This window comes from Oncorhynchus kisutch, linkage group LG28 (assembly GCF_002021735.2).
Source record: "Oncorhynchus kisutch isolate 150728-3 linkage group LG28, Okis_V2, whole genome shotgun sequence".
NCBI lineage: Eukaryota > Metazoa > Chordata > Actinopteri > Salmoniformes > Salmonidae > Oncorhynchus > Oncorhynchus kisutch.
The window spans coordinates 16,653,035-16,786,486 of NC_034201.2; the positions used below are offsets into that span (position 1 = coordinate 16,653,035).

General features: G+C 41.9%; 5 protein-coding genes across 8 annotated transcripts; 3 read left to right on the forward strand and 2 right to left on the reverse strand.

The window, feature by feature from the left end:
• Positions 1-17,994: 17,994 nt before the first annotated feature.
• On the reverse strand, positions 17,995-36,961 carry LOC109884589 (rho GTPase-activating protein 35-like). Its single transcript, XM_020476550.2, has 7 exons — positions 36,349-36,961; positions 26,679-30,596; positions 26,060-26,201; positions 25,179-25,256; positions 24,653-24,784; positions 21,499-21,604; positions 17,995-21,307 (listed from the first exon to the last, which is right to left on the reverse strand). Exons 2-7 carry the CDS (start codon positions 30,405-30,407, stop codon positions 20,902-20,904), a joined length of 4,593 nt encoding a protein of 1,530 aa, XP_020332139.2. The 5' UTR covers positions 30,408-30,596; positions 36,349-36,961; the 3' UTR covers positions 17,995-20,901.
• A 7,638-nt stretch (positions 36,962-44,599) lies between these two features.
• LOC109884586 (unconventional myosin-Ic) lies at positions 44,600-80,080 on the forward strand. Of its 4 annotated transcripts, XM_020476544.2 has the most exons (32): positions 44,600-44,955; positions 55,073-55,113; positions 65,377-65,535; positions 65,955-66,070; positions 66,662-66,860; positions 67,230-67,310; positions 67,996-68,175; positions 68,276-68,374; positions 68,667-68,780; positions 68,884-68,955; positions 69,216-69,335; positions 69,480-69,565; positions 69,888-69,993; positions 70,087-70,167; positions 70,309-70,400; positions 70,548-70,642; positions 72,131-72,177; positions 72,367-72,447; positions 72,726-72,831; positions 72,912-73,029; positions 75,444-75,557; positions 75,699-75,775; positions 76,008-76,076; positions 76,267-76,511; positions 76,649-76,732; positions 76,927-77,020; positions 77,286-77,341; positions 77,618-77,753; positions 77,953-78,023; positions 78,136-78,233; positions 78,489-78,588; positions 78,823-80,080. In XM_020476544.2, exons 2-32 carry the CDS (start codon positions 55,090-55,092, stop codon positions 78,847-78,849), a joined length of 3,147 nt encoding a protein of 1,048 aa, XP_020332133.2. In that variant the 5' UTR covers positions 44,600-44,955; positions 55,073-55,089; the 3' UTR covers positions 78,850-80,080. The 4 variants fall into 4 exon arrangements, with proteins under 4 accessions (XP_020332133.2, XP_020332135.2, XP_020332134.2 ...); XM_020476546.2 differs by lacking the exon at positions 55,073-55,113 and having other exon boundaries at positions 44,814-44,955; XM_020476545.2 differs by lacking the exons at positions 44,600-44,955; positions 55,073-55,113 and adding an exon at positions 58,725-59,446.
• LOC109884588 (uncharacterized) lies at positions 79,267-81,445 on the reverse strand. The gene is made up of 4 exons (XM_020476548.2): positions 81,206-81,445; positions 80,974-81,075; positions 80,650-80,859; positions 79,267-80,479 (listed from the first exon to the last, which is right to left on the reverse strand). The coding sequence occupies exons 1-4, from the start codon at positions 81,413-81,415 to the stop codon at positions 80,261-80,263; spliced, it is 741 nt and encodes a 246-aa protein (XP_020332137.1). The 5' UTR covers positions 81,416-81,445; the 3' UTR covers positions 79,267-80,260.
• Positions 81,446-88,181: 6,736 nt separating this feature from the next.
• epd (ependymin) lies at positions 88,182-90,460 on the forward strand. The gene is made up of 6 exons (XM_020476551.2): positions 88,182-88,432; positions 88,623-88,654; positions 88,887-89,027; positions 89,206-89,392; positions 89,540-89,624; positions 89,958-90,460. Exons 1-6 carry the CDS (start codon positions 88,345-88,347, stop codon positions 90,088-90,090), a joined length of 666 nt encoding a protein of 221 aa, XP_020332140.1. The 5' UTR covers positions 88,182-88,344; the 3' UTR covers positions 90,091-90,460.
• A 3,631-nt stretch (positions 90,461-94,091) lies between these two features.
• Positions 94,092-106,312, forward strand: LOC109884592 (pannexin-1). The gene is made up of 6 exons (XM_020476552.2): positions 94,092-94,543; positions 98,715-98,854; positions 99,588-99,790; positions 102,628-103,123; positions 103,383-103,557; positions 104,023-106,312. The coding sequence occupies exons 1-6, from the start codon at positions 94,363-94,365 to the stop codon at positions 104,115-104,117; spliced, it is 1,290 nt and encodes a 429-aa protein (XP_020332141.1). The 5' UTR covers positions 94,092-94,362; the 3' UTR covers positions 104,118-106,312.
• Positions 106,313-133,452: the final 27,140 nt, after the last annotated feature.

The window sequence follows — 133,452 nt, forward strand, 5'->3', positions numbered from 1 at the left end:
TGTTTGTGGGTAATGGGATGGTTTGTTTGTGGGTAATGGGATGGTTTGTTTGTGGGTAATGGGATGGTTTGTTTATGGTTAATCGGATGGTTTGTTTATGGTTAATGGGATGGTTTGTTTGTGGTTAATGGGATGGTTTGTTTGTGGGTAATGGGATGGTTTGTTTATGGGTAATGGGATGGTTTGTTTATGGGTAATGGGATGGTTTGTTTATGGTTAATGGGATGATTTGTTTATGGTTAATGGGATGGTTTGTTTGTTTATGGTTAATGGGATGGTTTGTTTGTTTATGGTTAATGGGATGGTTTGTTTGTGGGTAATGGGATGGTTGGTTGGTTGGTTTGTGGTTAATGGGATGGTTGGTTTATGGTTAATGGGATGGTTGGTTTATGGTTAATGGGATGGTTGGTTGGTTTGTGGTTAATGGGATGGTTGGTTGGTTTGTGGTTAATGGGATGGTTTGTTTATGGTTAATGGGATGGTTGGTTTATGGTTAATGGGATGGTTGGTTTGTGGTTAATGGGATGGTTTGTTGGTGGTTAATGGGATGGTTTGTTTGTGGTTAAAAGGATGGTTTGGTTGTGGTTAAAAGGATGGTTGTTTGTGGTTAAAGGGATGGTTTCTTTGTGGTTAAAGGGATGGTTTGTTTATGGTTAATGGGATGGTTGGTTTGTGGTAAAAAGGATGCTTTGTTTGTTTGTGGTTAATGGGATGGTTTGTTTGTGGTTAATGGGATGGTTTGTTTGTGGTTAATGGGATGGTTTGTTTGTGGGTAATGGGATGGTTTGTTTGTGGGTAATGGGATGGTTTGTTTATGGGTAATGGGATGGTTTGTTTATGGTTAATGGGATGGTTTGTTTATGGTTAATGGGATGGTTTGTTTGTTTATGGTTAATGGGATGGTTTGTTTGTTTATGGTTAATGGGATGGTTTGTTTGTGGGTAATGGGATGGTTGGTTTATGGTTAATGGGATGGTTGGTTGGTTGGTTTGTGGTTAATGGGATGGTTGGTTTATGGTTAATGGGATGGTTGGTTGGTTTGTGGTTAATGGGATGGTTTGTTTATGGTTAATGGGATGGTTTGTTTGTGGGTAATGGGATGGTTTGTTTGTGGTTAATGGGATGGTTTGTTTATGGTTAATGGGATGGTTTGTTTGTGGGTAATGGGATGGTTTGTTTGTGGTTAATGGGATGGTTTGTTTGTGGGTAATGGGATGGTTTGTTTGTGGGTAATGGGATGGTTTGTTTGTGGGTAATGGGATGGTTTGTTTGTGGGTAATGGGATGGTTTGTTTGTGGGTAATGGGATGGTTTGTTTATGGTTAATCGGATGGTTTGTTTATGGTTAATGGGATGGTTTGTTTGTGGTTAATGGGATGGTTTGTTTGTGGGTAATGGGATGGTTTGTTTATGGGTAATGGGATGGTTTGTTTATGGGTAATGGGATGGTTTGTTTATGGTTAATGGGATGATTTGTTTATGGTTAATGGGATGGTTTGTTTGTTTATGGTTAATGGGATGGTTTGTTTGTTTATGGTTAATGGGATGGTTTGTTTGTGGGTAATGGGATGGTTGGTTGGTTGGTTTGTGGTTAATGGGATGGTTGGTTTATGGTTAATGGGATGGTTGGTTTATGGTTAATGGGATGGTTGGTTGGTTTGTGGTTAATGGGATGGTTGGTTGGTTTGTGGTTAATGGGATGGTTTGTTTATGGTTAATGGGATGGTTGGTTTATGGTTAATGGGATGGTTGGTTTGTGGTTAATGGGATGGTTTGTTGGTGGTTAATGGGATGGTTTGTTTGTGGTTAAAAGGATGGTTTGGTTGTGGTTAAAAGGATGGTTTGTTTGTGGTTAAAGGGATGGTTTCTTTGTGGTTAAAGGGATGGTTTGTTTATGGTTAATGGGATGGTTGGTTTGTGGTAAAAAGGATGCTTTGTTTGTTTGTGGTTAATGGGATGGTTTGTTTGTGGTTAATGGGATGGTTTGTTTGTGGTTAATGGGATGGTTTGTTTGTGGGTAATGGGATGGTTTGTTTGTGGGTAATGGGATGGTTGTTTATGGGTAATGGGATGGTTTGTTTATGGTTAATGGGATGGTTTGTTTATGGTTAATGGGATGGTTTGTTTGTTTATGGTTAATGGGATGGTTTGTTTGTTTATGGTTAATGGGATGGTTTGTTTGTGGGTAATGGGATGGTTGGTTTATGGTTAATGGGATGGTTGGTTGGTTGGTTTGTGGTTAATGGGATGGTTGGTTTATGGTTAATGGGATGGTTGGTTGGTTTGTGGTTAATGGGATGGTTTGTTTATGGTTAATGGGAGGGTTGGTTGGTTTGTGGTTAATGGGATGGTTTGTTTATGGTTAATGGGATGGTTGGTTTATGGTTAATGGGATGGTTGGTTTGTGGTTAATGGGATGGTTGGTTTGTGGTTAATGGGATGGTTTGTTGGTGGTTAATGGGATGGTTTGTTTGTGGTTAAAAGGATGGTTTGGTTGTGGTTAAAAGGATGGTTTGTTTGTGGTTAAAGGGATGGTTTCTTTGTGGTTAAAGGGATGGTTTGTTTATGGTTAATGGGATGGTTGGTTTGTGGTAAAAAGGATGCTTTGTTTGTTTGTGGTTAATGGGATGGTTTGTTTGTGGTTAATGGGATGGTTTGTTTATGGTTAATGGGATGGTTTGTTTATGGTTAATGGGATGGTTTGTTTGTTTGTGGTTAATGGGATGGTTTGTTTATGGTTAATGGGATGGTTTGTTTGTGGGTAATGGGATGGTTTGTTTGTGGTTAATGGGATGGTTTGTTTATGTTTAATGGGATGGTTTGTTTGTGGGTAATGGGATGGTTTGTTTGTGGTTAATGGGATGGTTTGTTTGTGGGTAATGGGATGGTTTGTTTGTGGGTAATGGGATGGTTTGTTTGTGGGTAATGGGATGGTTTGTTTATGGTTAATGGGATGGTTTGTTTATGGTTAATGGGATGGTTTGTTTGTGGGTAATGGGATGGTTTGTTTGTGGGTAATGGGATGGTTTGTTTGTGGGTAATGGGATGGTTTGTTTATGGTTAATCGGATGGTTTGTTTATGGTTAATGGGATGGTTTGTTTGTGGTTAATGGGATGGTTTGTTTGTGGGTAATGGGATGGTTTGTTTATGGGTAATGGGATGGTTTGTTTATGGTTAATGGGATGGTTTGTTTATGGTTAATGGGATGGTTTGTTTGCTTATGGTTAATGGGATGGTTTGTTTGTTTATGGTTAATGGGATGGTTTGTTTGTGGGTAATGGGATGGTTTGTTTATGGTCAATGGGATGGTTTGTTTATGGTTAATGGGATGGTTTGTTTGTTTGTGGTTAATGGGATGGTTTGTTTGTGGTTAATGGGATGGTTTGTTTATGGTTAATGGGATGGTTTGTTTGTGGGTAATGGGATGGTTTGTTTGTGGTTAATGGGATGGTTTGTTTGTGGGTAATGGGATGGTTTGTTTGTGGGTAATGGGATGGTTTGTTTGTGGGTAATGGGATGGTTTGTTTATGGTTAATGGGATGGTTTGTTTATGGTTAATGGGATGGTTTGTTTATGGTTAATGGGATGGTTTGTTTGTGGGTAATGGGATGGTTTGTTTGTGGGTAATGGGATGGTTTGTTTGTGGGTAATGGGATGGTTTGTTTATGGTTAATCGGATGGTTTGTTTATGGTTAATGGGATGGTTTGTTTGTGGTTAATGGGATGGTTTGTTTGTGGGTAATGGGATGGTTTGTTTATGGGTAATGGGATGGTTTGTTTATGGTTAATGGGATGGTTTGTTTATGGTTAATGGGATGGTTTGTTTATGGTTAATGGGATGGTTTGTTTGTGGGTAATGGGATGGTTGGTTTATGGTTAATGGGATCGTTGGTTGGTTGGTTTGTGGTTAATGGGATGGTTGGTTTATGGTTAATGGGATGTTTGGTTGGTTTGTGGTTAATGGGATGGTTGGTTGGTTTGTGGTTAATGGGATGGTTTGTTTATGGTTAATGGGATGGTTGGTTTATGGTTAATGGGATGGTTGGTTTGTGGTTAATGGGATGGTTTGTTGGTGGTTAATGGGATGGTTTGTTTGTGGTTAAAAGGATGGTTTGGTTGTGGTTAAAAGGATGGTTTGTTTGTGGTGAAAGGGATGGTTTCTTTGTGGTTAAAGGGATGGTTTGTTTATGGTTAATGGGATGGTTGGTTTGTGGTAAAAAGGATGCTTTGTTTGTTTGTGGTTAATGGGATGGTTTGTTTGTGGTTAATGGGATGGTTTGTTTGTGGTTAATGGGATGGTTTGTTGGTGATTAATGGGATGGTTTGTTTATGGTTAAAGGGATGGTTTGTTTTGCTGTGTCAGAGAATGGTAGATACAGAGGTGCATTCTTCTTAATGAACTATCTACAGTCCTCTCCAAGCAAAAACAAATCCACAGAATCCTTACATTCTAACCTGCTATCATTTAATGCATGACATGACGCGTTTATGCCTGTCATGTAGTAAGCATGTGCTCAGAAGCAAGATTTCAAGTAGCTGCATGTCTTACCATTAGTTATTTTGATAACAGAGAAAATACATTGAATACATCAATCAAATCCATGCATCGTAAGTTAGAAAACATTTGAAAATGAGAAGTTGAGTCTATTAGACCTCGGTAGTAGTTTCATTCATCTCTTTCAATGCATTTCTCTGCAAACCCGAAAATGTTGTGCGCTAAGGATGTCATTGTAGCCACACAAATACATTAGAAGATCATTGTCAACCAGATCAGAAACACTATGCTCACAACCTGTTTCTCCTAAAATGGTGTCGCTGGCGTATTTTGTTAGAATTTTGTAATATGTTATGCAATAGGCTTTAATGTTTTTACAAGGTGTGTGTCCATCCATCCTGTTCGGGAATCACAAGTGAGAAATGTATATTGCAAACTTTCACCCATTTTTTAGATAACCAAATATTGGGCTACCTTCATGTTGTGTCAACCATCCATCCAAATAATGTAATTCATGTCTACCTTTGTCTTTATAAACGTTCACATGTATTCCATAATATGGGCTAATCCAGAAGGCAACATTGCAGCTGGTGATTGCCAGCAATCGTTATTCGTCACGTAATGTAGGCATATGATATAATCAACACACGTGTAGGACAATTGATGCAAGCATATAAGTATACATTTTCTGTTGTTTAAAATGGCATTATCACATTCCGCTGTCTTGTTTCATGGTATCACATGTAGAAATGTTGCATCCCCATGGTGTCACATTTATTTCACATTAGATCATGTTTTAACATGTCTAGTTTGATGTTGTCATGTTATCACGTTGCTTTTACATGTTGTCATGTTATTACTTTGCTTTTACATGTTGTCATGTTATCACATTGCTTTGACATGTTGTCACGTTATCACGTTGATTTTGCATGTTGTCATGTTATCACTTTGCTTTTACATGTTGTCATGTTATCACGTTGCTTTGACAAGTTGTCACATGTTATCACGTTGCCTTTACATGTTGTCACATGTTATCACGTTGCTTTTACATGTTGTCATGTTATCACATTGGTTTAACATGTTGTCATGTTATCACGTTTCTTTTACATGTTGTCATGTTATCACGTTGCTTTAACATGTTGTCATGTTATCACGTTGCTTTAACATGTTGTCATGTTATCACGTTGCTTTAACATGTTGTCACATGTTATCACGTTTATTTTACATGTTGTCATGTTATCACGTTGCTTTTACATGTTGTCACATGTTATCACATTGCTTTTACATGTTGTCATGTTATCACATTGCTTTTACATGTTGTCATGTTATTACTTTGCTTTTACATGTTGTCATGTTATCACATTGCTTTGACATGTTGTCACGTTATCACGTTGATTTTGCATGTTGTCATGTTATCACTTTGCTTTTACATGTTGTCATGTTACCACGTTGCTTTGACATGTTGTCACATGTTATCACGTTGCTTTTACATGTTGTCACATGTTATCACGTTGCTTTTACATGTTGTCACATGTTATCACGTTGCTTTAACATGTTGTCATGTTATCACGTTGCTTTAACATGTTGTCACATGTTATCACGTTTATTTTACATGTTGTCATGTTATCACGTTGTTTTTACATGTTGTCACATGTTATCACGTTGCTTTTACATGTTGTCATGTTATCACGCTTCTTTTACATGTTGTCACATGTTATCACGTTGCTTTAACATGTTGTCATGTTATCACGTTTCTTTTACATGTCATGTTATCACGTTGCTTTAACATGTTGTCATATTATCACGTTGCTTTAACATGTTGTCACATGTTATCACGTTTATTTTACATGTTGTCATCTTATCACGTTGCTTTTACATGTTGTCACATGTTATCACGTTGCTTTTACATGTTGTCACATGTTATCACATTGCTTTAACATGGTGTCATGTTATCACGTTGCTTTAACATGTTGTCACATGTTATCACGTTTATTTTACATGTTGTCATGTTATCACGTTGCTTTTACATGTTGTCACATGTTATCACGTTGGTTTTACATGTTGTCATGTTATCACGTTGCTTTGACATGTTGTCATGTTATCACGTTGCCTTTACATGTTGTCACATGTTATCACGTTGCTTTTACATGTTGTCATGTTATCACGTTGGTTTAACATGTTGTCATGTTATCACGTTGCTTTAACATGTTGTCATGTTATCACGTTTCTTTTACATGTCATGTTATCACATTGCTTTTACATGTTGTCATGTTATCACATTGCTTTTACATGTTGTCATGTTATTACTTAGCTTTTACATGTTGTCATGTTATCACATTGCTTTGACATGTTGTCACGTTATCACGTTGATTTTGCATGTTGTCATGTTATCACTTTGCTTTTACATGTTGTCATGTTACCATGTTGCTTTGACATGTTGTCATGTTATCACATTGGTTTAACATGTTGTCATGTTATCACGTTTCTTTTACATGTTGTCATGTTATCACGTTGCTTTAACATGTTGTCATGTTATCACGTTGCTTTAACATGTTGTCATGTTATCACGTTGCTTTAACATGTTGTCACATGTTATCACGTTTATTTTACATGTTGTCATGTTATCACGTTGCTTTTACATGTTGTCACATGTTATCACGTTGCTTTTACATGTTGTCACATGTTATCACGTTGCTTTAACATGTTGTCATGTTATCACGTTGCTTTAACATGTTGTCATGTTATCACGTTGCTTTAACATGTTGTCATGTTATCACGTTGCTTTAACATGTCACATGTTATCACGTTTATTTTACATGTTGTCATGTTATCACGTTGCTTTTACATGTTGTCACATGTTATCACGTTGGTTTTACATGTTGTCATGTTATCACGTTGCTTTGACATGTTGTCATGTTATCACGTTGCCTTTACATGTTGTCACATGTTATCACGTTGCTTTTACATGTTGTCATGTTATCACATTGGTTTAACATGTTGTCATGTTATCACGTTGCTTTAACATGTTGTCATGTTATCACGTTTCTTTTACATGTCATGTTATCACGTTGCTTTAACATGTTGTCATGTTATCACGTTGCTTTAACATGTTGTCATGTTATCACGTTTATTTTACATGTTGTCATGTTATCACGTTGCTTTTACATGTTGTCACATGTTATCACGTTGCTTTTACATGTTGTCATGTTATCACGTTGCTTTTACATGTTGTCATGTTATTACTTTGCTTTTACATGTTGTCATGTTATCACATTGCTTTGACATGTTGTCACGTTATCACGTTGATTTTGCATGTTGTCATGTTATCACTTTGCTTTTACATGTTGTCATGTTATCACGTTGCTTTGACATGTTGTCATGTTATCACGTTGCCTTTACATGTTGTCACATGTTATCACGTTGCTTTTACATGTTGTCATGTTATCACATTGGTTTAACATGTTGTCATGTTATCACGTTGCTTTTACATGTTGTCACATGTTATCACGTTGCTTTTACATGTTGTCACATGTTATCACGTTGCTTTTACATGTTGTCACATGTTATCACGTTGCTTTTACATGTTGTCACATGTTATCACGTTGCTTTTACATGTTGTCACATGTTATCACGTTGCTTTTACATGTTGTCACATGTAATCACGTTGCTTTTACATGTTGTCACATGTAATCACGTTGCTTTTACATGTTGTCATGTTATCACGTTGGTTTAACATGTTGTCATGTTATCACGTTGCTTTTACATGTTGTCACATGTTATCACGTTGCTTTTACATGTTGTCACATGTTATCACGTTGCTTTTACATGTTGTCACATGTTATCACGTTGCTTTAACATGTTGTCACATGTTATCACGTTTATTTTACATGTTGTCATGTTATCACGTTGCTTTTACATGTTGTCACATGTTATCACGTTGCTTTTACATGTTGTCACATGTTATCACGTTGCTTTAACATGTTGTCATGTTATCACGTTGCTTTAACATGTTGTCATGTTATCACGTTGCTTTAACATGTTGTCATGTTATCACGTTGCTTTAACATGTTGTCACATGTTATCACGTTTATTTTACATGTTGTCATGTTATCACGTTGCTTTTACATGTTGTCATGTTATCACGTTGCTTTTACATGTTGTCATGTTATCACGTTGCTTTGACATGTTGTCATGTTATCACGTTGCCTTTACATGTTGTCACATGTTATCACGTTGCTTTTACATGTTGTCATGTTATCACGTTGGTTTAACATGTTGTCATGTTATCACGTTGCTTTAACATGTTGTCATGTTATCACGTTTCTTTTACATGTCATGTTATCACGTTGCTTTAACATGTTGTCATGTTATCACGTTGCTTTAACATGTTGTCATGTTATCACGTTTATTTTACATGTTGTCATGTTATCACGTTGCTTTTACATGTTGTCACATGTTATCACGTTGCTTTTACATGTTGTCATGTTATCACGTTGCTTTTACATGTTGTCATGTTATTACTTTGCTTTTACATGTTGTCATGTTATCACATTGCTTTGACATGTTGTCACGTTATCACGTTGATTTTGCATGTTGTCATGTTATCACTTTGCTTTTACATGTTGTCATGTTATCACGTTGCTTTGACATGTTGTCATGTTATCACGTTGCCTTTACATGTTGTCACATGTTATCACGTTGCTTTTACATGTTGTCATGTTATCACATTGGTTTAACATGTTGTCATGTTATCACGTTGCTTTTACATGTTGTCACATGTTATCACGTTGCTTTTACATGTTGTCACATGTTATCACGTTGCTTTTACATGTTGTCACATGTTATCACGTTGCTTTTACATGTTGTCACATGTTATCACGTTGCTTTTACATGTTGTCACATGTTATCACGTTGCTTTTACATGTTGTCACATGTTATCACGTTGCTTTTACATGTTGTCACATGTTATCACATTGCTTTTACATGTTGTCACATGTAATCACGTTGCTTTTACATTTTGTCATGTTATCACGTTGGTTTAACATGTTGTCATGTTATCACGTTGCTTTTACATGTTGTCACATGTTATCACGTTGCTTTTACATGTTGTCACATGTTATCACGTTGCTTTTACATGTTGTCACATGTTATCACGTTGCTTTTACATGTTGTCACATGTAATCACATTGCTTTTACATGTTGTCATGTTATCACGTTGCTTTTACATGTTGTCATGTTATCACGTTGGTTTAACATGTTGTCATGTTATCACGTTGCTTTTACATGTTGTCATGTTATCACGTTGCTTTTACATGTTGTCACATGTTATCACGTTGGTTTTACATGTTGTCATGTTATCACGTTGCTTTTACATGTTGTCACATGTTATCACGTTGCTTTTACATGTTGTCACATGTTATCACGTTGCTTTTACATGTTGTCACATGTTATCACGTTGCTTTAACATGTTGTCACATGTTATCACGTTTATTTTACATGTTGTCATGTTATCACGTTGCTTTTACATGTTGTCACATGTTATCACGTTGCTTTTACATGTTGTCACATGTTATCACGTTGCTTTAACATGTTGTCATGTTATCACGTTGCTTTAACATGTTGTCATGTTATCACATTGCTTTTACATGTTGTCACATGTAATCACGTGGTTTTTCAGTGAGGGATATGATACAAATCCTTTATAAAGCATATTTAACCCAATAGAGAGAAGGACAACAGTGAGAAACTGTGGGGAGTTGTGGGGAGTTTCCTATATTCTCTTAGTTCAAACAGGTCAAATGTGTCTTCAGCAGATGGTGTACCTTGTGTGAATTGAGGGAGTGAATGTGAATGTGCTGGGTGTGTACGTGTGTATGTACACATATGTGTGTTTGAAGAGAGAGAACACTGATGAGGTTAGACAGAGAGAGCGGTAAGGGGAGGGCACACAGTTCACCCACTCACACAGAGACACCCACTCACACAGAGACACCCACTTACACAGAGACACCCACTCACACAGACACCCACTCACACAGAGAACCCTCTCACACAGAGACACCCACTCACACAGACAACCCTCTCACACAGAGACACCCACTCACACTGAGAAACCCACTTACACAGAGACACCCACTTACACAGAGACACCCACTCACACAGAGACACCCACTTACACAGAGACACCCACTTACACAGAGACACCCACTTACACAGAGACACCAACTCACACATAGACACCCACTTACACAGAGACACCAACTGAGAGTGGAAGGAGGCAGCTATACCACCTATATAATCCCAGATCATCAACCTGAAATGCCAGAAGTTCTGTTGGGTGTTTGATTGGACACAGCTGTTGCTCTACCTGGGATAATCAAAAGGAATTCATTATTTACCATGTTACAGAGAAAGGCATTTGACCATACTGGTCAAACAGTTGACCATTTGACTACCTGACATGATGACTCCTTGCTGTCCCCAGTCCACCTGGCCATGCTGCTGCTCCAGTTTCAACTTCCACCTGACTGTGCTGCTGCTCTAGTTTCAACTGTTCTGCCTTATTATTATTCGACCATGCTGGTCATTTATGAACATTTGAACATCTTGGCCATGTTCTGTTATAATCTCCACCCGGCACAGCCAGAAGAGGACTGGCCACCCCACATAGCCTGGTTCCTCTCTAGGTTTCTTCCTAGGTATTGGCCTTTCTAGGGAGTTTTTCCTAGCCACCGTGCTTCTACACCTGCATTGCTTGCTGTTTGGGGTTTTAGGCTGGGTTTCTGTACAGCACTTTGAGATATCAGCTGATGTACGAAGGGCTATATAAATAAATTTGATTTGATTTGATTTGTAATGGAACTGCGTACAATATTGAACGTTTTTATTCTGTATTTAAGGGTTTCATTCGATATTGCTGTGTAGCTTTTTCTAGGGAATTATAAAATGCATTTAGTAGGCTTTGCATAAACAAAAACCTAACAGTTACTATAGTCTCATCGGGGAAAATATGTACATTCTGTTCTTTTCTCTTTTTTTGAACATGCATCATTTCAGTTCAGTTTATATTTTCAGAAAGCTGTACCAATGTCAGGAATAATTGATTTGCTCAAGGTGTGGAAAATGCGGAACCCAAAGATAAGGAGAACAACTTCTATATTTAAAGCTTTAATAGACAGACAATAGACAGATGCATATGGGGAGATAGGCATGTTCCTCTGAGAGGTTTGTAGCAATCTGTCAATCTCCTCAAGGGCAGGCAGGCATAAATACCCTTTTTAAGTGTTCCGGGCCCCTGGTCAAAACATGAATCAAGGTTGTCGACACCACTTAGGTCAGAGTGAGCCGTATATTAGATTTCTCTATCATTTAAAACCTTTACAGCCATTGGCCCTTGGTCTCAGAGCACCTAGAGGTCATGTAGGATACCAGGTTCTGCTTCATGGTGACTCCTAACCTCTTGGAATTCACTCGGGCTGAGTTCAGATTTAAGGGGGGCCAAGAATGTAGATCTTAACACCCACCTAGTTGTCTATTAATGTACTGCATCAAAAACAAAGCTCTATCAAATTGTAGATCAGTGATTGGCTTAAAAATGTGATTTTGGTTGGAATAATACTGTGAAATTGTGAAAAAATAATGTCCTTTTAGTATAAGTGCTGTTTGAAAAGTCCGCCTGAAATTTCAGCCTGTTTTGGTGGGATGGAGTTGGTGACATCACAATGTGGTAAATTAGTTATAGACCAATAAGAAAGAGAGTTCCAAACCTCTCTTCAAATAACAGCTAATTTTCAGTTTTCCTTTACCCACTCAGACCACTCTCAGACAGTCCTATCAAAATTCTTGCTTGAGAAATTGCCATTATTGTTTATTTTGACCATTTTAATTGAAAACAATCACAGTAAGGTACTTAATTGTTACCGAGGAATGATTTTATATTGAGATAAGAAACGACTGCATTGGATCTTTAAAACACTCAAACGCCTTGTGTATTTCCATTCTCTTTACAGTCCACCAATTCTGGTTAGAGATGGACCCAGTGTTTGAGAGATCTGTGGGTGGCTCCTTCAAAGCCAGCCTTGCCGTACCTCCTCAGAACCACAGTGACCCAGTAGCGCTGTTCTGAGATCTGCAGTTGCTGCTGAGCTGCCGCCCTCTGTTCATCCCTCTCTACTGCCACCTGGTGGCAGTGGCCTGCGTGGGCAGCACCCTCCAGCTAGCGTTCATCTTGACAGACAGACAGACAGGAAGCTCCACAACGCCATCATTAGCAATTAGGTAGAGTTTTTACTACTTGTTTGTATAGTGAATAAGTAGTCAAAACACTACAGGTAGACTACACCGGCTTTTCAGTAGTGATCAGTAGAGTTTTGCAGCTCGTGGCTGCACTTCCTGTGCTCTTGACCTCAGAAGAAGATATAAAAGGTTGCTGGCATCATTGATAAGTTCATATCTGTCACACTCTCTTTATAACTCTCAAATGATGTACTGTACATCACTGATATTCTGCCTCGTCTATGAATGTGTGTTTGCCAATTATCTAGATTGTCACTGTGCATGTGTGTCATTATCTTCCACAGCATACATCCGTTTTTATTATCTTTCCACAGGCTGTTACAAGTGATTATGTAAAGTAACATTTAATGTTTGAGGCAGCGTTTCCCAGCTCCAGTCCTCCAGTACCCCCAACAGCACACATATTTGTTGTAGCCCCAGACAAACTCACCTCATTCAACTCATTGAGGGCTTGATGATTCGTTGACAAGTTGAATCAGGTCTTGCTTGTCCAGGGCTAAAAGAAAATGTGTACTGTTGTGTATTGGAGGACTGGAGTCGGGAAACACTGGTTTAAAGGCAGGGATGGTCTCCAGTCCTTGGGGCCTGATTGGTGTCACACTTTTCCCCCAGCAAACACACCTGACTCCAATAATCAATTAATCATGATAGTCAGTTTAGAATGCAATTAGTTTAATCCACTGTGTTTGCTAGGGATGGGGAAAAAGTGACTCCACTTCAGCCCCCGAGGACTGGAGTTGCCCATCCCTGGTGACATATCTCTAAGCAGACATATCTTTTCATTATGTTTGCACCATAGATGTACCAAACAGTGAACAAACAGGTTTCCTCCCAATGATGTTGACTCTGCATTGGAACTTTAAGTTCAACCATGTGAACTCTGTGACATTCTACATTCTACATTCTCCCCTTACTTCTCTCTGCATAAAGCCCGACAGGGCTGCCTAATGCAGCAGTCCCACACAGGGGAGAGAAAAGGCTCTCAAAAGAGCATTCTCAGGTCATGAACGGTGAAAAATGCTCAAATACTCCAAAGGTCATGCAGGCTGATGTAAGCTCCACTGAAGGTACAATGTAGATCTGCAGTGTTCTCTGTTCCCTCTGCTGACTATCAGTCCTGCTAGCAGGGATGTATAGTAAGTGTGAGCCTCCTAACATGCCAATCACCAGAAGAACTTAAGCCTTGTTCACACTGCAGGCCTAAATGCTCAAATCAGTTTTATTTTGTTTTGGAATATTGTCTGTCCAAACAGCAAGTTGCAAGTGACCAAATCAGATTTGAGTGTGTGTTCAGACAGCAGTCATTTGCTTACATGGCTACGGTAGTTGACATAGTAACAACGGGTGTGTTGCAGTGGTGTAGACTGATTGGTGGTGGTGCTCCTGCTTCCAATCACTCAGAAGTTGTGTAGCAAGCTAAAGTGACAACAATGGCTGCCATGGATGTTTCCCAGTTGCTTTGAATGTTCAACATCATAGTGTAAGACCACTTTTAAAGCCTCAAAGGATAAAATGATCCAACTTTCAAAACAAGTCATTTTTGGCAACCAGTCAACTAGCTAGCTAGGTAGCTTCTAGCGTTTTAGCGTTCTAGCACTTTCACTCATTTGTTTGTAAACTATTAACAAGCTAGTTGGCTACCACATGTTCTTGTTAAACTGTCAACAGAGTAGCTAGCAAGCAACAAGATATGCCAAATAACAGTCTAGAAACTACTAGAGGGCAAATAAATCAGATTTGACTGCTCAGACACAAGTCACATGGCCAGGAATCAGATTTGTATCTGACTTCAAACCACCTACAAAGGAAATATCTGATTCCTTGTAGGATTCAAGTAGGATTAGCAAAAGAATTGCGTAATATGATACATCCAATGTGATTTGGAAAAGACTTAGGTAGGGGTTCCCAATAACTTACAGTAGCAGTGGTTTGACTGTGTACATCTTTCCATTGTAAGGGATGATCATGTGGTATAGTAATGGACAGTGATCATGAGTGAAACATCTGATCTGAAGTCAGCCCTGGCCTTTCCGCAAGCAAACTGAAAAGGCAACCTCATCTGCTGACAGCATAAAACGCTGATAGAATCAAATCCAGGAGGCATATACTGTATTGTGTACACACAGCATAAGGAACAGTACAACAATTCAGTGCATACGCTTTCCTTACAATTTCATAATAACGCAGATTCAATCTCATGCCAAGCGCCATAGCAGGCGTTTCTGTATTTAATCTGATAAACGAGGCATGGGTGCATCTGTATTAGTAATTAGCAGGGAAGGAAACAGCGGGGAGAGGAGGTGCAGGCAGACAGAGCTCCTTCACATCACTTCAGCCTCAGTTTAACATAGAGGAGGACCATACTTACCAGCCCTGAAGGGCCCTCAAGATCCTGATCAATGGTAAATACACATACATGCACATTGCACAAAGGCATAATTACACACATATTGCTGCTACAGACACACACAGTGTGTGCATGACATTCTAATCAGAGCCATTTTAGTTGATAATGTACGTGGTTCACTTTCCCTTCTGTCAACCATCATCACACAGGCATGCTAATTAGAGAGACTGGATCTATGCTACTATCGTATCAATATACTGGTATGTCTGGAACTCAACTGTCTCCCCTTTAAACTCATGGTTGAACTTCATACACCTGACATCTTTTGTGGAAGACATTTCCAAGTCATTTAATCCATAGGAGCCTAAGGATGTCCCAGTCAAGCACTGTGAGCAATCATGAAGAATCAGTCAACAAGGTTACCTCAAATCAAATTTAATTTGTCACATACACGTGTTTAGCAGATGTTATTGCGGGTGTAGCGAAATGCTTGTGTTTCCAACAGGGCAGTAATATCTAACAATACACACAATCTAAAGAAAAGGAATGGAATTAAGAATATATAAATATATGGACGAGCAATGTCAGAGCAGCATAGACTAAGATACAGTAGGATAGAATACAGTATATACATATGAGATGAGTAATGCAAAATATGTCAACATTATTAAAGTGACTAGTGTTCCATTATTAAAATGGCCATTGATTTCAAGTCTATGCAGCAGCCTCTAATGTGCTAGTGATGACTATCTAACAATCTGATGGCCTTGAGATAGAAGCTGTTTTTCAGTCTCTCGGTCCCAGCTTTGATGCACCTGTACTGACCTCGCCTTCTGGATGATTGCGGGGCGAACAGGCAGTGGCTCAGGTGGTTGTTGCCCTTGATTATCTTTTTGGCCTTCCTGTGACATCGGTATATAGGTGTCCTGGAGGGCAGGTAGCTTGGGCAGACCGCACCACCCTCTGGAGAGTCCTGCGTTTTCGGGCAGTGCAGTTGCCATACCAGGCAGTGATACAGCCAGACAGGATTCTCTCAATTGTGCATCTGTAAAAGTTTGTGATGGTTGTAGGTGCCAAGACAAATTTCTGCGCTGTTGTACCTTCTTCATCACACTGTCTGTGTGGGTGGACCATTTCAGTTTGTCAGTGATGTGTGCACAGAGGAACTTGAAGCTTTCCACCTTCTCCACTGTGGTCCCGTCGATGTGGATAGGGGGGTGCTCCCTCTGCTGTTTCCTGAAGTCCACAATCAGCTCCTTAGTTTTGTTGATGTTGGGTGAGAGGTTATATTCCTGGCGCCACACTCCCAGGGCCCTCCTCACCTCTCTGTAGGCTGTCTCGTCATTGTTGTTGGTAATGCTACTGTTGTGTCGTCTGCAAACTTGATGATTGAGTTGGAGGCGTGCGTGGCCCCGCAGTCATGGGTGAACAGGGCGTACAGGGGGGGGGGGGCTGAGCACACATCCTTGTGGAGGTGTTGTTTCCTATCTTCAACACCTGGGGGCGGCCTGTCAGGAAGTCCAGGACCCAGTTGCACAGGGTGAGGTTCAGATGAGCAGTATAGTCAATGAGCAGCATTCTTACATAGGTATTCCTCTTGTCCAGATAGGATAGGGCAGTTGTGATGGCGATTGCATCGTCTGTGGATCTTTTGGGGCAGTAAGCAAATTGAAGTGGGTCTAGGGTGTCAGGTAAGGTAGAGGTGATATGACCCTTGCCTAGTCTCTCAAAGCATTTTTGATGACAGAAGTGAGTGCTACAGAGCGATAGTAATTTAGTTCAGTTACCTTTGCTTTCTTGGGTACAGGGTCAGTGGTGGACATCTTGAAACCGTGGGGACAACAGACTGGGATAGGGAGAGATTGAGTGAATATGTGAGCACTCCACCTCAGTATGATTCAGTGACATCATAGCCAGGTTAAATATATATATATATATATATATATATATATATATATATATATTTTTTTTAAGTATGACGGTGGTGCGGCACTATAGTTATAAAACCACCAGGTGGCATCAGATGATTCAGATAGTAAACAGTGAAACCTGATGAGACAGAGTAGTAGTTACCCAGAGCAGTCACGCTTGACAAGCTGTAGATGTCGACAGTGAATTATTGATGTGTTTCAATGGCACCTTCAATGGTCCCCAATTATTTAACCCACACGAGCAGAGTTTCACCTCTTTACCTCGATGGGGTTCTCGCTCTCTCTGAAATAACCATACCTAAAGGTTAGAAATATGGGTTTGAGATTGAGAAGCAATACCTTATAGTGAAATAACGTTCACGTATGGAGTGTGTACAAATATACTTTGTTTTAATATCACAAATAAATCTCCTGTCACAGAATGACAGCTAAAGAGGCAATACAATTATAATAGAACAAACACGCAGTGAGATCTTCCTGTACATTTTGCTCCTGTCACACCCTGACCATAGTTTACTTTGTATGTTTCTATGTTTTGGTTGGTCAGGGTGTGATCTGAGTGGGCATTCTATGTTGGATGTCTTGTTTGTCTATTTCTATGTCTGGCCTGATATGGTTCTCAATCAGAGGCAGGTGTTAGTCATTGTCTCTGATTGGGAACCATATTTAGGTAGCCTGGGTTTCACTGTGTGTTTGTGGGTGATTGTTCCTGTCTCTGTGTTTGCACCAGATAGGACTGTTTCAGTTTTCACATTTCATTATTTTGGTAGTTTCTTCATGTATAGTTTTATCCTTTATTAAAATAACATGAATCATCACAACGCTGCATTTTGGTCCGACTCTCCTTCACCACAAGAGAACCGTTACAGCTCCATGATTAGGGAAGTGGTGTGTTCATGCACACAGAGAATCACAGGAGGTCTGGACAATTTTACGATATTTAATTTATTAACTATGATACAGATCACATAAGGCCTTCATCTTCATTACACCATTCTCAGTCAGACAAATTACATGGTTTGCTGTAGATGCACAGTACTTCATCTTTCACTTGTTTTAAGCTACTGTATTTCACTTTCATTGTTCTCACACTAATTTCCTGTTTTAAAATAATGAAAATGGTTGAACCTTCTCCCTTGGTGTGTTCTTAAATCATGCACTAAACTGAAGTGGCCTTAAACCATTCACAAAATTGTAAAAATTGACTTTCAATCATTGAAATACACACAAAAAATGTTTCCTACCATTGACTAAAGGGCAAAGTGTTAGACCCCCTAACATACAAATAAACAACCATTTTACTATAGTAGAATCTCTTCTTCTTCTCTCCCATTTCCCAGCAGATCTGTCAGAGTTGTGTAGAAAATGAAGTGATGCAGCCACGTAGGTCCTCTGAGCCAAAGACACATTCTATTGGGACAGTTTGTTTCCCTATCCATCTCACCATCTGATCTTTTGTGCGTCTGGTAATACTGTACTGCACTGCCCTGGACTGGGTGAGGAGTCACTGCAGCGTTAGTCCATCAGAGATAACTGCCTCCCACAGCAGGAAAACCCCAAAGATAAGTACCAGAGAGTGATCCCAAGTATTAATTAGTTGACCCTCATTACAACCAATAGCTTTGACTGATCTGTTCTGAACTGGCAGCATGAGCAACATCCAAGATGGCTGACATCGAGTACAGCCATGCCTCCTGGCCAATCCTCCATCATCCCCAGAAGATGCCAGTGGCACTCCTCTCATGGGGCAACATTCATCTGATAGAAGAATCCAGAATATAGTAGGAGTATTCATTCAACTACTTTACATTGACTGCATGTTTGTTTTCTACAAGAGAGAGGACAGTTAAACACCAACATAAACCCCATAGTATACTGGAGCTACAGTAGTTACTCTTGCTTGGTTGACATTCCTGAGCATGAGTCCAGACACACGTGCTCCATCTCTATAGGATATACTATACTGTTATTACTGTACTGTAGTTAATTGCAGTGGCAGTGTTTTCTGTATGCACACCTTGCCTCAGTTTAAGGTCCTTAATATTAGATGAGTACAAAGAGCTCAATTGGCTAGATACCCACAGCAACATATCCAGCAACCTATCATTTTGCAATAGGGCAGTGGTTTCCATGGCCACCAGATAGCACAGTGGGACAGACACAGTACGTGTAGAGGCCTGGCCTGGTATTTTGATTTATTTTACCTTCATTTATTTAAGAACAAATTCTTATTTTCAATGACAGCCTAGGAACAGTGGGTTAACTGCCTTGTTCATGGGCAGAACGACAGATTTTTACCTTGTCAGCTCGAGGCTACCTGCCACCCCCAGTATGACTAACCTCGCCCTTGTCATGCTACTGTCTGATGTTACTGTCAATCATTCCCCATAATCAATCATCAATGTGGCCAATTTAATCATGAACCCCTAACTTATGGAGTGGATCTGACATCTCAACCAAGAGCATTCCTCTCCTGGATCCTAAAGGGTCTGATTAACTGACCCTGGCTCAAACTCACTTTCCTAAACACTACCACTCAAACCAGGTGACTTCCTTAGTCAAAACATCAGTAAAGCAACATCAGTCCTAAAAAGAGGGGAAACTCCAGGCTATTGAAACCTGCATGCTCAGAACTATTTATAGCATGGCTAAAAGGAATATGAAACCAATATTAATGGTTGGGTTTTCCATGGGGTTATAAAGTGAGCCCTGAATCCTCGAAAATAACACATATAATAACAGGATTGTGTTAACGAGTCTCTTTACTACTGCCACGCCCACGCGGACATTAAAACAAACTAGTCAATTGATCAAGGTTGCATTTCATGGAACTTAACACTACAATTTAAAAGTGCTTCAGATAAGTATGAGGATACAAAAACAAGGGTTTGGATGTAAACAACGTTTTGATCTGCAAAGGACCCTTATGAGAGGCAATGGGTATGGTTCCTTGAGCTGTGAACTCAGCACACTAAAACATTCTGACCTAACAAACCCCTTTTAAAAACAAAACCTCTACAACATTCTGACCATTAAAGTGCATCCCTGGATGTCCCCACCTCAACCCCCTAGCAGGGGCCCTACAGGCAGACAGGGAGGCTCCCCTCACGGCTGTGTGTACGTTACCAACTACAGCCCTGAGAGAGGCACAGTCCATACATCCAGTGGCTACTTTCATTAACAAACAGAACATTTTAAAAACTATTATTCACAAATAAAAACATGGTGATGGGCACAAATCATATCTTCCAGCTTGACATGGAGGCTTGGACTTAAAAAAAAATCATAGTGTTAGGGTAAGAACGGTTGGTTGGCAGAGAGATGCTTACTGTAACAATGAACCCACTTTGTTCTGCCCCCAGCCCCCCTGTGAGTGAGTCGTAGGTTATCAGGGGCTATAGGGGGTGGAGTGGACGGGTCAGCATGGTGATCTGCATTGGCACACAGGTGACAGGGACGGGTCAGCATGGTGATCTGCATTGGCACACAGGTGACAGGGACGGGTCAGCATGGTGATCTGCATTGGCACACAGGTGACAGGGACGGGTCAGCATGGTGATCTGCATTGGCACACAGGTGACAGGGACGGGGCAGCAGGATGCTGTTCACAAGTGGCAAGTTTATTTGTCAAACACTAATCGTCTCCTCTCTCTGTTAACATGTTATTATCGACGACCGAACAATGTACTATCAAGTATGTATGTTTTGGTGTGTGTGTGTGTGTGTAAGTGACTAAGGTCCAGCATCATCAGATCAGGGGTGCAGCAGCATCAGATCAGGGGTGCAGCAGCATCAGATCAGGGGTGCAGCATCTGTTCCCTTCTCAGTGTCTCTCACAGTGTCTCTTGCTCGGTGGGGGTATGGTGGGGGTGTTGGTGGAGGGGGGTCAGGAGGGACTGCAGGGGAGACTGGGGGGTGGTGGGGGGCGACTGCTGCAGGGGGCTGAAGTGCGTGGCGGTGGAGGGAGGGGAGGAGTGGTAGCAGGAATAGGCAGAGCCCCCGGTGAGGGTGGTGGTGGGGGAGGCACGGAGGCCAGCCAGGCCAGTGGGGGAGTCCAGGAGGGGCTGGTTGTAGAAGAAGAAAGCACACTGGTGGATGAAGGTCTCGATGATTGTCTGGTAGGTCCGCGTGGCCGTCAGGGCGTCCATGGTGGTAAAGTCTGGCCGCATCAGAGTGGGCCAGAAACAGATGGACAGATTCTCACTGGTCATCAGGTTCTGTCTGCTCAGCTGGCTCACCCTGGGAGAGACAACACAATACATCTCCATCAACAACAGCATGACAACAGCTACTAGTGTAATAACATTATTACACAGGTGTAAGAGCTACTTGATGATACATGTTACAAAAAATGCAAATGGTTTCAGTCACAATGCAGTCAGGGCCAAGGTCATAGAATGGAACAGTTAGCCAGTCTGATCTGCACTCACTTGTGTAAGTGGCTCATGACAAATCTGAAGACGTCATAGTTCTCCCTGGGGAACCTCCTCAGTACATCCTTCATGGTGTACAGCCTCTGTTCCCTGTCGTTGATCTCTGCGCACACACACACACACAGGAGGGAGGGAAGGGGTCAACGCTATGACTCATATGTTATCAACACTGTTACTCCATCTGTTACTCCATATGCAGCACTACATACACACGCTATATATACACACACACGAGTATGTGGCCACCCATTCAAATGATTGGATTCGGCTATTTCAGCCACACAGCCAGGCAGTCTCCATAGACAAATGTTTGGCAGTAGAATAGCCTTACTGAAGAGCTCAGTGACTTAGCACCGTCATACGTCATTTCCAACAAGTCAGTTCATCAAATTTCTGCCCTGCTAGAGAGCTGCCCCGGTCAACTGTAAGTGCTGCTATTGTGAAGTGGAAATGTCTAGGAGCAGCAACTGTTTAGCCGCAAAATGGTAGGCCACACAAGCTCACAGAACGGGACCTTAGAGTGCTGAAGCGCCTAGCATGTAAAAATAATCTGTCCTCGGTTGCAACACTCACTACGGAGTTCCAAACTGACCCTGGAAGCAACATCTGCACAAGAACGGTTCGTTGGGAGCTTCATGAAATGGGTTTCCATGGCCGAGCAGCCGCACACAAGTACGATCTTTGTCCCCATGTGCAGTTACAAACCGAATGCCAAGTGTCGGCTGGAGTGGTGTAAAGCTCGACGCCATTATACACCGGAGCAGTAGAAACGCGTTCTCTGGAGTGATGAATCATGCGTCGCCATCTGACAGTCCGACCGACTAATCTGGGTTTGGCGGATGCCAGGAGAACACTTCCTGCCCCAATATATAGTGCCAACTGTACACTTTGGTGGAGGAAGAATAATGGTCTGGGGCTGTTTATCATGGTTCAGGATAAGCCCCTTAGTTCTACTGAAGGGAAATATAATGACATTCTGGTTTGTCGAGATCGGTGTGGAACAACTTGACTGGTTTGCACAGAGCCCTGATATCAACCCCATCGAACACCTTTGGGATGAATTGGAACGCAGACTGTGAGCCAGGCCTAATCGCCCAACATCAGTGCCGACCTCACTAATGCTCTTGTGGCTGAATGGAATCATGTCCCCACAGCAATGTTCCAACATGACCAACTCCATATTATTGCCCATGATTTTCAACAAGCAGATGTTCAACAAGCAGGTGTCCACATACTTTTGGTCATGTAGTGTACATACCTACATACATATTAGTATACAAACAGTTGAAGTCGGAAGTTTACATACACTTAGGTTGGAGTCATTAAAACTCCTTTTTTAACCACTCCACAAATGTCCTGTTAACAAACTATAGTTTTGGCACATCGGTTAGGACATCTACTTTGTGCATGACACAAGTAATCTTTCCAACAATTGTTTACAGACAGATTATTTCACTGTATCACAATTTCAGTGGGCCAGAAGTTTACATACACTAAGTTGACTGTGCCTTTAAACAGCTTGGAAAATTCCATAAAATGATGTCATGGCTTTAGAAGCTTCTGATATGCTAATTGATGAAGGAAGGAGACGCATTCTGTCTCCTAGAGATGAACATACTGTGGTGTGAAAAGAGCAAATCAATTCCAGAACAACAGCAAAAGACCTTGTGAAGATGCTGGAGGAAACAGGTACAAAAGTATCTATATCCACAGTAAAACGAGTCCTATAGCGACATAACCTGAAAGGCCGCTCAGCAAGGAAGAAGCCACTGCTCCAAACCCGCCATAAAAAAGCCAGACTTCGGTTTGTAACTGCACATGGGTACAAAGATCGTACTTTTGGGAGAAATTTCCTCTGGTCAGATGAAACAGAAAATATAACTGTTTGGTCATAATGACCATCGTTATGTTTGGAGTAAAAGAACACCATCCCAACCGTGAAGCACGGGGGTGGCAGCATCATGTTGTGGCTGTGCTTTGCTGCAGGAGGGGCTGGTCCACTTCACAAAATAGATGGCTTCATGAGGAAGGAAAATTATGTGGATATATTGAAGCAACATCTCAAGACATCAGTCAGGAAGAAAAAGCTTGGTCGCAAATGGGTCTTCCAAGTGGACAATGAACCCAAGCACACTTCCAAAGTTGTGGCAAAATGGCTTAAGGGCAACAAGGTATTGGGAGTGGCCATCACAAAGCCCTGACCTCAATCCTATAGAACATTTGTGGGCAGAACTGAAAAAGCGTGTGTGAGCAAGGAGGCCTACAAACCTGACTCAGTTACACCAGCTGTCAGGAGGAATGGGCCATAATTCACCCAGCTTATTGTGGGAAGCTTGTGGAAGGCTACCCGAAACATTTGACCCAAGTTAAACAATTTAAAGGCAATGCTACCAAATACTAATTGAGAGTATGTAAACTTCTGACCCATTGGGAATGTGATGAAAGAAATAAAAGCTGAAATAAAATCACTCTACTATTAATCTGACATTTCACATTCTTAAAATAAAGTGGTGATCCTAACTGACCTAAGACAGGGAATTCTTACTAGGATTAAATGTCAGGAATTGTATAAAACTGAGTTTAAATGTATTTGGCTAAGGTGTATGTAAACTTCCGCGACTTCAACTGTATATCCTCATCCACCCCTCTATGAGAGGTCCTCCCCAAACCCTTAGCCTGTAATAACCTGATACTTTCACAAGCACAAGAATCTTACCATGCTCCATGTCTTTCTGAACCCTCCAGAACCCCAGTACCCCCATCCCTAACCCCAGCCAGCTCCATGTCTTTCTGAACCCCCCAGAACCCCTGTACCCCCACCCAGAACCCCAGTAGCCCCATCCCTAACCCCAACCAGCTCCATGTCTTTCTGAACCCTTCAGAACCCCAGTACCTCATCCCTAACCCCAGCTAGCTCCATGTCTTACTGAACCCTCCAGACCCCCAAAACCACTCCTTAAGCCCAACCAGCTGTGTCTTACTGAACCCTCCAGAACCCCAAAACCACTCCTTAACCCCCAGCCAGCTCTGTGTCTTACTGAACCCTTCAGAACCCCAGTACCTCATCCCTAACCCCAGCTAGCTACACGTCTTACTGAACCCTCCAGAACCCCAAAACCACTCCTTAACCCCAGCCAGCTCCGTGTCTTACTGAAGGCCTCAAGCAGCTCCACCTGCAGGATGCAGGGCACCAGGGGCTCTGGCAGCTCAGAGAAAAAGGCCTTCAGAGCCCCAGCCACCGTGTTGATGGCAAAGTCCTTCTCCACCAGGTCCAGCCCATGGTCTACAGGGGGAGAGAGGTAGAGAGGGAGATAAAGAGGGAAGAAGAGACGTAAAGGAAAGTGAGATGTAGAAGAAGAAATTAAAGAGGAGAGAGAAGAAGAGGGAGGTGAGGGGAAGGGAAGGGAGAGAAAAATAGATAAGAGGGAGGAGAAGGAGGGAAAGAGAAAATAATAGGGATAGTGTGTCAGAGGTAGTCATTTTGTCACTGTTCTAAATATATTTAGTTTACGTCATCATTTCCTCTGCAGCTCATGTGTCTATATATTGATTAGCCACATAACTAATCAGGGTTAGTCCAGGTACTGGGGACAGACAGTGTGGCAAGTAGTCGATCCCTCTGTGGGTCTGGTACATTGTTTTAGACCAGACAGACATGACTGGGTACAGCAACTCACCCTGGTCAAACTGCCTCTGCATACTCTCCATCTCACACTTGTTCCCGCTCACCCTGTAGAGCCCCTCTGTGTTGAGACCTGCAGAGAGACAGAGATGGAAACCACCATCTGCATTATGCATCAACCATTTCCAGTAAAGTCAATGAGGACACTGCTGCAGCACAGCACAGGACACTGCTGCAGCACAGCACAGGACACTGCTGCAGCACAGCACAGCACACTGCTGCAGCACAGCACACTGCTGCAGCACAGTACACTGCTGCAGCACAGTACACTGCTGCAGCACAGTACACTGCTGCAGCACAGTACACTGCTGCAGCACAGTACAGAACACTGCTGCAGCACAGTACAGGACACTGCTGCAGCACAGTACAGGACACTGCTGCAGCACAGTACAGGACACTGGTGCAGTACAGTACAGGACACTGGTGCAGTACAGTACAGGACACTGCTGCAGTACAGTACAGGACACTGCTGCAGTACAGTACAGGACACTGCTGCAGTACAGTACAGGACACTGCTGCAGTACAGCAGTTGATCATTGGCTGCATTTGCTGTAGTGTAGTTATTTTTCTTCTATTTACATTTAATAAGCCAAGAAGAACTAACGCCCTCACCCAGAACGACTTAAAGTATATCATATTGAAATTACACAACCACATAATGTGAGTATTGTAAGGAAAAACAATCACAGTGCAACAAGAAGACATTACAGTTTAATCCTTCAGCAACACAGATTTACCTCAGAATAAACGTATTATCAATGAATAATATTCTTTGTATGTTTTGCACAGCATCCAAGTCAAATAACATAATGAATCAGACAAATATACACATGAACAAACACAGGGGAGAAGAGGAGAAAGAAAATAGTGACCCACCTGTGGTCTCAATAAAGCGGACACACTTGTCAATGAAGAGTGGGATAGGTCTGTCTGGGGACACCACGTTGACCAGGGGCACCCCGAAGTAGCTGCTCTCCAGGGGCTTGGGAATAGAGGACCGAGGCTTTGGTCTGGTTTTCTGCAGAGAAACACAGGAATGTTGACATTGTTAATGACCACAGACGTCTACATTAGATTTCTGTACATTATCTCAACACTATGTTTATTCAGCTTGTCAGCTGCAAGATTTGCCTTTATGTATTCAGCATCAGAATCAACAGCTGTCGTTTCAAGTGTCTCAGTAACTCTGAAATAGAGGCTGCTTTCTTCTTAAAATTCCAACATGAATAACGTACTTTCTATGAATAGCATATTAACATTTTGAGTAAAACAATTGAGTAAAACAATCAAGCAATTACCCACTAAAAAAGGTTTTTAAAAGTAAAGAGATTACATGAAAAATCAAATGAACCATGTTGTCTTTACTTAACCACGTTAATCGTATCAAAGCTGGCCAATTACCTACAATTGAAAGAGAATAGTCTTTCAAGCCTGAAAAGAATAGTGTTTACGCATTAGCAGTTAAGGGGAGACTACTAACTGAAGTAACACATACCTTGGCAGTTCGCCGCAGGCTCTTCAGAATGTTCCTCTTCTTGGGGTCCTCTCCCTCCTCATTGATGATGTCTCCTTTCAGGGTTCCGAAATCATCCTCCTTGGTTTTTGGCAGAGCCCCCATCTCGTCTTCGCTGCCAATGAAGCTGGTGCGGAAGCTGCTGAACTTGCCCAGGCGTTTAGAGCGGTCGCGGTAGAGCCGTGGCTTCACCCCCGCCGCTGAGAACTTCCTGCGGCGCTCCAAGGAGCTGCTGTCCGCCTCACTGTCTGAGCCGTTCCCGTTGGCGTGCATCCTGTTGGCGTTGCGGATGGTGATTATCTTGCCCTGCGTGCTGTCATGGGGCACAGAGTAGATGATCTCCTCGTTGCTGGGCCGGGGCTTGGACACAGCATCCATGGGCTCTGCATAGTCCGAGGGGTCGTAACCTCCGTCCCCACCTGGCACCCATGTCACAGCGGAGGGCAGGGAGCGACGGTGACCCATGGTGTCTGTGTTGTAGGGGTTTCTGCCCACCTTCCGGAAGTCAAAGGTCACAGAGGGCTTGGGTCTCACCTGGGGCGGGGCTTTGCTATTGAGCTTGTTCTCAAAGGAGCTGATGTCAGAGATGACAGAGACATCGCTGGAGTCCAGGTCAGGCAGGTTGAGGCTCCCACCATGGGAGGTGAGTGTGCCGTCGTAGTAAGGTGGGGAGGGCTCCACGTCATCCATGTCAGAATCTAGGAACATAGTGCCAGTGCTGGGTGAGCTACAGCGAGGGGAGTAGGCAGTCTCGTTAATGCAGGCCTCAGCCACGTTATCATACATGTGAGTGGCCTCCACGATGTTGCGTTTCTCCACCACCTCCATCAGGAAGGGATGAAACATCTCCATCCTGTGCAAGCCACCCACCACCCCTCCTGATCCACACACCACACTGTTGAACCTGCCTTCTATCTCTTGGGCCAGCTCCTCTCCCTGGACCAGCTGCTCTCTGGCAGACTCACTTTCTGTGAGCTCCACCTGGCTCTCCCCCACAGCCAGCAGCTGAACAGGAATGATGTCCTGGACCTCACATAGAAAGGCACACAGGGTCTCCAGAGAGGCCTTGCGGCGGGCTGAGTACACAGCGATGTAGCCATGCACTAATCTGCTCTTCCTCAGGGAGAAGGAGGCGTGGTAGGAAAGGAGAGAGAGCTCAATCACCTGTTTGTGAGGTCCCACTGTCTGCTCCAGTATCACCGAGGTGCCACTGTTGGATGTTGGCCTGCAGTGCTGAGGCAGTAGGAAGGGAGAGAGGAGCTGTTCCACGTCATAGTTGTCTCCACACATCAAGCACATGACGATGCGGATGTCTGCCTCTGGGCTGGGCTGGTGGGGAGAGTCTCTGGGACCTGGAGTTTGAGGGGGCAGAGGTGGGGAGCTGCTACTGAAAGATGAGCTCCTTCTAGAGTCCAGAAGACCTCTCAATACTTGGTTGATCTGACTCTCATTCACATTGTGCCCATAGCCCACACCAGGTGAAGCTGGGTCGAGGAAGCTACACTGCAATCTCCTTGCTACCTGCTGTCCCTGTGTTATCAGACCTAAAGCAGTTTCTCCCCCAATATCGGCATAGGTCCCTACACCCCTTTTAGTAACCAAGAGCAGAGATGTTAAAAGCTGAGCTATATGGCTGTCCCTTCTACCGATTGTTGACTCCCGCAACCTTTCAATGCTTTCTACGACGTAGGTTAGGGACTCTTTTGAGTTGTACAGACACAGGCACCCATGGGGTGTGAAGGTGGGAGTGTGGAAGGAGTTAACAGGAAGTCGTACATTGCCCTCGATAGGTCGCAGGGTGAGCTCATACATCTTCCCATCCAACACATACCGGTCGTCATTGGTACAGAGAGCTCTGATCTCATTGGCAAACTCCCTAGCCAGTCCGTCTTTGCCCAATATCACAAGGTTGATGCGGTCCGCTTTAATATCTCCAAAATAAGACTTCACGTTGAAGAATGGGTAGCATGTTGGGAAGCGTGAGGCCAGGAGCTGCTCTATCCTGAAGTCTCCACACTGTGGGCTGCTGGGACAGGTCTCCTTGGTGGGGTGGTAGACAAAGTGAATATGCTTCAATACCAGAGCATCTCTCTCAGCTGGAAGCTTCTGCAGGGCTTTGAACCGCTGCTCCTCCCCTAAAACATCCTGGATGGCCCCCATCTTCTCCTTGCTGGGCTTTGCGTCCACCTCCAGCTCATAGAAGAGCTCGGAATACTCCAGCAGAAGCTCCTGGAAGTCCTCTTTAGCGTGGCCGATGATCTCTTTCTGGTGGCGGTTGTAGAGGTCCAGGTACTCTGATTCCTCCAACCATTGGTAGAAGTCTTCATTCATGATGAAGCTGCGGGCCTCTTCCCAGGGCTTGCCAGGCGTGACAAAGGGAGAACAGGCCAACTTGTGCTTGAACTCCTGCCTCATCTCAGCCCGCTTGCACTCATTCCTCAGGTGCTCCAGGTGGGCGTCGAAAATGTCCTCGGCTGGTAACGTTTCCAGCAGGTCTGAGGGGATGCGCTCATCCTCCATGTTGTCTATGTGAGACGTGTCCTCCCATGGAGAGTCCTCCAGAACTACAAACCAGTGGGCAAAGTGCTGCTTGGACTCCAGGACCTTCTGAACCCCAGACCAGCTCAGCTGGTCGATCTCATCCAGGTCAGGCACCAGGGAGCTAAGTGCTAGAGGAAGAGTGCTCAGATAGATTTTCCGACGTCTCTCAATGTGCTCCTGTTTCAGACGGTACACCAGCTGCTGGAAGAGCTTCTTGCATTTTGCTGTACCCTCCAGAAAGACGTATTCATTGAACTCTGAAGAGGTGTGCATGCGTCTGCTGGTGTTAAGCCAGGTCTCATTGTGGTTCTTCACTATGCGGTTGACTAGCCATTCGTATCGGTCTTTAGCCAAGGCTATCTGTTGACTCTGAAGCTTGAGGGCCTCAAAGTAAGGAATGATCTTGGGTTTGCCCCTGCTCTTATCAATGAGTTGCACCAAAGTAAGGAAGGCTAGGTCAACATTGATGTTAGAGCGTGCAGATGTCTCCACTACTGGAAGACTCTTTTTAGTGATGGCAAAGGTGTGAGAATCTTTGATGTAGCGTTCAACCCCCTCATCACACTTGGTTAAGACCAGCACAATGGGCTTCTTTGTTTTGCTCAGATGACCGTAAAGGTTTGTGACAAACTTCAACTGGTCGTCAAAGTTGCGGTTCATCCCCCTACTGACGTCCATACAGAGCACAAACCCGTCAGCCTGTAACTTGCCCTCGGGCATCTGCTTCTGCTCAAAGTCCTGCTCCAGCCCCAGCTGGTCCGTGCAGAAGTACATCAGCTTCTCTGCAGAGGCCAGCTTGGTGGAGGCCGCCCTCTTGATGTAGGGCTGCATGGCAGTGCTGCGGTGTGGCTGGAACGTCTGGTCATCAATGAACTCTGTCTGCTCCACCACATGCATCCTGCACTCCGGCCCCTCCTCCACCACCCGCCCCACCTCCCCCCAGAACAGGAAATGGTCATTGTTAACCACTCTACCCCCAAAGTCACTGGTGCTCAGCACTGACGTGTGGTCCAGATAGAAGTCATCGGCGCTGGGGCGCACAAAGCGGTTGCACAGACAGGACTTACCCACGCCACACTGGCCCTTCTCTTTCTCAGTTCCTGACAAACCCACCACAATAAGGTTGTATGTGGGTGACTTAACATCTTGCTTTTTCGCCATCATTATCATCAGCTGACACTCATCCTGCCATAATCAGGCACTCGATCAGAGTACACTTGGACGTGTGTCCATAAAGTGGCACTGGGGATGAAGTTTAGTTGCCGTTTCCTCTAGTGTGCTACATGTTCTATCAACAACAGTGCAGGGGTGTAGCAAAGACAGAGGCTTCTCTCAGTCATTCCTAATGTAGCCATGACCCTGCCAGACAAAATAAAAGAGCACAAAAATAAGAATTAGCTAAACAAAATATTACATTTATGTTAAAAAAATAACAAACACTAGTTTGAGGAAAGTTAACCTAATTTCTGCTCTCATCAAAAAAAAAAAAAGAACAGTCAAACACCTTCACAAGAAAAACAGTGGTTAAAAGAAGACAACACTAAGAATAATTTCCCTTCAACTTAATAAGAGAACAGTGAGTAGGGACATTCATTTCTAATCTCATCTCAAGCTGGGCTGGCCTTTTAATAGAACAGCAAATGAGATACAAAGAAAAAAACTCAATATTCCCTGCAAATAAAGTGAGACCTAAAATACAGTGCCTTCAGAAAGTATTCATACCCCTTGACTTATTCCACATTGTTGTGTTAGACTGAATTTAAAATGTATTAAATATCTTTTCTTTCCCCCAAACTCATCTACATACAATACCCCATAATACCCCACAATACCCCACAATACCCCACAATACCCCATAATACCCCACAATACCCCACAATACCCCACAATACCCCACAATACCCCACAATACCCCACAATACCCCATAATACCCCACAATACCCCACAATACCCCATAATGACAAGTTTTTATACATTTGTGCAAATTGATTGAAAATGAAATACAGAAACATCTACTTTACGTATTCACACCCGCACTCATATTTGGCAGTGAATACAGCTGTGAGTCTTTCTGGATAAGTCTCTAAGAACTTTGCACACCTGGATTGTACAATATTAGCACATTCTTTTTGAGCTCTGTCAAGTTGGTTGTTGATCATTGCTAGACAGCCATCTTAACGTATATTTTCAAGACAATTTACAGTATCAGTCAAAAGTTTAGACATGCGTACTCATTCAAGAGTTTTTATTTTTACTATTTTCTACATTGTAGAATAATAGTGAAGACAAACTATGAAAAACACATGGAATCATGTAGTAGAAAGACAAAAGTGTTAATCAAGTCAAAATATATTTTATATTCTTCAAAGTAGCCACCCTTTGCCTTGATGACAGCTTTGCTCACTCTTGACAATCTCTCAACCAGCTTCACCTGAAAGGCTTTTCCAACAGTCTTGAAGGAGATCCCACATATGCTGGGCACTTGTTGGCTGCTTTTCCGTCACTCTGTGGTCCAACTCATCCCAAACCATCTCAATTGGGTTGAGGTCGGGTGACTTTGGAGGCCAGGTCATCTGATGCACCACTCCATCACTCTCCTTCTTGGTAAAATAGCCCTTACACAGCCTGAAGGTGTGTTGGGTCATTGTCCTGTTGAAAAACAAATGATAGTGGGACTAAGCGCAAACCAGATGGGATGGCGTATTGCTGCAGAAAGCTGTGGTAGCCATGCTGGTTAAGTGTGCCTTGAATTCTAAATAAATCAGTGTCACCAGAAAATAACCCCAACACATCACACCTCCTCCATGCTTCACGGTGGGAACCACATGTGGAGATCCGTTCACCTACTCTTGCTCTCACAAAGACATGGCGGGTTGGAACCAGAAATCTCAAGTTTGGACTACAGACCAAAGGACAGATTTCCATCGGTCTAATGTCCATTGCTCGTGTTTCTTGGCCCAAGCAAGTTTTATTCTTATTGGTGTCCTTTAGTAGTGAAGACCTGATTCACGCAGTCTCCTCTGAACAGTTGATGTTTAGATGTGTCTGTTACTTTAGATGTGTCTGTTACTTTAGATGTGTCTGTTACTACTGCATTTATTTGGGCTGCAATTTACGAGGCTGGTAACTCTAATGAACATATCCTCTACAGCAGAGGTAACTCTGGGTCTTCCTTTCCTGTGGCGGTCCTCGTGAAAGCCAGTTTCATCATAGCGCTTGATGGTTTTTGTGACTGCACTTGGAGAAACTTTCAAAGTTCTTGACAGTTTCCGGATTGATTGACCTTCATGTCTTAAAGTAATGATGGACTGTCGCTACTCTTTGCTTATTTGAGCTGTTCTTGCCATAATATGGACTTGGTCTTTTACCAAATAGGGCTCTCTTCTGTATGCCACCCCTACCTTGTCAAAACACAACTGATGGACTCAAATGCTTAAGAAGGAAAGACATTCCACAAATTAACAAAGCACAACTGTGAATTGAAATGCATTCCAGGTGACTACCTCATGAGAGAATGCCAACAGTGTGCAAAGCTGTTATCAAGGCAAAGGGTGGCTACTTTGAAGAATCTCAAAAATATTTGGATTTGCTTAACACTTTTTTGGTTACCTCATGATTCCATCTGTGTTATTTTATTCTGAAATATCAAATTTACATAAGTATTCTGACCCTTTACTCAGTAATTTGCTGAAGCACCTTTGGCAGCAATTACAGCATTGGGTCTACTTGGTTAGGATGCTACAACATTTGCACACCTGTATTTGGGGAGTTTCTCCCATTCTTCTCTGCAGATTCTCTTAAACTCTGTCAGGTTGAATGGACCTGAGTAAATTAAAGTAAATTAATTACAGATTTCTTGAGTTGTCTTAGATTAATTCTGACTATTTTGAGGAAGTGTACAGTCATGGACAAAAGTTGAGAATGACACAAATATTAATTTTCAAAGTCTGCTGCCTCAGTGTCTTTAGATATTTTTGTCAGATGTTACTATGGAATACTGAAGTATAATTACAAGCATTTCATAAGTGACAAAAGCATTTATTGACAATTACATTAAGTTGATGCAGAGAGTCAATATTTGCAGTGTTGACCCTTCTTTTTCAAGACCTCAGCAATCCACCCTGGCATGCTGTCAATTAAATTCTGGGCCACATCCTGACTGATGGCAGCCCATTCTTGCATAATCAATGCTTGGAGTTTGTCAAAATGTGTGGGTTTTTGTTTGTCCACCCACCTCTTCGGGATTGACCACAAATTCTCAATGGGATTAAGGTCTGGGGAGTTTCCTGGCCATGGACCCAAAATATTGATGTTTTGTTCCCCAAGCCACTTAGTTATCACTTTTGCCTTATGGCAAGGTGCTCCATCATGCTGGAAAAGGGATTGTTAGTCACCAAACTGTTCCTGGATGGTTGGGAGAGTTGCTCTCGGGGGATGTGTTGGTACCATTCTTTATTCATGGCTGTGTTCTTAGGCAAAATTGTGAGTGAGCCCACTCCCTTGGCTGAGAAGCAACCCCACACATGAATGGTCTCAGGATGCTTTACTGTTGACATGACACAGGACTGATGGTAGCGCTCACCTTGTCTTCTCCGGACAAGCTTTTTTCCGGATACCCCAAACAATCGGAAAGGGGATTCATCAAAGAAAATGACTTTACCCCAGTTCTCAGCAGTCCAATCCCTGTAACTTTTGCAGAATATCAGTATGTTCCTTATGTTTTTCCTGGAGAAAAATGGCTTCTTTGCTGCCCTTCTTGACACCAGGCCATCCTCCAAAAGTCTTTGCCTCACTGTGCGTGCAGATGCACTCACACCTGCCTGCTGCCATTCCTGAGCAAGCTCTGTACTAGTGGTGCCCCGATCCCACAGCTGAATCAACTTTAGGAGACAGTCCTGGCACTTGCTGGACTTTCTTGAGCGCCCTGAAACCTTCTTCACAACAATTGAACCGCTCTCCTTGAAGTTCTTGATGATCTGATAAATGGTTGATTTTGGTGAAATCTTACTGGCAGCAATATCCTTGCCTGTGAAGCCCTTTTTGTGCAAAGCAACGATGACGGCACGTGTTTCCTTGCAGGTAACCATGGTTGACAGAGGAAGAACAATGATTCCAAGCACCACCCTCCTTTTGAAGCTTCCAGTCTGTTATTCAAACTCAATCAGCATGACAGAATGATCTCCAGCCTTGTCCTCGTCAACACTCACACCTGTGTTAACGAGAGAATCACTGACATGATGTCAGCTGGTCCTTTTGTGGCAGGGCTGAAATGCAGTGGAAATGTTTTTGGGGGATTCAGTTCATTTGCATGGCAAAGAGGGACTTTGCAATTAAATACAATTAATCTGATCACTCCTCATAACATTCTGGAGTATATGCAAATTGCCATCATACAAACTGAGGCAGCAGACTTTGTGAAAATGTATATTTGTGTCATTCTCAAAACTTTTGGCCATGACTGTATACTGGCTATGGCATCTCAAAATGGACAAACAAGACAAAGACAAGCGAATATCTTTTAAGGGTGTATGCGAGCACACTCGTTCGGTTCGCGTAGCCGACAATGGCTAGCCGCCAGCTTAATATGAGGTTCTGAAGCATGCTGACGCCTTTAGAATCAGGTAAGTTGGGGTAATATGGTTTGTCAAGTTGCCAAGCAGTATATTTTATACACAGAGGATGGGACCATACTGGAGATGCTCCATAACTATAACCAATACCCAAACAGGAAAAGCAAAGTATGATGAGACATAGTCTCTTTTATAAATCGAGAGTGAAATACAACCTCATCTCTAACATGTAGGCTCAGCATTCCCTAACAGTCCCATTGCAAGTCAGAATGTTGAACAAAGTTCATTTCAACTTACTTTACCTGACAATTTTGCCCCCATGTCAAAGGTAATCTGAGACAAAATAGCCACAGGGAAGCGTTATCAACCCAACCTTCAGTACGCTGGTCTGTATAATGGTTTTTTTGCACCCTACAAACACTTGAGCAATATGGCTGAGCCTAACCGAACCACAGACCGAACGTTGTCCTACGTAATCATATGGCAAATTCCACAAACACTTCCAGCTGATTGAGAGGAAACGTGCTTTGGTCGACTATGTTTGATTATTGTTTGGATTATTGTGCATAATGTTCAATGCGTCAGGAGATTGAAAACACAAGCGAGAGAACCTCCGAGAGAAATGAGGGTAAACAACATTTTCCTGTGGATACCCCATCTCCACCTCCTACTGTCAAAAGGACCAACAGCACAGACAACCGATAAAGAGTAAATATCATTTTATTCAACATTATGGCTTGTAGACTCCTGTCTTTTTAGGCAGACTTCCTTCAGACTGAATATCCATGGGGTAACCATGGTAACATACTGATGTTTAGGCAAGAGGATGCTCAAAGTACATCCAGAAAACAACCATACTGTGTTATTGTGATACAATCACGCATGTAAATAGAAACATATACATACTGTGTGTGTGTGTACCGTTTCAATATTGAAATGAAATGTGTCAACGTAGGCTACTGCCATTCAATAAAACGTTATTGTTTATAAAATTTGGCATCTCATATTCTAAACCTATAGAAAATTCAAACCATGTCTACATTCCTCAGCAAAGGCACAGTAGGAAGTCAATTGCGCTTAGCTGAGCTAGGCCTGACAGACAACCAGATTGAACAGGCAAATTCTTTGGAAGTGAAAACAGGCAAGTCACTATCCTACCCTGTGATTGTAAAGATACATGGCTTTCTAAATTCAGAAGAACACATATACTTGCGTCATATTGTTCAAAGTCGTCAATATAGCGGGTTACAACTCCTTATGCATATTGTAATGGATTAGCAAAGGTTTTGGAATGAATGTTCATGGAAAGGACTGGCCACACCAGGCCTCTTGTCCACAGAATAAATTGCCGAATCGTAACTAAAACACATTTACCTCGTATTTCCGAATCCACTCGGACTTTTTTTAAATCAGCAGTTTCACTCAAATATACATTTGTAATAGACAATTGTTACAATTGTGCGTAAATTGATCATGAGAATGTCTCTCGAACACTTCAATCCGTGTTTCAGATTAAAATGGGGAGAAAGTGAATACATACCATCGCATTCTCCCTGCATCCGTCAGGCCAGCGCTTGCCGCAGCCCTGTCCGCATGATATGCATGTACATAAGAAACAAAAATAACGTGGCTCTTCTGATTCCCAGACAGAACTTAGTAGGTTATTATTGTTTGCTTACATATTAATTGTAAATCTACATCTCGATGGTTTTCTAATCCATTGATCTGTTTGTCTTTTTTGTGATAATAAAACTACAAAGGTAAAAACATGTTTCTTTTTCTCTCCTTGTTAAAAATGAAAGGCGTATAAAAGCTTGTTTCGCCGTCTTCTCCTTGCTTCACCACGTTGCTTTTGACGAATTATTATGCCCATTGTTGTGGCAACATCATACTGGATCGATCATGCACGGGACACCGGTCGAGTTTGCTGCACTTCCTGTACAATGTTTCTTTTAAACAGCCCTAATGCAACAAATTGGTAACGTCCTTATCAATTTAACAAGAGATTGCGTGTGTGAAAGTGTTTTTTTTCCAGCTTCCCAATAATGGCGACGGCCCTTCTCCTAGAGCTAATTCTCTTCTCCTTTTCTCTGAAAAAAAAGCAACTACGGAGACAGACGCGGAGGAGACTCGCCCAGCGGCACGCACACACAACTGCAGCACGTACAATATTTACAAAGGCGAGACGCTGCTGTCATGCCGACACGCGTAATCGCCATCACTGTTACAAATATGACTTTAGCCAACATATGTCAAGCTCCCATAAATTAAATTGGCTTTGGTATATCTCTGTGTCAAGACCACTTAGGCTGCATTCATGCTTTTCTCTATTGGCATCACCTGCTTTAGTAGGCCATATGTATTTGTCTTATTCTATTAACATTGTGTCCTACTCTAAATTCACCCAATGCATCACAGCAGGCGTAATATTTTTTCAAATTATTATTAGGCTAATCTATTAAAAGGCCATTCCACCACAATTTTTTGGTCGATACTTACTCCAAATGTTTAGATACTTAACTAAACATGTCGAGATACTATATAAACTACGAGACACTATCAAAGTGTTGAGATACTAAATCGAAATTTTGAGATATTTGTTATGGTCCGGTAATACAGGACAAGTAAAGGCCCAGTGCATTTTTTTGTGAGATAATTGTTATTATTATTATTTTTGTACAGCTTTAGGTAGGTTAGAGAAGCCTATGCACCCTGATCCTCTCTGGTCAGGGGAAGTGGTAAGGCATGTATTTATAGCCTAAATCAGGCATATTTATTTGTGTTAAGAGAAAATGTGAATGTGATCAAATTTATTTTATATTCAAACCTCGGGTGGCTAGGCTACCTAGACCTTATCAATCCAAAATGATTGACTGGAATTAATCAATCAACACAATAGTGATGAAATACTGATTGAATAACTTTAATTACAGATGCAAAAGGCCCACATGATGCAACCCTGCATGCTCAGCCCTATATTGTCTAATAGCAGTTGTTGTCTAGTTTTTATAGAAGCCCATTCCCACCACCCAAAACATTTTTTAACGTCAAATCAAATCATATTTTATTTGTCACATACACATGGTTAGCAGATGTTAATGCGAGTGTAGCGAAATGCTTGTGCTTCTAGTTCCGACAATGCAGTAATAACCAACAAGTAATCTAGCTAACAATTCCAAAACTACTACCTTATAGACACAAGTGTAAGGGGATAAAGACTATGTACATAAAGATATATGAATGAGTGATGGTACAGAGCGGCATAGGCAAGATACAGTAGATGGTATCGAGTACAGTATATACATATGAGATGAGTATGTAAACAAAGTGGCATAGTTAAAGTGGCTAGTGATACATGTATTACATAAGGATGCAGTCGATGATATAGAGTACAGTATATACGTATGCATATGAGATGAATAATGTAGGGTAAGTAACATTATATAAGGTAGCATTGTTTAAAGTGGCTAGTGATATATTTACATAATTTCCCATCAATTCCCATTATTAAAGTGGCTGGAGTTGAGTCAGTGTCAGTGTCAGTGTGTTGGCAGCAGCCACTCAATGTTAGTGGTGGCTGTTTAACAGTCTGATGGCCTTGAGATAGAAGCTGTTTTTCAGTCTCTCGGTCCCTGCTTTGATGCACCTGTACTGACCTCGCCTTCTGGATGATTGCGGGGTGAACAGGCAGTGGCTCAGGTGGTTGTTGCCCTTGATTATCTTTTTGGCCTTCCTGTGACATCGGGTGGTGTAGGTGTCCTGGAGGGCAGGTAGTTTGCCCCCGGTGATGCGTTGTGCAGACCTCACTACCCTCTGGAGAGCCTTACGGTTGTGGGCGGAGCAGTTGCCGTACCAGGCGGTGATACAGCCCGACAGGATGCTCTCGATTGTGCATCTGTAGAAGTTTGTGAGTGCTTTTGGTGACAAGCCGAATTTCTTCAGCCTCCTGAAGTTGAAGAGGCGCTGCTGCGCCTTCTTCACGATGCTGTCTGTGTGGGTGGACCAATTCAGTTTGTCTGTGATGTGTACGCTGAGGAACTTAAAACTTACTACCCTCTCCACTACTGTTCCATTGATGTGGATAGGGGGGTGTTCCCTCTGCTGTTTCCTGAAGTCCACAATCATCTCCTTAGTTTTGTTGACGTTGAGTGTGAGGTTATTTTCCTGACACCACACTCCGAGGGCCCTCACCTCCTCCCTGTAGGCCGTCTCGTCGTTGTTGGTAATCAAGCCTACCACTGTTGTGTCGTCCGCAAACTTGATGATTGAGTTGGAGGCGTGCGTGGCCACAAAGTCGTGGGTGAACAGGGAGTACAGGAGAGGGCTCAGAACGCACCCTTGTGGGGCCCCAGTGTTGAGGAAGTCCAGTGTTCAGGAAGTCCAGTACCCAGTTGCACAGGGCGGGGTCGAGACCCAGGGTCTCGATCTTGATGACGAGCTTGGAGGGCACTATGGTGTTAAATGCCGAGCTGTAGTCGATGAACAGCATTCTCACATAGGTATTCCTCTTGTCCAGATGGGTTAGGGCAGTGTGCAGTGTGGTTGAGATTGCATCGTCTGCGGACCTATTTGGGCGGTAAGCAAATTGGAGTGGGTCTAGGGTGTCAGGTAGGGTGGAGGTGATATGGTCCTTGACTAGTCTCTCAAAGCACTTCATGATGACGGAAGTGAGTGCTACGGGGCGGTAGTCGTTTAGCTCAGTTACCTTAGCTTTCTTGGGAACAGGAACAATGGTGGTCGATATTATCTCAAGATTTTTAGATATATCAAGTCAACATTTTGAAATACTAATTCAAAATATCGAGATACTACCTAAAAATGTCAAAATACTATCTAAACATTTCCAGATATAGGATATGTTTCTTCAATTATAGTGTGTGGTGATTTCCATCTATTCATGTTGCATAGATCAGCACAGCAATAACCTTCCAGGTAAAGACATTCCTGTGGTCCATTAAGCTACACATTGTGTGTGTGTGTCAATGTCCTGTTTAGGACAATAAATATAAAATGTATATGTTATCTGACAGAGTTGATAATATTGTGCTGCTTTTTATGATCATTTGGGTTATTATTTTCCGTGGCTTAGCTGATATTGTAATAATATGTGTAATTAGAGGGGCGGGGGGTTACCTACTTTGTCCATGTCTCAAGACTCCCCATCCAAAGACAATAACTAGTTGTGACACTCTAACACCCCCCCCCCCCCACCACCACCATTATCAAAATTGGTTCAAACATTGAATACCAAACATTGAACACAGGTGAACACATTATGTATCCAAAGGCAAGAACTAGGTGTGACACTCTCTCCCTACTACTCAATGTCCATGACCCACTATTTGCTCTCTAGAATCTTGTTCAACTCAGATCAATTGAGTTCACAGTATATTTAAGAAATAAGACCCAAGGGGGTGTGGTATATGGCCAATATACCACGACTAAGGGCTGTTCATAGGCATGACGCAACACCATATACCACAAACCCCTGACCTGGCTAATTGCTATTATAAACTGGTTACCAAAGTAATTAGAGTTTAAAAAAAATGTCAGCCAATCAGCATTCAGGGCTGAAACCACCCAGTTTATAATGACAACTTTGGAACAGAACTGCAGATATGCACTAGTGGTCTTTACTGGAAAGCTGACTGCGATTCTCTTCCCCAAAAAACAGATCAGATCCTGTGCAGAACTGGAGGAACTGACACAGCCGATGCGAATCTGCTTCTCTTAGATATGTCATCATACAGTGCATTCGGAATGTATTCAGACCCCTTGACATTTTCCCCATGTTATGTTACAGCCTTATTGTAAAATGGATGAAAGTGTTTTTTCCCCCTCATCAATCTACACACAATACACCATAATGACAGAGCAAAAACAGATTTTTTGATGTTTTCGTAAATTTATATAAATAAAAAAAAACTGAAATATCACATTTACATAAGTATTCAGACCCTTTACTCAGTACTTTGTTTAAGGACCTTTGGCAGCGATTACAGCCTCAAGTCTTCTTGGGTATAACGCTACAAGCTTGGCACACCTGTATTTTGGGAGTTTCTCACATTCTTTTCTGCAGATCCTCTCAAGCTCTGTCAGGTTGGATGGGGAGCATCACTGCACAGCTATTTCCAGGTCTGTATTAATGGCACCTGTTTGAACTTGTTATCAGTATAAAAGACACCTGTCCACAACCTCAAACAGTCACACTCCAAACTCCACTATGGCCAAGACCAATGAGCTGTCAAAGGACACCAGAAACAAAATTGTATACCTGCACCAGGCTGGGAAGACTGAATCTGCAATAGGTAAGCAGCTTGTTTTGAAGAAATCAACTGTGGGAGCAATTATTAGGAAATGGAAGACATACAAGACCACTGATAATCTCCCTCGATCTGGGGCTCCACGCAAGATCTCACCCCATGGGGTCAAAATGATCACAAGAACGGTGAGCAAAAATCCCAGAACCACACGGGGGGACCTAGTGAATGACCTGCAGAGAGCTGAGACCAAAGTAACAAAGCCTACCATCAGTAATACACTACGCCGCCAGGGACTCAAATCTTGCAGTGCCCTGCTTAAGCCAGTACAGGTCCAGGCCCGTCTGAAGTTTGCTAGAGAGCATTTGGATGATCCAGAAGAAGATTGGAAGAATGTCATATGGTCAGATGAAACCAAAATATAACTTTTTGGTAAAAAACTCGTCGTGTTTGGAGGACAAAGAATGCTGAGTTGCATCCAAAGAACACCATACCTACTGTGAAGCATGGGGGTGGAAATATCATGCTTTGGGGCTGTTTTTCTGCAAAGGGACCAGGACGACTGATCCGTGTAAAGGAAAGAATGAATGGGGCCATGTATAGTGAGATTTTGAGTGAAAACCTCCTTCCATTAGCAAGGGCATTGAAGATGAAACGTGGCTGGGTCTTTCAGCATGACAATGATCACAAACACACCGCCCAGGCAACGAAGGAGTGGCTTCGTAAGAAGCATTTCAAGGTTCTGGAGTGGCCTAGCCAGTCTCCAGATCTCAACCCCATAGAAAATCTTTGGAGGGAGTTGAAAATCCGTGTTGCCCAGCAACAGCCCCAAAACATCACTGCTCTAGAGGAGATCTGCATGGATGAATGGGCCAAAATACCAGCAACAGTGTGTGAAAACCTTGTGAAGACTTACAGAAAACGTTTGACCTCTGTCATTGCCAACAAAGGGTGTATAACAAAGTATTGAGATAAACTTTTGTTATTGACCAAATACTTATTTTCCACCATCATTTGCAAATAAATTCATTAAAAATCCTACAATGTGATTTTCTGGATTCTTTTCTCTCATTTTGTCTGTCATAGTTGAAGTGTACCTATGATGAAAATTACAGGCCTCTCATCTTTTTAAGTAGGAGAACTTGCACAATTGGTGGCTGACTAAATACTTTTTTGCCCCACTGTACCTGACCAAGGCCCTTCTCCCCCGATTGCTCAGTTTGGCCGGGCGAACAGCTCTAGGAAGGGTTTTGGTGGTTCCAAACTTCTTCCATCTAAAAAAAAAATTGGTACCCTTCCCCAGATCTGTGCCTCCACATAATCATGTCTCTGAGCTCTACGGACAATTCCTTCAACCTAATTTCTTGGTTTTTGCTCTGACATGCACTGTCAACTGTGGGACCTTATATAGACAGTTCTATACCTTTCCAAATCATGTCCAATCAATTGAATTTACCACAGGTAGACTCCAATTAAGTTGTAGAAACATCTCAAGGATGATCAACGGAAACAGGATGCACCTGAGCTTAATGTTGAGTCTCATAGCAAAGGGCCTGAATACCAATGTAAAAAAGGTATTTATGTTTTTTAATTTTAATAGACATTTCAAAAATGGTTTCCGCTTTGTCATTATGGGGTATTGTGTGTACATTGGGAAGGAAAATGTTTTATTTAATCCATAATCTGAATGAACTGTTTATCGCTGGATGCCCTTTCCTGTGTGTCATGGTAGTTGGAAAAACCATGGAATTCTGCACTTTTCTTCCCGTTGGCTGTAGGTCTTCCTAAGCACCAAAGATCTCTGTCATCTCCTGTTTCAGTGGATAGAGTGTAGTCGCCAACTGCTCTATGATGTATGCTGGCACTTGAATCAGAGTTTTGTTCAACAACTCCTCTTCCAGGTTGTCTGCTTTTGCCTTCTTTTGACAGCTGTGAATATCCAGGATTTCTGTCAACGCCTCTGGATCTACACTGCTGAAATCCGACTGACAGGCTATAAGGTCAAGTGCTCCTTTTCGGTTATGTACTTCAAGAAGTTATCCAAAAGCTGTTTGTTCCAATATTGCTGGTGCCATTTTCAAAAGTAGGCATCGCTCCTTTTTCCATCCTTCTGCAATAATGCGGCCTACACTTTGCCACTCCTTTCCCCCATAGTCGTATCGATGAAATGGCACCTTGAATGTACTACCCATGGTACACTGGTTGTAAAACTCCCAGAACTCAGATAAACAGTCCCTCAGAACTCCCCCCTCATCAGTGACCTGTTCGTACTTTCTGATCTTTTTGATCTGAACATCAGCTTCAAGTGGTGTCCTCACATAAATCGTGGATCAGTTCCTTAAGTACTTTGTTATCAATGGACAACTAGGGTTCTACTCTTTGCTGCATTGGTGGTAGGGTGTTTCATTGTCATCAGCAGCAACATTTGCTTCTTCTCTTTCATTAGTTTAATTTGCCTCTTCACAGACTTTTGTTGTCAGGTAGAACCTCATTATATTACCCTATGTGATTTAATATTTTTTGTACATTTGAATGCTCTTTGTATCAGTCAGATCCACATCAAAGTCTTAGATTGTTCTGTGATAATGTTCTCCATTTGGAAAATATAAATTCTCTGCCATTTCTTTTAATTATTTTAATTATTCTACAGTCCTTGGGGACATCACATTTGCGGGTCCCCCCACCTCACCTGGCAATGACTTGCACAAAAGTTTTCTTCTTCCTCTGATACATAATCCACCCCACTTACATGTTTCTGTTGTTCTGCAGAGCATTTCCTGATTTTGTCTCCCCACATGAGCCCTCTTCCTGTGGCGATTTGATCTGTTGACTGATCTGTTGACTGATAGCTCTGTTTGACTGATGGCTCTGTCAAACAGTTTTGCTTTTCATTTCAAAGGGCATTTTGTCTTCTGCCTGCAGTATGTGAGAATGGCAAGGCCATCCACATAGGATGGTAGGTAGGTGCGCAGCTGCTCATCACTCATGTGTGGAAGCACACTATCATCAATCTAATGCAGGAAATAAAATAACTCTTCCTGAACTCTTCATGTGATAAGGATCAGCACTGCTGCTCACAATAGCTTGATTACAAGTAAACAACACTATCTTGAAACCTACACTTTTGCACCTTCATCTTTCTTACATTATCCCCCGGAACATTCATGCCTCATTGGAAACTATAAAAGTCGTCCATCTTGCACACACACACATTTGACATGAACACTTCAACTGATGATTTCGTCAAAATGATACTATTACCTTAACAACCTTTCTCCATAGTGCAATACATTGAATCCAACACACAGCAAACCACTCCATACCAGAGTTATATCTAAAAGTGAAACAATAGGCCTACATTTTAACATTGTCTGAAAATAATATTTCCTATCCAAATAAATATGCTTTGTCATTAAGTTATTATTTTCTGCAATGAACGCCTATCTCTCAACAATGTACGCATCTTGGGGGTTTCTATTATTTTGATGACATTTTATAGGCTATTGCTGCCCCCTGGTGTAGCCTACTGTTGTGTACTTGTAGGCCTATTTGTAAATAAAGTTTATACAAGTCTATATGCATGGGGCCAGTACTACTACAATGCAAATAACAATTTAGTTCGAAGACAGGTCGAATATATGCAATGTATACATTTTAAATTCCGTAGCTGCACACACCACACCAAAATTATATATTTGATAATTGATGACGTGCTTCCAAAACTATTTGCGCACGGGGAGACAATAGAAGCATTGGAACGAGAGGACAGGACACCATGGTTACAGTTCGTCTGCCACTTTTCTAATGCGGTAGCTAGTTTGAGAGGATTACGGAGCTCGTGTGATTGAATAAATAACGGGAACATTAACTAAAGATACAACTTCAAGGTAAGATTTAATTCCAGCATTTTCTTCTTTTGCTAAAGCATTGCTTCAATTAGATGAAATATTACATTTATAGTGAAGGCAACAGGCAGACCTCGTCATAATCCAGCGGATAAAACCCCGATAGATACCGGATAAAAACCCGATAAATTCCACTTTATGATACAAGTATCAAACTTGGTACAATAATACTAGCCTGGGTACAAGTCTCTTTAGTTAGTCCACTCCCTGTACTCCATGTGCCAAAGAGATGGGCCTTTCTGCCATCTTCAAATATGAACATTCTATCATTAATGAGCTCTAGAAGAACATAATATTTGATCCTGATTTGATCACCTTCACAGATATCCTCCAATCACAACGATTATGCAAATATTTGAACTATCAGTTTTTTTCTCCACAGAACATGGCACAGATAGAACAATAAGACAGATATTTCACCGGTTGTATAAATGTGAAGCATCCGGTTGACGTTTTTACTCACTACCAAATGTGAGAGATGATGGAACAAAGTTGATTTTGGCCCACATGCTGCGAATTTACTCATCGATTAAACATTTGATCTTAATTCAGTTTTCTGTTCCCAAAACTATAATCTATTATGAACAGAGTGGGCAAAGTTATTTTGTATACTTTTTTTGTAAACTACCATTTGCCAAGGTTTTTAAAAATTGCGTTGTTTAGAAGGCGTACAAAGGAGCTATTGCACACCTCACTTTACAGAGTAGGCGTTCCCTAACGGAAATATGCAAATTAATGTTAGAATGCGCCAATAGGATCTCGTTAGCTTGTGCCCAAGCTTGTTTGTTCTTGCTTGTTCTGCCCACTATGGGTCATTTGTTCCCATTTGAAATGACAGGTTGTGGTCTATCTTGGTTTAGTTATAAAAATAAAAATCATCTTTGATGATGGTATCCGGTTACCAAGCAACTGTTTTTGTTTGACGAACTGTTTCAGTCTGGACAAACATTTTATTGATGGGGTTACCTGTTTAATAATGGGCTACCTGTTTCTCTGCTGGTATTGTATTTCTCCTAAAGTGACGTGTACAGGGCAGGTTTCCTGTCACGTTTCTTAAAATTGACACTAAACGGAATATGTAAGGGATAATCAACGAGGGACAATGGAAAATAATGAATGACACGGAGTTGCATTATTTCCCAGCGAACGCATATAGCTCCGAGTTGATTCTCTTTTATATTATCGCTATAATTTAACACATTTGACACAAAAAATGTGTTAATTTGCAGGTAAAAATGTGTTAAATATCCACTGAAGTAGGTAGCAAGTTAACTAGATAGGTACAGTAGTAGCCTTGGTAACCAAACAAACAGAATTGCTAGTTTAGCTATCCAAACCATCAGTCGTAGTGTGCTATTATGAAAATCGAATTCAACGATGCAATTAATGTTTTCAATTCGACTTTTGCTTTCAAAAGCAGATCAAACATAGAGCATGTAAGAATAAGAATGATGTTACGGTTTTCTAAGTGGGGTGAAGGAGAGTCGGACCAAACTGCAGCGTGTCGATTGCGATCCATGTTTATTAGACAAACGTAAAACACGAACTAAACACGAACACTACAAAAACAATAAACGAAACGAAAACCGAAAACAGCCTATACTTGTGTCAACTAACATAAACAAGGACATCAAGACAAATAGGACAATCACCCACGACAAACTCAAAGAATATGGCTGCCTAAATATGGTTCCCAATCAGAGACAACGATAAGCACCTGCCTCTGATTGAGAATCACTCCAGACAGCCATAGACTTTGCTAGAAAACCCCACTAGCTACAATCCCAAATACATACACACCAAAACCCCAAGACAAAACACACCACAATACAAAAACTCCATGCCACACCCTGGCCTGACCCAATACATGAAGAAAAACACAAAATACTTAGACCAGGGCGTGACAAATGAACTATACAGGGATGCAAACTAGTCACCTTTCGGCAAATTCACTGTTTTTAAACCAGAATAGGTCAGCTACGTGATTCGTATGCGTGATTCTAATATGCGCGTGATTCTAATATGCCCGTTTGGGTCAATAATGGCTGTAAGCGAACCAGTGATGCGCGTTTTGAGAAATACTGTCTGTATCCAAGGCTCGAGCCTGGGCTCAGCTAGTCGTTCACATAACAGAATGCAGCACGTGACTGAGAGAAGAGACAGCCAGCTTGCTTAATTACAGCATCAGAACGCGCTCTGGAAAGACAGCGGAGAGTGGAAAGGCAGTTTGCCAATTACAACACACTAGCGCTTCCCCTGATCAACAACGAAGAGGTAGGTGAGAAGCCTGGAGATGGAGGTGAGAAGGTGATGAAGCATACTTCATTAGCTGTAACTGAAAAACAACTGGCATTTGGAAAGTTTGAGGTTAGGGAGCAAGTGTGGTGGAACAATAATTGTTAGCATTGTTAAGTATCTTGCTACAGTACCTGGATCAAATTCTCCATTAGCTAGCAAATGTTGATCAACTTTAGCTAACTTAGCTGATCAAATAATTGAGTTTATGATGTGAAAATTTGATAAATTAACGTTTCAACATCAGATGAGGTAACGTTAACTCGAGGAACCAATTAGCTATAGTATTAACTGGTATACGACTTGTTGCCGTTCCTCAAGCTATAACGTTAGTTGCTCACTGGACCCTGGAAATCTGTGTGAAATGTTAACTAGTTAACCTTAGTAGTTAACGTAGTTAATTAGCTAGCTATCTATGAACTAATGTTTTCCATCTATGTGGTTCATTTCAGAATGAGAGAATTAGGTGAAAATTAGGATTTGCTTGTTTAACAAGTGGATTCAGGGATCAAGTGAAGCTGGAGCTGGGCCTGGCTTAAGCTGGATGCCAGTAGAGGTGAAAAGGAACAACACACACTTTCCGTCTTTTTCAATAAGGTGGATAAAAAGGGGTATGCCAGGTGTACTGCCAACAAAGGGTATCATTCTCTGCTGCTGGCACATTGTATAACAGATGTACACAAGCAGAAAGTGTGCAATGTCATAACATGCAGTGTAGCCCAACTGGCCTAAACAGGCCAGTTGAGAACAAGTTCTTATTTACAACTGTGACCTGGCCAAGATAAAGCAAAGCAGTGCGACAAAAACAACAACACATGGGATAAAGAAACATACAGTCAATAACACAATAGAAAAATATATATACAGTGTGTGCAAATGTAGTAAGATTAGGGAGGTAAGGCAATAAATAGGCCATCGTGGCTAAATAATTACAATTTAGCATTAACACTGGAGTGATAGATGTGCAGATGATGATGTGCAAGTAGAGATACTATAAAATATATTTTTTTACAGATGGGCTGTGATCAGTAAGCTGCTCTGACAGCTGATGCTGAAAGTTAGTGAGGGAGATATAAGTCTCGAGCTTCAGTGATTTTTTGCAATTCGTTCCAGTCATTGGCAGCAGACAACTGAAAAGAAAGGCAGCCAAAGGTGGAGTTGGCTTTGGGGCTGACCAATGAAATATACCTGCTGGAGTGCGTGCTACTGGTGGGTGTTGCTATGGTGACCAGTGAGCTGAGATAAGGCGGGGATTTATCTAGCAAAGACTTATAGATGACCTGGAGCCAGTGGGTTTGGCGACGAATATGTAGTGACGGCCAACCAACAAGAGCATACACATCGCAGTGGTGGGTAGTATATGGGGCTTTGGTGACAAAACAGATGGCACTGTGATAGACTACATCCAGTTTGCTGAGTAGAGTGTTGGAGGCTATTTTGTAAATGACATCGCCGAAGTCAAGGATCGGTAGGATAGTCAGTTTTACGATGGTATGTTTGGCAGCATGAGTGAAGGAGGCTTTGTTGCGAAATAGGAAGCCGATTCTAGATTTAATTTTGGATTAGAGATGCTTAAATGCTAGAAAAACGAAATGAATGATTTTGAACCTATCGCTGCCCGCACCTGCCCGGCCGACTAGCATCACTACTCTAGACGGTTCTGACTAAGAATATGTGGACAACTACAAATACCTAGGTGTCTGATTAGACTGTAAACTCTCCTTACATAGTCACATTAACTTCTCTCGGATAGGGGGCAGCATTCGGAAATTCAACTGCCTGCTACTCATCCCCAGAAGATAAGATAAGCATATTATTAGATTTGGATAGAAAACACTCTTAAGTTTCTAAAACTGTTTGAATCATGTCTGTGAGTATAACATAACTTATTTAGCAGGTGAAACCCTGAGGACAAACCATTCAGATTTGTTGTTGTTGTTGAGGTCACTCTCTTTTCAATGGGTTTTCATTGGGAATCCAGATTTCCAAGGGACCTTCTTCCAGTTCCTACCGCTTCCACTGGATGTCAACAGTCTTTAGAAATTGGTTGAGGTTTTTCCTTTGTGTCATGAAGAAGTACGGCTATCCAGAACGAGGGTAACTTGAAGTGTACTGTTAAATAGAGGCACGTGACCAGAAAGCTAGCTTGTTTTCCTTTGTTTTCCTCCTGTATTGAACACAGATCATCCCGTCTTCAATTTGATTGATTATTTACGTTAAAAAAACACCTAAAGTTGTATTACAAAAGTAGTTTGAAATGTTTTGGCAAAGTTTACAGGTAACTTTTTAGATATTTTGTAGTCACATTGCACAAGTTGGAACCTGTGTTTTTCTGGATCAAACGCGCCAAATAAATTGACATTTTGGATATATATCAACGGAATTAATCAAACTAAAGGACCATTTGTGATTATGGGACATATTGGAGTGCCAACAAAAGAAGCTCGTCAAAGTTAAGGCATGAATTATATTTTTGTTTCTGTGTTTTGTGTCGCGCCTGCAGGGTTGAAATATGCTTTTCTCTCTCTGTTTACTATGGTGCTATCCTCAGATAATAGCATTGTTTGCTTTCGGCGAAAAGCCTTTTTGAAATCTGACATGTTGGCTGGATTCGCAACAAGTGTAGCTTTAATTTGGTATCTTGCATGTGTGATTTCATGAAAGTTAGATTTTTATAGTAATTTATTTGAATTTGGCGCTCTGCATTTTCACTGGCTTTTGGCCAGGTGCGACGCTAGCATCCCACATATCCCAGAGAGGTTAAGAGCAGTTGGAAGACACTCCACGGAAGGAGTGTTGTATGACATTGAAGCTCGTCTGGAGGTTTGTCAACACAGTGTCCAAAGAAGGGCCAGAATTATACAGAATGGTGTCGTCTGCATAGAGGTGGATCAAAGAATCACCAGCAGCAAGAGTGAAATCATTGATATATACAGAGAAAAAAGTTGGCCCAAGAATTTAACCCTGTGGCACCCCCATAAAGACTGCCAGAGGTCCGGACAACAGGACCTCCGATTTGACACACTGAACTCTATCTGAGAAGTAGTTGGTGAACCAGGCGAGGCAGTCATTTTAGAAACCAAGGCTGTTGTACCCATGACCAGCTCGGAAACCATATTTCATAGTGGAGAAGTTACGGTGGGATTCGAAATGGTCGGTGATCTGTTTGTTAACTTGGCTTTAGAAATGCAGGACAGGATGGATATAGGTCTGTAAAAGTTGGTGTCTAGAGTGTCTCGGCAGCTACGGAAGCTTTCCAATCTTTAGGGATCTCCGACGATACAAAGAGAGGCTGAATAGGCTAGTAAGAGAAGGTGCAGATTGTCTAGCCCAGCTGATTTGTAGGGGTCCAGATTTTGCCGCTCTTTCAGGACATCAGCTGTCTGTATTTGGGTGAAGGAGAAGGGGGAGCTTGGGCAACTTGCTGCGTGGGGTGCAGAGCTGTTGGCCGGGGTAGGGGTAGCCCGGTGGAAAGGATGGCCAGCCGTAGAAAAATGCTTTTTGAAATTCTCGAATATCGTGGATTTATCAGTAGTGACAGTGTTTCCTAGCCTCAGTGCAGTGGGCAGATGGGAAGAGGTCCTCTTTTCTCCATGGACTTTACAGTGTCCCAAAACTTTTTGGAATTTGTACTGCAGGATGCAAATTTCTGTTCGAAAAAGCTAGCTTTAGCTTTCCTAACTGACTGTGTATATTGGTTCCTAACTTCCCTGTAAAGTTGCATATCGCAGGGGCTATTCGATGCTAAAGCAGGACACCACAGGATGTTTTTGTGCTGGTCAATGGCAGTCAAGTCTGGAGTGAACCAAGGGCTATATCTGTTCTTAGTTCTACATTTTTTAAATGGGGCATGATTATTTAAGATGGTGAGGAACGCACTTTTAAAGAATAACCAGGCATCCTCTATTGACGGGATGAGGTCAATATCCTTTCAGGATACCCAAGCCAGGTCGATTAGAAAGGCCTGCTCGCTGAAGTGTTTTAGGGAGGGTTTGACAGTGATGAGATGTGGTCGTTTGACCGCAGACCCATTACGGACGCAGACAATGAGGCAGTGATCGCTGAGATCCTGGTTGAAGACAGCAGAGGTGTATGTAGAGGGCAGGTTGGTCAGGATGATATCTATGAGGGTGCCCGTGTTTACAGATTTGGGGTTGTACCTGGTAGGTTCCTTGATAATTTGTGTGAGATTGAGGGCATCTACCTCAGAGTGGAGCAGCATACTACTGATATGAACTTTTTAAACCAAGTTGATTTCACCTGTTTACTCTCTCTCAATGCCACACATTTGTTACTAATGATCAAGACTGCCCTGATAACCTTTAGTTTGTATTTAAATCCTGCCAAGCCTTCCTCAGTTTCTTTCCAGTTGTGTGCATCACAGTTAAGAGTACATTTATTTCCTATTTTCCATGTATATTTTAGTTGTCATAACATTAAGATGTCATGTAATTTCCTTATTTTCATTACTTGAAATGTATTGGTTTAATAGATTCATCCTTATCACCTTTACATTGTATGTTATGTAACCTGATTACAATGTATGTCCTTTGTTGCAGAACCACACACAAATCCAACTTTACCATGTCCAACCACAAATCCTTAGTAAATATGTGAACTTTGGCACCATCTCTGTTCTCTGATTGCTCTCTGACCTGAGCCCCTAGTGACATCTATCCAACAAATTACCGATCTTGGGTCTCTTAGCCTATTTTCCAATGGCCATATTGGAAATCACTGCCAGGAGGGTAATGGACAAAATCTGCAAACGCACTATAGCAAAAATACTTATTTAGACATGCCCTTGCTGTGTGAATTGGGTGGCTCTATCACAAATTCCAAATAATTTTCACGTAGCCGTGATGACCTCTGAATTATTGTCTATATTATCTGTGGGGTTTATTTAGTGGGTAGATAACTAACAGGAAATTTGAATGGCAGCCATTTAATAAAAATGGCCTCCCTGGTTAACTGACAGTCTTCACAGGCTGCCTCCAATCTTTAAAATGTTCCTTAAGGTATTTATTATTAGTGTACCAGGTTTGATACTTGTATCATAAAATGGAACAATTATTTCACCTGCCCTCTGGACTATCAGGCCTAGCTGGCTATGGTGTTTTGTAGCTAGCTGAGTGCAACGTTGAATAGCTTTATAATAATGGTCAACACAATTACCCTTTATCGGTCCAAGCTTGTATTGCATAGGCTTCAGAATTGTTATATTGTGGAACATTTACAGTGTCTTCAGAAAGTATTCATACCCCTTATTGTACGTTTTGTGTTACAGCCTGAATTCAAAAAGGAATACATATAATTTTCTCACCCATCAACACACAATACCCCATAATCACAAAGTAAAAACATGTTTTTAGAAATGTTTGCAAATTTATTGAAAAATAAATTTACACTCATGTCAAAAATTTATAGAAAAACCTTTGGCAGAGATAACAGCTGTGAGTCTTTCTGGGTAAGTCTCTTTCCACCTGGATTATGCAACAATTCAAATAGTTTTAAAAATCATTTCTTGACAACCATTTTCAGGTCTTACCATAGTAGATTTAAGTCCGGAACATTTACTATCTTCTTGGTAAGCAACTCCAGTGTAGATTCTGCCTTGTGTTTTAGGTTATTGTCCTGCTGAAAGGGGAATTCATCTTCCAGTGTCTGGTGGAAAGCAGACGGAACCAGGTTTTCCTCTCGGATTTTGCCTGTGCTTAGCTCCATTCCGTTTATTTTTTATCCTGAAAAACTCCCCAGTCCTTAACAATTACAAGCATACCCATAACGTGATGCAGCCACCACTATGCTTCAAAATATGGAGAGTGGTACTCAGTAATGTGTTGTATTGTGTTACGGCTTTCTTCCGTCGAAGGAGAGTCGGACCAAAATGCAGCGTGGTTAGTTCGATACATCTTTAATGAAGACAAAAACACGAACAATACAAAAACAACAAACGGAAAATGTGAAAACCTATACAGCCTATCTGGTGAATACAAACACACTGAGACAGGAACAATCACCCACAAACACACAGTGAAACCCAGGCTACCTAAATATGATTCCCAATCAGACACAACGAGAATCACCTGACTCTGATTGAGAACCTCAGGCAGCCATAGACTATGCTAGACACCCCTACTCAGCCACAATCCCAATACCTACTAAAACCCCCAATACCACAACACAACACAAAATAACCCCATGTCACACCCTGGCCTGACCAAATAAATATATAAACACAAAATACTAAGACCAGGGCGTGACATATTGGATTTTCCCCAGACATTTTATTAAGGAAAAAAAGTGTATTGCTTTGCCACATGTTTTACATGAATACTTTAGTGCCTTGTTGCAAACAGTATGCATGTTTTGGAATATTTTTATTCTGTACAGGCTTCCTTCTTTTCACTCAGTCAATTAGGTTAATGTTGTGGAGTAACTACAATGTTGTTGATCCATTGTCAGTTTTCTCCTATCACAGCCATTAAACTCTGTAACTGTTTTAATGTCAACATTGGCCTCATGGTGAAATCCCTGAGCGGTTTCCTTCTTCTCCGACAACTGAGTTAGGAAGGACGCCTGTATCTTTATAGTGACTGGGTGTATTGATACACCATCCAAAGTGTAATTAATAACTTTACCATGCTAAAAGGGATTATTTTTACCCATCTACCAATCGGTATCCTTCTTTGCGAGGCATTGGAAAACCAGGTCTTTGTGGTTGAATCTGTGTTTGAAATTCACTGCTTGACTGAGGGACCTTACAGATAATTGTATGTGTGGGGTACAGAGATGAGGTAGTCATTCAAAAATCATGTTAAACACTATTATTGCACACAGCGAATCCTTGCAACTTGTTATGCAACTTAAGAACACAATTACTCCTGAACTTGTTTAGGTTTGCCATAACAAAGGGGTTGAATACTTAATGACTCAAGACATTACTGCTTTTCATTTTTTATACATTTGTATAAAATGTGAAAAACATAGTTCAACTTTGACATTATGGGGTATTGTGTGTAGACCAGTGACCAACAATCTACATTTTATTTTCAGGCTGCAACACAACAAAATGTGGAAAATGTCCAGGGGTGTGAATACTTTCTGAAGGCACTGTATTATTCATTATTCGTAGGCTAAATTCTTATCATTAAAATCACACTCAAAATGTATTGAAATAACCTAATAATTAAACATTGTAAAACAAACACACTTTTGCTCTTGTTTTTACTTTGCAACTTGTATAATTTTGCCAATAGGTTAAGCACTTTTGTCTTATGTATTGAATACAAGATTGTATTTATTTGCAAGAATAAAAATGTATCTAACCAAACTGCTATATTCTCCCGCTGGCCCAAAAATGTTTGGGTTATTTCAAGCAAATATTGAATTTATAGACAATTTCACAGTGTGTTACGTTTTGTAATCATGCCTAGGTTATAGTTTTGACAGGTGAGGAACAAGAGTTATGCAATGGAGCAGTATATTGCTAACATCATTGTTAGATGGTAGACTTGATTCTAAACTGTTGTCTCTGCTGTAAACTTTAGTTCTGTCCTCTGTCTTCAGCAGATGGTCAACTGTTTACACACAACATTGAAAGTATGTGATGACTTTGTAACTCTCCCACCCCCTTCCTATTAACTACTTATAACTTACCATAACCCCTTTCTCCTATTAACCACTTATAACTTGTTCATTCCAATGTCCCTTCAAGCCTTATGGACATGGAGGAGGTATGTGGTGGTCTGCGATCTATGTGTGTAACCAGCTGGGTGTGGACTGTGTTTGCCTCCTCTGTTAGATCAGCTTGACCTCGGAATGAGCCTCCCTCCTCACTGGAAGGTGATATGATGTTTTTTCTTTGTGTGGTGCATGAGGGAACATTATCTGATGTATTTCTGTCAGCTGCGGAATGTCCAAACATGCATCTGTATTGCCAAGATCAAGCTCCCTGCAAAATGATCCAGTTTCTTAATAGCTTATTAAATTTGACCATGCACTTTGTTGCTTAAACTAAAGTTGTTAAACTGCCGTTCAAATATACACGTGCATACAGTCACTCAGTTGCTTGTTTACTGTAGGCCTACAGTGCATCTGTTGTTGTTGTTTTGTTTGTTGCTTGTGTTTGCATGAGCCATGTCCTATTTTTAGACATACCGCACAGTGTCTTTAAAAAAAAAAACATTTAACCTTTACTTAACTATGCAAGTCAGTTAAGACGGCATACCCCAGCCAAACCCTCTCCTAACTCGGACGATGTTGGGCCAATTGTGCCCCACCCTATGGGGACAGCCGATCACAGACGGCTGTGATACAGCCCGGGATCGAATCAGGGTCTGTAGTGACGCCTTCTGCACTGAGATGCATTGCCTTAGACCGCTGCGCCACTCGGGAGTTTCTGTCTATGCACCGGTGCTCACTTCCTCCTCCCCTCTCTGCCACTTCCTGTTTTAAGGCAAACCATGTTAGTTTCCTGAAACCTCAACCTGACAATGCCTGTAGTCACTCACCTCCATATGAGTTTGCGTGGTTTAAGCTAAATCTCAACATAAGTCAGATGGAGGCACGCATAGCAAGTGTTGCACTGAGTGTCTCTGGAGGACAATCCCATGGACAGGGGGAGTGAATGACACTCCAGGAAATAGGGTTTTGTAGGGAGTGGGTGAGGCGTCAGAGGAAGAGCTCTATTGTTTTGTCAGGGAGATGGTGCCTTAGGCTGAGGGGAGGTAAAGAGGGGGATTAAAGGGAGAGGGAGCAGATGGGGGCTGTAGGAATCCAACACAGATGGACAGCGAGCAGTAGGTGTGTGATACTGTAGACTCATATACTAGACAGAGCCACGGACATAGTAGCAAAATTATATATTTTGCTGTTTACACAACCTCACAATGACCTCCTTTCTAATGCACCTATAACTTTTTTTCTGGACAAAGCACTTCTCTCACAGAACACTGTTTAAGCGTAAATGCTGTATAATACATTAACAAACTGGGTGAAGGGGAGTAGGAGTGGCAGAATAAAGGCTGAGAGAAAGGGAAAGATGTCTAGCAAGAGTTGGCATGTAGAGATAAAGATGAGCTTACTGCTCTATGCCAGGGATTATACCTGATACTCATTAGTCTACCTCTTTTACGCTGTCACCACTCACCACACATGCATTGTTTGTGTGTGTACTTGTGTTTGTGTCACTGATGTAGCACTGACGTCCGTCTGGTCTTCCTATTAATATTTTATGTATAAAGTGTGTGTGTGTGTGTGTGTGTGTGTGTGTGTGTGTGTGTGTGTGTGTGTGTGTGTGTGTGTGTGTGTGTGTGTGTGTGTGTGTGTGTGTGTGTGTGTGTGTGTGTGTGTGTGTGTGTGTGTGTGTGTGTGTGTGTGTGTGTGTGAGTGTGTGAGAGAGAGAGAATGGCATCCAGTGGGATAATCCCCTCTGGCCTTGCTCAGTCTTCCCCGCCCCAAATTATCATTATCATTCCTCCATGGTTCAGCATGCCAGTGATGGAAGACGGCAATAAAAACACAATGAGGGGAAAGAGAATGTCCTGCTGTTGTAGTGTAACAGACTATAGGCCTAAAGCCTATCAATGCTGTTTCATGTAGCTTTTTATCAACATGTGTATTTGTTGGATAGAGAGGCTACAGTATCATGCACAATGTTGCTGTTTTTGAGTTGGTCATGTAATTATCTGTCATTTCACGAGTTACAATCAGGCGGTTGGTGGACTATGCTACTAGGAGAAGGACTGAACATAAAGATCATGAAGTTAGTTAGGCACTATTCTGTTATGTTAAAAAGTGTTTAAAAGCATTGTTGTTTATTGTTATTGCGTGAAAAAGGGGGTGGAGAGATATCATGCACTGTGGGTCCCTTAGGATGGGGTGGAGAGATATCTCTCACAATTCTGCACACCACCCTTAAGTGACTCTGTTCAGAGGGGAACAGAGAGAGAGAGAGAGAGAGAGGCTCCATCTGGAATACATTATTCAAATTCCACAAGGCTGGATATCTGATGATGTTGGCAAGAGAGAGAGGGAAGTTGGGGTGTGTTGGCTAGAGAGAGAGGGAAGTTGGAGGGTGTTGGGTAGAGAGAGAGGGAAGTTGGAGGGTGTTGGGTAGAGAGAGAGAGAAGTTGGAGGGTGTTGGGTAGAGAGAGAGGGAAGTTGGGGGTGTTGGGTAGAGAGAGAGGGAAGTTGGAGGGTGTTGGGTAGAGAGAGAGAGAGGGAAGTTGGGGTGTGTTGGGTAGAGAGAGAGAGAGGGAAGTTGGGGTGTGTTGGGTAGAGAGAGAGGGAAGTTGGAGGGTGTTGGGTAGAGAGAGAGAGGGAAGTTGGGGTGTGTTGGGTAGAGAGAGAGGGAAGTTGGAGGGTGGAGAGAAAGGGAAGTTGGGGGGTGTTGGGTAGAGAGAGAGGGAAGTTGAGGGGTGTTGTGTAGAGCCTGACCGATTAGGCTATATCCGTTCACTGCTGATATAGGTCTTTTACCGATATATCGAATCGAACAATAATTCCATATTCCATCATTTATTCCCATGGCTAATCAAAACTAGTTTTCTCATGGCTCTCTCTTGTCCATCTGCAGCAGCAATACAAATAAAGCCTTTTGTATATTAACACTCACACTTGATTCTTTTCCCTCTTACTAGCTAGCTCTGATAGCTATTTTTTTTAATGTACTTACTATGACTGTGATCTTAAAATGAATGCACTAACTGTAAGTCGCTCTGGATAAGAGTTTCTGCTTAATGACTAATGACTAAAATGTAAATGTAAAAGATGGAGAACAAGCTATGAATTGAAAAATACTGACAAGTTTTTCCCCCATCACTACAATTTATGAGAACAGTGTGTGAAAATGTATCGGACCCCAAAAAAACATATCGGTTGGGCTCTAGTGTTGGGTTTTTAAATGATAGTATTAGTAACTGAAAATCATAACAGATATGGAGGCAGCAGTAGAGGGGCACTGTCCTCAAATGGTCCCTGCTATCCGGGATCTGACATCACCCCATTGAAGTTGACACTTAAAATAGTTAAGGTTATGGTTAAGTAAGGGTTATGATTAAGGTTAGGATAAGGGTAGGGGTTAGGTTAAGGATGTCCCAAGGATCCAGAATAGTACTAACCATCCTCAAACTGAAGTCAGGGGGTGAGGTCACTGTAGCGTGAAAGAGACTGTCAAATAATTACACTGCTGCTCCACTATGTGTATACTGTACATAGGGGGTTAGTGGATATATCACTAACACACTCACAAAACATGTGAACATATACCAGTACCCTACAAACATATTTCATATATATATAGATAGAGTGGCAGAGTAGTTGTGTATGCCTAAGTAATGAGACATTTCTGCGCTGCTGTTGTAAGAGAGTGATACATCTTGTGTTTGCACATTTTTTTTTTTTCCATGGACGGGAAGAGAGCCAATGAGAGGGTTAGGTATGAAATTCATCTTGTTGGTGTGACAGTTCTATCGCTATTATCGCCTATGAATCTGTTTCAGCTTGTAAGAGAAGAGAAGAAGGAGGGAGGGATAGAATGCACTCGGGCCACGTCATGTGATTTTTGTTTGTATCATTTTTTATAGAGTTTCAGAAACGTCCCATGGGCTGTTAGCAGATTTTTCCAAACCTTTTGAACTCTCTTTTCTTTGGCCAGGCTCAGCCAGCATTCTTTCCCTCGTCTTTTTCTCTCTCTCTCTCTTTTGGAAGGTGCTCCGGTCCAAGTGTGTGACGTGTTAGTGGAGTTACAGCCTGTGTTTCGCAGTGGTGATTTAAGTACTTGCGGACGAATGGAGGAGAGGATGTTTACTTGACCTGTCAATGGGACTACAGGGCTGAAGTTGTAAACAAGTTGAACTGCTGGTATTTATTTAGGCTTGACGCTGTGTGCTTTGTCCTCATAGGGTGGCACAACGGACAGAGAGAACAGCGGGAGAGCGTAGTGTGAGGGTGTGTATGTGTGTTTGGAAGAGAGAAACAGAGACAGCATGTAGTGTGTGTGAAGGAGAGAGTAACCGTAACCTGGATCTATTGCACATGGACAGAGGGAGGTAGATGAGCCACTAGAACACCTAGGGAGTCTTCCTGATGAGGAGGGAGGACCACTGACGCCAGAGAAGACCAGAGAGGGAGATCAACAACACTAAGCTAGGCCAGGATGAGGTACCGAGGCAGGGTAAGATCCTTATCCCTTCTCTACATGCTGCTCATAACATGTCATAGGTGTGTGTGTGTGTGTGTGCAGTAATTTGAACAGGGATGTCCTGTACCTCTTAGGGTTGCTGTCCCAGGGTGAGCTCAATCAATGGCGGACATTTCGTCAGTCCCCACAAGCAAAAAAGTGGGGACATTTCGTCAGTCCCCACAAGGAAAAAGGCTATTTTAGGGTTAAGTTTAGAATAAGGGTTAGGTTGGTGCTCCCGAGTGGCGCAGCGGTCTAAGGCACTGCATCTCAGTGCAGGCGTCACTACAGACACCCTGGTTTGAGTCCAGGCTGTATCACAATCGGACGCGATTGGGAGTCCCATAGGGCGGTGCACAATTGGCCCAGTGTCATCCGGGTTTGGTCGGTGTAGGCCGTCATTGTAAATAAGAATTTGTTCTTAACTGACTTGCCTAGTTAAATAAAATAAAACAAAACAATTAAATAGGCTTAAGGGTTAATGCTAGAGATCAAAACCAACTTTATTTGTCACATGCGCCGAATACAACAAGTGTAGAATTTACCGTGAAGTGCTTACTTACAAGCCCTTAACCAACAGTGCAGTTCAAGAAGAGTTAGGTTTAGGGAAAATAGCATTTTGAATGGGAATCATTTTTTTGGTCCCCACAAGGATTGTAAAACAAACATTTGGACTATAGTTCTCCCACCATTACTATGAGTCATTACATTGCCTGGGACTGGCACTAGGCTCTCCTGGGATATACTGTAGCTGGTGGCTGGTATTTTTCCACTCTGTCCAGTGCTAGCACATCCATGCTGGAGCGACAGCTGTGGAGCTGGTGTGTGTCCACCCATAGTAGGTATGTCTGGGGACGGAGCAGAGGGGCGCCTTATAAGGAAGAGACTGAGGGGAATCAGCCCAGCACCCCTGCCTTAAGGGGCCCAGAGCCAAGTCCTGCTGAAGCCTCCCTGCTGCCTCTCATAGATGCACCACTCACAACCCTCTTGGCTCCATAGGACTACATAACCCTCAACCCTCACCTAGTTGTTGTGTGTATGTACTGACAAGTACAGTATGTGTAACTGATAGATGCACACACACACACTACATGTTAATGTTTTTAAATGTATGTCAATTGTAAAGTATTTTCTCTGTAATGTATGTGCCGGACCCCAGTAAGACTAGCTGTCGCTGTTGGCGTCGGCTAATGTGGATACTAATAAATCAAATTAAAATAGGACTACAACACCCACCAGACTCTTTACTCCATAAGACTAAAACACTCACATCCCTCACTACTACGGGTGCGTTCGTACATTCTCGCTGGAGTGCCAGAGCGCCCTAAGAGTGTGCTCTGGGCATTCGTAAATTCAGAGCGTTGTCAGATTGTGCGTTCGTAAAAACAGACTGTTTCGCACTCTGAGCGTTCAGAGCGCACACTGGAAGCTCTGGCCAAGGAGTAGGGTTGATCTGAGCGTTCTGACCTCACAGTGGCAGTCAAGCACCCAAATTAACTGGCTAAAGTTAGCTAACTGGCTAGCTACTTCCAGACATAAATGACAGAACAACTCACTTTGTCCATTTTATTTGCCCTAGCAGAGCTATTTAGGCTGTTTTCATGTTATCCAGAGGGTTTGTGACTAACTGTGCTGCTGGAAACAATTTAATTACGCTTTTTTGTGAACGTTTAATGATACCGGCCATATTCAATGGGTGTTGAGCGTTCGAAATTCATCAGTTATACAAACGCACCCTCCATAGTACAGTATTGCAGCAACAACAGCCCTCACCGCTCTATTGGACTACAACTTCCACAATCCTCACTGCTTTTCAAGACGACTCCTTTCACAGCCCTCACTGCTCCATAGGATTGCAACACACAAAACTACAACACCAACAACTACAACACCTACAGTTGAAGTCAGAAGTTTACTTACACCTTAGCCAAATACATTTAAACTCAGTTTTTCACAATTCCTGACATTTAATCCTAGTAAAAATGTCCTGTTTAGGTCAGTTAGGATCACCACTTTATTTTAAGAATGTGAAACGTCAGAATAATAGTTGAGTTAATTATTTACGCTTTTATTTCTTTCATCACATTCCCAGTGGGTCAGAAGTTTACATACACTCAATTAGCATTTGGTAGCATTGCCTTTAAATTGTTTAACTTGGGTCAAACATTTCGTGTAGCCTTCCACAAGCATCCCACAATAAGTTGGGTGAATTTTGGCCCATTTCCTCCTGACAAAGCTGGTGTAAATGAGTCAGGTTTTGTAGGCCTCCTTGCTCGCACATGCTTTTTCAGTTCTGCCCACAAATATTCTATGGGCTTTGTGATGGCCACTCCAATACCCTGACTTTGTTGTCCTTAAGCCATTTTGCCACAACTTTGGAAGTGTGCTTGGGGTCATTGTCCATTTGGAAGAGCCATTTGTGACCAAGCTTTAACTTCCTAACTGATGTCTTGAGATATTGCTTCAATATATCCACATAATTTTCCTTCCTCATGTGGCCATCTATTTTGTGAAGTGCACCAATCCCTCCTGCAGCAAAGCTCCCCCACAATATGATGCTGCCACCCCCGTGCTTCAAGGTTGGGATGGTGTTCTTCGGCTTGCAAGCCTCCCCCTTTTTCCTCCAAACATAACGATGGTCATTATGGCCAAACAGTTTTTGTTTCTTTAGACCAGAGGACGTTTCTCCAAAAGGTACGATCTTTGTCCCCATGTGCAGTTGCAAACCGTAGTCTGGCTTTTTTTATGGTGGTTTTGGAGCAGTGGCTTCTTCCTTGCTGAGCAGCCTTTCAGGTTATGTCGATATAGGACTCGTTTTACTGTGGATATAGATGCTTTAGTACTAGTTTCCTCCAGCATCTTCACAAGAACCTTTGCTGTTGTACCAAAGTATGTTCATCTCTAGGAGACAGAATGCGTCTCCTTCCTGAGCGGTGTGACGGCTGCATGGTCCCATGGTGTTTATATTTGCGTACTATTGTTTGTACAGATGAACATGGTACCTTCAGGCGTTTGGAAATTGCTCCCAAGGATGAACCAGACTTGTGGAGGTCTACAATTTATTTTTCTGAGGTCTTGGCTGATTTCTTTTGATTTTCCCATGATGTCTAGCAAAGAGGCACTGAGTTTGAAGGTAGGCCTTGAAATACATCCGCATGTACACCTCCAATTGACTCAAATGATGTCAATTGGCCTAACAGACGCTTCTAAAGCCATGACGTCATTTTCGGGAATTTTCCAACTGTTTAAAGGCACAGTCGACTTAGTGTATGTAAACTTCTGACCCACTGGAATTGTGATACAGTGAATTATAAGTTAAATAATCTCTCTGTAAACAATTGTTGGAACAATTACTTAACAAAACTATAATTTGTTAACAAGAAATTTGTGGAGTCATTAAAAAATGAGTTTTAATGACTCCAACCTAAAGGTATGTAAACTTCCGACTTCAACTCTACATCCTCACAGGTCCATCCAACTTCATTACCCACAGGGCCGATGGATACTCTACACAGAGTCTTGTAATTTTCTTATATTATATAGAACACTCATCTCTTCTAAGGGCCACAGGACCCTATTCACGGGGCCACAGTAACTAGGCCTACACTACTTGAGAGTCCACTCACAACCCAACCTCTTAAGGATCGGACCCTTTTTTTCAGTTTTCGCCTAAAATGACGTACCCAACTCTAACTGCCTGTAGCTCAGGACCGGAAGCAAGGATATGCATATTATTGATGCCATTTGAAAGGGAACACTTTGAAGTTTGTGGAAATGTGAAATGAATGTAGGAGAATATAACACATTTAGATCTGGTAAAATATCATTTTTTTGTCCCATCATCTTTGAAATGCAAGAGAACGTAACGTAACTATTCCAGGTTAGCCACAATTTAGATTTTGGCCACTAGATGGCAGCAGTGTATGTGCAAAGTTTTAGACTGATTCAATGAACCATTGCATTTCTGTTCAAAATGTTCTATCAAGACTGCCTAAATGTGTCTAATTGGTTTATTAATACATTTTCGAGTTCATAGCTGTGCACTCTCCTCAAACAATAACATGGTATTCTTTCACTGTAATAGCTACTGTAAATTGGACAATTGGATAAATTAGATTTAACAAAAATGTAAGCTTTCTGCCCATTTCAGATATTTCTATGTCCTCAGAAATGTTCTTGTTACTTCAAACCTCATGCTAATCACATTAGCCTAAGTTAGCTTAACCGTCCCGTGGGGGGGGGGGTACCGATCTCGTAGAGGATGAGGCAGCAATTTAGAGAAACACACAAAAGACACATTCAGTGGAGATCCTTGAAGACCTGACCCTAAGCCTGACTCTAAAATACTTTCAGGAAAATCACTATACGTGCGTGTGTGTGTGTGTGTGTGTGTGCGTGAGGGGATTCCTCTGTGTGTTTTACATTCTGCAGGAAGGCCACCTGCAAGAACAATACTCTGAGGTAGAGGGGGGCTGGGTAGGAGTGCAGAGTGGAAGTGTCTCCTGGCTTTCCCCTGCTCATAGTTCTTGGCTTCACTCCACTGTTGTCCTTGTGTTGTTTCAAGGATTTTCCACCATTAAGCGTTCAGAGATAACGACCAGTCAGTGACATTAACCAACCCCTAACGACACCCCTGAGAGGACTGTGTGTTCCCAAAGCCCCTGGCCCCATTGTTCCTCTCCCAGTGTGCCTTTGTGTGTGTGTGTTAGGGGGCTTGCTTACGCACTTCAAATGATTACACCTGATACAGTGAGTGATCAAACAGACTAGAGGGTGATTGGTTGTAGTGGAACGGTCGTGGAATGCAGGATGTAACCTAGACATTTCTGTTCTGTGCTGGTGGATACTAGTAGTCGTAACTGGATAATGCACACACCAATTCACGGTAGGTATATTTTTTGTGTCTGTTCTCTTCTGATATTTTCAGATTAACATGTCGGTGAATTTCTCTGGGTATTATTTCCCTGTCTGTGCTCCGTTTGTCATCAGAATACCAGGGTTTACATGTACACACACCTTTTTAGCAGCATTGGTCTGTATTTACTGTATTTACATCTCACAATCACACAATAGAGGATCTTAGAGACACATCTTAGAGATCTTAGAGACACTGTTTATATGAAGGATTATTGAAATGGCTTCATTGTTTGATTTATGTTCTGCATGTCTGAACATCCTGTGTGTGCTTTCCTCTGGTTGATATGGTTGTTCCTGACAAGCTTCTTGTGGAGGTGTTTATTTGCAGTGCTGTGGTGTTGTCAGTATACGCCCAATCCCAACTCGACCCTCTGCCCTACCCTCCATGACAGGGAGCCCCAAAAGGCGGTGCACAATTGGCCAGCACCATCCAGGTTAGGGGAGGGTTTAGCCGGCAGGGCTTTTCATGGCTTATCTAACTCCTTCTGGCAGGCCGTGTGCCTGCAAGCTGACCTCTGTCGTCAGTCGGACGGTGGTTTCTCCGACACATTGGTTCTGCTGACATCTGGGTTAAAGCTGCAATATGTCACCAAATCTGACAGAATTCACATAGAAATGTGAGTTAGAGATATGCCATTCTCATTGAACGCAAGTCTAAGAAGCGGTAGATCTGTTCTATGTGCTTTATTTCTATGCTTCCCATGCTTAAGTCTCGTTTTTGCGTCTTTTACTTTTGGTTTTGTACACCAGCTTCAAACAGCTGAAAATACAATATTCTTGGTTATTGAAAATATATTTCACAGCGGTTTAGATGGTAAAAAAATAAATATATCAGGTCTAGTTGAAGTGCATAGTGGTGGGTTTCAATTTGGATAAAAGCGTCTGCTAAATTGCATTTATTATTATTATTATTATTATATTATTTGGGATTGTATGTATGTGGGAAAGAGTGGCAGGCAATGATGTCTCCCCCTTCTATCCCCCTCCCTTTCTCTCTCTCTCTATAGGAGGTGGGAGGTGAGGGCAGAGTTCATAGAGTTATGGAGAGTACTCTGACAGCCCGGGACAGGGTGGGGGTGCAGGACTTTGTGCTGTTGGAGAACTACACTAGCGAGGCGGCCTTCATTGAGAACCTGCGTCGACGCTTTGGAGAGAAACTCATCTATGTAAAGAATCATATCATATAGGCTATATGGAAATCTTATCATAAAAATGACTCTGCATACAGATGTAGGATCTCAATTGGATCACTCTTTTGTTGCTGAGAATTTTCCTGCACAGCAGGAATGCAAACTTGTAGTGGATTCGAGGTTTAAAAAGGCTTCTAAAGTTTGTATTGTCCACTTGATTTGCGTTGTACCCTAGGAAAAAATTTCCAATAATTATAATCCACAGAAAAATGCACATTTCCTGTTGCTGCATGATAATTTCCCTGCTGTAGCAATCCGTCTGGAATGAAGATCTTACATCTGTAGCTTTAACATAATGTTTGCTATTGGTAGATTTTTTTATATCAGTGTTTTTGTGGGTTTTGTATTAGAGGGGTTGGTGACTGCAGTGTGCGGGTCTTGTCTCTCCCTGTCAGACCTACATAGGGTCAGTGTTGGTATCAGTGAACCCATACAAGGACCTGGAGATCTACTCCAAGGCGCACATGGAGCGCTACCGAGGGGTCAGCTTCTACGAGATATCACCCCACATGTAAGTCACCCTCTGACCCCTGATTAGCCACAATTTAGATTTTGGCCACTAGATGGCAGCAGTGTATGTGCAAAGTTTTAGACTGATTCAATGAACCATTGCAATTCTGTTCAAAATGTTCTATCAAGACTGCCCAAATGTGCCTAATTTGTTTATTAATACATTTTCGAGTTCATAGCTGTGTACTCTCCTCAAACAATAACATGGTATTCTTTCACTGTAATAGCTACTGTAAATTGGACAGTGTAGTTAGATTTAACAAAAATGTAAGCTTTCTGCCCATTTCAGATACTTTTATGTCCTCAGAAATGTTTTTGTTACTTCCAACCTGCTAATCATATTAGCCTACATTAGCTTAACCATCCTGTGGGGTGGGGGACACCAATCCCATAGAGGTTAACCTTTCTCTGACCCAGCAGGACTAGAATGAGTGTGTGTATATCTGAATGTGCTCTGAAACATTACATTTACAATATGTAGTCTATGTTTACTATCAGATGGTGATCCACTGTATGTGAATACACCAGTATGAGCCCAATCACTAGCTGACATCATGTTTGTATCCCACCCCTCTGTTTCTCTGTCCTGTAGCTATGCGGTGTCAGACAACACGTACCGAGCCATGCGGACTGAGAGGAGGGACCAGTGTATCCTGATCTCTGGGGAGAGCGGAGCAGGGAAGACTGAGGCCTCTAAGAAGATCCTCCAGTACTATGCCACTACCTGCCCTGTCACTGACCACATGAGCACGATCCGGGACCGGCTGCTGCAGTCCAACCCTGTTCTTGAGGTACACACCCTGCCCACTCCCAAGGATCTCTTCCTAAGAGCACCTCTAAAGGCTCTGGAGGAGGAAGGACATTTATAGCAGGGGTACTGAGACTGGTGTAACATTAATGAGATAAATGAATGGCCCACTACAAAATGATGTTCCTTCAAAGAAGTAACTCTATTAGTAGATGAGGGAAAGCATGTTGATCCATTGCATATTTTGAACCAATCTCTGACAAAGCCATAACAATAGATAGGTGCTGCTGTGAACATGCTATTACTGTACTGTTAATGCTTCCTCTCTCTCAGCTGTGTTTGATCTTATCTCTGTTGTTTCCCACACTCACTTCCTCTCTCTCTCTCTCTTTTCCTGGCTCTCTCTCTGCAGGCCTTTGGTAATGCCAAAACATTGCGAAACGACAATTCCAGCCGCTTTGGAAAATACATGGATGTCCAGTTTGACTTCAGGGTAAGCCTGTTTTCCCTTCCTTTAGCTCCTGGATTGAGGGATTTCCCACATATAGGTCTACCATCGCTGACACTCATGCCATACTATCTATACAGCACCCCATTCCATCAAATCAAATCAAATCAAATGGATTTATATAGCCCTTTGTACATCAGCTGATATCTCAAAGTGCTGTACAGAAACCCAGCCTAAAACCCCAAACAGCAAGCAATGCAGGTGTAGAAGCACGGTGGCTAGGAAAAACTCCCTAGAAAGGCCAAAACCTAGGAAGAAACCTAGAGAGGAACCAGGGTATGTGGGGTGGCCAGTCCTCTTCTGGCTGTGCCGGGTGGAGATTATAACAGAACATGGCCAAGATGTTAAAATGTTCATAAATGACCAGTGTGGTCCAATAATAATAAGGCAGAACAGTTGAAACCAACCCAGACAGGATGATCACATCAGTGACTCAACCCACTCAGGTGACGCACCCCTCCCAGGGACGGTATGAGAGAGCACCAGTAAGCCAGTGACTCAGCCCCTGTAATAATCAATCAACTGATTGTGCGTGACTGATACATGTGACATTCATGGTATACCATACAGCATGCCTTACTATGAATCTAAAACATGATGCAGCTAAAGAAGCTCTAGTAGGACCACACTCAACAGTACCTTGACTGTCCCTGTGCCTAACCTCCCCTAGGGGGCACCCATAGGAGGCCACATCCTCAACTACCTACTGGAGAAGTCTCGTGTGGTGCACCAGAACCACGGAGAGAGGAACTTCCATATCTTCTACCAGCTGCTGGAGGGAGGAGAACAAGACCAGCTCAGCAAGCTGGGCCTGGAGAGAAACGCTCAGAAATACCACTACCTGGTCAAGGTGTGTGTGTGTGTGTGTGTGTGTGTGTGTGTGTGTGTGTGTGTGTGTGTGTGTGTGTGTGTGTGTGGTAATTTGAACAGGGATGTCCTGTACCTCTTAGGGTTGCTGTCCCAGGGTGAGCTCCATCAATGACAAGAGTGACTGGAAAACAGTGAGGAAAGCCCTGACCGTCATCGGCTTCCATGAAGAGGAGGTGGAGGTCAGAAACACTTTAGTGTACATCAGAGGAGGCTGGTGGGGGAAGCTATGGAAGAACGTGCTCATTATAATGGAATGAATGGAACGATATCAAACATATGGAAACCTCATGTTTGACTCTGTTCCAATTGTTCACACCCAGCTATTACAATGAGCCCGTTCTCCTATAGCTCCTCCCACCAGCCTCCACTGGTGTACATACTGTATGTCACTGCAAATACCCACCCAAAGTTTCACTCTGAAAACAGTGAGAATGTCATGGCTTAAATGTGTCTCTTCTCTCTCCCTGCTAGGATCTGTTGAATATAATTGCAAGTGTCCTTCATCTTGGGAACACTCAGTTTGGAGAAGGGGAGGATGGAGAAACCCAGATCACCACTGAGTCACACCTCACATATCTGTCCAAGGTTAGAACTTCTAACATGAACTCTACCTCCTCCCACAGACTGACACATTCCCTAATTCTCCATTTTAAAGGTAGATGTTGATGTTGTACTGCTTGTTCTGCAGCTGTTGGGTGTGGATGGACCAGCACTGAGAGAGGCTCTCACTCATAAGAAACTCACTGCCAAAGGGGAAGAGGTGAGTGTGTATGGTGGGATGTTTCACTTCATACAAAACTATGCCTGAAGCCTGCTAATATAATTTTATATAATCTAATTTAATATCCCACTTACCAAGAAGTAATACAGTATGCCACCGATGTGTATGGCATGAATATTTTGATTAATTTGTTTAAAAGAGAGGATACTGATAAAGTACAGCTGAGCCCAGAAATAACACATGAAAGTATTTTATTTCAATGTGTGTGTAATGCGTACTTATGTGTGTGTATGTTCCAGATGATAGGCCCGTTGAGTTTTGAACAGGCTGTGGCAGCCCGTGATGCCTTGGCCAAAGCGGTTTACGGCCGTGCCTTCACCTGGCTGGTGGCGAAGATCAACCAGTCTCTGGCTTTCAAGGTCTCTCACACACATCAATCATGATAGCTAGCTAGCAAAACAATTCACCAATTATTTCCTCTTAATTATTGCTCTCTCTCTTTGCCAGCTACCGTAATGCTGCTTGCTACCTCCAAAACTGAGTGGATTGTGTTCTATTTACAGGATGAAGTGTACAACAGCAGTAAGGGCTCATCATCAGTCATAGGACTGCTGGATATCTATGGCTTTGAGGTCTTCCAACACAATAGGTACCTGAAAACATTCTAGCTGTTAACTTAGTGTGTGTGTGTGTGTGTGTGTGTGTGTGTGTGTGTGTGTGTGTGTGTGTGTGTGTGTGTGTGTGTGTGTGTGTGTGTGTGTGCGAGCCATTTGTTTGTACAGTCAACCCAATTCTGATATTATTTCCTCTAATATTGGTCTTTTGACCAATCACATCAGATCTTTTCACATCAGATCTGGTTGGTCAAAAGACCAATTAGTGAAACAAAGATCCGAATTAGGCTGCCTAATTAACATATTGTAGCACAGTTGTTTTGTGCCATCTTTCTAAACCTAACCATCTCCCTGTAGTTTTGAGCAGTTCTGCATCAACTACTGCAATGAGAAGCTGCAGCAGCTGTTCATCAAGCTCACCCTCAAGTCTGAGCAGGAGGAATACGAAGCAGAGGGCATCACTGTGAGTCTGTGTACTCAGAGAAAAATACAAAACAAGAATAGAGGTATACTAGTGATGAGGTTGTAGTTCATTAAATGCAACTGTGTATTTCAGTGGGAGCCGGTGAAGTACTTTGACAACAAGATCATCTGTGACCTGGTGGAGGAGAAACACAAAGGCTTTATCTCCATCCTGGTGAGAATGACTGGCGTTCCCTTCGGTTTAGTAGTTTATCTGACTCTCTTTAGTCTTTCTCCTCTCTCTAGTATCTCTCTCCCTCTGTCCTCTCCCTCTCTCTATTTGAATGTTAACATATAAATGTGAAATGTGTTGTAGGATGAGGAGTGTTTGAGGCCAGGGGAGCCCAGTGATATCTCCTTCCTGGAGAAGCTTGAGGACACTTTGGGAGGCCATGCCCATTTTGTCACGTGAGTCCAATCTTTCTCTTACACACACACACACACACACACACACATGTCATATTTTGTTTGTGTATTTGCACCATCACCCCAAAATGTATTTGTGTGTATATTTGTGGCTCTGTATCTAAGATATGAATTGTCTCTGTCTGTCAGTCACAAATTGGCAAATGGGAAGACACGCAAGGCGGTGGGCAGGGAGGAGTTCAGACTGATTCATTATGCTGGAGAGGTCAACTACACTGTCAATGGTGAGCTAGCTAATCAATCAGTCAATAGTAGAACTGCTGGTTCCGTGTCGGAGGAACCAGTTCCGGTGGCATGCATTGAAACGCATCGCCTTATTGTGGCTTTCTTTTGCAAATGACTATAAATTGACTGACTTATTTCCTAAAACTTGTCAATACTAAACATCATATAAAGGTGTGGGACATTCATTGTGTGACCAGAAATAACTAACAGGTCTATTTCACTTCAGCAACTAGAATATGTCCATCCACAATTCAACTGTGGGAACGTGGCGGTTTTCAACACCAGACTACAGAAAGAGCTGGCCGCTACTATACGAGAGATTGTTTGTGTGGAAATTACCTCTGCCCTCGACTTACAATTAAAACCAGTAAATGAATCATTGGCAGTGCTCACTGCTGAAGTGGAGACCTTTTCAACTAAAGTCAAAAGTCTGGAGAAGACAGCCAATGCGACAGAGGTACGACTCATGACCTGCAAAAAGAGCGAGCTAAGTTGGAATGGATAATCAAACTCTTAAAAGAGAAAACGGAATCCCTCAAAAATGTACAGGTCACTGGACTTGTAACTGGTGTGGAAGCGGGCAACTTTCTTCATGAGCAGTCTTTCTATGAAGTGTTTGGGTAGGAGAAGCTGGGTCCCATGCCGCTAATAAACATTGCGCACGCACTGATAAACATTGCGCACGCACTGAACATTCACAAAGGTTCATTTGGAAGGGATGTGAATACAGCACTAGTTTTCCTTTTATAAAAAAAGGTACGGACTCCACTCAGTGTGCTCAATATCGCTCTCTAGCTTTGATAAACTATTTTCCAAACATTCTGTCGTCCTGTTTCAAAACTTACCCAAATTGGTACATCCAGACAAAAGCCAGTTTGTTAAAAAACAAGATAACCTACATGCTTCATCAGAAACCAAATGCAGTTCTATCTCTCAACGCAGTTCTATCTCTTAATCCAATTTCATTCGATTAAAATACTATATGCCAATTCCTCAGCCACAGCGATAACAGGCTATACCTGCTCTGCTCTGTTCAGAATATGTAGAAGTAGCAAGGAAGGTGACCCCATCTAACCTCTGTTATTTCTATTAACTGGAGTGGGAGACAGGGTTTCCGGGTGAGGAGGCAATATGTGGTTGGTGGATGGGGACTGAGGGGGGGAATGGGTTGGGAAGGGGAGACTTTTTTGTTTATTTTCCTTGCAGACAAAATTTGACCAAACTGTTGATACTGTTCTTTATCTTTATATTCATTTCTGATGTGTTGTTTTCTTCTTTCGAATGTCATGATAACTGAATATATGAATATATCTGAATGAATATGACTTTGAATGCTGTACCTGTACCTGTAAACCCCCCTTCTGAAAAAATGACTAACTAAATAAAAAGTTGGTCACAGAAATATTTGGAGTATAACTGCAATAAATAATTGATTGATTTCAACCACACACTCTCTCTGTATTGTTTTATGTTCCTCTGCATCACAGGGTTTCTGGACAAAAACACCGACCTGCTCTACAGAAACCTGAAAGAGGTGAGGCTGGAGTAACAATAGAGAAATGAGAACACAGACCACACTCTCACACTCACCACACTCATGAACTCTCTCAGAACTCCCTCACGCTGTTTATGTGTGTACACTACAGTAGGTATATGCAGTATAGTGTCCATAGGTGTGGTGTGGTGTGTTTATATGGTTCCGTGTTGTGCTTTCTCTGTTCAGGTCATATGCCAGTCAGATAACCAAATCCTGAGTCAGTGCTTCCACAGAGAGGAGGTGACGACCCAAAAACGCCCAGAGACGGTGAGATACACGCACACAGACATACACAGACAGATATACAACCACAGCCGACTAAACTCAACTCCATGATTTACATTGGAGTTGAGCAGCGACTAGTGTGGGCGGACTGGATTTCAGCACCCAAATAATTATTTTACACGACAAAGAATAGCACAAATTTACACGGGACAATGTCATGTGTAAATGCAGGCTTTTCTTTGGGTGCTGAAAGTTGAGTCAGCTAACACACACACAAATACACACAGTTTGATATCGCACCTCACTGCTGCCCTCTGCAGGCTGCCACTCAGTTTAAGAACAGCCTGGCCAAACTGATAGAGATCCTGATGTCTAAGGAGCCATCCTATGTGCGCTGTATCAAACCCAACGATGCCAAGCAGTCAGGTAATCGTACACAGTAAAATCAGTCAATCAGTCAATCAGTAAATCAGTCAATCAGACAATGTAATATTCTTTCTCAACAGGGAGGTTTGATGAGGCTCTGGTCAGACACCAGGTCAAATATCTGGGTCTGATGGAGAACCTGAGAGTCAGGAGAGCTGGCTTTGCCTACCGCCGGCGCTATGAAGCCTTCCTACAGAGGTATGTTTGTGTCACGCCCTGGTCTAAGTATTTTGTGTTTTTCTTCATTGTTGTCTCTGATTGGGAACCATATTTAGGCAGCCATATTCTTTGAGTTTGTCGTGGGTGATTGTCTTTAGTGTCCTTGTTCCTGTCTATGTGTTAGGTTACACAAGTATAGGCTGTTTCGGTTTATTGTTTTTGTAGTGTTTGTTATTGATTCGTGGTTTACGTTCGTTATTAAACATGGATCGCAATCTACATGCTGCAGTTTGGTCCGACTTTCCTTCACCACACTTAGAAAACCGTAACAGAATCACCCACCACCAACGGACCAAGCAGCGTGTTAACAGGCAGGAGCCACAGGAGAGACAAAGATAAGCACCTGCCTCTGATTGAGAACCACTCCAGACAGCCATAGACTTTGCTAGATAACCCCACTAGCTACAATCCCAAATACATACACACCAAAACCCCAAGACAAAACACACCACAATACAAAAACTCCATGCCACACCCTGGCCTGACCCAATACATGAAGAAAAACACAAAATACTTAGACCAGGGCGTGACAGTTTGTCTGTATACAGTGCATTCTGAATGTATTTAGACCCCTTTTTCCACATGTTGTTACGTTTCAGCCTAAATATAAAAAAATCCTCATCAATTTACACACAGTACCCCATAATGATTAAGCAAAAACATTATATTAGACTTAGAATTAGAATTTATATTAAAGAAATAACTGAAATATCACATTTACATAAGTATTCAGACCCTTTACTCAGTACTTTGTTGAAGCACCTTTGGCAGCGATTACAGCCTTGAGTCTTCTTGGGTATGACGCTACAAGCTTGATATTTGGGGAGTTCCTCTCATGCTCTGTCAGGTTGGATGGGGAGCGTCGCTGCACAGCTATTTTCAGGTCTCTCCAGAGATGTTCAATTGGGTTCAAGTCCCGGCTCTGGCTGGGCCACTCAAGGACATTCAGAGACTTGTTCCGAAGCCACTCATGCATTTTCTTGGCTGTGTGCTTAGGGTCGTTGTCCTGTTGGAACGGCCCCAGTCTGAGGTCCTGAGCACTCTGGAGCAGGTTTTCATCAAGGATCTCTCTGTACTTTGCTTTGTTCATCTTTCCCTTGATCTTGACTAGTCTCCCAGTCCTTGCTGCTGAAAAACATCCCAACAGCATGATGATGCTGCCACCACGTTGCTTCACCATAATGATGGTGCCAGGTTTCCTCCAGATGTGATGCTTGGCATTCAGGCCAAAGAGTTAAATCTTGGTTTCATCAGACCAGAGAATCTTAGTTGGCCACCTCCCTGACCAAGGCCCTTCTCCCCAGATTGCTCAGTTAGGCCCGAGCGGCCAGCTCTCGGAACAGTCTTGTGGTTCCGAAACTTCTTCCATTTAAGATTGATGGAGGCCACTGTGTTCTTGGGGACCTTCAATGCTGCGGAAATGTTTGGTACCTGTCACGCCTTGGTCTTAGTGTTTTGTGTTTTCGTTATATATTTGGTCAGGCCAGGGTGTGACAGGGGTTTACGTGTTGTATTCGTATTGGGTTTTGTAGGCATTGGGATTGTGGTTGATTAGGGGTGTGTCGAGTGTAGGCTTGGCTGCCTGAGGCGGTTCTCGATCAAAATCAGGTGCTTCTCATTGCCTCTGATTGGGAACCGTATTTAGGTAGCCTGAGTTTCGCTTTGTCTTTCGTGGGTGATTGTTCCTGTCTCTGTGTAGTGTTCACCAGATAGGCTGTAATAAGTTTCACGTTCCGTTTGTTGTTTTTGTATTTATTCGTTATTTCATGTACCGTCACTTTTTTCATTAAAGACATGAGTAACCACCACGCTGCATTTCGGTCCGACTCTCTTTCTACAAACGAAGAACGCCGTTACAGTACCCTTCCCCAGATCTGTGCCTCGACACAATCCTGTCTCAGAGCTCTACGGGAATTAATTCGACCTCATGGCTTGGTTTTTTTCTCTGACATGCACTGTCAACTGTGGGACCTTATATGGACAGATGTGTGCCTTTCCAAATCATGCCCAATAAATTGAATTTACTCCAATCAAGTTGTAGAAACATCTCAAGGATGATCAATGGAAACAGGATGCGCCTGAGCTCAATTTCGAGTCTCATGGCAAAAGGCCTCAATAGTTATGTAAATACGTTTTTTAAATGTTTTTATGGTTTTATAAATTTGCAAAAATGTCTAAAAAACTGTTTTCGCTTTGTCATTATGGGGTATTGTGTGTAGCTTGATGAGGAAAATAGTTTTTTAAATCAACTTTAGAATCAGGCTGTAACATAACAAAATGTGGAAAAAGGGAAGGGGTCTGAATACTTTCCGAATGCGCTGTATTATGTGACTATTTACACGTTTCTATAACCACAGTTTCTATATTAACCACATACATTTCTGTAACCACAGGTACAAGTCTCTGTGTCCCGGGACGTGGCCTAACTGGCAGGGCAGACTGGCTGATGGAGTTGCCACTCTGGTCCAACACCTGGGCTATAAAGCAGAGGAATACAAATTGGGAAAGTATGTACACACAGCGAGGGAGGGGGAGAGGGGGAGGGAGGGAGAACAGAAAGTAAGGGGACTTCCATTTGCCTTAGTCATGTTATGAGGAGAAACATGAGACGCTATGTTGTTGATGTGTAATTCCCTATATCTTTGCAGGACCAAGATCTTCATCCGTTTCCCAAAGACTCTGTTCACCACTGAAGATGCCTTGGAGGCCAGGAGGCCCGCCCTCGGTAAGACTATACAGCAGGGAGGACGATGACAAGGCTGTTTAGTTTGGGGGGAATTAATGTATTGAAGAAAATCACATGATTAACAGCAGAGCAGCAGTAGAAAACAGTGAACTGCCCTTGGCAGAAGTATGAGGATGTATAATACACTAAGCAAATGTAATAAGGATGTAATTGATATAGTCTGTTCTGTGGTCCACCATCTTGTCTCCTCTGTTCCTGTGCTCTGTTCTAGCTCTCACACTACAGACCTCCTGGAGGGGCTACAGAGAGAGGGCCAAGTACCACCGCATCAGAAACGCAGGTGAGGGATCAAACAGCTCACACTCTTCCTGCTTCTCAGTTACTGCTTCCTCAAGCAATTACTCTGCAGCCACTTTCTGCTGAATGAAGTAACGCCGAGAATATGATTTAGTTTGTTCTTCTGAGCTCTGCACAGTTGTAGCTTGTTGGGGTGTTTCTGGGATATGACTGATTGTTTTCTCTCTGTATAGTGCTAGTGATCCAGTCTGCCTGGAGAGGGATGAAATCCCGCCGTAAGGCAAGGCGCCGCAGACACGCTGCTGAAATCATACGCAAGTTCATCAAGGGCTTCATCTACCGCCACTATGAGCGCTGTCCAGAGAATGAGTACTTCCTGGACCATCAGCGTTTCTCTTTCCTGATGACGCTGGTTAGGAACCCGCCCAAGAGTGTCCTGGACAAGAGCTGGCCCGTCCCCCCACCTAGCCTCACTGAGGTACTGCAGCCCCACAGTACACATACACACACTGAAGGAAATGTAGCATAAGCTAAGGTGTGATGGTGCAATGCGTCTGACTGTTGTACATACAATGTGTCAATGTTTTATTTGTATCTGTCCCTATGTCTGTGTAGGCGTCAGAGCACCTGTGCAGGCTGTGTATGCAGAACATGATGCGGGCCTACTGCAGGAGGATCCAGCCAGAGTGGAAGAAACAGGTAGGCTTCTCTACTGTCTGTTACTGTCACTCACCTGACAGGAACACATAGAAAGGTTATTTCTGTCCACTTTCTATTCATTTTATTCTCTCTTACACACACACTCTCTCCCTCTCTGTCTCCCTACTCCATTCCTCCTCCCCTTTTCTCCTTCTTTCTCCAACTCCACATGTATCTCTTCTGTGTCTCTATAGATGGAGCAGAAGGTGGTAGCCAGTCAGATCTTCCAGGACCAGAAGGACAGCTATCCCCAGAGTGTCCCCAAGCTGTTTGTGGCCTCCAGACTAGGTAGGGCACACACACTCACTGACACACTTGGTACACACCTCAGGCGGCTGGTTGCACCTTAATTGGGGAGGACGGGTTCATAGTCAACGGAATAAATGGAATGGTATCCAGCACATCAAACACGTGTTTGATACCATTCCATTTGCTCCATTCCAGCCATTACCATGAGCCGTCCTCCCCTCAGCAGCCTCCTGTGGTACACAGATTTCAAAATTTCACAGACTTGACAAACACACCACTGACAGATGCTCTTTCCTGTACACAGACAGTGAGGAGTTCAACCTCAAAGTGATACAGACTCTGGGCAATGACAAAGTGAAGGTGAGTAACATGATGTTGTAGTACTATCCCCCTGTAGTGTTTGGACTGGAGTCTACCATGACCTGTCTCACCTCTGTCACTCTCTTGTTGTTGGTTGAGTACTTAAATCATGCTAATTGGCTGTTTCCTGTGTACTGTGTCTCTACAAAGTCGTATATTGCTTTGAATCTATATTGATACAGAAACGTTTGTTTTTTATGACAACCCCTCCCTCTCTCTCACTGTCACTCTTCTTTCATTTCTCTCTCCATTCCCCTCTTCTTCTGTCTGTGACAGTATGGAGTTGCGGTGACTAAGTATGATAGGAGGGGTTACAAGGCGCGGCCGCGCCAGCTGCTCCTCACCTCCTCCTTTGCTGTGCTGGTGGCTGAGGCCAAGCTGAAGCAGAGGATCGACTACACGGCCCTGAGGAGTGAGTCTCTGCTGGGAGTCATAGGGGATTGAGGGACCGGGGGTGGTGGGCCAGGGGTGAAGGCAGGCCTGGAGCGGGGGCAGGGGGGTTGAACTTAAATGGTTAGGCCTCAGGAGTTTTTAGTAACATTGCTTATAAGGTAGTGGTCATGTGTTTGTAATGTATAACAGGGGAGTGGGTGCCATTCCTCTCTTTCCAGGCATCTCTGTGAGTTCTCTGACTGATGGGTTCATGGTTCTTCACGTGCCCAGTGAGGATAACAAGCAGAAGGTAACAGGATGACCTCATTCTGGTTATTCTATCTAGCAGTTGTCATGGTGACTTACTGCCATGGTGCCATAAAGTACAGTACCTAACCTCTGACCCCTTGTCTGCCCTGTAGAGTGATGTGGTGCTCCAGTGTGATCATGTGATCGAGGTGGTGACCAAGCTGGCCACCATGGCGGACAAGAAGAACAAGGTCAACATCAGCCAGGACAGGTGGGTCTGGCTCATAGAATTAGGAATTAGAATAGGCTCTCTATGGTCGAGCTTCTCTGATCATCTGGACACTGGATAGCTTCATTACCTTTTTCAGAGAATTTTTGCCAATCCATTCCAACTGTCATCCACTGTTTGTGCTAATGACACTCTATTTTCACAATGACTTTCTATTTTATTCCCTCCTCTCTCTCATCCCATCTCACCCCATCACTCCTTTCCTCTCTCTGATCCTCTCCTCCTGTCTGTGTGCAGTATTAAGTTTGCGGTGGCTCGGGGGAAGGAGGCGGTCATTGATTTCACCAGTGGACCAGAACTGAAGGTAGCCAAAGGCAAGAAAGGACACCTGCTGGTGGTGAGTCAGGAGACGGGAGAGGAGGAAACGTATTATTATGAGGACAGTAAGGGCTTGAGGAAGGGAGGGTGAGGACTTCTAGATGGAGGACGAGGTGAGCTGGGATTGTCAAATGGAAAGCAGTAGATTATTAAAGATAGCTACCATTCATCTATATATTCTCACTGGAAGTTTTGACCAATAATCCACATTAGGGACTAACAATGGCCTCGTGTGAATTGACTTGTTTTGCAGACGGCCCCTCAACTCAACCCAAGATGACGACCTCGCTGTAATCCACAGAGAACCAATCATTCCACAGGATGATTTCCTGCTTTAGCCAATCAGATTATAGCCACACAGAAGTTATTTTTCTCCATTAAATGTGAGACCACAGCCATACACTGCCTACTACAAGATCATTATGTTCTCCGTTAGCACAATTGAACTTATAAATCTTAATTTAGATAGTTATTGATTTAAAATGACATATTATCATATATAAATGGATTGAGGTTTTGCCGGAATTCATAATACTGTTTATTAACAAAACTCGTATTAAATGAAACAACACATTTTCAATCTTATGCTTCATCTTTATTTTGTAGTCCTTTACAATATATTTGCTCTTGTATGTAAAAAAAATATATATATATATTTAGATTTCCATAATAACAAAAATAAACACCATTTTACAAATAAATAAGTAATAAATAAGTAAATAAATAGGCAAAAAGGCATCTTTGGAAAGTACAGTGAAGTGAAGTGAGGACTGTTGAGAAAGGGGATGTTGGGTAGTGTTTCTCAACACTCTTCCAGCTCTCAGCTGTTAGAGTCAGCGAGAGAGAGAGAAAGAAAAGAAGGAAACTCCGGGAGAAACCCAGAGTAGAGTAAGACATACAGTAACACTATGCGTAAACTTGGTTTCAGTCTAACAAAGTCAACCGAGCATCTCACAACAATGAGAAATCATGATCTTAAGGAATACTAGAAATTATAAACCAGGTAGTTTGGCTCCTGGATGCTGATTGGCGGAAAAGCCGTAGTATATCAGACAATATACCCTGGGTATGACGCAAAACTACTTGTTTTCTGTTATAAATACGTTGGTAACCAGTTTATAATAGCAATAAGGCACCTCTGGGGTTTGTGGTATATGGGCAATATACCACAGCTAAGGGCTGTATCCAGGCACTCTGGGATGCATCATGCCTAAGAACAGCCCTTATCCTTGGTATTTAGGGCCATATACCACACCCCCTCGGGCCTTATTGATTCATTGAACCCTATCATTAATGCAGTTGAAATAACAACAGCAGGTATTGACATCACTTGGCAATATTGAGTCACAGTACTGTATTTCTGTCATAGTAATACTGAATGAAATATATAATTATTATCAACTTATAATAACGCTGATTATTATCATCATAATGAATAATACTAATATCATTATTATTGGTGTTATTAGCTGCCTTGTTACTTCTGAAATAAACTGTGTGCATTGACTACATAAAATACTGTTGTGTTATAATTCATAATACTACAATTTGTAAATTCTCACATCCAACATTGTCCATAGTCCACAAAATAAGTTAAAAGCCACTCTAACCACAACCCGTCACAGGCTTGTGCAGTACTAGTTTGCATTATCAATATGAATCCATGCATACCATGTCTATCTGCCCCTGGGCTAGGTACCTGGAGGACCTCTGTGTTTGGTCTTCAGGAGGATGAAGTCTCTGGCCAGCTTGGTGAGGTAGCGCTCCAGGTCCCTGAGGATGACGTAGCCCTCCAGGCGGCTGGTCCACAGGGACTTTGATGGGGCCTGGTGGCTGGAGGGAGTGCTCACTGCACGGGTCAGGGCAGGGGGGGATGTGGGGATTACATTGGAGCTGTTCACACATCTCAACTGTAAAGACCACAGAGAGGTTTATCAGACTGAGCTCATAACATTTCTCCACAGTGTATATACAGTAGCTACTGAGTAGCCATAGTGGGTAGCTACATGAACACCTAATATAGTGCGCAGAGAGAATAAGTATACACTTCGTTCATGTATATGGCGCACATTGTCTGTACCTGAAAGTTGACTTTTGTCATGAGATCCCGCAGGTCTGTCAGAATGTGCTGTATTCTCTCAGGTATGCTGGGTTTTGGCTTGCCCCTGCTCCCCATCCTGTGGGCTGCCCCCTGTCCAACCTCCTCCCTCTCTATCTCCCTTCTCTTCATGTCCAGGTGAGCCCAGAAGGTGTGCAGGTCTCGAGAGGCAGCACTCAGACGCTCCCAGTCCTGTACAGGCCAGATCATAACATTATTCACAATATCACAATCTCCTATTCTATAGTAACTTTTTAAAGCATTAAACCACAGCAGGTTAACAGGTGGTACAGGTCACACACAAACCTTCATCTGAAGCCAGTGGTAGAAGTCTGTGGAGAGGGAGGGTAGGGTCTGCCACTCCAGACTTCTGTCCTCAAACTGCTTGTTATCCAACTGCTCCTCCTTCTGGCAAGACAAATGAAGGTACATTATGATAACAGCCTGTAGCAGGGGAGGATAGCTGTTGTCTCTGGGCACATAGAAGCTCTAGCAGACTAGCCACCAGTAATAGAGGCTAGCAGAGGAGTCAACTCACATATCTCCTGAGCAGCTGCTGTACCCGAGTGTGGGTGCATCTGATGGATTTGAGGGAGTATGAGTAGGACTTGAGTAGGCCTGGATGGGATGCACAACATGGGTTCACACAGCTCAGGGTAAGGAAAAACTGGAGAAACAGAACCTGCCACCAAACAGACATCTGGAAGAGACAGGGACAGGATGAGTGATTGCTAAATTGCAAAATCATGTCAACATTTGTCAATGAATGAAAGTCGGCATGCAGAACAAATATAGCCAGCCTTATCTGAATCAATTCTCAATATATGTTGGTAACTTGTGGAACTCTCTTATATGTATTACTTAACAACCACAATACAAATGTTAGATCCATGACAATTTAGCACCAGCCTTCAATCGAAAACTGGAGAATTTACCAAGCTCCATATTCATTGCTTTCTAACCGGGGCTCTATTTAATCCATGTCGCTGAAGTTTCAGTGTGATTGAAATGTAAAGGCAATGTTCCCGCGTTAGCAGACTGCATTCAAGGTAAAAGCTGCATATTTCGGCTCAATTGGAAATTGCTTTTACATTTCTATTGCATAATCTGTCATGCTTCAACTATACAGATTGACTAGAGCAGCTAGTATCATTATCTCATCACACTAACACAGACTTCTTAGTATCTAAACCAGCCCTGTAGAGATGAAGGAGTTTACCACCGACGGTCCAGCTATGGAACATCTGTACTGCTCAACACTAGCTAGAGTGAGATGGACAGAGACAGAGTAGACTTACCTTGTAGAGATAGCAATCTGTGATTGACACATCCTAGCTGCATCCTTTGATATTTATGTATGTCTTCAGTTTCTGTTGTGGTCTGGAGTTTTTCTCAGCAGCTCGTGTAGCGGTTTCAGCAAATGATTCACAAAACCTGCCCAATTGCCTAAGTGTAGAGGTTAGTTAGCACATAATTACATTTTTCGCTATCATTTTGAGGTAAATAGGGCCTAATATGATGATTGTTCATTGTTGTAGAATTACTCAATGTTATCATATTTTTATCAAACTCAAACTGTTCTGTAACTTTTTACAGTGTAAATGCAATCTAGCCAAATTAGTCATTATATATGATATTCTGCTGAGTTCAGTAATGAAACTAAATGTTTATTAGACATTTAACATTTTAGTAATTCAACAGATGCTCCTATCCAGAGCAACTCAAGGACACGTGAAGAGATGTTTCACCTCGGGGATTTGAACCAGCGACATTTTGCTTACTGGTCCAATGTTCCTAACAGCTAGGCTACCTGCCCTTCATCAGTTACTGGGATTCAAAAATCTATAATCACTTCTTTATACTTTACATGTGTAGCGTGTGAAATTATTTTCTAACGGGTTTCTATCGTAAGTATAAACTCCAAATGAATAGTTAACAGTTTATTTACAAATCCCTTCATACTTACAAACCCCTTTATAATAGTGTGTGTGTGTGTGTGTGTGTGTGTATGTACTATCATACCTTAATTTATATGGATGTATGTACTATTATACCTTAATTTATATGGATGCTATAGAAGAAGATTATGAAACAACATTATTATCTCAATTACAGTATTTTGTTCCAGAAATAGAGAACTAACCACTGCCTAAAATAGTCCCGGAAATGAAAATCCCTTTGCGCAATCTTTTTGGTTGTTTCTTTTCTCTACTCTCATCGACGACACTTTGTTATGTTTGTTTTTGTGTCTATGGGGAAGCACCCCAGTGTCTCAACTGTAAAATCAAAACGACACTATCCTTGTGACATTGTTAAATGAGTGGGTGGGTTGTACAAGCTGAGATACTACACACTTTCTATATTAATTTGTATTCCTTCAGGTTCTCTCTTTTTGATGTGATTATATTCAATAACACTTTAATGTATACTACACAACCCACCTAGGAGGATGTACAGTATGTGATTATATTCAATAACACTTGAATGTATACTACACAACCCACCTAGGAGGATGTACAGTATGTGATTATATTCAATAACACTTTAATGTATACTACACAACCCACCTAGGAGGATGTACAGTATGTGATTATATTCAATAACACTTTAATGTATACTACACAACCCACCTAGGAGGATGTACAGTATGTGATTATATTCAATAACACTTTAATGTATACTACACAACCCACCTAGGAGGATGTACAGTATGAAAAGCATTTCCCATACATGCAAAACGGAAAAACTCTAAATGCAATTATTAGTCGTTTTGAAAGTAAGTAATTGTGAAAGCACTGTTCTCATGCAGGATACAGTAAGTCACTACTTTGAGACTGACAGCACAGTTAATCAAATGGTACATCTGGCAAGTAACAGCAGTGTCCTCTAGCCTACTGCACAAGACATATCGAAGTCTGCCTGGCATAGTCAAATCAATGTGTAGAAAGCTGAATTTTTATGATTTCTAAACATTGATTTGCACATATTGAATCATTGGATTCATAAATTGAACTTCACTATCATGATTTGAATGAATATTGCATTTAGTTTGACATTTATATTTAATATTGAAATTAAATATGTATATATTCAGTTTCAATATGGAAGACATTGTATTCATTGTCTGTGTGTCAAGTTTACAATGTATCATTTGAAGTTTACAAAAGTTTCATATATTCAACTCCTCAGATGCATGAAGATTGTTTTCAAATTCAGTTCTCGAAATTCAGATTCGAAACCAGAGACAACATCCTGGTACTTTGCCAGCCAGGAATGGTAGAAGAGAACAGATTACAATCAACCCCTCTCGAAATGAGTGGTTTCTAGAGGTTAGTGCCATCTTGAGATTGCATTGCGTCACCTCTGTGTGTTATACATAGTCTGACTGAGTAATAGTTGTCTCTCTTCTCTCTCGATAGAGAGAGAGAGAATTAGGAAGACTGCAAAGCAATGGTCTTTCAGAAAAAGTCCAGATCTCATCCAACCCTGAAACACCACCAACTATGCTTACCTTGGTCTGACTAGAAGATCATCTGGCCAGTTTGACATGGCCATAAAGTCTCTAACAGATAAAGCACTCCCAGCATATTTTCCAATTAGAAAGACCCTATATAAATTTAACCCACCAATTAGAATTTGGGTTAAATTATTTGATGTATTATTTGTCATAACTCCAATCCTTCTATATGGCAGAGAAATTTGGGCCCCCCTTTACAATTTAAAATATACCTCATGGGATAAATGCCCCACCAAAGTTTTACACCTGGAATTTTGTTAAAATATTCTAGGTGTGCCCAGAAATGCCCCAAACCTAGCCTGTAGGGCAGATCTTGGGAGATTCCCCCTGGCATTCCAAATTGAGAAAAGAGACACACATTTCTGGACTCACCTAACACACTGTGATCCAGAATATTAGAATTACAAGGCTTATTTCTGCAAACACCGTAACCAGAGAGTGACCCTTCAGACTAGCAAAAGCACCAACTAAATTCAACCATTCAATCACAAATAACAACATTAGATCGAATAGAAATCTCAATTTAATCACAAACTTCAATGTTACCAAATTCTAAATAGAGATATCAGATTTTCACAAGACTTTGTCAAGATCAAAGAATTCAAAGGAAGACATTAGCAATGTACAGACTCAGTGACCATAGCCTGGACATAGAGACAGGACGCTAATATCACTCAAAAAAACAAACAAAAAAAACTCCTGAGAGAGAGATTTTTTTTTTTTACAATGAGTGGATTCGGCTATTTCAGTGAGGATGCCACCTTTCCAACAAGTCAGTTCGGCAAATTTCTGCCCTGCTAGAGCTGCCCCGGCAACTGTAAGTGCTGCTATTGTGAAGTGGAAATGTCTAGGAGCAGCAATGGCTCAGTCGCAAAGTAATAGGTCACACAAGCTCACAGAACGGGACCGCCGAGTGCTGAAGCACATAGCACGTTAAAATGGTCTGTTCTTGGTTGCAACACTGTTCGTAGCTTCATGAAATGCCAAGCGTCAGCTGGTGTGGTGTAAAGCTCGCTGCTATTGGACTCCGGAGCAGTGGAAACACTTTCTCTGGAGTGATTTAATCTAGTTTCGTCATCCGGCAATCCGGCCCAACATCAGTGCCTGACCTCGCTAATGCTCTTGTGGCTGAATGGAAGCAAGTCCCTGCAGCAATGTTCCAACATCTAGTGGAAAGCTTTACCAGAGAGAGGAGGCTGTTATAGCAGCAAAGGGAGGACCAAGTCCATATTAATGCCCATGATTTTGGAATGAGATGTTCAACAAGTAGGTGTCCACATACTTTTAGCCATGTAGTGTATATTCAGAGCATTTGGATAATGACTTTTCACTAGTTTTAATTTGTCAAATTGTGAATGACTGAACAGTTATTTTTTGGGGGCGAGTTTAGAGAGAGGAGGGGGGCAGAGGGCAAGTGATGATGAGAGAAAGAGCTTAGTAATTTTCTTGATTGCGGAAGCATGCCGTTTCATCACAGTTGTGCAGAGAGTGGCAGGTGGTTACTGGATGGCTTATTCACCATTATTTCACCATGACAGAAATAGCAGAGAGAGGAGTTTCTGTTTCCCCCGGGGGGGCAGCCCTGGGAATGTCTCAGAGAACTACATCGTCACTATTTTTACCATAATTACCACCACCATCATGACTATCCATCCCACTTTCTGTTATTTAGAGCCATTGTAGAGATGAAATGGCACTCTGCCATTACCCTAAGCCCATGGTCATAAATCACCATAATCAAATGAGAGATATACATTTACTATTGAGATTTTGGAATAGGAAAATAAACAGAAGCTGCTTAATCGACTTAGGGTTCAGTCAAAATCAGCCAAGTAGTTTTGTACACAGCCTTGGCACTATCTGAGTGTGTATCTGTGTAGTTACTGTTTATGCCCAACTGGCTCATGCACACAGGTCAGGTTCAGGCCTGGAGAGAGGAAGTCGGCAGTGAACTACAGGTCAGTGGTCTGGACAACAGTCCTGATGGACAGATACAGTACCTACTTCCTCTTTTTGTGAGCAGAGAACTCTAACAGGGATGTGGTCTCGGGATTATGTTGGTATGTTTGTGTGTTGTGGGGGAGAAGCTCTATATGCATCACATACTGTACATACTACCCATTTCAAATCATGACTCTCTAGAAGGGCTTCCCTCACTCTCGTGACTCCCCCCTCTGCTCTCACAGTTTGGAGGAACACAGATTCCCCCTCTCTTGGTCACTTTTTAGTTTCAATACCTTTTTTTAAATTTTCATTACCTTTCCTTCAAAATTTTTGCAATCAAGAGAGCACTCACGATACCCTGGAACACTGAAACTTTTGCTCTGCTCTGCTCTATTGCAGTACTTGACCACAGCAATCCATTTCTTTAAAGCTCTGAAAAAGAGCGCCACCATGTGGTGGTCTCCAGAAGAGGTGCCGGTTTAGATCCCGTGACTGTCACGGTTTACGTGTATAGATCTACACGTGTTTGTGGGTGGAGTCTGTTTTTAAGGGCTGCGGACTCTTTTCTTTGCATTCCACCCAGAGAGGAAGTTCGCCTTGTGTAGTGTACCACACAGCGCTTGGGGAGACTACCAAGCAAGAAGGGCTGAGGCATTCTTTTTGACTCTAGTTAGCGATGACATTTGAACTTTAGGCTGAGGTCAGGGTTTGGAAGCCTACCTCAGCTACAAGAAGTCCCAAAGTTCATCTCTAAAGGCTAGAGAGAGAGTTTGAGAGAGGGTTCTGAGAAGTACTCATGGCCAATTGTAAGGGTTTTCTACAATCTCAATCTCCCACTGTACATCGATACTCTGACATATTATTTGGAATAGAGAAGCCCTAAAGACCATAACAAGCAAAAACTGTCAACATTCATTTTGGATACTAATTTTGATCCCTCTCCGGGGGCTTTGTAACAGTGAGAAATGTATTGGGAAAATGTTTAGTACAAATCATTGTGGATTGATTGGTGGAGTTTCTGTCAGTTGACCCGAGCCTAGATGCACTAAGATAAACTCTTCTTGTCCGAGAGAGAACTTATTATTTGGACATGATCCGTTCTCTCTATATGCCAGGGGCGACTGAATTTTTGATTGGCGGTACTGTCTGATATTTATCATGTATAAACGTTGTACATGTACACATACTACTAACTATAACAGTATTTGGATTCCATCTATTACAATGTATCCAGAATTGAATCCAGAGTCATGTCAGATCATCTGTACGTAAAATTAAATCTCACCATTTTACCCACTTTTTCAACAAATCCTTTTAAGTTGAAGATTTAGTCGAACGTAACCCCTTCAGCGATGTGACCATAATCATCCTCTCAAAGGAAAAACAAATCTCTTGTCTTATATTGTTTAATATTGTTTGCTGAAGGGAAACAGAGGGCCGACCTCATTGGTGTTTGGAATGGACGCCCCCTAAAGTTCTTCAGAGGGCAGCTGGATCTTTCACAGCCATAGAGACAGAAACTGCACAGTAAGCACTATTAATATAAGGGCATGAAGAGGTTGTTATCAATAAACATCACATTGGTACGGTTTTAGAAGAACAAAGGGCATGTATTTTACACAGTTACACAGTTCTATTTTGAAAAGTGCACTATATTTTATGATACCACACAATGTATTGTTGAAAGGACATCAAAATATATTTAAGAGTGAGCAGTAAGCATTATTATAAATTGGTCTTTGTTGAACATGGCTTTCATTATGAGTTGAATATTGGCTCATGGCTTACAAACTAACTGGGTTGACTGTACCCAAGGAATCATAGCATAGGTTCTATAGCACAAGATGCTGACAGGACAGTGGATACACAAGGACAGAACAGGAGACACAATGAAAAAGCAAACCATTGCTCCACAGTGACTCCATGTGGCTTGTCCTTAAGTCCTTGTTTATGCAGATGTTGTTTGTCAGGGTCCAGGTGGAAGGGTCAGCCAGTTTAAACCACCCCCGTCTCTTTCCACAACATCCTTCCATTGAGACAGACACTATGGGGGTTGGACCCATGGAGGTGTTCTGTTTAATCCTGTGGTTGGACCTGATAAAAAGGACCAGTGTGTCCATCCATCCTGTCACAGTACCTGGAACCACTTGGAGTCGTGCTCGTCCTTTCTGAGTTGTGCAGTTTGAGTGTTAACCTCAGTCTCCCTCCAAGAGAAGATGCAGGCCTTTGCCGTCGCTGCCCTCTCCATCTGGCTGTGTCTGGGTGCCACCACCCTGGCAGAGTGCCACATCCCACAGCACTGCAGTAAGGATCATCTGCTTTATATCTTGTTGAGGCTCATGTTTGCTGTGCACTGTGTGGAAAACTGCTGTTACTTGTATGACTATTTTGGTAATATTGTCAAGGTTTATCAAATCAACAGTCTCTTCTAACTTAAAGTATACCTATATGTCTACACATGAAAATCTGTCTAACTGCCGACTTTGTCTTTTAGCATCACCTAATATGACTGGGGTCCTGACTGTGGTGAGTAGCCCTCTTGTCCATGAACCATTATCAATAATTCCAGGACACTGTGTGGCTATATTGCATTATTTCTAAACCAAACCAGACTCTCAGTTCAGGCAACCCTGTTTTTATCCACTGATGTTTTCTCCTAAAAACAACTATATTGGCACAATTGGCTTAGTTTTTGCAGGTACAGAATTGGGTCATATTAATCTCTCTATATATCGTTATCTCTCTCTGGATTAAACAGCTGGCCCTTACAGGAGGTGAAATCAAGGCAACTGGACATTACAGCTATGACTCGACGGACAAGAAGATACGTTTCACTGAAAGTGAGATGCACCTCAACAAGACTGAACATCTGGAGGACTACCTGATGCTATTTGAAGAGGTAACACTGACAACTGACAGAAACATATAAGGCAAGATTCCAACCCAATTGTAATTCAGAATAGCTGCTTTATAACATCACATGGCCTACATAACAGTTGCATAACCCACTTGTTACTATGGTTATGACACAGCATCATCATAACCGATGCTTCCTCCTTCTCATCCGTCTCTCTCAGGGGGTCTTCTATGACATTGACATGAAGAACCAGTCCTGTAAGAAGATGTCTCTGCACTCTCATGCTCACGCTCTGGAACTCCCCGCTGGTGCAGCCCATCAGGTTGAGCTGTTTTTGGGGAGTGACACTGTTCAGGAGGAGAACATCAATGTGAACATATGGACGGGATCCGTGCCAGAGACTAAGGGTGAGTATGATACACATTAGGAGTCAACCTGTCAATGTGATTTTTATTAATGAAGTATAATGTTGGATGGCAATGGTGTAAACATGGGTTTATATAGTGAAGCTATTAGGATGTATCAAAGCATCTGTCTGTCTGCCTGATCTCCAGGCCAGTATTTTTTGTCTACTACTGTGGGAGAATGTCTACCACTCAGCACTTTCTACTCAACTGATTCCATGACACTCCTCTTCAGGTGAGTGGCATACTTTTAATTTGTTTAATGCAGCTGTAGGGTCACTGAAACCTTCTTGTGCAATGGATAATAGCTGCTACTATCTGCCTATACTTTGGTATATCATAGTACTAGATGCATTTGAGAAATGTTTGAGATTTAGTTCTGTATGGTCTCCCACGGGAGAAACCAACGTCTTGATGTAGACCTAGAGAAAATGTCCTATTGGGCCGAAGATGACACTGATTTTGAAGTTGCAGGCAGGGCTACTATATCACGAGACAATGAGCCTGACTCATGTCCGCTACACTTGCATGCCCAAAAGTTCATGCTATTTTTCTCTTCTTCTCACAGCAATTCCGAAGTGGTCACTGAGGTGAAAGCCCCTGAAGTATTCAATCTGCCGTCTTTCTGTGAGGGTGTGGAGCTGGAGGAGGCTCCTGAGGGCCAGAAGAATGACTTCTTTAGTCTGTTCAACAGTGTCTAAGACAGTGGCACCAGGACCTCCAGCCCCAACCAACCAAGAGTGTGGCCAGCTAATCCTCCTAGTTGTTTCTCTCCCTCTCATAACTACATTTGAGTGTTTCATTGCAAATTCTTCTCTTCTGTTAGACCAGATATATATCATAATATACTTTCTTTGATTATTCCTCTTTGAAGACATTGCATAAAGATTAATCAGATGAAAAAAGGAAAGTTAATGTTAAGTTGTCATGTTAATGTAATCTCTACGTTTGAACGGGATATAAGGGGATATAACGTTTGTAATTGACACTATTAATCTGTCACTTAAAGTTGCTAATGTGTAGGAGGTCTGCATAGGCAAATGAGATAATAAAAACTCAACATCTTTTCGAGTCTCCAAATGTATTTGTTTTATTGAAAGGGGCGGCAGGTAGCCTAGTGGTTAGAGCGTTGGACTAGTAACTGAAAGGTTGCCATATTGAATCCTCGAGCTAACAAGGTAAAAATCTGTTGTTCTGCCCCTGAACAAGGCAGTTAACCCACTGTTCCTAGGCTGTCATTGTAAATTAGAATTTGTTCTTAACTGACTTGCCTAGTTCAATAAAGGTCAAATATATCTTCTTTTTTTTTTTACCAAAGTCTTCCTCAAAGACAAGAAAAGGCCATTTCAAAGAGAAAATGTGTGCTTGATATTTTATTAAGGTTTGAGAGAATTTGAAGTGAGGATAGTTTGAAAGTTTCAAAGGTTTGCAGCTTAAATGACCAAGGAGCTGGACCATTAGGGATAGCTACCACTCTACTCTTATGGTTCTCATGTTTATAGTTCACAAAGTATGAATAGTATAAAAAATCTTTGGCAAGCAATCTAAGTTGAGTCAGTCTGTATGTAGGTTTGGTGTTATTAGCTTAAACGGTTGAAGAGCCGTGCTAAATCAAAAATTTACAATTCTAGCCAATAGAGCTTCTATGCCCATTTTAAATGGTTATAGTTTAAAAAGTATAAATAGTATCAAAAAGCCTTTGACAAACAATATAAGTTGGGTCAGTCTGAACATGTCGATGTGGGTTTGTTGTTGATAGCTTAAATGGTGTGAGGAGATACATGCCCAAAGTTTCTCCAAGTAAGTCTATGGCACTTTTATTGCAATTGAAATACATTGGGAGCTCATTTAAATATTGTTGTAGTACAAAAAATGTCAATGCTATCAAAGATATTTTCTCAAGAAGTTTAAGTGAGGACTGTCTGCACATTTAAAAGTTGGTTTTGTTTTTACAGTTTAAATCGTTTGTACTAGAGTGGGCAGAATAATAATATGAGTATGTAAGAATTCTACAGTGGTCTTGCCTTCAGCAAGCACATTAAATAACTCAAGCTCTCTCTCTGAAACTCTTTTGTCTGTCAGTATTTTGGGAGGTAGGTTTACACAAATGTATTTCACATTTACACACAAGGTCACTCATGGCCCGCAGTAAATGGGATTTGAAAGAACTTTCAAACTATTTCTGGTTAATAGAGAGGGATGGATACTGGAAAAAGTGATGCAGTCACAAAACCCAAAACAAGCACGGAGACAGTAAACCTTATCTGGGGTGAGTTTCTGAGGGAGCCCAGCTACTGCCCGTGGTGCTGCACATGCCGTGCTGGGTCTAGGATATTCCAACACACTGGGGCCCTTCAAACATTCTGAAACGTGTACCTGCCCATCAACACCATCACACAAGTCGCTGCATGGCAACAGTTGCAGCAGTGGGAAAAACACTATTCTGTGTATCAAATAAAACTGTCAATGCAACACTAAGAATTGACCTACCTAATTTATTTCTGAAGAAAGATAACACTCAGTCAGTGCATGGCCTTGAGAGCATATAAGGCAGTGGCCCTAGGCGAGACACTAGCAGTCTGTCACTGCTATTCCATTGTTAAAAGATTGCCTATAGGCCCCTCAAATTCAACTCTGGGCATCGAAGCCAGTGCCACTGCTTTTTTTCATTGATCCCCTCTCAATCAGTGACTGCTTTAGACCTGGAACACCAGGTGTATGCAATTAATTATCAGTGTAACAGAAAACCAGCAGGCTCCAGACCTCGTAGGTTAGAATTGATTACCCCTGCTATAGGCTGTGCATGTTGAGACGGGTCACTTGTCGATGGCTCCTTTGCCGGTAGCCCATCCGTTCAAGTCTAGACCATGGCTGTGTTTGAATACCCATACTAACATACTGTATACTGCATACTTAATGAGTATATACCACATACTATTAGTTCATTTTAGTGTACTGTAAACTAACGGTATCCTTTCAGTTGAGCATACTAGTGCTACGCCTGTTGTTATGCCCGTCTACTGGAAGTTGATGCTGTTGCTATGCTACATCTTGCTAGATCGTTAGCATAAATAAAATATCGAAAATAGATTGTTAGCATAACAAATTACTAGCTAGACATTGGGTGGGTTCGTAAATTTAATCTGGAGTGCCAGAGTGCGCTCATATGTTCCGAGCGGGGTCATATTGTCCATTCTAAATTCTGAGGGTTGCCCACACTGGCTGATCCGAGCATTCTGACCATCACAATGGCAGTCAAGCACACAAGCTTATTGGCTATCTACTTCAGACACAGATGAGAGAACATCTCACTCTGACCATTATATTCGACCGAGCAGAGCTGGTTAGGCTGTTTTCATGTTATCCAGAGGGTTGGTGACTGTAACTGTGCTGCTGGCAACAATTTAATAATGTTTTTTTTGCCGACATTTACTGACACCGGCCATATGCCTAGTTAATTTAAAATATATATATATTCAATGGGTGTTGATCGTTCATAAATGCATCCGTTATTCTGCGCTGTGTGGCACACAGACGAGTATGCTCTGAAATTGGAGTAGATAGCCAGTGCGAATTTATGTCCATTGAGAACGCACCACTATACCACTTAACTAAGAATGACGTGAATAATCAAGTAAATAAACGTTGGGTAGTTAGATAGCATATTGTTAATATACTGGCAAATTCGATTTATTAGTAGCCAACTAAGGAGGTTACGTTAGCTAACATACTACTGCTGTAATTATATGCTATGCGGTTCTTACGGATAGCGTAGGCAACACATTGTCAGCCAACATAAGGTGTAGCATAATTTATTAAAACATGTATTCATTTCTTCCATAGCTCAACATTTTCTTAACCTGTGTCATAATTAGTTAATGCAATGAACATGCATCCACTGTAGTCGGATTTCGCTGCATATTTCCGCCATTCTCTTCAAATCTGAAAACGTTGTGAACCCACGCCCATTTAGGAAGAATTGCATTATGGGCCCAAAAAGCACGGAAATAGCGTCCACTGCTTGTAAATCTGAAAACGTTGTGAACCCACGCCCATTTAGGAAGAATTGCATTATGGGCCCAAAAAGCACGGAAATAGCGTCCACTGCTTGTATTTTTTTTTTACATTTTTGAACTTTTTATTTTATTTTATCAACAACTCAATACAGAAAGTACATGAGAGAACACAAGTATATATATATTATATACAATGGACAATCGAGCAAGGGGGTACAATATCACATTACAATTTCACAAGGACCTTAAGGGACATACATACACTTATAATTCTAACAGATTTTTTGTTAGTAGAGTATTTAATTGTCTTAAAATACAGTTCAATTTCTTTTTGTAGGGTAAGAAAATGTGTTTTTTGTTTGTAAATTTACATTTGTGTATATGAAATTTAGCCAAAAGAATAATGAAATTAATAACATTAAAATGATTCAGCTTAATTCTATCGTATGTTTAAAAAAAAATCCAAGCAGTACATCTCTCCAAAATAGTGTAAAATCTTCATAAATGTGTTCAATTATAAATCTACTGATGTCTTGCCACAGTTTCCTTACATGAATACAATGCCCAAAAAGATGCAACACTATTTCTGGGTGGTCATTACAAAAGGAGCACTGCTTGTATACTTCGTATTTTCGCGAATGTAGTACGACATCCGGGAACTTTTGGTATACTATCTCTATCCATACTATGGCCAATAAGCATACTACATACTCAATTTACGTCACAAATAATACGATTAGTATGCGTATTCGAACACAGTTAATGAGTCAGTCGTTATTGCATGCACTTTCGGCTAAGTAACATGTTTGTTAACTTAATTTGTCGAGATCTATATAGAAAATAATGTGACTAAAAACTTGGACAACGCGCGGCTTGTTTTTTAGATAATAGATCAATTGTATTAACTGGATAACTATTCATTTTTAATTTGTTATACTGACTATTTCACATTGAACAATGGCAATTGCACACGTTGCAACAGAATACGTTTTCTCCGACTTTTTATTGAAGGATCCAACAGAGTCGAAGTACAAAGGGGTGCGTCTGGAGCTTGCGGTAGACAAAATAGTCACTTTCATCGCTGTTGGTCTCCCTTTGTTACTCATCTCCCTCGCGTTTGCCCAAGAGGTGTCAGTAGGTGAGTTGAATAACTGATAGACTATCAGAACATGTTCAAATATATCGAATAAAAGTATCAGGGTCAAACAGAAACTGATAAAATAGTATTCTCTCTAGCCAATTGAATTGAGCAGTAACAGCAGAGCAGATTATCGGTTTCTCTCGACGCACAAACTCTGGCTTTCTGTTTTTGGTTTGAGCAGACCTCTGCAGTCAAGCACTGAATAAAAACCTACTTCAATTGTTTTAGTTCGTCTAAAACGAATTCATTTTTTAAAATTCTCATTAGATAAACTCGTAAACATGTTTAAATCCCTGGGTCGTTCTTTGTCTGCTCCATAGACCCCATATCTGCAATTCATACCGCCGTCTGTCAACGGGAAACAGGCTAACTGCATTGCATTTGTTTCGCCCCGGAATATCCTGCCATGTATTGCAGCGTTCTTAATTTATTAGAAAAGATGAGTTGCTTCTCAATATGCAGTTGTAGTAACATTGTAGCCTTCTTGTATTGTCTTGAGTTCGAGATTAGGCCCACAGCGCCGCCTGCCCCGTGAAGAAACCGTTACATCGTAGATCTATGAAATGACTCCACAACAGGGTTGCCAGGTCAAGTTAAATGTATAGCTCATTGACCACTGAAAACCTGGAATGCCCGAAAACTAGACCCATTTTTTTCACAGCAAGAGGGTTATTTATACAATAAATCCCTTTTCCATAACGCTATTGAGCCAATTAAGAAGGAATATGATAGTAACTTGGGTTTCCTCAAAAGTAATAATTTTTGCAAGCTATGACATGACGTAATAAATACATTTGAATATGTGGCAAGATCATTAGCCCTTATTACTCTCGCCAGATCATTTTCATCAATTGATGTCTATTTAACAAATTTAACTGCTATGCTTAAGCAATATATAGCCAATATACCACAGCTAAGGGCTGTTCTTAAGCATGATACAATGCCATATTTTTTTTATTTTACCTTCATTTAACTAGGCAAGTCAGTTAAGAACAAATTCTTATTTACAATAACAGCCTAGAATCAGTGGGTTCAGGGGCAGAACGACAGATTTTTACAGTGTCAGCTCATGGATTCGATATAGCAACCTTTCGGTTACAGGCCCAATGCTCTAACCACTAGGCTACCTGCCGCCGCACGCATATTGGCCATATACCCAAACCCCAAGTGTGCCTTATTGATATTATAAACTGGGCAGCAACGTAATTAGAACAGTAAAAAGTCATGTTTTGTTATACCTGTGGTATATGGTCTGATATACCACGGCTTTCATCCAATCAAAATTCAGGGCTTGAACCAGGTTTATAATTGTAAATAAATCCCCATTGCACATGTGCATAACTATAGATAAATCAAACAGGAGAGTATGAGTGATGAAAGTTGGACAGAGGATCTCAATCTCTGAGTGCCAGATGTTGAGACTACAAACCATTATAAATGGCCCATTTGCGAGATTGACTTGTCATTTCAATAGGCATAGGCTACAGACTAAAATCTGGTTTGTGATTGTCATTCAATTTTGCCATAGTTTGCTTGCATAAAAGCAGGTATCCTATAGGCCTACATCTAATTTCAGATAGTTTACATTAGCCTAGGCAAGATGCAAGATGTAAACGGAACATTTAGCAGCTTGCTTAGTTCAAATTAACAGACTAAATTATTCAACTTTAATAGCGAGGTGATTTCGAGGTAAGTGTTTCCCAATAGCCTGCTGGAATAGGCTACTGAGGATGGGGGTCATCATTTCAATCACTGAATTAAATATGAATAATATGTATATGAACTGAATATGCTTGTCAACAAACAGCCAGTGTTTATTCTTTTTTGAATTTGTTTTACCTGTAGCCTAATCTGACCACTGTTACATCAATCTAATCCATTCTAACATCTGATTGGCAATTGCGAAAGAGTTTTGATAATTTCCAATTTAATTAACTAAACATGTCCATTAATAATTGCATAATAACACAAGTCTACAACAACAATAAACTGAAGTTTATATGCTATTTATTCAATTGGTTTGTCAGGTAGGTTACACAAGTGGCACACCACTCAGTCACTCAGCAACAGCCTGCCGCACTGCCAGACAGTCAGCACCAGGTCACAGTGAAATGTTTTTAAGAGAAATGCCATGACGGCCATGGTGCAACTTAAAAGTAGACCAAAATCGTGCAACCCGCGACCAATACATTTTCACCTGAGACATCGTTTTCAAAGTTAGCCCAATTTGTACAAAAACAACGAACATGGCAACACTGCTCCACAATCTCACATAATCCACACCCCTCGGCTGTTATATTTTATCATTAAAAGGTATTCATATGGAATAGTGACTGAATAGAGGTAGCATTGGTAATGAAACAGGTTTGTGGCAGAAAGATAATTTGATTCATAAAATCACGTGGTAAAAGAATTTCAAATGTATTTATAAAGCCCTTCTTACATCAGCTGATATCTCAAAGTGCTGTACAGAAACCCAGTCTAAAACTCCAAACAGTAAGCAATGCAGGTGTAGATGCACGGTGGCTAGGAAAAACTCCATAGAAAGGCCAGAACCTAGGAAGAAACCTAGAGAGGAACCAGGCTATGAGGGGTGGCCAGTCCTCTTCTGGCTGTGCCGGGTGGAGATTATAACAGAACATGGCCAAGATGTTCAAATGTTCATAGATGACCAGTAGGGTCAAATAATAATAATCACAGTGGTTGTCAAGGGTGCAACAGGTCAGCACCTCAGGAGTAAATGGCAGTTGGCTTTTCATAGCCAATCATTCATAGTATCTCTACCGCTCCTGCTGTCTCTGGAGAGTTGAAAACAGCAGGTCTGGGACAGGTAGCACGTCCGGTGAACAGATCAGGGTTCCATAGCCGCAGGCAGAACAGTTGAAACTGGAGCAGCAGCACGGCCAGGTGGACTGGGGACAGCAAGGAGTCATCAGGCCAGCTAGTCCTGAGGCATGGTCCTAGGGCTCAGCTCCTCTCAGAGAGAGAGAGAGAAAGAAAGAATTAGATAGAGCATACTTAAATTCACACAGGACACCGGATAATACAGGAGAAATACTCCAGATATAACAGACTGACCCTAGCCCCCCGACACGTAAACTACTGCAGTATAAATACTGGAGGCTGAGACAAGAGGGGTTGGGAGACACTGGGGCCCCATCCAACGATACCCCCGGACAGGGCCAAACAGGCAGGTTTTAACCCCACCCACTTTGCCAAAGCACAGCCCCCACACCAATAGAGGGATATCTTCAACCACCAATTTACCATCCTGAGACAAGGCCGAGTATAGCCCACAAAGATCAGGTTAAAGAAGGATTTTTAAGCCTTAAGACAATTAACATTGGATTGTGTGTGTGCCATTCAGGGGGTGAATGGGCAAGACAAAATATTTAAGTGCCTTTGAACTAGGTATGGTAGGAGGTGCCAGGTGCACCAGTTTGAGTGTCAAGAACTGAAGCCTTGGTGGGTTTTTCACGCTCAAGTTTCCTGTGTGTATCAAGAATGGTCCACCACCCAAAGGACATTCAGCCAACTTGACACAACTGTAGGAAGCATTGGAGTCAACGTGGGCCAGCGTCCCTGTGGAACACTTTCCACACCTTGTAGGTGTTTCTAGTGTTTTGTATATGTTCAGTTTAATTCTGTGGGATCAGCACTGTAAAGAGTCCCTGCTTTTTAATCTATTCCCCTGCAGACTATGTTACATGACAGTTTGGGCAGAGGTCAATGGAACTTGGGTGGCAGTGACTGACTGTGCTTTCCATAGGCCATCCAGGCAATATGTTTCACCAAATTGATTTGTGTTGTGGATGTGGAATCCAAACATGTGTAATAACATAGATAATAGCTTATTATTACTAACAATAATTTTAAAAATGTCAGTTGTTATATAAAGGTTACACATCAAGCAAATAACAGTGAAATCACAAATATACATATTTTTTATGCCATACACTATGGGACAACCGCATCAATAACTGGAGGGGACAGTTACTCACAAACTCAATGTCCACTGGAAACTGGGAGTACATAACAGCTGGAGCCCACACTGGTCCTATTTCCTGTCTTCACTCAAAATAAGATCATTAGTCTGTGTACACTTACTAGTCTTTCCACTCTGGACTGGCCCATTCTGATCCTGTCCAATCCCTTTGGCTGAATGCAGGTACCCAGATCAGCTGTTTTGCCCCTACCAACTTCTCATGGCGACAGGCAGCCTATGTTGACTCCTTCTGTTGGGCGGCGGTGCAGGAGCAGCAACTCAGCGTTGATGGCGTCGAGGGTGCCCCCCTGTGGCTGCACAAGGTACAAGCCCTCAGTTAGCCAAGAGGGCAGCTCCAGTCAGTGGCCAGAGGGCAGCTCCAGTCAGTGGCCAGAGGGCAGCTCCAGTCAGTGGCCAGAGGGCAGCTCCAGTCAGTGGCCAGAGGGCAGCTCCAGTCAGTGGCCAGAGGGCAGCTCCATTCAGTGTGAGAGATCGATCTGTTAATGTGGTTCAAACAGTTATGGCTGCGTGGGGAGTGGCGGAATAACACTCCTCATTGGCAATCAGCATCACATTTGGCATATTTATGATTGAGATCCCCTTTCAGAGCTCTCAGGAGTAAGCCATACTTTAAATCAGACCAGACTGTCAGAGTAGTCAACCTCTTCAACTGCATGAAATCCCTTTACAATTATAATTATGCAGCCTCTTCTCAGACGACTGGAAGAGATACTATTTCTTGACGAGGTGGATGATATCGACATAGTTCCAGGTGTATTAGCATAGCCGCGGGAAGTAGGGGTGCTTATAAATCCATAAATGAAAGCACCCCTACCTCGAAACATCTTCCTGCGGACATGTGAATGAGTTTGGTTTACTTGGTCTGTCACAAGGAAGCTCCCAAATGCCCCGTGTCACCACAATGAACTTCTATGTGTCATACCAATGTGGGGCACACCAATGTTCTGTATCTTCCTGGTCCTTATTTCTCTGTCATGCAATTCTTGCTTTTGTCTTCCCTCTCTCACCCTCTTTTATTCCTCTGACCTCCTCCAGTTCTTCCCTTACATCCTTCTATTGGTGGCAATCCTCATGTACATCCCTGCTCTGTTCTGGCGCTTCACTGCCGCCCCACACCTCTCCTCTGACCTCAACTTCATCATGGAGGAGCTGGACCGCTCCTATAACCGAGCCATCAGACTGGCCAAGAGCCTGGCCTCATCTATAGACACCAAAGATGTCTCTGACGACCCCCCCAGGTAAACACTACGAAGGGCCTTATTCACTTCCACTTTAGATGACTTGTCTTCTTTAGATGATTTATTTGTCTCTTCCACCTGAGCTCAAAGACTCCTAGTGTCCAAATTTACTAAGCGTTTGCATTAGACATCGACAGATTCAGATTATGGCCGATTACATTGCAATCCACGAAGAAACTGCGTGGCAGGCTGACCACCTGTTACGCAATTACAGCAAGGAGCCAAGGTAAGTTGCTAGCTAGCATTAAACTTATCTTATAAAAAACAATCAATCTTAACATAATCACTAGTTAACTACACATGGTTGATGATATTACTAGTTTAACTAGTGTGTCCTGTTGCATATAATCAATGATTATATTGCAACGGGTGATGATTTAACAAAAGTGCATTCGCGAAAAAAGCACAATCGTTGCACCAATGTACCTAACCATAAACATCAATGCTATTCTTAAAATCAATACACAAGTGTATCTTTTTTTAAACCTGCATATTTAGTTAAAATAAATTAATGTTAGCAGGCAATATTAACTAGGGAAAATGTGTCACTTCTCTTGGGTTCAGTGCAAGCAGAGTCAGGGTATATGCAGCAGTTTGTGCCGCCTGGCTCGTTGCGAACTGTGTGAAGACCATTTCTTCCTAACAAAGACCGTAATTAATTTGACATAATTATGACATAACATTGAAGGTTGTGCAATGTAACAGCAATATTTAGACTTCGGGATGCCACCCGTTTGATAAAATACGTAACGGTTCCGTATTTCACTGAAAGAATAAACTTTTTGTTTTCGAAATGATAGCTTCCAGATTTGATCATATTAATGACCTAAGGCTTGTATTTCTGTGTGTTTATTATATTATAATTAAGTCTAGGATTTGATAGAGCAGTCTGACTGAGCGGTGGTAGGCAGCAGCAGGCACGTAAGCATTCATTCAAATAGCACTTTCCTGCTTTTGCCAGCAGCTCTTCGCAATACTTGAATCACAGCAATGTTTAGAACTTCATGCCTATCAACTCCCGAGATTAGGCTGGCAATACTATAGTGGCTATAAGAACATCCAATAGTCAACGGTATATGAAATACAAATGGTATAGAGAGAAATAGTCCTATAATTCCTATAACTACAACCTAAAACTTCTTAACTGGGAATATTGAAGACTCATGGTAAAAGGAACCATCAGCTTTCATATGTTCTCATGTTATGCCATTTTTTACATGGCACATATTGCACTTTTACTTTCTTCTCCAACACTGTGTTTTTGCATTATTTAAACCAAATTGAACGTTTCATTTTTATTTGAGACTAAATTGATTTTATTTATGTATTATATTAAGTTAAAATAAAAGTGTTCATTCAGTATTGTTGTAATTGTCATTATTATATGTCGGGCGATTAATCGGTATCTGCTTTTTTTGGTCCTCCAATAATCAGTATCGGCTTTTTTTGGTCCTCCAATAATCAGTATCGGTATCGCCGTTGAAAAATCATAATCGGTCGACCTCTAGTTTGCATCAGGTGCAGAGTTTACCAGAAAAAAATCATAGTGGGAAAAGAACAAAAAAGTAAATAAGGGTTAGACTATAAGATGTTTAGTAATAACGGCTGGTACAGAATCACAAATAATGGAATCTATAGAGATAAAATGAATTTAAATTTTCTTAGTCTAGCCCACTAACTATGCAGTCAAATGGGTTGATCTAGTTAGAGCAGCAAAGAGAGGCCATGCTGTGTTTTTCTGCTGTTTCTACACAAAGCCATACTATTAATGAAACTAATGGGGGAGAAAACGCAGGTTCACCATCTATAGAGTGTAGTGCCATGAGAGGACAATGAGTTAATTTCAGTAACCAGGTTTCCATCCAACCTTTTTATGCGAGTACATGTCAGATACAAAATGTCATGACAGGCCTGATGGAAACAGGCAATTTGTCTGAAAAATTACCAAATGTCAACTAAACAAAATACGCTAGACAAGGTGGAATTTTTTTTGTCTGTAAAATAATTTCTGCGAGAAATGTCGGAAATATTGATATGATAACCATGATATCGAAGTAAACACATGTTGTGTGGTCATCCCACTACGACTCGTCGGAAAAGCATGCAGTTTATTAGGCTACAGATTAAATTAATGACTTCACAGGATGGTGAAAGTGCAAGGTGATGAGCTTGATGCTCCTTTCCTATAAATATCGAAGGTCTTATTCTGGTGACATGATCATCTATGCTTGACTGCCATTTGACAAATAAACAATCTCACTCTTTTGTCCATAATAATCTCATGTGGGCTATACCCGTACTGTTTTTGCCCAGCTGTTGGCCAGAGTGCACGTGCCAATACCAGAGCGGGAACTCTGGTATATAATCACACAGAAAACACTGGTACATGGGAATAGAAGATGAGATCTATTTTCATTGAGAGGCAGAGGGAGAGTGAAACCTTATTAGCTAGAAGCACAGGTAGTGACGAATGGACTAATTAGGTTTTTTTTTTTATCGTTTGACTTCGCACTGCTGTAGACTAAGCCTGGCTGGGGTCAGCAGTCAAATACAGTGTGTATCTGTCTAAACTGTGATTATAGGCAGAGCTGTTTATCAGATCAGTAATGGGCAGTGGCAGAATATGCAAATGTATTTTCTTCAATAAACAGTTCTTAAAAGTGCAATGATTTTAAAATGATCCAGCACTCACTTGAAGTTGACTTGTTCTTTATTTTTCTGTACACCTACGTACAAACACGCTCAAATGAAGTTGATGTGTGTCTGCTTGGAGAATAAAAATATTCAAAATTGACACAACTGCATCAGCCCCACCTAATCTCCCTGTGTGATGGCAGTGCCCTGGACCTGACCGAAGGTTGCTTTAAATACCCTCTGGTAGAGCAGTATCTGAAGACCAAGCGTTTCTCCCGCTGGCTGGTGGTGAAGTACCTGGCGTGTCGGCTGTTAACCCTGCTCACCCTGCTGCTAGCCTGCCTCTACCTGGGCTACTACATTCGCCTAGCCTCCATCACCGATGAGTTTGCCTGTGACGTGCGGACAGGGGTGCTGAGGAACAACAGTGCGGTGCCGGTGCAGTGTAAGCTGGTGGCGGTGGGGGTGTTCAGGCTGCTAAGCTACATCAACCTGGGGGTGTACATCCTGCTGGCTCCCCTGCTGGTGTACGCTGCCCTGGGCCCGGCCAGACAGAGCTCCCGCTTCCTCCGGCCCTATGAGATGCTGCCGGCCTTCGGAGCTCTGGACCTGGACACACCCTTCTACAACGACCTCAGCGTGTACCTGCTCTTCCTGGAGGAGAACCTCAGTGAGCTGAAGTCCTATAAGTGTCTGCAGGTGGGTAACAACACTACATGTTTAGTCATATGATAGGCGGTGGTCTATCATGACCATATGTTGCCCATTTTAGTTTTTTAAGTAATAACTTACAAGCGTTGTGCTCCAACTAATTGAGTCATTGTAACCACAATGGACAACTTCGGGTAGTGTCCACTTGGGAAAATATGCTTGGAATTATGTTATCCCAGAGAGACATTATGTCTGGTATTACATTGAGGTATCGGAATGTCTATTTATGTGAAGTGTATTGCTACAGGTGCTGGAGCTGCTGAGGGAAGGAGGCGGTGAGGCCTTTGACACTATGTGTCTTCTGCAGACTCTGGGCCAGGTGAAGACAGATGTGGTGGATGGGAAAAGATCCACTTCACACAAGGACAGCAAAGACTGCACCAAGCCTGGAGAGGAGGACACAAGCTCTTCTGAGCTGAGAGGTGTGTGAGTGGGTGGGTGGGTAGACTAGGTTATTGGTTCACAACATGATTGGTTGTATTATATATTCCCCTGCCTGTGAGTTTTATAACTTCATGCAGCTCACTCCACCCATCTGACGGTGCCGGAGAGACTATGGGGATCATAAACTGTCTCCCCAAACTCCCAGTGACCTCTACTACTAGGGGACAGGACAGGTCTTCTGCCTGCTCAGGTCAGAGCCTCTTCAGTCTCTCTCCAAGTGGACAAGAGTGCATGGATAGAACCACATCCATCTCATATGTCCTCTGTAAATAAAGTTCCCTGTTGTGTGTAACACTCTGAGGTTGCCTTGTTCTTCTGACTGGGAAAGGTGTCAGTGAGTCACAGACCAGCCCAACTGGATAGTCGCTCTCTTTCGGGTATGGTCATCTTCCTCACACCATAGGCCAGATTGAGTTCAGTCTGATCTTTTTGATTCCTTTCAGATGTTTCTACATTGTGGCTGGACGATGGGCTGAAGAAAGACAACAAGGACAAGACCTGCTGTGGTGGGAAAGATGTACGTCAGAGAGTGATCTGAAGTGTGAACTAGGGCTTTTATCTTTTCAGTCATTTAGCAGACGTTCTTCTCCAGAGTGACTTACAGAAGCAATTAGAGTTAAGTGCCTTGCGCAAGGGCATGTCAACAGATATTTCACATAGTCGGCTTGGAGATTGTAACCAGCGACCTTTCGGTTACTGGCCCTAACCACTAGGCTACATGCTGATCAATAGCTTGTTTATTTAAAAAAAATAATAAGTGCTGTGTTGCTATGTTACTGTACCTACCTTAGTACAATAAAATTGTACCTTTTGTTCTTATCAGGATCGATCAAGCCCCTACTAATTTATTCTCTGGAATTTAAACAAAAGTTGTTTATAGAACTGTGGTCCACAGTTTCCCCATAGAGAGGCTCTCTTTCTGTGTTTACTGTCAGAGATACAAGGTGTTTGTCAGACTGCGTCATTATTTAATAAAAAAGCTGTGATTAGTTATCTAATATTGCTAGCGACATAAACAAAGCCTTGGCCTCGTTTTAACCAGCATACTACAGCCTCGGTACCTAAGTGGTAACGTATTTATATTGAACCTTTTATTTTATAAGGAATAGCAGATTATTTTATTCTTCGGGGATCTGAGTAACTCATTACGTCTCATGGCTAGATTCAATCAGTTCTGCGCTAACCCGCTTAACCGACAACTGCATAGCACTTTCATTGTTTTTAGGCGATGTCGGAGGTGTAACGGCATTGGAGATGTCAAATCAGCAAGCGTCTCCCAGCATTCTACCTGTCGCGGACATTGCCATTGGATGCAATGAGTTGTATTAATAATAATCCCATGCAGGCTTGTTACAAATCCGAACACCAGAATGTGTGTTATAATCTACACCTTGATTAGGCTGATATACACTAAGTGTACTAAACATTAGGAGAACCTGCTCTTTCCATGACAATAATTTACCAGGTAATTCCTGGTGAAAGCTTATGATCCCTTATTGATGTCGCCTGTTAAATCTACTTCAATCAGTGTAGATGAAGGGGAGGATACGGGTTAAAGAAGGACTTTAAAGCCTTGAGACTTGGATTATGTATCTGTACCATTGAGGGTGAATGGGCAAGACAAAAGATTTAAGCTTTTTAAAAATTTTGAATGGGGTATGGTAAGAACTGCAACGCTGCTGGGTTTTTCACGCTCAACAAGAACAGTTCACCACCCAAAGGACATCCAGCCAACTTGAAACACCTGTGGGAAGCATTGGAATCAGCATGGGCCAGCATCCCTGTTGGACACTTTCAACAACTTGTGTGTTCAAGCCCCAATGAATTCAGGCTGTTCTGAGGGCAAAGGGGGTGCAACTCAATATTAGGAAGGTGTTCCTAATGTTTTGTACACTGTGTAAATCCTTATTTAGTTTAATGATTTTCAATTTGAGTGTCATTAATTCTATATAGCCTACACTTTCTCCTTCTGAACTTCTAATATAAGTGGGACTAGTGTGGCTTGGTGACAATGACTACACAAGCAGCCGCTCTGATTTGACAGCTCTAATGCAGTTCCACATCCGACACCGCTAAAAGACTAGCTATGTGGGTGTCAGCTATCGCCAGTTAACACGTGATCTGATTGAATCTAGGACTAAGTATCTAAGGCTGCATTTAGACAGCCAGCCCAATTTGGATCTTTTTTTCCCACTAATTGGTCTTTTGAGCAATTGTATCGTCTCAACAAAAAAAAAAGATCTGATTAGTTTAAAGACCAGAATTGGGCTACCTGTGTAAACTCCGCCAATGTGCATTGATGTATAAAGCATGTTTGTGTGTAAAGTGCATGTGGAATGGAAGAGACTGTAGAGAAAGTCACTATTGTTACTCTAATGGTGCAGTATTTATGTTCATAATGTTATTTAGCAATACTTCAAAGCAATCCTTCAAAATGGGTATGAGATGTCGCTGTTAGTCTGTTTTTATACACTTTTGCATTGATTGATGTTAGATATTAGTTGCTATTTATTTCAATTGCATGTTAATGTACATGGTCCTGTTGGTTGTTTTTATTGTGTCTTATATACCACAGACAAAATGATGCACTGACTGTCCCAACTTCTTTGTGAAGTAACATCACCACGCACTTTTGATTTCATAGGTAATGTACTGTATGACAAAGGATATTCAAGTGTTTTAAACGTGCTTTTGGTCTTTTAAATAAAAATAGAGGCTTATTGAAGTCTGATTCAAGTTGTTCATTTTGATTATGAAATCACCCCACAAGCATAAAACTGACAGCACTACAACATATCGAAAGGGTATTTATGGTTGGATGTTCAGTTATTCATAGAGAATGATAAGACAGTGTTTATGGTTGGATGTTCAGTTATTCATAGAGAATGATAAGACAGTATTTATGGTTGGATGTTCAGTTATTCATAGAGAATGATAAGACAGTATTTATGGTTGGATGTTCAGTTATTCATAGAGAATGATAAGACAGTGTTTGGGCAAATAAAAAAAACTGCAGATGGACTGAAAATACATGTAAATCTCAAGCAATTTCAAATGTTATTAAAGATACAATGAATAGAGTAGAAGTATTCAAAACATCAAAACTGGGGTTAAAAAGACATTTTGTTACAACCTACAATACCAGTCAAATGTTTGGACACACCTACAGTACTCATTCAAGGGTTTTTATTTGTGCCTTTTTCTACATTGTCGAATAATAGTGAAGACATCAAAACTATGAAATAACATGTGGAATCATGTAGTAACCAAAATAGCCCCCCTTTGCCTTGATGACAGCTTTGCACACTATTGGCATTCACTCAACCAGGTTCACCTGGAATGCTTTTCCAACAGTCTTGAAGGAGTTCCCACATATGCTGAGCACTTGTTGGCTGCTTTTCCTTTACTCTGCGGTCCAACTCATCCCAAACCATCTGAATTGGGTTGAGGTCGGGTGATTGTGGAGGCCAGGTCATCTGATGCAGCACTCCTTCACTCTCCTCCTTGGTCAAATATCCCTTACACAGCCTGGAGGTGTGTTGGGTCATTGTCCTGTTGAAAAACAAATGATAGTCCCACTAAGCGCAAACCAGATGGGATGGCGTAACGCTGCAGAATGCTGTGGTAGACATGCTGGTTAAGTGTGCCTTGAATTCTAAATAAATCACTGACAGTGTCACCAGCAAAGCACCCTCACAACTCCTCCATGCGTCACGGTGGGAACCACACATGCAGAGGTCATCCGTTCACCAGCACAGTGTCTCACACAGACACGGCGGTTGGAACCAAAAATCTCACATTTGGACAGATTTCCACCGGTCTAATGTCCATTGCTCGTGTTTCTTGGCCCAAGCAAGTCTCTTCTTATTATCGATGTCCTTTAGTAGTGGTTTCTTTGTAACAATTCAACCTTGAAGGCCTGTTTCACACAGTCTCCTCTGAGCAGTTGATGTTGAGATGTGTCTGTTACTTGAACTCTGCAACTGCACTTGAAGAAACTCAAAGTTCTTGAAATGTTCTGTACTGACTGATCTTCATGTCTTAAAGTAATGATGGACTGTCGTTTCTCTTTGCTTATTTTAGTCTTTTACCAAATAGAGGTATCTTCTGTATACCACCCCTACCTTGTCACAACCAGTGACGACCTGTCATTCAGGGCAGGTGGGGCTTGCCTGTTTGGCATATTATTTTGGCATTAATACGTGTCACATATCAGTTTGCAAACAATGTAAAAAATTATATATATCATTGAAAGCCGCATACAAACAGGACTCTTTTTTGTTTTCTTGAGTAAGGCAACTCCAAAATGCAGGTGTTTCAGCCTAGCTCAGTGCTTTCTGTGGTAGTGGGGCAAGACAGTAGAAAATACGGAGCATTGCGCCGTGATTGGCTCAGTGTTCTATCACTCATGGGGACTTTACATCACTGCCATGTGTAAGAGGAGACCTTGAACATTTTAGCCCTTCGGTTGCATCCATAAAAGTGCCCATCCAAGAAGACTCAAGGTCATTGGCCACAGATAAATTACGTCAAATCACATTATATGTACAGTAGCTTTGATTGGACTGATCATATCAATATCATACTTTCACAATCATAGCTAGCAGTCATCATTATGAATCAAGTCGACAATCTACTGGCAAATCCTTTTTAATCTGTGTCATATGAAGATAAATAATGAAAAGAAATCATAGATAAAACGTATCAGTGCTCATTGGCCATTGGACATAAACACTACACAACAAGTTGGAAATCGCAAATTCAACGAGTGGTTTGGAAGGAATCAGTGACAGTGGCTGTGTGGTCCCAAGTCTGGGATGAAGGGGCTTTTTTCCAAGTTTAGAATGATAAACATTCAACATTGGCCATGCTGTCAATGAAGCAGGACTTGTGCCGCACTCAAAACAACTGTTAACTCGGAGGACCACCGCGCCGCCTTCTTGTTCAAGTGAGCACAGAATGAACAATGTCCAAAAATGTATTGTATGCTGCTGCATAAATTATGTATTATGCCAGGGAGATATGTATACTGTAGCTAAGAAAGTAATACTAAGTGTATGTTGTATAGTAAGATGTTAGTAGCCCATGTGCCTCACCCTAATAATTTGGTCTATTTACCCCTCTTAATTTCGACTACTGTTCTACTGTAGCCTTTAACCTGTTTTAGAGAAATGTAATCATCAAATATTGTAAGAGCTTTCATTGTCTGCTAATATGCCCCCTTTATTTATCCTGGTGTACAGGGAGAATACTGTAAGAATGGCCCATGTTCTGAATTCTGTCGCTGTACATTTCAAAAGTGCTGAACAAATAGTCATATTGACTACGTTCATCCTAGCTCGCTCATTAATGTCTTAATCGATATAACGGATTGCCTCTTATCCGCTTGTCGTCCCCTTATGCCATAGTTTGTACATCTCTCTTAATTGTCTTCAGAAACCACATTTGTTTTTAAGCAAGTCAGCCATATCAGTTATGTTTTTTTTAAAGGCAGTAAAATGAGGCTGATTGAACTGTCTCGCTGCCAGACAAGGCTCTGCTGATGGCCAGGTGTAGCAGTGGTAAGATGTTGGGGCAGCTTCATGTTGGCCCTGACAGTTTTTGGGCAACGTTAGTCACCTTTATTGTGCAATTAATGTATTGTTTAGTGTTGTGTTGTGTAGTGGCTTTTCTGGCATGCATTCCAAAATTATATATTTTTTTCCCCACCAAGACTTACATGCTAAAATCGCCACTGGTCGCAACAGAACTGATTGGCTCAAACGCATTAAGAAGGAAAGAAATTCCACAACTTTTAACAAGGCACACCTGTTAATTGAAATCCATTCCAGGTGACTTCTTCATGAAGCTGGTTGCGAGAATGCCAAGAGAGTGCAAAGCTGTCAAGGCAAAGAGTGTGCTACATTGAAGAATGTCAAATATAAAATATATTTTGATTTGTGTAACACTTTTTTGGTTACTACATGATTCCATATGTGTTATTTTCATAGTTTTCACTATTCTACATTCTACAATGTATAAAATAATAAAAATAAAGAAAAACCCTGAAATGAGTAGGTGTGTCCAAACTTTTGACTGGCACTGTATTTAAGTTAGTTATTTCTGTATTTAATTTTCAATAAATTAGCAAAACATTCTAAAAGCATAGTTTGAATGTGTCATTAGGAGATATTGTGTGTAGATCGGTGAGAGAGAAACATTTATTTAATCCATTTTGAATTCAGGCTGAAACACAATGTCGAATAAATCAATTGGTATGAATAATTTCTGAAGGCACTCCAACTACCTCAAATACTCCATTCCTGTAAAATTTGTAAATTTGCTACTGACACTGACCCTGTATTTAGCTTTCTCTCTTATTTCCTATTTTATTACAATTGGTAGGGTTGGGTAGGGTTTGCAAGTTAAGCATTTCACTTTACTTGAAACTTAATTATTATAATTGAAGGTATTATAATCTGACTCCAATTAATATTTCTGAATTTCAGTGACTCATGACCAAATCTAGGCCAGTGACTCCTTCTGCAGGTATTTGTTCTTTTTGATAGTCCAATCACATAAGTACACACACACACACACAAAGTGAAATATTGTATATTGACTGACTTCAGCATAACATGAATAAATCTAAATATATTACATGTATTTCATTATCCCATTAGATAATTGTAGCAGGGAGGAGGACTAGTCACCTGCAGCTCAAAGCAGTGGAACGGTGTTGGAGTTTGGGTGGCGATTCCTATCAGGCATGTTATATGTAATACAGTCGTGGCCAAAAGTTTTGAGAATGACACAAATATTAATTTTCACAAAGTTTGCTGCTTCAGTGTCTTTAGATATTTTTGTCAGATGTTACTATGGAATCCTGAAGTATAATTACAAGCATTTCATAAGTGTCAAAGGCTTTTATTGACAATTACATGAAGTTGATGCAAAGAGTCAATATTTGCAGTGTTCACCCTTCTTTTTCAAGACCTCTGCAATCCGCCCTGGCATGCTGCCAATTAACTTCTGGGCCACCTCCTGACTGATGGCAGCCCATTCTTGCATAATCAATGCTTGGCGTTTGTCAGAATTTGTGGTTTTTTGTTTGTCCACCCGCCTCTTGAGGATTGACCACAAGTTCTCAATGGGATTAAGGTCTGGGGAGTTTCCTGGCCATGGACCCAAAATATTGATGTTTTGTTCCCCGAGCCACTTAGTTATCACTTACTTTTGCCTTATGTCAAGGTGTTCCATCATGCTGGAAAAGGCATTGTTCGTCACCAAACTGTTCCTGGATGGTTGGGAGAAGTTGCTCTCGGAGGAGGTCTTGCTCTCGGAGGAAGCAAGACCACACATGAATGGTCTCAGGATGCTTTACTGTTGGCATGACACAGGACTGATGGTAGTGCTCACCTTGTCTTCTCCGGACAAGCTTTTTTCCGGATGCCCCAAACAATCGGAAAGAGGATTCATCAGAGGAAATCACTTTACCCCAGTCCTCAGCAATCCAATCCCTGTACCTTTTGCAGAATATCAGTCTGTCCCTGGTGTTTTTCCTGGAGAGAAGTGGCTTCTTTGCTGCCCTTCTTGACACCAGGCCATCCTCCAAAAGTCTTTGTCTTACTGTGCGTGCAGATGCACTCACACCTGCCTGCTGCCATTCCTGAGCAAGCTCTGTACTGGTGGTGCCCCGATCCCGCAGCTGAATCAACTTTAGGAGACGGTCCTGGCGCTTGCTGGACTTTCTTGAGCGCCCTGAAGCCTTCTTCACAACAAATGAACCGCTCTCCTTGAAGTTCTTGATGATCCGATGAAGGGTTGATTTAGGTGCAATCTTAATGGGAGCAATATCCTTGCCTGTGAAGCCCTTTTTGTGCAAAGCAATGATGACGGCACGTGTTTCCTTGCAGGTAACCATGGGTGACAGGGGAAGAACAATGATTCCAAGCACCACCCTTTTGAAGCTTCCAGTCTGTTATTCGAACTCAATCAGCATGACAGAGTGATCTCCAGCCTTGTCCTCGTCAACACTCACACCTGAGTTAACGAGAGAATCACTGACATGATGTCAGCTGGTCCTTTTGTGGCAGGGCTGAAATGCAGTGGAAATGTTTTTTGGGGGATTCAGTTCATTTGCATGGCAAAGAGGGCCTTTGCAATTCATTTCAATTAATCTGACCACTCTTCATAACATTCTGGAGTATATACAAATTGCCATCATACAAACTGAGGCAGCAGACTTTGTGAAAATTAATATTTGTGTCATTTTCAAAACTTTTGGCCACAACTGTACATTGCTGAGATTGTAAATAGGAGATCAACCATATGTAATTTGGCAGGTTTTTCTGCTGCTATTGTCATTGATATTATGCAAAATAATACAATATGATGCCATTCCACAATTATCACAGGATCTGTGATACCAGATGTCCTATCCTAGGAACAGCTGAAAGATTAGTGAATGATTGTGAACTTTGAACACTTTAGATAACGGTACAGAAAGAATTTGCCTCACCGCTTTTGGTACTCAGGGGTCTTTGTGCCTTCAACAAATTCAAGATTAGGACTAATCTACAAAAGGAATAGGAGGAATCATATCCACAAGCAGCTCCTGGCATTATACATAAAGCAGACGTTGCAGTTGGCTGCACGGAGTCGCAATAAGAGAAATCCCATGCAGCCTTGTACAAATTTGGAAACATGGCATGTGAGATGTAATCTACACCTACTACATTAAATAAAAATCCTCATTATTTCGTTTAATGTTTTTTTTAATTTGAGTGCAATTATTTCTATATAGCCTATACCAGAGGTGGGACCAAGTCATTATTTTAAAAGTCACAAGTAAGTCTCAAGTCTTGGCACTCAAGTCCCAAGTCAAGACAGGCAAGTCCAAGTCAAGTCTCAAGTCAAGACCATCGAGTATCAAGTCCTAAACTTTGAGTTTCGAGTCCTACAAGTCATTATGTGCTCTTCACCAAATGTAATACCATTTCATATTTTTAACAAGAGTAAGTATAGTATATTACATTTACACAAATCATGAATGCTTTTAAAAATATCTATATATTTATTACTTCCCAAATAAACGTTATATTTCCATGGAAATACATGGGTAGCCATGAGAAAGACCCCAGCCCCCCAATAGTGATCGACTATCGAGGATCGCTAGGGGGTGCAATCGGGCAATCGGGCGATGTACACAATCGCCCAACCTTAACACACACACACTCTGTGGTTACAGTAGGCTAACGTATGTCATTGCTAATAAGTCTATGCTAGGTAAAGCTCCACCTTATCTCAGTTCACTGGTCATGATAACAACACCCACCCGTAGCCCGAGTTCCAGCAGGTATATCTCACTGATCATCCCCAAAGCCAACACCTAATTTGGCCGCCTTTCCTTCCAGTTCTCTGCTGCCAGTGACTGGAACAAATTGCAAAAATCTCAGAAGTTGGAGTCTTTTATTTCCCTCACCAACTTTAAACATCAACTATCTGTGCAGCTAACCGATCGCTGCAGCTGTACATAGTCCATCTGTAAATAGCCCACCCAATCTACCTACCTCATCCCCATACTGTTTTTATTTTATTTACTTTTCTGCTCTTTTGCACACCAGTATCTCTACTTGCACATCATCATCTGCTCATTTATCACTCCAGTGTTAATCTGCTAAATTGTAATTATTCGCTCCTATGGCCTATTTATTGCCTACCTCCTCATGCCTTTTGCACACACTGTATATAGACTTTATTTTTTTCCCACTGTGTCATTGACTTGTTTATTGTGTTATTGGCTCACTGCTTTGCTTTACCTTTGCCGGGCACAGTTGTAAATGAGAACTTGTTCTCAACTAGCCTACCTGGTTAAATAAAGGTGAAAAATAAAAATAAAATAAAAAAATGGTTTTAGGAACAGCAGTAACATCAGGCAGGATTTAGGCTACCAACTGCCTAGCCAGTTGTAGCTCAATCTTGGGTGCAATGATCACGTTCCCGCACTGACTGACTGTGTGGAGGCTCATTGATTTAACGTTACGTTAGCCTACATGATACACCAGTAAAGTAATCAAATATATAGGTGTTGACTATATTAGCCACGACTTACCGTTCTTTGTGCAGCTTCAAATGTCGAACAAAGTCGGAAATTGTTGCTGTAATTTTCTTCCCGCATGTTTTGCTAGTTTTGCAATCCTTTTTTTGTTTATACAGCATCTTCTTTATATCCGAAAATAATCATTTTGGGTATCATCTTTCCAAGGGCTCCATCTGAATTCACCCGCCGACGTTCCTCTACACTGTCACGCACAACTTTTTCTCAGCTGGCACAATTTGATTGGCTGCTGTCCGATTCAAACTGTAATCTGTTAAATGAAGAGTTGATGAGCTGCACACTTTTTTTAATAGCATCATTTTTTATATTTGGGCTTCGGGAGGGTATCAAGTCAGGTCGAGTCAAAAGGCTCAAGTCCAGGTTAAGTCACGAGTCATTGGTGTTAAAGTCAAAGTCGAGTTGCAAGTCATCATATTTGTGATTCGAGTCTGACTCGAGTCCAAGTCATGTGACTCGAGTCCACACCTCTGGCCTACACTTTCTCGTTCGGAAATTCTAATGCAAATGGGACTGGTGAGGCTTCGACCTCCAGCCCCCTGAAGAAAGGGAAAGTGGTTGAATGAACCATCTGCTGTAAGCTGTTTATTGTTGTTCCTCCCAGGATGCAATTACATGTGGTAAATCGATATCCACAAGGTCCATGCAGACCAAAGAGTCCTGCTTTGATAGCAAAGTCCGAGAAGGACTATGGGCACTTCAGGGAGATTATATAATAGGATCTTGAGTTTCTCTATTGGAAAGTTACTATGGTTCATATTAGGACAGCTCCCTCACTGTTTTGTGAAATGGCCATGGGATCCCGTAATCAGTAGCATACAATCTTGTTTAATGCCATGATAAATTATATATTTGGACTGGAACAACATGAATAGATGTGGGACGATTGTACGTAGTCTAAATAAGATGCTGATGATTTGTCGCCACAGATGGTTTGTTTAGGTTTTATTATGGTTGTGGCTGGATGGAGTAGCCTAAATCTACTGTGCTATCTAGTGGTCGCATCGGGGACAACAGTTGTTGATAACAGCATTGTAGCTTTTTTTCTTTTTTTTTTGTAACCATTATTTAGCATTGCAGCAAACCCTAAACATTTTCCTAACTTAACCCCATTCTCATAACCTGCTACCTTAATTTACATAACCAGCTGTTTTAGTTCTCTAACCTGCCATGTTAGTTATCCTAATCTACTATGTAAACAAAGGAAAGGTCAGCATTAAGGTCAGAAGGTCAGCATTACAGCGTGATTGAAATTTAAAGGCAATGTTCCCACGTTAGCGGAGACTGTGTTCACGGTATGTTGCCTCAATAGGAAATGACCTCTTGATGTCTATCGCGCAATCTATAACGCTTCAGTGATACAGATTGAATAGAGCCTTAATCAGAGTTCAATCCCTACTAGGTGACACTATTTCATTTACCTTGGTGTGCCTGGGCAAAAACCAGTCTATGAGGAGTGAGGAGGTAATAGTAGAGTTTAATATGTAGGAAAAACATCTGAGTCTGTTGTGGGTCAGAGGGACAAGAGGGACCCAGGTGGTCGAGGAGGGACAGACATTACATCACTGTGGTCATACTGTAGCTCAGCCTTGATAACTCAGAAAGGGGACAGGATACTGAGTTGGAGAGAGACCGGCCAATTGTGTTATATATAATTGGATTCTCTGCAAAGAAAGTTAATGTAGTGGTGATTGTCTTTGTAGAAATGTGTGTTTTGGTGAAACAAAAGCTATTTGAGAAAAGCTATCCTAATTTCCAAGCTTCATTTTGAGAGTGCCAAGACATATGTCAGAGAAAAACGATTAGACGGTTACCGAGGTAATGTTGTTTTTGTATTCACACATTCGGACATTCAACAGACATTCATCAGACATTCAACAGACATTCGCCAAAAGCCATTTAAAATGTAAAAATCAATAACTCACCATTTGTCACAGAATCATCAAGCTAGATATGATTTAATCTATAAATGTCTACCATACTTCTACAACCTTTGTTTAGAGGAAAAATTCCAGTTTTGATTTGATAGAGACGTGTAGTCCGTCTAGAGGGTGTGTGGTAAAAGTTCTAATGAGTCTGTTACACCCTATTAGAAGGGGCCTGGCAGAAAATTCTGCATCTTCAGTCATATTAAATTAGATTACATGAAAAAACTATGGGATGAAGGGGTCAGGCCTGACTAACAAAGAAGACAGGTGAATGGATCAAGAGGACAGAGAGATTAAAGTAGATGTCACGTGTCAAAATTTTGATTGATGACCCTATGTGAACCTATGTGAACGCTATGTGAACCCTATGTAGTGATGACGTGTGCATGTCTTCTGGTCAGGCAAGCCTGGTTAGGTGGGGGCTATGGGTTGAGTAAGGGTCCATTTGACAGGCCGTTAATGATTGATGACCCAAGCCTGATAGGCAAGCCTGGTTAGGTGGGGGCTATGGGGTGAGTAAGGGTCCATTTGACAGGCCGTTAATGATTGATGACCCAAGCCTGATTTATGACCCTATGTAATGATTTATGACCCTATGTCATGTAGAAGGGTGCATGCCCAGGGTTGAGTAAGTGACCATGTGTCAGGTCAACCTGTTACTGTTTCTCACGGTTTGGGTTGGTTAATGCCCCTTATAAAGCGCCTGAACAATACCTGTTTAAGAGTGCACAAGATCTTAAGAATAACCATGGAATTTGGGATCGGTACCAAACAAGTGATGCCGTTAACAACTGAAGCAGGCCCTCGGGTTGCCCATAGAGCAAGGGCAAAGTATCAACCAGCAATATATGATGCGCCAAAAAAACGTTTTTTAAATGTGTATAGAACCCAAATACCGCCAGCAAATGCTCTGACAGATCAAGTGTTGATGTCTAATGGCCAGCAGTGGGGGTATCGTTTTGATTACCTGGCCTGTAGAGTGACCCTCTATACGGTAGATGAAGGAGAAGAATATACAGACCAGACTGTAGGCTTGGAATATGGTGTTGAAGACTGGTCGGTTTTTCGCAAGGTTGTGTGTCCTGAACTGAGCCTTATCACCAAGGGGTATAGTGTGTTCACGGGCCACGAGACCCGTTGGGAAGGTACCCCGGACTCCTCAGGACAAATATTTCACAGGGTGAAAATACAAAGAAAGAATGGCCGACCGTGCGGCAGCGTGGAGTTCTATATCGGCACCGAGGCAATCCGAAACCACAAACTTAGGGGTGGTGGCCTGACTGGGGATACCCGACTGCGTCTGCTTATTCCTTTTAAGAGTTGGGATGTACTGGAATTGAAAATGTTGCAACCGTTGGATGCTCTCTTTGTACAGAGCCAACAGCGTCAGAGCCTTGTTCATTTAAAGAAGTGCATAATATATACGAATCGTAAAGATTACGATGCAAAAGAGCCTCAAGAAGATACAGCGTCAGAAGAAAACTAAGTAAGCGGATGCTTTAACCCCGCCCCCCCAGATACCCAATGGCCTTGTTCTACAATAAAAAGAAAAAAGCAGCCAGTTCTTCATTTCAGCATACACCATGGATCTCCAGACCATCTACGAGGAAGCCACTACGTCATGGGGGCCCGACACTAAAGACTCTATGCCACGAAGCCCTACACTCTACGCACCCCTGGCAAGACCCGTGACACCCCCGACATTTACCCAGCCTGAGGATGTGTTTGATGGGGTGGCCAGTACTATTTTTGTGGATACAATCAAGGCCTCTGTAGCTACACTTTTAAACGTGGTGATTGGCGAATATATACGAGAAAAATGCATCGGCTGTGAGATCAATCATCCCAGCCAGCGTCGTCATCCTTGCCTCTACGACCCTCCTAGATACTACTTTTTCAATCATTTTGAGGAGCTGGTGAAAAGACTGTGGTCCTGCCGTTTTATACCAGCGCTGGTCATCGCCCTGGAGTCTATGGGTATTGCGCCGTCTATCCCTAGAGTTTACGGGGTAACCGAAGCCTTCCTACATGAACTGAAGGAGGCCATCTTCATCCATGAGAAACTCAAAGAAATCCGACACACCCTGGTGGACGACAACAAATACAGGGAAGCTGTGGTGGCTGATGTGATGCTTTTCTGGCTCAATAAATCCCAAGAGACCGAGTGACATTTTGTTTATTTAGAGCTATGGGTAACTATGTGTCTACGATGTTTGAGCGAATAAATACATTTTTTCTTTTGAGAGACCTTACAAATGTTATGCATCAGATTATTGAAAATAAAGTGAACAATGTAAAGTTCTACACAACCCACAATACAGGGGTTATTGTAGAGCGTGTGTTAAAAATGGAGCAAATCATGAAACATGTCCGACATACGGGCGAGAGTTTACAATGGTCACATATGGTATCAAGGCTTGTTGAGGATTCTGAAGAACTAGAAATAACTTTGGCTAAGATTTTACATTATTTGTTTGAACCACCCTTTAATGTGAATGTGTATCATATTTGTTGTTTATATACTTATATATCAGACGTGTGTGTTTTAAAAATTCAGCGAAACAAACCTGTAAATCTAAACAATATATACAGGGTGTTGCATGCTGTGATTGTTGAGAAAACGGGGACTTGTATCTTGCAACAAATCCTGAATTGTCTGTATACGTAATAATTGTTGCATTCTTAAAATAAAAATTCACAAACTGAAATGTTGTCGTTATATGAAAGTGGCTCATTACAGTTATTGTACCTCAGAGAGGCAAGAAGGATGGCTGAGCAGCTGTTGAAAAACATATATTATAATCCCTCTAACCCCGGGTCTTATGGGGGTAAAGAGCGTTTACAGAGAGCTATAGTCGAAGAAACAGGTAGTCTGTTAAGCGATGCTAAAGTGAATGAATGGTTATCAGAGCAAGATGCCTACACTCTACATAAACCTGTAAGAAAACATTTTCCAAGAAATAGAGTTTTTTCTACGCATCCATTATCCCAATTTCAGGCGGATCTATGTGACATGCAGTCCCTTGCCGATAAAAATGATGGAAATCGCTACATGCTAACGGTTATAGATATTTTCTCTAAATTAGCCTATGTAAGGGTGTTAAAAAATAAGAGCGGGGCAGAGGTGACCAGGGCCTTTGAATCGATCTTGAAGGCAGGAGGCGCACCCAAGAAAGTGCAGACGGATGGCGGAAAAGAATTTTTTAATAAAACATTTCAGAAGCTAATGAATAAGTATAATATAGTACATTTTGCTACAGGCTCTGATTTGAAAGCTTCGGTTGTGGAACGCTTTAATAGGACTTTGAAAGAGCGGATGTGGCGCTATTTTACAGCTCACAACACCAACCGATATACAGACATAGTTCAGGATTTAGTAAACGGGTACAACCACAGCTACCATAAGACTATACGTATGAAGCCCTCGGAGGTCTCTTCGGAAAACTCTTTTCAAGTCTTTAAAAATATGTATGGTTTGTTCCCACTTCGCCGTAAGAAAAAAATGACTTTTAAATTCCTAGTGGGTGACTTGGTGCGTATATCAAAGTTGAGGGGTGTTTTCGACAAAAAATACGAACAAGGCTTTAGCTCGGAGTTGTTTACCGTTACCGAATGTCTGCCACGCATTCCGCCGGTCTACAAATTAAAAGATTATGACGGGGATCTTATAGAGGGATCTTTTTATGAGAAGGAATTACAGAAGGTCCAGTTGGGTAAAGACAAAGTCTTTCACGTGGAGGAGATTCTAGATCAGAAGAGAGAAAAGGGTAAAAAATGGTTACTGGTCCGCTGGAAAAACTGGCCTCAAAAGTTCAACAGTTGGGTATTGGAGCAGGATGTGGTGGAGGCAACGGGGCTTAATTTAAACCCCTAGTCATGATAACTAGCGCATCATTCGCGTGTACACAGTTGGGCATCATGGAACACAGCGGCTTCTACCTGACTCTCCCCAGTAATGCGTCGGCACAGATATATCGTAATAATCAGAGTTCGAAGTATACAACCAATTTTCCAAAGCCTATAGAGTTATCAGAGGCTTTGGGAAGTAGGTCTCAGCGAGATTACATACCCCCATAGTTGGTATAATATCAAAGCTAAGGACCGTGATTTTTATTGCAAAAGGTTCTCGGAACCTGCGATACTTATTAAGCTTAAAAAAGGTTTCTATAGAACCGTCGACAGGATCGTCTCAGAGTTGAATGAACACCTAACCCTGAACAAGATGGAAATATTCCTATTCTACAATCCAATCCATAAAAGGATACAAATCTCAGGGCCTGCTAACGGAGGTATAAAGACCAGCGGTAATTTATCCTACATGTTGGGGATGGGTCCCAATAAATGGACGTATGTGAACGATAAATTATTCCCATTCCCTGCGGATATACATGCAGGCTTTTACAACATATTTGTCTATACCGACATCATAACCTATCAAAGGGTCGGAGACAGCTGTGTGCCCCTCCTGCGAACAGTTCATATAGACGGCAAGGATGGGGACATCGTCACTGTCAATTATGACAAGCCGCACTACGTACATGTCAGCAAGAACTATATTGAAAACATTCTGGTTGAGCTTAAAACGGATCAGAACGAAAACATTGAATTTACTTATGGTAAAACGATTGTAAAACTCCACTTTAGACCCACCAAAACCTCTCTACATATATAATAGCTGTATTATATTTATAAACATAATACAAATAAAAGTGTTATGGAGCACCATCAGCTCGACCCTAACCGTTATGTTTCATACTATGTGGATCAAGTGGGTAATGGACTACCAGGATATCATGGAGCGCCGACAATGTATGGTTCGGGGATAGGAGGTATATTCCGTAACCTCTTCAGGATGGTTTTACCGTTTATGAAGAGAGGCTTCAGCATAGCCAAACCACATTTAAAATCAGCGGCTAAAAATATAGTAAGTGAGGTTGTAGCCAATGCTATGACCCGAAGGGCGTCACCAGAGGTGGAGCATCAAGAAGGCTCGGGGCTTATGATATTGTCTCGAAGGCCAAAAAAGAGACCCCCTGGTTTAAGGCGTAGGCCGGCACCTAAAAAGCGGCGGTTAACTGTTAAAAGAACCTCAGTAAGTCAAAGACGGGGTAAAGTGAGGAGGTCTGTACCAAAACAGGCTAAAAGAATACTAGGAAGTATTTTCTAAAAGAATAAGTGACATGGCTCTTTTACATCGAATGTCCTCTGAAGCTATAAAGACAGAACTTGATCTTTTCACGGCACCGTTAACGCAGCATTCAATAGATAGATCCAGTTATGTGGAGATAGCCCCTCTCTCTGCTATTACCGATAACGGGCCTATCGAATTTTTCATACCAGGCCATGGTGACAACTATCTGGACCTCAACAACACCTTGGTGCATTTACGTCTAAAAGTGACCAAAAGAGATGGGTCTAATATTGCAGACGATGCCAAAGTGAGTCTCATTAATTACCCCTTGGCCACCATTTTCTCCCAAGTTGATGTGACTTTGGGTGAACGCCTAATCAGTCAAAGCAGCGCTACATACCCTTATAGAGCCATCATGGAGTGTTTACTAAACTACTCCGAAGACACTCTCAAAACCCAATTTAGCGCCGGGCTGTTTAGCAAGGATACTGCAGGAGCCTCTATGGAATCGACAGACCCTTCCACCGGTGCAAACAAAGGACTAGCGGCACGAGCTCGCTACTGCGCCGAATCTCGAGAGTTTCATTTGCTAGGCCCTATACACTCTGACATTTTCTTTCAAGAACGGTTACTCTTAAATTCGGTTGATTTAAGATTAAAATTAACCAGGGCCAAGAATGATTTTTGCCTGATGTCTCCCCAAGACGGGGATTTTAGTTTGAAAGTGTTGGGGGCAACCCTTTTTATAAAAAAGTATCTGTATCTCCGGCCGTGCGCCTGGGTCACTCACATGCTTTGATGAAAGGAAATGCCCTTTACCCTCTCCAAAGAATTACCATGAAAACCTTTAGCATACCTGTGGGCAGTAGAATCTGCAGTCAAGAAAACCTATTTCTAGGCCCTTTACCTAGATATGTGGTTATAGGTCTGGTTGATCACGCCTCTAATACGGGCAGTTTAGATAAAAACCCCTTTAATTTTCAGCACTTCAATGCAGAGTATGTAGCGCTCTGTCAGGACGGACGTCAGGTTCCGGCGAAGGCTTTCCAACCACAATTTAATAACAACATATCTGTGCGAGAATTTTACAATCTATTCCTGGCTACAGGGCGACATCTAAAAGATCTCTCTTTACCTATTGACAGAAATGATTTTGCAGAGGGTTACACATTGTATGCTTTCAATTTATCACCTGATGATGACACCTCAGGAAATCTGTCTGTGGTGTCCCAAGGTAACCTCAGGCTGGAAATGCGTTTCCGTACACCTTTAGCCTGTACAGTTAGCATGATTGTTTACGCATGCTCTGATTCAATCTTGGAAGTGAATGCCCGAAGACAGGTCTTAGTGGATTATTATTAAGGACCTTTGAACAAAGACATGAATACCCAAGAGTTGGACGGGCTCATGAGCCGCTTGATTGGAAAACAATTTTGTGGAGTGTTGGCTTGTGATGAATTACCTATTGAGATATGGCCTGAGAGGCCTGCAATGTTTATTGTCAATACCCATCCTAAACACATGCCTGGTGAACATTGGCTAGCTATGACATTAGAACAGGAAGGTGGACGAAAAATCTCAACTTTTTTTGATTCCTATGGCTTTCCCCCCGGTTTTTCACATTTCCCTAAATCTATTAAAGATTTTTTGACCCTAAACGGTACAAAGATCTACTACAACATCAAACAAGTGCAAGATAACCTTTCCACTACATGCGGTCACCACTGTGTATTTTACCTGTGCCAAAGAGCCCGGGGAGTTTCTTTTGAAGATGTTATGTCTCTTTATAAGGATGATTTAAGAAGTAATGATAACCTTGTATCTTGTTTTGTTAGAAAATATCAAAAGTGTTCAAATGTGTGTCCTTTAAGAACGCGTAATCAAGGCGTATGCTCACGTCATATGTTTCAAGAATGCCACAAATGTTAACTTGCTTATTTTTCAAATAAAAAATGTATTGAATTTAATCATAGTCATTCAAAAGTCATTTTCAAAAGTCTAACCACGCCGAGAGATCGGGTTTAGGAAAAGGTCCTGAGACGTTCATGGGAGTAAATGAGTTAGCATCATCGCTTTCATAGGGGGACGGTGTCGTTGGGGCATCTTTAGGGGTGCTGTATCTCGTTGAAGGCTTTTGTTTTAAAGCTTGAATCTGTTGACGAAGCTTATGGTTGGGTACACCGGAGAGGGGGATGTTGAGGATTGCCAGGGCCTTAAGAAACTGACGCCAGCCGGGAGGCCTTCGGTCATCAGCAACCTTGTGGGCAGCCGTGGTACTTTTAATCAAGTCCTGCATATGGGACCCCCTAACCACAGAGCCCTGAAGGATAAACTCTCCAGAGTCGTTCCAAGCAGCTATCCCCTTTGAGTCTTTTATCTTGTTCATAATGTATTTAACATTCTTCCTGTTACGTAAAGGCACATGTGTCAGTAGGTCATGCATAACTTTATCTTCAAATGGCATTTGAGCTTCACCCGACATATTATCTCCACTAGGTAAGATCGACGGTACAGGCCTTACAGGGGCATGGCTATCGTTAGGTTCGACATCTGTTAAAGGGTCCGGTAGGGAAAGGGTTAAATGGTTAGTCTCTCTCTCCCCTTGCTTTACCCGAGTCAAATACCTTTGCATTAGGTTTGTGTATTTTTGAATCTTATCATAGGGGTTCAATCCTTTTCGGTTCAAAACATCCTTCATGGCCGTATCCAAATCATTTTCCGCTGTTTGTCTGATATCTTCAGGACCCTGCATTTGTTTTTTAAGTCTATCCAACTCTTGTTGAGGCACCAAGTACATTTTAGTGGCCATCACACCACGTGTTCAACCCCCACGTCTGGCCGCAATAAGGCTGGTGATGAAGGGCACGGCTATACTGAGTAAAGGTAGAAGAAAACCCCCAGACTGTTGTATACTATGTCTTTTCTTTTGAAGACTGGCCCTTTTATTGGCAAAGAGTTTGATCGCTGTCTTTTGTCTCCTTAATTTTTTCAATTGGTTCAGGGTGAGTGGAATGCGTCCTTTGAGAAGATTCAAAGCAATCTCACATAGGGCTAATATGAGATCTGAAGAACAGCGACCCAAGATGGCCTTCCGTTCTTTAGCTGTAGAACCTACTAGCCTTCTCAAGAGGGGGGAGGTTTCTTTTTAAACGCAGAGACATAGCGTTTACTTTTTAGGAAGGTATGCAGCAGGCCTCTCCCCCGGAAACAGCCCTGTACGTAGCCTAAGGTGTTCTGGAGTATTTGCTTTTAAATCCACGATTAAATAAGAAAATGGCTCTTTGGTAGCGTCCTCATAGCTCTCCATAAAGTATGATTTCCGTCCAGGGTACATCTGCTGAGCTAGAGTGCTAATTTGCAGTTTGTCTCTAGGATTTTTAAACAATACCATGTAGTTGGCATTCAAGCTAATGGTCCGACTATTTTTACCTTGGTGAAACACATTCTGGACCAAGTAAAGCACGGACAGGTTTCTATGATGAGTATATTGGGTAAAAGCTCGTGCAATTTCAGGGTGTTCGCTACCAGCAAATAGCATATCGTCCAAAACCAGCAGATTATTTACATGTGGGGGGAGAAGTTCATCATCAGACAGAGAATCGGGTATTCCTTCAACAAACTTGATTTTTATTGTCTTCAATAATTCATCATACAGAGGTTGGTAACATGAATAACACCATACAATATTGTCAGGCTTTTGAGATAACACATGTTCAGAATTCTCTAAAATACTTTTTACAAAAAAAGTTTTACCACTGTTTGAAGGGCCTGCAATTAATGCTGAAAAAGGCAATTGTAGACGGGGGTCAAAACCCTCGACAGCAGTCATAATATCTTAAGCTTTAAGACACACTGGGGCTTGTAGCATAAGTCAGTAGCCAAAGGGCAATGTGGTACCGTCAGGCAATAGCTGTCTCTTGTCATAGACTACCCTGAATCTTTTAGTGAGTGGTGCGTTTCTTAGATGGAACCCCTTTTTATCCCTCACTATTTTGTTGTAGGAGCTCAAAATCTCCAAGTCACTATTCTTGTCCTTTACGAACCCCTCGACCAAGCGCGTGATTGATTCCAAGTTTACACGCGGTGCATTTTCATAGTTTTGAGTCACGCCTTTGGCTTTCAACACCACGTGATTGGCTTTAGTCCTAAAAGCATAGCTTTTTGGACCACATGAGGACCATTCTGTAATATGGTCACCCTCTTCGAGTTCACTCGTTAAACCCCCAAGATAGTTGCTAAGTGGGGGGGTCCAATCCCCCGGTTTGCTTACATAGACCACAGAGTCTGTGTCGTGGTAAAGAACCCGCCTCTGAAGCTGTTCCATGAGGGTGTACAGTTCAAGGCGGCCATAGGCTGTGGTAAATGCTGCAAGAAACACATTTACATTACCCGGGGGTAGAACCCACTTTTGGTGGCGCCTCCATTGCACCAAGGCAATGTCTTGACTCAAGAAGGAAAAATGTGAAATTTCGTATTGGTCCGAAAAAACAAATTCCAAAAATTCTTCGGGGTCTTTAATGATCGAAGTTGTTAGCATATTGCATCTCTGCGCTAATTTCCCCCAAAGGGAGTTCAAGTACAATTTCGACACATTTCTTTTGGTTTTGTTGACCTCTATTCTGTCAGGGTCAAGAAGTATGCCTTCTCTGTCATGGTAGTCTTGAATGTACTGGTCTTTACTTTCTTGATCTGTGACCGATGCAGGATAGCCTGAAGCCATCTGCTTGCATCTCAAGAAGGTTTTGATGTACTCTTTAAAAAGTGTGTCTGATTTCCTGGAAAAGTTCCACACTTCAAAGATTTTGGCCACACGATACCCCTTCTCTAAAGCCTTAGAGAATTCTACAGTGACCCATACACCGGTCAGGGCTCTTTCTTGATCTGTGTGATCACAGGGGTTTTCCTGGTTGTGGTTTTCACAGCATGTGCGACAAAGGGGAAAGAAAAGTTTTCCTTTAGGACCCTTGTAAGGCAACACAGGTATAAACAGCCCCCTAGGAGGGTAGACAGTCGCTTTGATTAAACCAAAATAATTTTGGGGTTCGTCAAAGTCGCTGTGAATAATTTCAGGATGCCCTATAGGATAGAATGAGGAACTCATTACATGAGGATATAGGGATGTAAAATCTACATAGCCTATTGTCTCGTCGGGTTGAGCTACATAACGCAATGTCAAAGCATTGGTCCGGCCTCCAAACAAGGCCTGTCGCGGTTCCAGGGGCTCTGGAGGGTCATAATGGGTAAGGAAGGCCTTAACACTAGGATCTGCCTTTTTGAGGGCTGTCCATTCGTGCTCCCACAAAACCACAACTTTTAACCCGTAAGTAGCCTTTAAAGAATTCAGTTTGTCTTGAAACTCTTGGTACATTTCCCCAAAAGTCTTTTGGGTTAGGACACACAAGGTCTGGGGGACAAAGCATAATTTACAACCGTGGAAGAAACAACCGTTGTACTCATACACTGTCTCAACCCCGTCAATCTGTGTGTATCCATCTACATGGTAAGGCCCAAAAGCCTTCTCCCCCCGATTCAAAGCATGTTGGATAAAAATATCTTTATCCTGGGCCAAGTACTCCAACCATTGAATGGAACCACTAGAGTAGGCCTTGAATTGGCGTCGGTAGTTGTCTGGCGATGGGATAGCTATAGATTCAGGAGTTAGATAGTGTGTACGATAGGTTTTCATGCACGCTGATGCAATAGTTGTACAGCTCCAGGGGTCAATGCCCGCATCTTTGATTACCTCTTCTCTGAATCTGAGGCATCCTTCACGAAGTATAACAACGTCATTGTCACAGTATGATTCCATCTCTTTATGGAAATCAAAAGTGCCATGTCTTACGGTCTCGTACCATGTCATGAATCTCTCACGCTCTTTGGGAGACATTTGATCACACCCGTACATTTCGGGGGCTGGATAAGATCCTATATAATGTAGATTCTCCTCAGATGTGAAGAAATGAGGGAAATAGCCTTTGACAGAGTTTTCAAAACCCAAGGCCTCTGGCATTTGAGCCAATCTCATGGGTAAGAAGCTTAAGCTGTCAATGTATCTCTGTTTGAAGGCGGGGTCAACAAAGCATAATATTTTACTCCCTTGAGCTATGACACTGGGGGCCACGCCTTGCTGTATCAAAGGGTTCAGAAGCAGATAGGCGTCATAGGCCCTAGCATTGTGAGCTATAAACGTGAAGTTTCTGTACTGGGCTTTTCTAAAATGTTTTAGAAAGAGCCGGGCACAATTGGGTCCCTCGGCCGACCATTTTTCACCCTTGAAAGTCATGGTTGACACAAAAATAGGCAAATGAACCCCTGATTGCTGATTTGTCTCAAAATCATAAAACACATATTTCTCTGTATGTTCATCTTCAGCCAAGGGCTGAATGTAACACTCATGTGTTACTTCTTGAACCGCTTCCGCGTCTCTGCTTTTCAAAGGACCTTTACAGATTGGGCAGTGTATAATTCCACAAACATGAGGTTTAGGGCTATCTATTTTAAGGTTGTAATTGCAATGACATTTTGGACATTTCTTGTTAATGTCACAACTGCTTACAGATTTACATGCCTTGGGATGCCATGTTTCAGTTTTGTGTTTTTCGTAACAGTAGGCCGAACGACATGTGCGGTGACAATCCGCACAGGGGGTCAAGTTTAGCGGCTGCATAGGGCAATGTTTATCCAGACATACTGAACAGTTGTAACGGCACGAGTGCCCCCCCATGCGTGTGTAGCCGGTATGACAGGCTGGACAGACATATGGAGCGCCTAAAAAGGCTGTGATGTTAGTTACGGCATAGTAATGCTCATTTTGCACATAAAAGTACATAGTCTTAGGATGTGGTTCGGGTATATTTTGGAACTTGAGGAGAGCGTCATTAGCCCTACTGTGGTACAAAACCACAATCTTGATGTTCAGAAAGTTTTCAAATTTGACTATGTCTGAGAAAGCCACAGCATCCTGTATACCGAGACCCACCGCAGTTTGTAGCTCTCGAGCTTTTTGTAACGCGGCTTGATCAGTACATCCTGGGCTGAGTAAGTGGGCCAAACCTATGGCAAAACATAGCTTATTACCTGGATTGTGAACGTTTATGAGATAGGCCCTTTTATTGCTTATGATTTCGGACTGCATTAAACTCTCGAGCTTTCGTCTCTGACCCCCGCCCCCTTGTGGTTGTCGTACTAATTGTACTACAAGTTCGAGGGTCCTATCTGCTAGCACGTTTAAATTTGACTGAACAAGGCGTTCTAGCAGTTTAACAAATTGTTCAAGCTCTGCTTCACCATTCTGTAAAATAAGCGATACCTTGCTCTGTAGACTGTCTCCACAAATTTCCAACTGTAAGAGATCCCTAGGTTCGCTATAATCTCTGATCCTAGCTAACAGTTCATTCAAAGTGTCCGTAAGCATTACGTAAAACACAGCATATTCCCGAATCTGACCCCCCCATGCGAAATTGAAAAACTGGCGAACCTCAATATTGCTGAATTTATTTCGACGCAAAACATGTACACTTCGATCAAGACCTCCCCCCTCCAGATTTGCTAGGCAATTGTCCAACTGTTCAAAAACATCGTATTGGGTTTCAGACTCTTCGGACATTGGTGTTAAAGGCTGATTTATAGGTGTCTGGGGTGCCGAATTAAACCTAGCGCTCTCGTTCTGTACACTGATCTCAAGACCGCCCCCCTCCAGATTTGCTAGACATTTGTCCAACTGTTCAAAAACATCATATTGACTTTCAGACTCTTCGGACAATGTTGTTAAAGGCTGTCTTAGAGGTGTCTGTGGGGCCGAATTAAACCTAGGGCTCGCGTTAAGCTGGGTAATTAGAGATATGATGGTTTCGGGAATCTGTGTTAACATGTTTTCCTCGGAAGGCCCTGACTCATTCATACGTGTAATAATGTCTATGAGTTCGGAGGGAATCTGTGATAATAGATTTTCATCTATTGTCATTATGTCAATTACCCCCGAATCATTCATATGGTTAACTATATCTTGGAGCTCTGTAGGGATCATGGCTAAGAGGGTTTCAATTGTCTCACTTTGGTCTATAGGGGGCGCCATCTGTCTAATTAAGGATGTGTGTGTGTGTGTGTTTACATGTGTGTTTTTAAACGGCGGTATTTGCTTGTTTTAGCCCTAATGTTTTTTAACATACGGGGTAGCTCGCTACGCCAGAATGACACATCCTGATTGTATTGATGCTCGAGTAGAATACACATGCGCCTCTGGAGTAGAGCCTTTCGTGATTTTAAACCCAGGGTAAACGCTTTGAAAAAACGTTCTTGGTCTATTTCAGAATCTGCTGTTTCCCCCACAGAATTGGCCGATTCAAGAAGGTTGGCAGCTTCACAGAACATCAAATCGTCTACCTCAGAAATGTCATTTAAATCTTTGAAATCATCAGGTTTCGCTGTTTTCTTGACTGGTGTCTTTGGAGCCTCCTCGGGGATGCTTGTCTGGGCATCCTCCGATGTTTGTGCGTTGTCTTTATAAGCCGGTGAGGAGTCTGAAATAAAAATAATACATACAAAAATAGGTTATTAACCCTAAAATATGTTAAAAATGCCAAATACATTTCAGATATAAGCCTATATATTAACAATACATTAATTAAATACCTCGGCTTTTTTGACGAGGGCTGTTCTGAAGAAGCTCTGAAACCCGGGGCTGATGTCTTTGTTCAACCTGTATTACAGCATCTGCAGGTTCGGTAGATGGTGAGCCTGAAAAAAAAAAAAAAAAAAAAAACAGCATTAGGCCTTGTTTTAACATATTCCGACATAAAAAAAATATATATATAAATATTAAAATAATAATATATATAAATAATAATATATAATTGATTCATACCTTGTCCTTGGAACGACGTCTCGTGAATATCGGCCAAGTAGAATTGTTCGGGTGAAGCGGAACTGTGGATCTGAGCACTAATTATCCTTTGGTGTTTAGAAATATGGGGGACAACGTTGTCCTGGCCAAGGGGAGTTGACCTGCCGTTTAAAGTCTCTGTTCGCTGCTTTTGTGTAAATACATCCTGGGAGTAGGGCAGAATTGTCTCGTAGTCATATGCTTCGCAGAAACCGTTCAGGCTCCATAGGGCCTCGTTTAACCTTCTAGGCTTTAGGTCCTCTGTAAACATATAAAATAACTTTTAATATAAGATGCCCACACTTTTTGTTTTTAAGGTATAAATATATAAATATTTTTATGTATGGAATTCTTGGAGCTTACTTACGTTTACAATTCAGGGCAGGCGTTTGTTTGTCTGCACTTTGTTCCGGAGCCCCATTGGATGGTTCGAGCTCAGTTATACCTCGGAGTATCTGCGTGAATGCTTCAGAATCTATAAAACATTCGACAATATTAAAGCTATAATCACTTTAGCTAATATTGCCTTGTTATACGGTAAGCATACTGATCCTAATGATTGTTTAATATTTCTATAACATCCCACGCTTTTCAAACAATTCCCCACAACAACCAAATCTAATAAAGATTTATTTCAAGAACTCACCTTGCGATAGATCCATTAGACTGTTTTCCCCGATTATCTTTTTTAACGCTTCAGTCGTTAAAAACGCTTGCATCGGAACTAAAACGCTGCTAACATTGCGCCTGGTTTCTAGCGCTTTTGTACCCTACGACCTAGAGAAAAACCCCTGAATGATTTTTTACATAGCATTTGGGGTTTGTCGTTTTTTTTCGGGCTATACCCCCGCCCATGGTATATTTGACACATTTCAAACACATGGTATTGGGTGTGTCTAAACATTAGGATCCTTTTGGATCTTCTAAAATCTCCGGGGTGCTAGCACCTAGATGCATGGGGGTGGGTTGGTCTCGACATCGCTGGGATGAATGACTTTTTAGCCCACCTAAAAAATAGTTTTATGAAAGGCCTTTAAGATTAGGAGTCGTAAGACACAATATTATTGTTGGGGGGTAGGCATCTGTTTTGCAGGCTAGTGTAAACCTTGGTTTCAAATGACCCACCAGGCATGCAAGGGTATTTTTTTAACAAACAACCCGCCCCCCCTTTTTCTGTTTTTGAAACACACACACACACACACACACACACACACACACACACACACACAGCCACTACAGAAAACTCCCTCACGCACATACGCGCGCACATGGCTTTTTCCGCAAGTTTTTTCTCAGGGACAGACTGCGCTAAGAGTGAACAAACGCGAGAGTTCATAACGTGGTGAGATTCTGATTTTAAAACCATTTATTTCATTCAAAATATTTAGTACATACATTTTATATCCTTACATTCTTAAGGTATTTTACGATGCCTTTCTTACAGATCCTGGGAGCTTATGCAACCAACCGCCATTGTCCGTGTCGAGTTCGCCCTCAAAAGGCAAGGCTCTCTTGCTAGGTCCATCAACACTTGGTAAGTTTTCACTCCAGGGGTAGATCCTCCGTCGGGCCTTTTGGTCTTGACTCTGTCTCAAGGAAAGCCTCGCCCAGCGCTTTAACTGTTCCCCATTTTGGAAGAGAATGTCCAGCTTATTCATAAGTGTTATGAAAATTGGATAATCCACCCATTTAAAACTAAACACAGGAATAAAAAAGTTTACATGTTTGCGTGCTCTGGAAGCTACAGGAGAATTGACAGACTTTGTAGCATTAGACTTATCATAAAGGTCACAGGCTAAAATTGTCACTTTGTTGTCAGGGCTATAGTCCATTGAAGCAATTCTTAGAGCCTTGAGATCACTGCGGCCGCAGACCTGTTCTTCCAACGCATATCCTGGCACATTTGTAACACTCAGGACCTGTTCAATTTTACAAAGAGCCAGCCTGATGTTTAGCCATTCTCTCATCCCCAGAGCCGGGGGAAAACTCCCAGGTTTTGCAGGATAAAGGGGTTTGGGTCCACGGTCTGTGAATATCTTTACCGTAGAATCCTCCGGGTGGAATATGTAAGACATGTGGCCCTCACTCGTACCCAAAAATCCTTTAAAACATTCTGGAGCTTCACACAGAACTTCTTCAAGGCTTTGGTCACTGGGTTCATGACAAGCCGAGCATAACATCCCTAAAATTGGCATAGGTGTCATTTTTGTTTAATATTCAGGGGGGTTATCATGTGCACTCTTAAACAGGAATTGTTCAGGCGCTTTATAAGGGGCATTAACCAACCCAAACCGTGAGAAACAGTAACAGGTTGACCTGACACATGGTCACTTACTCAACCCTGGGCATGCACCCTTCTACATGACATAGGGTCATAAATCATTACATAGGGTCATAAATCAGGCTTGGGTCATCAATCATTAACGGCCTGTCAAATGGACCCTTACTCACCCCATAGCCCCCACCTAACCAGGCTTGCCTGACCAGAAGACATGCACACGTCATCACTACATAGGGTTCACATAGAGTTCACATAGGTTCACATAGGGTCATCAATCAAAATTTTGACACGTGACATCTACTTTAATCTCTCTGAGGACCAAGATAACCATGAGGATCAACATGGACATTCCACAATGGAGATAAGGAAAACTAAGAGTCAACCATAACATACGTGTATATATATATATATTAGCATGGGTATTGAAAGATACCAGAGGGTGGATAACACAAAAAAAAGCACTATTATAAGAACTAGATGTTACGTGCTTGGTTTTTGGGCTAAATGTATACATTATGATTTGCCTCTGAACTGTATGTGAACCCCTCTGCAATCTACTGGCACTAACCATTAAAAACTAGGACTTCAACCAGGCTGTCCCAATGCTCTTTGCTCTCTTGAACTGCTTGCACAAAGCCTACGTGAAAAGTAGTTTTTTCACAAAAGATCATGAAAAACAATATCAACTGGCCAAAATCATCTCTACATAATTCAGCAGAGAGATGTGCAACTACCACACATTATACTACTTCACCTACATAGGTATTACCAAAAAATCCCTTTCAATTCACAATCCTGGCAGAAAGAACTATTTGCAAACCTTTTAAAATGTCTAGAAAGACAGTGGTCTTAGAAGTGTATTTATACTTTAAAAGACATATTTGATGTGAATGGATGTGGATGAAAGTATTCTGTCAGTGTTTTAAAGTCCTAGTTTCATGTTTTTTTCTTTACCTCCAAATCTATATATGAGTGAGCCTATGAGGATCTTGGGGATCATATTTACGATTATAGCCATTGATCAAACGTATAACAGACAGACAATGCTCAAAAGGACTTGTTTGTGATATCTACACTCAGTTGCCACTTTATTAGCTTCACCACCCTATTCACGAAAATAAATTGCTCCTACATACACCAAGTCCCGTGGTCTGGGCTTGCTAGACACTAAAGCATGCAGAGAAGTATTCAGGTATTCTGTTACTGTTTGTTTGAATTTTAGAATGTGCAAAATGACAGCACAGTCTGTGATGGTATTTTGGAACTCAGAAAAGTTCCAAAACTGCTTTTTTAATAATTCCAACACTCAGTTTGTACTGACTGAAATAAACTCCAACTGGACTTAAAAACAGTCTATCTCCTTTCCCAGTTTCATCAACTGTTTTGAATTCACACTGTTCCAGATGCAAAGGGGGTTGTACCTAATAAAGTGATGACTGAATCTGTAGACTTTCCAGAATGTGTTCTGGGAATACCCGGGGTATTAAACATTTGGCTGTAAGTGTTGAACAGATGAATCTATTACCAGGAAAAAAGCCTGAAAAAGGAAATAATGA

Excerpts from the sequence above, each read along its gene's own strand:
- LOC109884586 (XM_020476544.2), top strand. The coding sequence starts at position 55,090 with ATGAGCCTCCCTCCTCACTGGAAG. Across the intron at positions 68,176-68,275 it reads AATACCACTACCTGGTCAAG|GGTTGCTGTCCCAGGGTGAG; the intron begins GTGTGTGTGTGT and ends TGTACCTCTTAG. Across the intron at positions 68,375-68,666 it reads TCCATGAAGAGGAGGTGGAG|GATCTGTTGAATATAATTGC; the intron begins GTCAGAAACACT and ends TCTCCCTGCTAG.
- LOC109884588 (XM_020476548.2), bottom strand. The coding sequence starts at position 81,415 with ATGATTTTGCAATTTAGCAATCACTCATCCTGTCCCTGTCTCTTCCAG. Across the intron at positions 80,860-80,973 it reads ACCACTGGCTTCAGATGAAG|GACTGGGAGCGTCTGAGTGC; the intron begins GTTTGTGTGTGA and ends TGGCCTGTACAG. Across the intron at positions 80,480-80,649 it reads TGACAAAAGTCAACTTTCAG|TTGAGATGTGTGAACAGCTC; the intron begins GTACAGACAATG and ends TGGTCTTTACAG.
- epd (XM_020476551.2), top strand. The coding sequence starts at position 88,345 with ATGCAGGCCTTTGCCGTCGCTGCCCTCTCCATCTGGCTGTGTCTGGGT. Across the intron at positions 88,655-88,886 it reads TGACTGGGGTCCTGACTGTG|CTGGCCCTTACAGGAGGTGA; the intron begins GTGAGTAGCCCT and ends TGGATTAAACAG. Across the intron at positions 89,393-89,539 it reads ATCCGTGCCAGAGACTAAGG|GCCAGTATTTTTTGTCTACT; the intron begins GTGAGTATGATA and ends CCTGATCTCCAG.
- LOC109884592 (XM_020476552.2), top strand. The coding sequence starts at position 94,363 with ATGGCAATTGCACACGTTGCAACAGAATACGTTTTCTCCGACTTTTTA. Across the intron at positions 99,791-102,627 it reads GTCTCTGACGACCCCCCCAG|TGCCCTGGACCTGACCGAAG; the intron begins GTAAACACTACG and ends GTGTGATGGCAG. Across the intron at positions 103,558-104,022 it reads AAGCTCTTCTGAGCTGAGAG|ATGTTTCTACATTGTGGCTG; the intron begins GTGTGTGAGTGG and ends GATTCCTTTCAG.
- LOC109884589 (XM_020476550.2), bottom strand. The coding sequence starts at position 30,407 with ATGATAATGATGGCGAAAAAGCAAGATGTTAAGTCACCCACATACAAC. Across the intron at positions 24,785-25,178 it reads GCAGAGGCAGTTTGACCAGG|ACCATGGGCTGGACCTGGTG; the intron begins GTGAGTTGCTGT and ends CTCCCCCTGTAG. Across the intron at positions 21,605-24,652 it reads GGAGCTGCTTGAGGCCTTCA|AGATCAACGACAGGGAACAG; the intron begins GTAAGACACGGA and ends GTGTGTGCGCAG.